General features: G+C 44.6%; 5 protein-coding genes and 1 long non-coding RNA gene across 7 annotated transcripts; all 6 read right to left on the bottom strand.

Moving 5' to 3' along the window:
- Positions 1–27,465: 27,465 nt before the first annotated feature.
- LOC123166409 (uncharacterized) lies at positions 27,466–27,940 on the bottom strand. Its single transcript, XM_044584206.1, has one exon. The coding sequence runs from the start codon at positions 27,908–27,910 to the stop codon at positions 27,680–27,682; it is 231 nt and encodes a 76-aa protein (XP_044440141.1). The 5' UTR covers positions 27,911–27,940; the 3' UTR covers positions 27,466–27,679.
- A 12,376-nt stretch (positions 27,941–40,316) lies between these two features.
- On the bottom strand, positions 40,317–40,842 carry LOC123166408 (uncharacterized). The gene has a single exon (XM_044584205.1). It carries the CDS (start codon positions 40,801–40,803, stop codon positions 40,576–40,578), a length of 228 nt encoding a protein of 75 aa, XP_044440140.1. The 5' UTR covers positions 40,804–40,842; the 3' UTR covers positions 40,317–40,575.
- Positions 40,843–55,505: 14,663 nt separating this feature from the next.
- Positions 55,506–55,979, bottom strand: LOC123166407 (uncharacterized). The gene has a single exon (XM_044584203.1). It carries the CDS (start codon positions 55,942–55,944, stop codon positions 55,717–55,719), a length of 228 nt encoding a protein of 75 aa, XP_044440138.1. The 5' UTR covers positions 55,945–55,979; the 3' UTR covers positions 55,506–55,716.
- A 21,579-nt stretch (positions 55,980–77,558) lies between these two features.
- On the bottom strand, positions 77,559–84,740 carry LOC123170023 (SPX domain-containing membrane protein OsI_21475). 2 transcript variants are annotated; one of them, XR_006485017.1, is made up of 12 exons: positions 84,437–84,740; positions 82,998–83,070; positions 82,571–82,691; positions 81,232–81,543; positions 80,963–81,067; positions 80,386–80,843; positions 79,677–79,978; positions 79,353–79,540; positions 78,818–79,008; positions 78,512–78,645; positions 77,891–78,412; positions 77,559–77,782 (listed from the first exon to the last, which is right to left on the bottom strand). XR_006485017.1 is itself a non-coding variant. In XM_044587871.1 (11 exons), exons 2-11 carry the CDS (start codon positions 83,048–83,050, stop codon positions 78,174–78,176), a joined length of 2,103 nt encoding a protein of 700 aa, XP_044443806.1. In that variant the 5' UTR covers positions 83,051–83,070; positions 84,437–84,740; the 3' UTR covers positions 77,559–78,173. The 2 variants fall into 2 exon arrangements, 1 of the variants encoding a protein (XP_044443806.1); XM_044587871.1 differs by having other exon boundaries at positions 77,559–78,412.
- Positions 84,741–100,046: 15,306 nt separating this feature from the next.
- LOC123169426 (uncharacterized) lies at positions 100,047–104,477 on the bottom strand. The gene is made up of 3 exons (XR_006484806.1): positions 104,347–104,477; positions 103,934–103,999; positions 100,047–100,715 (listed from the first exon to the last, which is right to left on the bottom strand). It is a non-coding gene; the product is annotated as an uncharacterized lncRNA (long non-coding RNA).
- A 12,256-nt stretch (positions 104,478–116,733) lies between these two features.
- Positions 116,734–121,944, bottom strand: LOC123170693 (anaphase-promoting complex subunit 10). The gene is made up of 6 exons (XM_044588495.1): positions 121,772–121,944; positions 121,596–121,656; positions 121,400–121,492; positions 120,874–120,944; positions 120,324–120,382; positions 116,734–116,903 (listed from the first exon to the last, which is right to left on the bottom strand). Exons 1-6 carry the CDS (start codon positions 121,942–121,944, stop codon positions 116,734–116,736), a joined length of 627 nt encoding a protein of 208 aa, XP_044444430.1.
- Positions 121,945–144,179: the final 22,235 nt, after the last annotated feature.

Genomic DNA, 144,179 nt, shown 5'->3' with positions numbered 1-144,179 from the left:
CAAACATATTGGTGTCAAGGCATGGGCACATGCCATGGCATTTTAATTCAAAAAAATTCAAAATGATCAAAAAAAATGAAACCTTGCTTTATTTAATGTCATGCCACCAAGATGATGTGGTAAAGAAATTGGCATGTTTGACGAAAGTTTGGACACACACCCTCACAAACCGGAGCAGCTCGCTAGAAGGTTCGTGGTTCCGAGAGGGAACAATGCATGTTTGATGACGAACGGGAGATAGCTTCCTCTTTCAGCCTTGAAATTTTTTCTACGTCTAACGTGCACTACTACAACTGTAATGTGAAATTTTGGAAAATTCTAGGGGTCATTTTACCTTTCAAAGACATTTAAGTGATTTTTTAACCATTTAATGACAGTAATTCAAATTTGAACTACATCTAAATGCAACGCCTCACCAAAACGGTTTGAAAAATCATATGTGTGTACTTGTGTGCGAGTTAATTCCATATGCAGTAAATTAGAAGGAATTTTCAAACATATTGGTCTCACGACATGGACACATGCATACATATGCATGGAGTGACATGGCATTTTAATTAAAAAATAGAAAAATGATCAGAAACACATGAAACCTTAGTTGATGTAATGTCATGCCACCAAGATGATGTGGTAAAAAAATTGGCATGTTTGACCAAAGTTGACACACACCCCTCACAAACCGGAGCAACTCACTAGACGGCTCGTGGTTCCGAGAGGGAACAATGCGTGTTTGATGACGAACGGGAGATAGCTTCCTCTTACGGCTTTTAATTTTTTTACGTCTAACGTGCACTACTACAACTGTAATGTGAATTTTTTGAAAATTCTAGGGGTTATTTGACCTTTTAAAGACATTTAAGTGATTTTCTAACCATTTAATGACCGTAATTCAAATTTGAACTATATCTACATGCAACGCGTAACCAAAACAGTGTGAAAAAACATATTTGTGTACTTGTGTGCGAGTTAATTCCATGTGCAGTAAACTAGAAGGAATTTTCAAACATATTGGTATCACGACGTGGACACATATGCATGAATACGTATGCATGGAGTGGCATGGCATTTTAATTCCAAAAAAATCAGAAACACATGAAACCTTGGTTGATGTAATGTCATGCCACCAAGATGATGTGGTAAATAAATTGGCATGTTTGACGACAGTTTGGACACACAACCCTCACAAACCGAAGCAACTCGCTAGAAGGTCCGTGGTTCCGAGAAGGAACAATGCATGTTTGATGACGAACGAGAGATAGATTCCTCTTACGGCCTTCAAATTTTTTCTATGTCTAACGTGCACTACTACAACTGTAATGTGAAATTTTGAAAAATTCTAGGGGTGATTTGACCATTTAAAGACATTTAAGTGATTTTCGAACCCTTTAATGACCCTAATTCAAATTTGAACTACATCTACATGCAACGCCTAACCAAAACGGTTTAAAAACTCATATTTTTGTGTACTTGTGTGCGAGTTAATTCCATGTGCAGTAAATTAGAAGGAATTTTCAAACATATTTGTGTCAAGGCATGGGCACATGCATGAAGTGCATGCCATGGCATTTTAATTCAAAAAAATTAAAAAATGATCAGAAAAACATGAAACCTTGCTTTATTTAATGTCATGCCACCAAGATGATGTGGTAAAGAAATAGGCATGTTTGACGAAAGTTTGGACACACACCCTCACAAACCGGAGCAACTCGCTAGAAGGTTCGTGGTTCCGAGAGGGAACAATGCATGTTTGATGACGAACGAGAGATAGCTTCCTCTTACGGCCTTGAAATTTTTTCTATGTCTAACGTGCACTACTACAACTGTAATGTGAAATTTTAGAAAATTCTAGGGGTCATTTGACCTTTCGAAGACATTTAAGTGATTTTCTAACCATTTAATGACAGTAATTCAAATTTGAACTACATCTACATGCAACGCCTAACCAAAACGGTTTGAAAAATCATATGTGTGTACTTGTGTGCCAGTTAATTCCATGTGCAGTAAATTAGAAGGAATTTTCAAACATATTGGTCTCACGACATGGACACATGCATACGTATGCATGGAGTGAAATGGCATTTTAATTAAAAAAATAGAAAAATGATCAGAAACACATGAAACCTTAGTTGATGTAATGTCATGCCACCAAGATGATGTGGTAAAAAAATTGTCATGTTTGACCAAAGTTTCACACACACCCCTCACAAACCGGAGCAACTCACTAGACGGCTCGTGGTTCCGAGAGGGAACAATGCATGTTTGATGACGAATGGGAGATAGCTTCCTCTTAAGGCTTTCAATTTTTTTATGTCTAACGTGCACTACTACAACTGTAATGTGAATTTTTTGAAAATTCTAGGGGTCATTTGACCTTTTAAAGACATTTAAGTAATTTTCTAGCCATTTAATGACCGTAATTCAAATTTGAACTACATCTAATGCAACGTGTAACCAAAACAGTTTGAAAAATCATATTTGTGTACTTGTGTGCGAGCTAAACCATGTGCAGTAAACTAGAACGAATTTTCAAACATATTTGTATCACGACATGGACACATATGCATGAATACGTATGCATGGAGTGGCATGGCATTTTAATTTTAAAAAAAATATCAGAAACACATGAAATCTTGGTTGATGTAATGTCATGCCACCAAAATGATGTGGTAAATAAATTGGCATGTTTGACGACAGTTTGGACACACACCCATCACAAACTGGAGCAACTCGCTAGAAGGTCCGTGGTTCCGAGAGGGAACAATGCATGTTTGATGACGAACGGGAGATAGCTTCCTCTTACGGCCTTGAATTTTTTTTCTACGTCCAACGTGCACTACTACAACTGTAATGTGAAATTTTGAAAAATTCTAGGGGTCATTTGAGTGATTTTCTAACCATTTAATGACCGTAATTCAAATTTGATGACCGTAAAAACATTTAAGTGATTTTCTAACCATTTAATGACCGTAATTCAAATTTGAACTACATCTACATGCAACGCCTAACCAAAACGGTTTGAAAAGTCATATATGTGTACTTGTGTGTGAGTTAATTCCATGTGCAGTAAATAAGAAGGAATTTTCAAACATATTGGTCTCACGCCATGGACACATGCATACGTATGCATGGAGTGACATGGCATTTTAATTCAAAAAATAGAAAAATGATCAGAAACACATGAAACCTTGGTTGATGTAATGTCATGCCACCAAGATAAATTGGCATGTTTGACGAACATTTGGACACACACCGGAGCAACTTTCTAGAAGGTTCGTGGTTCCGAGAGGGAACAATGCATGTTTGATGACGAACGGGAGATAGCTTCCTCTTATGGCCTTCAATTTTTTTTCCTACGTTTAACGTGCACTAATACAACTGTCATGTGAAAATTTGGTAAATTTCAGGGGTCATTTGACCTTTTGAATACATTTAAGTGATTTTCTAACAATTTAATGAACGTAATTCAAATTTGAACTACATCTACATGCAACGCCTAACCAAAACGGTTTAAAAAACATATTTTTGTGTACTTGTGTGCGAGTTAATTCCATGTGCAGTAAATTAGAAGGAATTTTTAAACATATTGGTGTCAAGGCATGGGCACATGCATGGAGTGCATGCCATGGCATTTTAATTCAAAAAAATTAAAAAATGATCAGAAAAACATGAAACCTTGCTTGATTTAATGTCATGCCACCAAGATGATGTGGTAAAGAAATTGGCATGTTCGACGAAAGTTTCGACACACACCCTCACAAACTGGAGCAACTCGCTAGAAGGTTCATGGTTCCGAGAGGGAACAATGCATGTTTGATGACGAACGCGAGATAGCTTCCTCTTACGGCCTTGAAATTTTTTCTACGTCTAATGTGCACTACTACAACTGTAATGTGAAATTTTGGAAAATTCTAGGGGTCATTTGACCTTTCAAAGACATTTAAGTGATTTTCTAACCATTTAATGACAGTAATATAAATTTGAACTACATCTACATGCAACGCCTAACCAAGGTTTGAAAAATCATATCTGTGTACTTGTGTGCGAATTAATTCTATGTGCAGTAAATTAGAAGGAATTTTCAAACATATTGGTCTCACGACATGGACACATGCATCGTATGCATGGAGTGACATGGCATTTTAATTCAAAAAATAGAAAAATGATCAGAAACACATGAAACCTTAGTTGATGTAATGTCATGCCACCAAGAAGATGTGGTAAAGAAATTGGCATGTTTGACGAACGTTTGGACACAAACCGGAGCAACTCGCTAGAATGTTCGTGGTTTCGAGAGGGAACAATGCATGTTTGATGACGAACAGGAGATAAATTCCTCTTATGGCCTTCAAATTTTTTCCTACGTTTAACGTGCAACTGTCATGTGAAAATTTGGTAAATTTTAGGGGTCATTGACCTTGTAAAGACATGATTTTTTAACCATTTAATGACCGTAATTAAAATTTGAACTACATCTACATGCAACACCTAACCAAAACGGTTTGAAAAATTATATTTTTGTGTACTTGTGTGCGAGTTAATTCCATGTGCAGTAAATTCGAAGGAATTTTCAAACATGTTGATGTCAAGGCATGGGCACATGCATGGAGTGCATGCCATGGCATTTTAATTCCAAAAAATTAAAAAATGATCAGAAAACATGAAACCTTGCTTGATTTAATGTCATGCCACCAAGATGATGTGGTAAAAAAAAATGGCCTGTTTGACGAGAGTTTGGACACACACCCCTCACAAACCAGAGCAACTCACTAGAAGGTTCGTGGTTCCGAGAGGGAACAATGCATGTTTGCTAACGGACGGGAGATAGCTTCCTCTTACGGCCTTCAAATTTTTTCCTACGTTTAACGTGCACTAATACAACTGTCATGTGAAAATTTGGAAATTTTCAGGGGTCATTTGACCTTTTAAAGACATTTAAGTGATTTTCTAACCATTTAATGACCGTAATTCAAATTTGAACTACATCTACATGCAATGCCTAACCAAAACGGTTTGAGAAATCATATTTTTGTGTACTTGTATGCGAGTTAAAAAATCATCAGACGATGTAAATATCTGGTGTTCAAATAAGAAAATGTAAAGATCTGGCAAGACAACCGGCCCCCACACGATTTGCACTCTATGTCGCGGCTCGAGGTTTGGTAGGTGATTGGCGGGGATCATTAATCAGACACAGTTCTGTATTGGAAAACGTCAGCTATTATATTCACACACGGATTTGCTGCGGGAATTGTGTGTAATTCAAACTACAATACTCGTAAATTCCGGCGACCGGCGTGTGTATTGTCCCCGTCGATCTAGATTCTGGCCGCCAATAAATACTACCTTGCTCACGTCGTCCCACCTGCATTCTCATCTACATTCTCTCCTCGCTCACCTTCTCTCGGTCTCTCTCTCCCTCTCTCTCTCTCAAATCTCTGCCATGGCGCCGCCGGTCTGCCCACGCACCGACGAGGAGTCGCCGCCCCCCGAGGACGCTGACTCGATTAGCAGCGACGAGAACCCCTACGCGCCGCCTGACGAGGTTGCGCCGGACCCCCCAACTTTGGATTGGTTTTGGGGCTAGTACAATCTCTTTCTGTGGAAGTCGGTGTCGCCGGCCGAGAAAGCCAGGCAAGTGGCGTTCAAGAAGGAGATGGTGGAGGAGGAAGCCAGGTACCAGGCGGCCTGTGAAGCCCGTGATGCCGGCTGGAAAAAGGAGGCGGCGGAGCTTTGGGGGCGGGCGCGTCGTCGTGCCGAGGAGGTGTACGAAGACGGGTACTTCGCGAGGAAGGTCATAGGCACTGGGAGCCTCGTCGCTGCATGGAGGTGGGCTGATAAGCTCCAGCGTGCCACCGACGAGGAGCTCCGGTGGGCGCCCAACGAAATGGCAAGATCGGTCGCGCGCGTCCGCCAGCAAGAGGCAGATCGGTACGTCAAGCGCTGCGAGGCGGAGGAGTCGGAGTACTGCCTCCGCACTAGGAAGATGCCACGCACGAGGGAGCTGCTGGCGAGGGGCTGCCGGAATACTGGCCTCAGGAGGGATTATTAGTTTTAATATTGTTCATTTTCAATTTTATGCATTGTACCTAATAGTTAAGTATCATCACGTATATGTGATGATATTATATATAATTCCATTTTCTATCTGTTTTTTATACTAATTTGAATCTAGCTGTTATCATCGACATATACAGAATGGAAAGCGTATATACACACATTGAAACAGAGCATATAAGAATGGAAAACAAAGTACACACATTGAAACAGAGCAATAAACAGAGCAATACTATGATTGCTGTGAATACATAGCTATCCACGTCGAAACAACTTTCCAAAATAAAACGCGTCCATAAGACCATGACCAGCAGCCCTTGCCTAGGGTAGCTCTTGGCTCTGCCTGAACTCGTGCAGGCGTTCGTCCAAGCGGTCGACACGCTCGCGGTACATCTGGAGCGCGATCTCGAGCTCCAACTTGGCTATTTCATCGGAGATCACCAGCTCGAGGATGCGACGGCCATGTTCCTCTACTGCGCCCAGGTGGACACCAGGGCCAAGGAGGCGGTCGAGCCTACGGACCAGCGCATTGGCATCCAGCGGGCCGTGGAGTGGGTGAACGGCGGCACCCACGCGAACGGCGCGGCGGGCGTCCGGTGCGAGTACGGCGCGGCCGGCCTCTGGTGCAAGTACAGCGCTGAGGGCCTCTGCCCACTCCTGGCGAGGAATGGGGGTACTGACGGGACGTGTACCCAGCTGCGATGTCGTGTCGACAGCAGGCAAGCGCCGATGGATCCGCTGTTGCTGTGCGCTGCGCTGCGCCTCTCACTCTGCGGCGCTCCAATGGTCTCGTCGTGCGGCGATCCGCAGCCTATCGGCGCGGACGCGCCTAGCTTGCTCTGCCGCGCGCCATCGATCATGTTGTGCGGCGAGCTGCAGCCTGTCGGCGCTGACATGCCTATCTTGATCCGCAGCGCTCAAGCGCCATGCGCCAATGGAAACATTACCAGGTGATGCCTTCTGGGATTTCTCCAGTTCGGCGGTAGCAGGAGCTAGCTGGGTCCGACACTTTTCTAGCTCTTGAGACAACAGGTTTTTCTTCTCCGTAAGCACCTGGTTATAAAATGATCCTTAAATCAGCTGTATCAACTGCTTCAAGTCTCGGGGGCTACTGGTATATAATTATCAGATTTGTACAATGAGAACTCGCCGCATATCTTTCAAATGTTGGTCTGTGGCTCTGGCAAGCCCGTCTCGAGCAGCTCGGATGTATGCATCAGCCGAGTTGAAGGCATTGAATGCCTCTTTTGTAATGCCGGGGTCGCGAAGAGCGGCCCTCCGGCGCCGATGATTCATGGCACTCTGCACTTCCGAGTTTGTGACGGATACATCATCCGAATCCTCTGCCAAAGGACAATCCGGCGTCACTCCCGTATCAACCCTTGTCTTTACGGCAGGGTCTGGAACCTGGCTGTTGGGAGTGTGACCGGCAGGACTCCCGGACATAGTCCGGCGAACACTCTTCCTGATAAGACACAAACGGATAAGGTCACATTTGGATGTGACTGCCAAGGGGCATATTTAAAAAGCCATACCTCTTTGATGAAGGCTCGATCGTGTCTTCGCTTGCCTTCCTCTTCGAAGGCTTGCCCGGTGTGGGCGCCGCTCTCTTTGGAGTCTCCTCTTGTGCGGCATGGCGCGCCGAGCGCCTCCCCTTTGGAGCACGAGACAGTGCGGTGGGTGAGGCAGAATGAGGAAGCTCTTTCGGGGGAGATGTCTCCTGATTACTTACGTGTGAGGCAGGAAGATGGCCGGGATAGACGGCTATAATGGCCACTTCTGTGCCATCTTAGCTCGCCTGGTAAAATACTCCCTCCTCAAGCTCTACGAATATGTCCGGATCCTCTTCGAATCCGGGGTCCAGATCCCTGTTATGGTCCTCCGGCTGTGGAGCGGGGCTGTAGATCCCCGTGATGGCCTTTCGCCATTCCTGTTTCAAATGGACTGGTTAGTATCAATTAAAGATGACTCGGGGAAAGGATTGAGTAAGGTGGTGGGATTAAAGCTCACCCAGCTGGGAGGATTGTACATGAAAAATCCCTCTCGACGCTTGAGACGAGTGAACTCCTCTTTCTCCCCTTTATACAGATCGGCCAGTATTGCGGCCAGGGCGGTGAGGGAATCCGGACCGTTTCTTCCGCAGCGTGAGGTGTCATCTTCCCCGTTGAAATGCCACATAGGGAGCCCCCTATATTGGAGCGGCTGAACTCCTCGTGCTATGGAAGTGGCCATTACCTCAATCTTATCTATCTATCTATCTATCTATACCTTATATATATATATATATATATATATATATATATATATATATATATATATATATATATATACACACACTAATTACAGACTCCCAAGAAGTTACCATGTTAATCAGTAATTAGGAGCCGTTAATCTGGTGGGGCCGAGTTATTACGGTGTAGATCAACCCATCTATCTAATCCTCGACTTTTTTTTCTTAATTCGGCCAAAAAGTTGTAATCACTTAAAAAAGAGTCATATACCGGTTCTAGAAACAGAACCCTACGATCCAAACTGCCTCTCTCCTAAAATCTCACGACTCCCTTATTCCTCTAGGTGCCAATACCTCACGATCCAGTTTAAAAATAACAATCTCTCTCACGACTCTCTCTTATTCCTCTACGTCCCAGTACCTCACACGACCCAATTTAAAATTATATATAGGTCAGCAAAAAGGAAAAAAAAAACTCCCGATCTCCAAGTCGAGCTCTCCCCGGCGGTGACCGTGATCTCACAAGTCAAGCCCTCCTCGGCCATGATCTCACATCAAGACCCCTCATGCGGGCACCATCCCCTCTATGTGATCTCAGAATCCCCCCCCCCCCCCCCCCCCCCCCCACCCACTCCCGGAACACGTACATCTTTGTTGCAGTTGCAATGGTGGGAACGACGAGATAGATGAGTCCTTCATAGGAAATTTGCCATCAGCAAGGGACCAATCCCTTCCGATTCCTCCTCACGGTTAACCTCGCGCAATCCGATCTGTACATGATCCCTACGTGCTGCTGCAGAAGAGGCTCCGTGTTAATTCTGAACCACCAGGGGGACGACGCTTTTTCCTCCCCATGAACTCTGGCGGTTAACCAGGTATTCTTTCTCTCCTGCTGGGAACTCATGCACACAGCCATATTCACTGCATCGCTTTGCGGACACCATGTACCAGGCCATCGAATTTCAGAGAAGCGATTTGCTGCTGACTGTTGCCTCCTCCATGCGGTTGACAAAAGAATTAGACTTCTTGAGAGGCATCTAAATTTGATCAAAGCATAGAAGAGGAATTCGGGAGGAAAGCTGTTGTAAGTCCTCCGGTTCTACTCTTATTCCTTTTGTCTATTTTGTTCTTCCTGTAATTTGCATGGCTGCGTGGTCTCATGCTTCCTTGAGAGCAACCATATATGAATTAGCTTTGTTATATGTCTGGTTTTAGTTCTTTCTCCCCTGAATTAACAACAACATGCAGTTAACAGCGTCTTACAAGGACAACCTGGAGAATTTTTTCAGTCCTATGGTTCTAGGTTTTGAAGCATCTGATTATGGTAGTTTAAGGTTGTTCACATGAGACAAAAGATGCACACACAAGTGTTTGCTACCTCATTTTTTTATGTGATTCATATATTTTTAATCATCGGAATTCATACCACTGAATTCTGCTGCAATATTATGTAGGTCATACTGCTCCTCAAATATGTTCATTGAAGCATTTGGTAGCACTTTTCATTTGCACATATCTTATATTTTGTAACTGCAGCCTGGAGGCACCATACAAACCCCACGTCAAATCTTTGAAAACACATAAAAATAACAGTAAGATCTTTGACGTTAGGATCAAATTAATAAAGCGCCATATATAGAGTTCTGTTCGTGTCTGTTTAGAGTCCAAGCAACGATTATGTATTCCATTGTATATGTCTTGGTTTTAACATTACTGGCTTAGGCCCAAGAATCACCTAATAATATCAGGGACATATTTTTGGAAAACTGAATCATTATGTGGTTATCTTCTTCAGGCTTATTAGATCGTTCTTATATTAAATGAAACAGCGGCCGGACGACGACGTCTCGCGGTGGCACCAGCGGGCGTGATGCGGAAAGTTGTTAAACGAATTGTCCATTTTTCATGTTGAGTACGGATAATTAATCTGGACATTACCCGCTGTCCGACGCCTCCGATCAAGATTCATCAATTGTAGTTTGCCACATTGGGAGTGGAGGTCTACAACACCAATTTCAGCACTAGGCTTTCTTCTAGAAGATGATCGGCAGCGGAAATAAACAGAAACACAATATGGTGATGGACTCATACTGTGTTCATGAAAAGTCTGCGCTTTACCTGGTCATCTATATGCACCCTCTTCTTAATCACGTGACTGCATAAATTACATGCATGCATATACTTATATATTCATCGTATTTATGCATGTATCATTTCCTGCTATTATATATGGTCTATGATCGTGAGAGCAGCATTTCCTAGGACAGGTAGATCCACAAATTTGAAAACAAAAAAACAGAAATACTATTTAAAAGCTGTTAATTTTTTTTTGCAAATACGTATAAATGTTATGTACATATATGAAAAGTTAAGAAAAAAGAACAAAATTCTAGCCCAAATGCAACAACAAGAGGAAGTTCAGTTAGGTGTAAGTATTTACATTTTATGTGTATGGTACATATGGAAATATGTGTTGATCAAATTTCATAGGTACAGACACAACGCAAGAAGACAAAAAAATCGTGTAAATAGCATTTTTGATGAAAAAATAATGGGCTCCCAGGAGGCAATGCTCCAAAAGTACTTCTCATTATATTTGTCCACTTACAAAGATATATTATGTACTAATTAGAGGCCTCTTCTCAATATATTTTCATTCTCATCTGAAAATAGCATGCATGAAATCCCAGCTTCACAAAAACAGTACCCATTACATAGACTATACAAGCCACATATCTATATTATGTAATTGTTGAATCACGTGTCTTAGATTTCATATACACATAAACATTGGAAGTAAAATATATTCAAATTAATAATGGGTACCAACAGATGTGAGGTACGTATTTCATTTGCACCATATAGTTGTGTTTTTGTACAGTTGAAAGTTCCTATTGTAATTGACATACCTGATAATCAACCTTCTGCTAGATTTTTCTAGAGTTATGCCCTTGCTTTTGTTAGCCTTAGCCACAATTTTGAAACAGGAACATATGGCTTAAACTTTGCTATATCAAAGTTAGCTATGTCCCAATCATGCTCGCAAAAGAAAAACACATGTATATATGTTAGTGATAAATACCGAGTTACAACGTATTAACTGTTATTAACAATACTCAAATCAGTGTCAATACGTATCTAATAGATGAAGATAAATATTGGCACACAACCAAATTCCTCTGGAATGTAGCCTAATGACAATATCCACAAATCCATGTGATTCTTCATTATCTTTTTGTGGACCACGGAAGTAGAACATGCTTTAGTATAGAAATATTACAAAAATTAAATTCATGAAATTTGAAAAATCATGCATAAAACAACACTCAACTTATTACAAGGTTTTGAAATTACTAGCCCGTGCAAGCGCACGGGTTGACGACTAGTATTTACTAATTGGAAGCACCATACGAGTCACCACGTTAATCCTAGAAAGTAAGAAATTACATCCGTCCAATTAATATATTGTTCGTTTGTAGCCATCGGATGAAATAAGAGATGTGCTCCCCTATGCCAGTCGTCCTCCCTTTGGTCTCTCCCTTTTTCATCGAGAAAAAAAAACTGCTGTCATATCTCTACGTTTGCTAAAAGAAGGGAAAGGAAAGCTGAGACGTGCTCCCCTTGGTCTCTCCTTTCTTCACTTGAAAAAAAAAACTGCAGGCATAAAAGGAAAGGGAAACCTGATCGTGATCTCCCAACAATTTTTTTTCTAGAAAAGTGTACCGCTGAAGTTACCCGCACATTTGTGAGACATTAAGGTAAGCATGTTGTGCGTACATGTATGTAATTATGTGGACTATTTTTCTCATCCAAAAAACACCACGCACACTATCAGAACGGTTATACGCGTGTAATATACCAATCACACTTACATATATAGTTCGGAATATGTATGTGACATGCACACGTTGTATTCAGAAATTATTAAACATCTCAGTGTCAAAAGTGTTCTAAATCTATCTGGCAATTACATGTAATAAAAATCCAAAAATATATTTCAAAAAATTTGAATTTCTAAATGTGCATGTGCATCGGAGATCCGTTGGATTCAGAAGTGAGGGCACGTAAACTAAGATTTGTATTTAAGACATTTCAGGACAAATGCTCGAGAATGCAGAGCACTTAACTAAGTAAAAAAATGCAATTTAGTAGTAGCCAAAGAAAAGCAGTGTCATTAATTTTCCAGATGACTCAGTTGGGTTGTCAAAAGGATCAATTTTTAAAAATGTACAAACAAAATTTTAAAATTCTATAGGTGGGCATCCAATAATTAAACGGAACTCTTAGAATAGAGAAATGCGAGCTTCTAGAAATTTACAGGTTACTTTAGAAAAACATAAAGCAAGCTTTTGAATTTGAATGTTGACATTTTAAAATATCCAAAAAATCACTACGCACACAATCACAATGCTATATGTGTGTACTATACCAATCACACATGCACTTAAATCACACTTACATATATACTCCCGAATATGAATGTGACATGCACACAATATTTCAAGAAAATATTAAAAATCAAAGCATCAAAAAAGTTCTAAATCTATCTGGCAAATACATGTAATAAAAAATACAAGAATATATTTCAAGAAATCAAAATTGCTAAACTTTGCAAAAGTTAGGAATTACAAAACAAATTTTCAATGTATATAGGAATTACAAAAGTTAGGAGCCGTTACATATAAGTAGTGGCGTCACCACTATCTGGTTTGGCAAAATGTTTAATACAAAATTTTGAAATTTATGGTGATCCACAATGTTCTTAGTATATTTATAATTGGAAAAGAAAATATGTTATACACTATGAAAGTAAGTACAATATCAAACTTTCTATGTATAATATTATATAACTTTCTATGTGCTTTGTTTTTACATGTTTCAAATGATACAATAAGCTTTCTATGTACAATATTAAATTTTCCAAAAATTGCTAGCCCGTGTTGGAGCACGGGTTGATGACTAGTTATTGATAATCCGGACTGGGCGAGCGTCTTTATCTTGCCCATCAGTTGACGGACTTCCGCATTATCTTCCTCCTCGAGGCTCCGAGGGCGCCAGCTATGGCGTTTCTTCAACGGAGCTCCTGAAAATTCGGGGAGACCCATTCGGACTGGGTCAGGGAGAGCGACGTCCTCAATATAGAACCATTCTGAGGGCCACTCTTCGGACGCCTTCTTCGGCGTGCTGGACAGGTATCCGGTCCCGGCTATGCACCATACCTCGGCACCGCCCACCTCGAATATCGATCCCCCTTGGTTGCGCGGGATGAGGCAGAATAGTTTCCTCCATAACTCAGAATGGGCCTCGCAGCCCAGAAATAGCTCGCAAAGAGCAACGTAGCCTGCGATGTGCAGGATAGAGGCAGGAGTGAGATTGTGCAGTTGGAGGCCGTAGTACTCCAGGAGTCCTCGGAGGAAAGGGTGGATTGGAAATCCGATGCCTCTTAACAAGTAGGGAATCAAGCACACTCGTTCCCCCTGGATGGATTGGGGAAATTCTCCGCCTGACCTCCGCCGTTGAAGGAGGTCAATCCTGCCCGAACAGGGACTAGATCCGCGGGGGGAAGAAATCCCTGCGTTTGCAGCTTGACCATCTGATCGTGGGACACGGAGCACCTTTCCCAATTGCCTTTCTCGGAGCCGTGGGAGAGGGAGGAAGAACTGGGAGCCCCAACCATGTTGGAATGGTTTCTCCTAGCAAGCTATGAGGATTTCCCGCTTGGTGTGGAATGGATCTGAGATCCAATCTCTTTAAATGAACGCTTTCCTTACATGGCCAGGGTGTTATGTGCAAAAATACCCCGACCTCTCGTATTCGCTCGACACATGGAGGCTGAAGCTATGGAGGCCTGGAAGCCGAGGGGCGCGACATTAAGTGAAGGGCCGAATACAGCTCTTTAAGTCAGGTACTTTGAAGTAATCAGAGGAGGAACCCGCCTTGCAATGTCGAAGACAATCTGCGCGCCGGGCACATCGTCATTGAAAGCCTGGTTGGGGTGCTACTGAGGGAGTCCTGGATTAAGGGGTCCTCGGGCGTCCGGCCTGTTGGACATGGGCCGGACTGATGGGCCGTGAAGATACAAGACATAAGACTCTCTCCCGTGTCCGGATGGGACTCTCCTTGGCGTGGATGGCAAGCCTGGCGTTTGGATATGAAGATTCCTTTCTCTGTAACCGACTTTGTACAACCCTAGTCCCCTCCGGTGTCTATATAAACCGGAGGGTTTAGTCCATAGAGGTAATCATAATCATAATCATACAGGCTAGACTTTTAGGGTTTTAGCCATTACGATCTCGTGGTAGACCAACTCTTGTAATATTCATATTCATCAAGATCAGTCAAGTAGGAAGTAGGGTATTACCTCCATAGAGAGGGCCCGAACCTGGGTAAACATCGTGTCCCCCGTCTCCTGTTACCATCGACCTTAGAGGCACAGTTCGGGACCCCCTACCCGAGATCCGCCGGTTTTGACACTGACAACGACTATCTCGGTTACGAATATGTCGCAGGCTAGGTGTGCCATGGATATTGCGGATGCATGCGGTGCATGGATGATACGACGTCTCAGCAGCTAACGTCAAGGAAAGAGGGCGGGTCTGGGAAAATCGTGTACATGGGGCATTGAAGATGGCTCGAGAAGGACGACCCATGGAGAAACCGTGGAGATCTATTCAATGGTCACGCTGAGCATCGAGGACCTCCACGTAAACGGAGTGGCGCCGAAATCGATGAGCTGTTGAAAAACTGGGAACAGTGCCGCGCGCCGGGAAAGACGATGAAAAAGGCGTCGGAGCCGCTGCTGAAGGTACGGAAGACGAGGTCTGTGTTCTGGGACTTGGAGTACTGGCACAAACTCGACACACCTAATTTCCTTGATCAAATGCATATCTGTATGACTGGCCTTGAGAGCTTGCTTGCGACACTGATGAACATGCCGGATAAGACCATGGATGGGCCGAAGGCAAGAAAAGACTTGCAAGATTTGGAAATCAGGGAAGATTTGCACATGCCGCCCCGTAAAAAGTCAGACGAGACAGAGACGAAGACAGAGGCGCGGGAGAAGAAGGGCAAAAAAGTAAAGGAAGAGGATTATTGCCCCCCATCTTGCTTCACCTTAAGTCGGGCTGAGATCGATCAATTCTTTAAGTGCCTTACCGGAGTCAAAGTTAGTTCGGTTACTGTGGCAAGATAAGCAGATATCTAGACACGAACAAGAAAAGGTTCCGCGGGATGAAGTCCCAAGACTGTCATGTGATGATGACGCAAATACTACATGTTGCCCTTAGAGGGATAATGGACAAGCACGTCCATGAAACGCTTATTGGTCTCTGCAACTTTTTCGACATCATCTCTCGAAAGTCGATTAGTGTGAAGCAGTTCCAAAGGCTACAGGAAGAGATCGTTGTGATACTAAATGAGCTTGAGATGTACTTCCCGCCCGCGTTCTTTGACGTCATGGTGCATCTGTGTGTCCATATTGTGGACGACATAATAGACCTGGGGCCGTCATTCCTGCACAACATGATGCCGTTTGAGAGGATGAATGGGATCATCAAAGGATTCGTTCGTAACATGTCCCGTCCGGATGGAAGCATCATCCAGGGCTATCTGACACAAGAGTGCATCTCTTTCTGTGAGAATTTTCTATATGGCACGGACCAGCCGCCTGGTGTTGGTGTTGGTTTGCCCGTTAACAAGCACGATGATAGGCTCGAAGGAGAAGGTCACTCCAACGGTCGCAGGGAACTGCACATGGCATACTCAGATCGACGCAACGACTTTGACAGAGCAAACTTGGTAGTGCTACAACACCTAGACGAGGTAGATCCTTTCGTGGCACTCCACAAAGAAATTATTGCAAAGAAGTATCGTGACCGGGGGGTATGCAGGAAGGACGCCGAAGTTACTAGAGAGCACATCTCCACTTTCCTGCATTGGTTGAAAGAGCATATTATTGCTAATCCCCCGGAAGAGGGATCTAAGGAAGGATTGCTCATATACGCCTTAGCACATGCCCCCTCGCCCAACCTCGTCACCTATCAGGCATACGATATCAACGGATACACGTTCTACACGGAGGCCAGAGATATGGACAGTGATGATCAGAACTCAGGGGTGACGATGGAATGCATGACCGGCAGCGACAACGGCGCAACTGAAAGATTTTATGAAAGGGTCGAGGAGATCTGGGAGCTTGACTACTCTGGACTGCACAACGCGATGATGTTCCATGTCAGATGGGCTAAGAATGTCGAAAGAGAAAACCGGTTTTTCACTACCATGACTATACCCGACGCCAAGAGCGCTACCGTGAATGCTGTCGCAAAAAACGAGCCATGGGTACATGCTAAGCACGTGACACAATGCTTCTTCATAACCGACCCGTTCAATCCCAGCCGTGTTGTCGTGAGGAGAGGCAAAAGGAACATCATTGGAATGAATGGAGTCGCCAATGAGGAAGACTACGATCAGTACGGCAACCCAATGAGGGAAGATGACGATGACGATGAAGTATATGTCAAAAGAAGAATCAATACTACATTACCTAAGAAAGATCGTACTCCATGGAAAAGGAAAAGTCACAATGAGGGGCTCAATTATTCTTCAACGAACAAGAAGGGAAAGAAGCTCACTCAAAAACGAAAACTTCAACGCCGAGGAACCATACGTTATCGGTCAAATGATGTAATATATATGTTCCCATTTTGTGTACACACTTGGCCATTATGCATTGGTCAAATGATGTAATATATATGTTCCCATTTTGTATACATACTTAACCGTCAAATGATGCAACATATATCGCCTTAGTTATATACATTGTATCACCTTCCCTTCGTTCACTGCTCTCGGAATAAAGGAAAAGAAAATTAAAGAAAAGGGAGAGAAAATAAAGGAATAGAAAATAGAAGAGACAAACAGGAAGACTTCTACAGGTAATAGCAGTAGCGCTTTCTACAGGAAAACGCTATCTCTATCTGTAGTAGCAGTAGCGCTTTCTGAAATAAACGCTATAGCGATCTAAAATAGTAGTAGCGCGTTCTTTACAAAAGCGCTATAGCTAACTTAGCTATAGCGCGTTTGTCTGAAACGCGCTACTGCTATCTGGACTTAACCCCAAAAATCCCCACTCTCTCTGCTTCTTCCCGCCTCTGCTCTTCCCCCAAATCCCCCTCTCTCTTCCCCTGTGTCGTCGCCGCCGGAGCCCTCGACCCCGGCGATCGGCCCCGTCCTGGCGCTTGCCCCCGACCCCGGCGCTCGCCCCCGTCCCCGCGCTCGCCCCCGTCCCTGCGCTCGCCCCCGACCCCGCGCTCGCCCCCGTCTCCCCCGACCCCGGCGCTCGCCCCCGCCTCGCCTTGTTGCCGCGTCATCTCCCCCGACCCCATCTCTCTCTCTGCCCTCTGTAAGCCCTCTCCCCTCCCCTCTTCTCTGCTATTTAGTGCTAATTAGTATGAAATAGTATGAACTCTAGGCTATTTTTGGTGTAACAAAAAACAGAATTGATTATATAGGTTTCTTGCACTTTTTAGTTAAAACAATTGTTGTTATTTAAATTTTGTAGTGCTAGTTAGTTAATTAGAATTAGTATGAAACCTAGGACAGATTAGTTAAAACAATTGTTGCTATTTAAATTTTTTAGTTAAAGCAATTTTTGCTACTAAAAAAACAGAATTTGAAGTGGACAGATTAGTTCTATATTTTAAAAAAATGACTTCTTGCATTTTTCTTCAAGTTCTATATTTTTCTTCCTTTTATATGTGAATTTGAAGTGGACATGTGATATGTGGACATGTCATATTTGGACTTTGGACATGTCGTTTGGACATGTGATGTGCAGGGCAAATGATCCGAGTGGCCTATGTTTCGCCGGAATGTTGATTCATTTCCGTTCCGGTGAATTTCGAGCGCTCAATATGTCCACTTTTTAGCAAAGGTCATGCCGAAATTTTCAGTGAATTTTGGCATGACTTGTGCTATAAAGTAGGCATATCGAGTGCCGGGAGTTGCTGGAACGACATTCCGGCAAACATAGATATTTTTTATGTCACTTCTCATTTTTTTTTATAGTTTTAGAATTAAACGAGGAGACCTAATCATAGGAAACATGTCGAACAACGAAGAAACCGGGCCTTCTGACCAAGATGCGGACGAGATGTATTATGAGGGTGAACAAGAGTACCTCGACTATTTGACTGCTAAGCAAACTCAAGGTTTGCAGGTCGGCCTTGATGATGGTACTGACGTCGACATCGACACCGACGGTGCCGGCACCGATGGCGGCGCCGAGACCGGCGGGGAAGGTACTGGCGAGGAAGGTACCGGCGGGGTAGATACCGGCACCGATACCGGAGAGAAGAAGCAGAAGAAGCAGAGGATAAGAAAACCTAACAAACTCGGCATCAGACGACTGGTGATCACAAAGATGGCACCTGGCAAGTTTGAGCCATTAGAGCCGGAAGAACCTCGCAAGTGCTATGGGAACCAAGTAGGATGCATCCTACGGGAATGCGCGAGCATCAATGACGATGACTTAAGGAGTAAAGAACATTTGAGGCAGTTGCTCCTGACGAAGTTGCACAAGAGATTCAAGTTCCCTGACCGGGATGATAGCATAGAGAAACCGTGGGATGATCTGAAGATGAAAAAGATTAACAATCATGCCATGGGCATGTTGAGCAATGATTTGGCCTCTTGTAAAGGGAGGGTGAAACGAGCTATTGAGGCTGAGGAACCCCTGTCCAAGATTCTGGAGGAAAATCCGACACTTACGGAAGAGGAGTTCGAAAAGTTCAAGGACACTTGCGCTACCGTGGTAGCCAAGGCTAAGGCTGCGAAATTCAAGAGCCTTCAGCAAAGGAACACGGGGAAGCATCGCCTCGGAAGCCGTGGCTACCTTGGCAAAAGGCCCATATGGGATAAGGAGGACGCGGAACGTGAGGCCGCGGGTCTCCCAGACCCCTTCGCGAAGTTCACCAACCCCTTGGAGCGTGACTTCATCAGGGCCCGCTACAAGTGGGACAAGAAAAAGAAGGTTTTTTACACGGACGAGGTCACAAGGAGATTGATTACATTATTGGTAATTATTCTTTTACCACCTTACATTTAACTCCTGATCAAGTCGACTACACATTCGTAAACGGTTCACGTTCCTTCTACAGGAGAAGCAACACCAGCTTGAAGCTGAAGCCCTACTTTGCCGATGAGGCCCAAGTGGGACACCCCTCTCAACCGGGCCTTGAACGAACTTAAGGGACTTCCTTTGGGCCAACGGCCGCAATATGGACGTGTGCACGGCGCCGGAGACGGCGCCACGTGGAAGGTGTTTTACAACAAGGGCCCGGAGGCCAAGAAGCAGAAAAAGAAGTTTAGTCAGCCGGACATCAACGAGAAGGTGAAGCTTGCGGTCGAGAAAAAAGCAGCTGAGGACGCGCAAAAAGCTGCCGAGGAGAAACATGATTTGCTAAAGCAGGCAGTAGATGCAGCTGTAAATGCCTGCAGAAATGATCTCGCTACTAACTTGGTCCCGGCTATCATCAACTGGACGAAGGAAAATCCAGACAAGACGGTACATGATTTCCCCATGCCCAGTTTCGTCGGTAGCAACTCGGTGAACAACACCACCGCACCATCATATGCTCACACAACCGGGCCTGCTCTCGCACCCGCACCCGCTCATAGCAGCCCGTCCTCAGTCTCTGGCGCGCTAGGTGGGCCTTCGTCTTTGGCTGAGCTCGACGCCCTCACGGTAATTACATGTCGCACCGACATATATATCTAGAATATTCCATTTTCGTTACCTGATGTTTTACGTCGTAGACATGTGTTTGGAGGCCGACGAAAACCCGTGCACCATACTCTACTTGATCAAAGGCCAGAAGGTTAACGTGGTAAAGGGGGTGATAACGAAGCCCTTGCAACTCACGTTCCACAACCAGCCGATGCCCGCTGGGCACTTCAGGGTTAACTTGTCCAGTGTGAAATCAGGGCACGAGGATTTTCCTCCTCCAGTACGGCTTGGGCGAGAGGACGACGAGACCTCGCTGCGCATTGGAAGCTGCAAGGGTTGGGTGCTGCTATGGCCGAAGAATTTTCTTCGTCTGGAGCCGGCCGAGAGCACACCAATAACCACACATCAACAAGCATGTATGGAGACCACCACCCCTCCTACGCAATTACCAGCTCATGTAGTGCCGTGTGAGAGCGGTTGACGACGTGATGAAGGGGGTCCAATAGTGGCTGATGTAATCGGCCCCGTTGAACAAAGAATGGATGATGAGATGGAGGAGACGGAGGACCCAATGGGTTTCCTCAATACAGGCGCCTATGAAGGTGGCTTAGATATGATGAGTCAGCCATATGACGAATCTGGCTATCAGCATGCTGATGAGGATATGGACGATTTGCCCGGGCAGGACCGTCCTAGCAGGGAATGCAAGAAGTCTCTCTTCATGAAATCCTCACAGGACACGCCTGAAGATGCCGCCTTAACACAAGCTCAACTAGCCGGGGGTCGTACAGTGCTTAGCCCGGCAACACTGGGGCAGGGGTTAAGGAAGGGTTTGGAAGGTGTGCCCAAGAGAAAGGAGAGGAAGAGATCGGGGAAGATAGGCTCAGCTGCCTGCAAACAAGCCAGAGCACATAGAAGCCAGACGGTGGATCCTGAAGAGGTACCCTCAAAGGTGCGGCCATGTTCCATGTCACGGGCGAGCCGATGCTACCGCCGAAACCGCTGGAGGCACTATCAGGGGATCTCAGGAGACTGCACGACCATGTGCTGTCGACTGAGAAAAGCCTACTAGCCTCTAAGGATCCAGGATATCCGACATACAGAGCTCGTGTGCCTGAGGGGAAGTGCTACGTCGACACACGGCCCGCGGAGGTGTTCTTCCCGCGGTTTGACCATATCTTCAAGATGTTTCTGACAAGGCGGATCGATTTTACAATCGTCCGCCGTTTTGCGCTACATATGAGCTCCGTCATGAAGAGAGAAGAAGTCTTGCAAATCTGTGTGGCGGATCCATACTACATGCACGAGTCCTTCTTGAGTCTCGGCGACTCTGAGCGTGAAACTGCTAGGGAGTACCTCCAAAACTTCATGGTACTGAATAAGGACCAGGAAATTGTCCTCCTGCCTTATCATCCAAAGTAAGTCATTTCCGGACAACCCTTTCGTACATTTCAATCATTCCTTCTCGCTCATATGGAGAATAATTTGAGGTGTCTTTTTCCCCACAGCAACGGGTGCGCCGTCCTTATCGTTCTTTACCCGCGAGTCTCCCACACCGTGTATTTGGACCCTACCAGAAACTACGAGAAGAAGGACTACACCCACATAATGAATATTCTAGATGATGCTCTCCAAGGCTTCAGCTTTAGGGGTGGCCACGTGCAGATCGGGAAACAAAGGAACAAGAAGATGGGTTTCGCGCATAAAACTAACTTCTACTGCATCCATGTCCCAAAACCAAGCAAGAAAGATGGATTCTACATCCTCCATCTCATGATTGAGTTCAGCACGGATCACCAAAAGCTTCGCATCACAAACAGAAATGATGATCATATACACAAGTGGGTACAATCTCATGGAGAAGTGGATTATAAACTTAGAGATGACTTCTTTCGCATCCAAAGGGACATTGCGACGATCATCATGAAAGAAGTCGTCGATGAGAAGGGGATGTTCCACCACGGCCCTATATCACGAGCTTACGTTCGAACTCGCATAGGCATGCAACGTAATGACCTCACGCCGTTCAAGAAGCTAGGGTCCATCCTCGGTGATATGGAAGGATGGAACTTCTAGTGATTTACGATGCCGATGATGATGATATGTGTCGGTTGAACTTGTATACTTTCTGTAGCGATGAAACTTTGTGATGTCCACAATCCCTGCCGAACTTGCGTAACGCTACTTTGTTAGTTTGGGTACGATGACCTGCGTACCTCTAGTTAATTAGTTTGCGTACTGTATGTTGCATCTAGTTGCTAACCCTTTCTTTTTCGTGTTGCTCTAGTATATTTTGTTGCATATGATTGTACATTCTCTTGATGAAGATGCATCTCTAACAGATACCTAGCTTCTTGATGGCGAGGTAGCAGTGCTATGTCGTGTACAAAGGGAAGGTTCCGGGGGTAAACAACGAGTGGCCTGAGCGTCAGGCGAAGTGAATGGGGTCTCGGGTGCCATCCATAAAGGCTTCAAAAGCAGACAAGAAGCAGAAGCTAGTTACTTGAGGTTCCTGCTAGCGCGACAGAGGACTCGTAACCGCCGCCTCATGTACTGCATAGTTCCGCTCTCACTCATAGTGATAGCTCTTCTCGCGTATATCATTGTTTAGATGGATGGCGATGTAGTTGCAAGTATTCGAGACATGTATTGCTATTTTTAAAATGATGACGAGAGACCACTTCCTGTTGGATGATGATTATGATGATGACCGCCTTGTATCGCTATGTATATGCTATGATTACATTTGTATGTGTATGATATGCTAGAGATTATTGTATAAAGCCCAAAACAAAATTCAGCAGCACAAAATGTGGAGCAGAAAAAAAAATTAAAAACTAATAACAGTAGCGCGGGGTATGGCATTAGCAGCAGCGAGCTCTTAGCAGTAGCGCTCTTTTCATAAGGGCGTTGCAGCTATTATCAGCAGCGCCTGTTTAAGACAAACGCTGCTGCTATCCCTAGTTAGCAGTAGCGCTGGTCAGACCACGCTACTGATAAGCATTAGCTGTAGCGCCGTATCAGTAGCGCGGCTACCCGCACTACTGATAAGCATATAACTCGTGCTACTGCTAGGCTTTTCCCTAGTAGTGCATCACCATCAGTGCCCCGGAGCAGTCACCATGACGTCACGGAAGCCGTCAAGGCCACTACTGCTTAGGCTTCTAGTCGTAGCTACAAGGTCTACCAACGCCTGGGCACGCAACCACACTCCGTGAGGAGTAAATCCTATCACTACTAGCTCCACATTTGCCAGCAGGATGTTTCTGATGATGCCTCTGTGTGCCATGCTCATTGCCATCCATGTGTTCTTTGGGAGGAGCAACACGGGGGTCATTTTATGTGAAACACATGCCTGGTCCATTGAGTTTAGCATAGGCAAATATTCATACAATAAAATATATTCAGTGATATCATCTATCATTAATTAATTATATTATTTTGCTTGATAACAATTAGGTAAATGCTCAAACCGTGACCCATGGAGGATGAATTCACCTACATTCTTGACTCTTTTCTCGCATGGGTAGGTCGCTCAATGGGCCTCTATCAAATTACTTTTGGGGACCATATATCCTAGTCCCTAACAAGCTCATGGACATAATCTAATGTCGAGCAATCGTTGTTACGTGCGTGGAAGGAAAAGGAAAAAAGATGATGAAGAGAGGCTACCATGTGTCGAGTAATCTTCATTATATCATCAATCTTATATGTTATCTATCTATACCTACTAATTTGAGAGTCCCTACAAATTCCCATATTAATCAGTAAATTAGAGTCGTTAATCTGGTGGGCTCAAGTTCTTATGGTGCACATCAACACATATAATCCCGATATTAATCAGGAACCGATACAAGAGCCAAATAATGTTTCCCTTGAAAATAAAAGGCTAAAAACCTTTCTCAAATATATGCCAAAAGAGATCGGATCCTAATGTCATTACCCGACCCTTCTTACATATTCTTTCTCTCTTGGATCCGATCTTTCTCCCAAAAAAGTTTTTCTAAACAAAACTTATCATACATCTGAATTAATAGTCTCATGCTAGAAAAAGTATGTGATGTACAATACAGATGTATGGTAAGTTTTGTTTAGAAAAACTTTTAGCACATATAAAGAGGATGTAATACCCGTAAATGCTACAGTACGCATACAAAAATATATAACGTACAGGCTTAATGCTTCAAGTACACCTATATATTGGTAAGTTATAGGCATGCGTTTAATATGCTGATCATGTAAGTTACTTATGGCTACCTCTCATCTAGTCTAAACTTGTGACATGTTCTGATATAATTTCTTATTCATCAAGTTCGGTATTTTTTGAGTCATATACTGTATATGTATATAGTTTTCAAACAAATATTCAAACCATATTCAAAAACCTTGCAGATATTCCAAAAATTAAAGTTTTAAACTATTTTTTTGTAAGTAGAAGCAATACTCAAATCGAAAATAGCATTCCTTTAGTTTAAAATTGCATGGGGACACATACATACGTACACCAACTTATTAGATTCTGTTATAGGAAGGAGATATACATTGTAGATTGATCTTTTCATATAGACAAATCGGTCAAGCTTCTCTACGACCTAATCATGGTTGATCATTTTATATATGAAACAATATGCTATATTAAATATACGGTATATAGTCGAGAAAAGTATCAACTTCACCATGTTGACATAGATTTTAATATATAGCCCGTTGAGTTGAGAAGTGAATAGACAATAGAACCTCGGCATTTAGTTTATGGTTGTTTTCTATGAGTTCATATAGCAAAGCAAAGGTGAAATATGATATGCCTTATAAGGAGCAATTGTGACCAGTCAGAAAGTTTTTATGATGATTTATGGTCATAGCATGAGATTAGAGACGTTTCATGAGTTGAATCAAAGTACTTTGGAAGAGGTACAATTTACTTACAACAACAAAGAACAATTGTCATTTTTTGGAAATAAAGTACTAAAAGCAATAGCAGGTTCCTTTTTACTAACCAAACAGAAGTTCAGCTTGGAGCTACCATAACGAGCAATTTAGTAATAATGGTCTTTATTACGTGTGACACCATGAATAGCTTTCTTAGCATGATTGTTCTTCTACCTGGTGTGCTTCCAAGGTACCAGAGGAGAAATTCTCCCAAATCTATCATCTTGAACAAGAGAGATTATGTTTATTATAAACTTACCCAAGTTGATTTGGATACAAATTTTCTTCCCCGTATTTATGAGATAATAGTAAGAGATTTTTTATGTCTTATGTGAATTAAATACACTTTTCTAAAGGTTTTTATTTCCGTATAAGTTGAGGGATGCAATTTATATACTACTCTGAGAAAAGATGAGATGTAGTGAAGTATGCAAAAAAAAAGAGTGCAAACTAAAGTGTGCACAGTGATACTCTTGAAACATAAATACAACTGAAATCTTAAAGTTACAATAAAATGAGAAATAAAAATAGATGGAAACTATGTGGATAAAATGCATCAAAATCTTAATTAAGAACCCAAATATATTCTTTATACAATGTTAGAGTTATAAATTGTAAATATGAAAAATAATTGTCGTAGAAAATTTACGATGCATCAAAGGCACGGCATTATAATGCATGCAACAGCCAAATAACTACAATGAACCCCGAATGACATAATATATTTTTTTTCCTTCCAGTGAGGGCCTACATGCTCCTAGAAACTTGAACAAGACTCAAGTAACAAACACGATAGTTGATGAACTATTTTTCTAATCGGTCGGTAAGATTGTGATAAAAAAATTGCAAGGTGAAAAAGGACCCTACTTCAGCTATGATGATTACGCTAACCGAATCGACCAACCAACATATTTGGCGACCACTTTGGGCAATCGATCACATATCCCTCAGTGTTTTCCAATCCGGCACTGATGGTCACTGCAATTGCGACAATGGTCCATCATTGCCATCAAAATAGCGAGTTGTAGTTCAGGAAGGTGCACACGCTCGATGCTACGCAGATCGCCGGGGAGGGTAGCAGAGTGACGTTGTGGAGGCTCCCGATGACCAGGTACCCTACCACAGTGATTGTGCAGTCCGCGAGCACCCCCGCAAGTGTGCCGTCCTCCATCGAGAAGAGCCCGCCATTTTATGTCCCAAGGGAGAGTCGTGACGACATCACGCTCTGCAGAGAGAGAGGTTGATGCCCGCATTTCATGGCAAGAATTTTAGACACTCTCCTCGGTGGGAGATGAGACATATACTACAAGGGAATGTTCGAAGATTTGTTACAGTCAAGAACTTCAGCAGTCACTAATGTAACGAGAGCTGAGGCAACATACTAGATAACAGCGGATGTGCTCGTGACTTTGAAGCTAAAAGTAATGCCCACTAGCAATGTAATTTTAGAACCCATCAAGAGTTGGTTGTAGAAATGGCAGCAACATTGGTAAGATGCCCATTCTAAAATGTTGGCAGGGCAGCAGAAAACTATTAATACCTATAGGCTTAAGGTAACACGAAATTGTGAACGGCTCTGCAAGAGAAAACAACAATTCCACTGATTCTACCTTTTCTTGTACTCCAAGAAAGTCATGTACTCTCTACATATACATATGAGACTTCGGTAATTACACATGACAACTAAAGTTAATTACACACGCGTTCACGCTCTCGGGCTGGGGGTGAGCAGTTGCCATACAGGATCGTGTGGGCCGTCGTAGCTGCACCTGAACATGTGGGCAGTACTAATGTTCGCCCACACAGGGTCGTGTGGGCTGGCTCCTGGGGATGACCGGACGAGTCATGTAGTCGGGTGTTCATTGTGCCACACGTGTGGTGAATATCAGCATCCTAAATTTTTATCTAGCTCAGGCTGATGGTTCGGATACCCTTAGGTCCCGCGGTACTCGTACCCAGACTTTAGTATGCTCATTCTACTTTCGACATGCCAGAGGACGATCCCTCTCCTTCAAAGGATGAAAGATGGTGTCTCCTGAAAGCAATAACTTCGTGAACGTAATTCGTGTAGGCTACCGTTTTTTCATAGGGTGTGGCTTGGTCTTAGTCGACTAAGATTTAACTAAGTTTAAGTCAAGTGACATAACATGTAAAAAAGAAAAGCTAAATAGAAAATTTTGGACGGGTCTCCACGTAAGATCCCGTGGATATAGAATCAACTGAGACTTGGTTAAGTCTCACTCGACCGAGATTTAGCAATCCCGTACTTCATAAAGCTAGGATGTTACCATCCTGAAATAATCTCCTGATTTTGAAATATAATGCATATTCATTTTGACCCAAGTCAAACATAGTTAAGTTTGACCTTTGACCAAGTTTACAAACAATCATTATTGACAATACCAAATCAACCATTAGATCCACATAAAAGATATTTTTATACTATATTTATTTGGTATTCTATCGGTCAATATATGTTTCGAGTATACTTGCTCTGGAATTTGACTATGATAAAAGTAATATATACTGGAACAAAGATAACATTTCTATTTATTTATTTTTGTCTCAAGGATCGATCCGTTCACATTTTATTACCACATCATAGCACACGCACGCACAATACATGCAGACATACAGGGCTTACAATACAGTGTGGGCTTCAGCATCATGCGCTCGCAGGCTTCCTGAGGGACGCCGCGGCGGCGGGCGCATGCGGTGTCGCCAGTTCGCAGCCGGGCCTAGCAGCCCACGCCGGAATAGGTGCACTCGCATGTGGCCTTGCAGGCCGGCGGGGTCGTGCACACGGCGGGGCAGAACTTCCCTTCCGGGCAGGGCACACACCCGCAGCGGTCGATGCAAGTCGCTAGCCCATCATCAGTCGGCTGCCCCGATGTGGCCGGGGCCAGCGCGGCGGCGCAGAGGGCGGCCAGCAGCACGACGGCGGCGAACTTGAGAGCGGGAGCAGCCATGAGATGAGAGAAGACGAGAGGAGATGCTATGCTTTGGGTTTGGGATGATCAGACGGGAGACGGACACGCTATTTATAGGCTAGTAGTAAGATTAATGAAGCTTCACGTAGTTTTGACTTTTGCACCATGTACTATTGACGTACGTTACATGCTTATCTCCAGAGGATACCTCACGATACATTGTTGACTGGAAGAGGATCGATCGGATTGGATCGTATTGGCTCGGGCTCCAGAACTCGTCATTTGACTTTTAACTAACAGCACACCTTCTTTGACGTTCTTTTCTTTTTCGTTGAACCCAGGCTGTACTGCATGCGTTCATACATGTATATTGCAACCGGCTGACTCAAAACGCCAAGTACAAATCCAAAGCAATCGGGTTCACAAAGGTTCAAACTAGGCAATAGTGGTTTAATTCATTTGGCATAGTGAAAAAACACATCTAGCCAGCGGCCCACCGTCGTCCCGTCCGGCGACTCGGGTGGCTCGCCGCCAATGCTGCTGAGGCCCCTTCCTCACCCCCTTTCTCCCTCGCCGTCGTCGGCAGTTGCCGTCCAGGGAGTGCGCTAGTCGATGGTCGGTGGCGCCTGAACTATTCCTCCCCGTGCTGATCTGGATGCGGTGATGAAGATCATGGGTATGGCGGCGGCGGAACTCTTGGTCCTTGGCCCTTTCTACCACGTGCTCGTCTTACGTTGTGGCGGCTGCCCGCGTTGATTGCACCGACGGGTGTGCTTCCCGGCGAAGGGCCGCAGACTGCTGGTCCAGTGCTGCTTCACGTCTTGTTCTGCACTGCCTCGCCTGGTGGTTGTGCTGCTAAGGAGGAGTAAGGCACGGGACGGTGGTTCTGACCGTTGCTTAGCCAGATCCGACCACCGATGTTGGCGGGGCTCAATCTGGGGCGTGGTGGTTATTGTTGCTGCCGTCGTGCGATGATACTCGTCGTCCTGATCCAGCCGGTCTTGGGTTGGGATGTTGGAGTGGCCGGTTCGTCACCCAAATTAGCCCGTTGAGGTGACCACTTCGGCCTGTGGCTGCCGCTTTATTGTGGCGTCAGCCGTCTTGTTGCGGATTGCAGTGGCCACCAAAAGGTCTTTATGAGGGTTTCTCGCTTTAAATTCAGCGAATGACTTTCACAACGAGATGCAAACTATTGTTGTGCAGCGGCGACAGTTGCACATCATGTAGCTGCTGGGTCACTAAAAAGTGGTGGCGACAACACATGACTGATGTCAATGGAGGTGGTAATGGAGCACCCGATCTCGAGTTTTGGCGCGAAGGCCTAGGTCTGACCCAAGTTGGTTATACCAGGCAATGGGGATGTTTTTACATCGTTACCTGGTTGAAGGCATTGCTCGGATATTCTCGGACTAGTTCATCAAGATGAAAACCTAGATTCTGGTCTTGGGTGGTTGCATCCGACGAAGACGGTGCTTAATTGTCGCTTCTTTTCTCATCGTTCGTGTGGTGTCATGAGATGGTTGGTGCGGATATGAAGTTTGTTGACTGCGGATCTCTTCGCTTTGGGTTCTTCTTCTCGCCTATGCATAGCTTTGGTCTTATATGACTTTGCTATTTATCGGTGTGTTTTCTGTATGTGTGTTTTGATGTTGCATGTGTGTAGCCTAGCTATGCAATGGTCGGGTGTGTGCTCATTGTGTCTGCATCGTGTTTATGCTCTATTTTGACCTAATAAAATCGACCCTTTGTGGATGTTTTTTACTTTCAGAAGCCAAATTTATTGCTTGTTAGAAATTAGGCAAGTGACCCCGAAGCGTTCAGGAGCAAGTGCATCTCGCTCAATACGGAGGTGAACCAGCACTGCCACAAGCAGAGTGCTCGCCAGGAGCTGCCCACACAGTGGAGGTACATTCCTTACTCTAGGGACTTATCGCCAACTTCGACTGGATGGCGAACGATGCTTGCATGGGTGTGTTCGCTCAGCTGCACGCCACGACATATAAAGAGATCACCCGCGAGTTCCTCGCAACTGTCGAGGGTACTGTCGATATTGACGGGGTGCAGCATGTGTGTCGGTTCACCATCAACGGCACTCCCTACACGGTAAATCTGCAGTGCCTCTGCGACTTGTTCGGTTTCCTCAACGGTAACATCCATACAGTACGTGCATGCGCGGTATCCCTTGTTTTGTCTGTCTTGAAAGGTTATTGAGAGCAGGCCAATCATTGATGGTCACGAACAGCAACGTTTTTAGGTCAAATTCTTCCTATTTGTGCTCATCCCACGCACGTACACCTTTTCCATTCCACAGCTGTAAGAGTTTTTCAACTAATGGCCTTAGGGACACATCAATATCGTTGCTGGGTTGCTTAAGGCCTTGAATGAGCACTGCCATCATAATGAACTTTCGCTTCATGCACAACCAAGGAGGAAGGTTATATATACATAGAGTCGCAGGTCAGGTGCTATGGTTGCTGCTCTGCTCCCCAAAAGGATTAATGCCATATGCGCTTAGACCAAACCATACTTTCCTTGCGTCACCTGCAAACTCCTCCCTGTACTTTCTCTTGATTTTCTCTACTGCGACCCGTCAGCGGGTACTCTCAACTTTTTGTCCTTCTTATGGTCTTCTCTGTGCCATCGCATCGCCTTGGCATGCTCTTTGTTTTGGAACAAACGTTTCAACCGTGGTAGTATAGGAGCATACCACATCACCTTGGCAGGAATCTTCTTCCTGGGCCGCTCGCCCTCGACATCATCAGGGTCATCGCGGCTGATCTTATAGTGCAATGCACCGCATACCGGGCACGCGTTCAAATCTTCGTACTCACCGCGGTAGAGGATGCAGTCATTAGGGCATGCATGTATCTTCTGCACCTCTAACCCTAGAGGGCAGACAGCCTTCTTTGCTTCGTACGTACTCTCGGGCAATTCGTTATCCTTTGGAAGCATATTCTTTATCATTAGCAGCAACTTTCCAAATCCCTTGTCAGATACACCATTCTCTGTCTTCCATTGCAGCAATTCCAGTGTGGTGCCCAGCTTTTTCTTGTCAGCTTCGCAATTCGGGTACAACAATTTCTTGTGATCCTCTAACACGCGCTGCAACTTCTTCTTCTTCTTTTCACTTGCTGTTTTTCTTTGCATCAGCAATGGCCCGACCTAGATCATCAGTGGGCTCATCTGATGCCTCTTCTTCAGCTTCTTCCTGCACTGCCGGCTCAGCTTCTTCCCGCATTGCCGGCTCAGCTTCTTCCCCCATTGTTGTACCATCGTATTCAGGGAACCCATGGTCAGGATAGTTGTCGTCGTCCTCTTCTTCTTCATTGTCTTCCATCATAACCCCTCTTTCTCCGTGCTTAGTTCAAACATTATAGTGGGGCATGAAATCGGACTCAAACAGGTGAATGTGAATTGTTTTTAACTTAGAGTAATTCCGATTATTCTTACAGCCAGCACATGGACAAGGCATAAAATCATCCGTCCGCTTGTTTGCCTCAGCCGCAATCAGAAAAAGTATGCACGCCATTAATGAATTGGGAAGAGCATTGGTCATCGTACATCCATTGCCGGCTCATCTTCATTACACAACACTGCCAAATTAATACAAGTTCATACATAAAGTTCATACAACACTTAAATGCAACATACAAATAACTCTCTTGCTAAAGCATTTAAATGCAACAACAAATGCGATCAAGATCGCAATTAAGGTAACAATTGATCCAACAACATAATGATACCAAGCCTCACTATCAATGGCATATTTTCTAATCTTTCTAATCTTCAAGCGCATTTTCTCCATCTTGATCTTGTGATCATCGATGACATCGGCAACATGCAACTCCAATTCCATCTTCTCCCCCTCAATTCTTTTCAATATTTCTTTCAAATACCCGTTTTCTCTTTCAACTAAATTTAACCTCTCGACAATAGGGTCGGTTGGAATTTCCGGTTCACATACCTCCTAAAGAAAAATATCTATGTCAACTTGATGGGCATAATTTGTCATAAACACGAAATGCAACAAATAGTTTTAAAAGAGAATATACCATATCCGAATCATAACACGGACGAGGGCCGACGGGGACGGATATCAAAACCATGGCACTATGTATAACAAACATCGTACGGGTAAGATACTTATACAAGTAAATATATATCTAAATCACACAAACATAATTTTTTATATAAAAAAGATAAGAACAAGAGGCTCACCACAAGGTGGTGCCGGCGACGGGTCGGTGCGGACGATCGACGATGGTTAGGACGGACGAGAAGGCACTAAGTAAACCACACCAACATATGCAAACTAACAGTTATTTTGAGCTCAAATTGCATATAAATCAAATAAAAACTACCACATATAATTTCTCCCAAATTACTAAAACCCACAAATTAATTACTATATAAAGCATTGCAAGGGCTAATCTAGCAATGAGAGATGAAAGGACAAAATTGCTAACCTTTGTGATCACTTGAATGGATGGGGGCCTTCAAATCTTGACAAAATTTGGGCAAAATGTGTGATGAGCTCGAGGAAGAGGGGAAGAACAGAGAGGAGAGGGGAAAGGGGAAGAACAGGGCGAGCTCAATCGCGGGTGGAAGAAGGGTTTATATATGAGTACCTTTACTACCGGTTCGTGGCACGAACCGGTACTAAAGGTGTTGGAGGGGCCCTAGACTGACAACATCCTGCCACCACTCTCTTTAGCACCGGTTCGTGGCACGAACCGGGGCTAATGAGAGCGGCCTGCCTAGCCGTGACCATTAGTGCCGGCTCAAATACAAACCGGGACTAATGAGCTGAACATTAGACCCTTTTTCTACTAGTGTCAAAAGAGATATGAGCAACACAATATAGGAAACCAACTTAACAAAAGTGCATGAAACATGTGATTCTTATCTACATGATCAACCATGGTCAGAGTACATCGGTTGAAATGAAATAATTTCTCTTGTACACTAAAGAACGCAAAACATTATACATCTGATTGGGAATCTGCGATTGCTTACGTGAGACACAGATGGCATGTCTATCATCAGAGTCGAGTAAAGGGACCCTCCGTAATGCTGCACTGGACGGATGTGATCTTGGCATTGGAGAAGAAAACTTGGGTCGCTGCCGTCGGCGAGACGCACAATCCGCATATAGTCTGACAGATCACGCAGACGAATGCGCGGCTCCTCTTCCTTATGATTCTAGGTATGTATGGCTGCTAGCGGCAGGATTAATTGTAACTAGACGCCGTTTAGATCTGTTTATTTTTCCTTTCCTGTTTGAGGGAATGACGCCAAACAGGTGGGGTTATATTTTTTACCTGGCAAATCTAATCGGTAGGCTGAGGCTGAACATACCGTTTTTCAGATCGGATGTGATATTTTCAAAAAAGCTTAGGATTCATCAACAAAATCACGGGAGAGGAGAGGAGAGCTGATGTATGGTTGAAGGGAACAAATATCATATATGAGGCATCAAAACAGATTAAGAATCAGGAAACGATCTTGTTGCGGGCAAAATGTTCTTACTTTTGTATCTTGCAAAGAGGAAGATGCGGGAGAGTAGCCCTACCCTTCTAACGATGACCCACTGCTCGTTGTTGGATCTTGTGCGCTTCATTCCTTCCTCATGGCCGGCCAGTCAGCATCTTCTCTTTTTTTTTTCTTTTGCTTTTACAATTAAATGAAACCACTTTTTCTGGCAGAGGATTTCATGATTGGTTGATTGCATCTACACCATAATAATTCGGTCCCACCAGATGAATGGCTCATAAAATCTAATTAACATGGGAATTTCTTGGGAGTCTAGAATTAATATAGGTATAGAGGTATAGATAGATAGATAGATAAATAGATAGATAGATTGTTTTGCATATTTGTTTTATTGAAAAAGGGTTTCTCACCACTTTATATTATAAAGCAATCATCACCGATTACAATCATCACAAACAACTCAACACCACACCACACAAGACACCCAAGGCCAGATACAACAGGTAAAGGAACAGCCACGAAACTGAGCTCGGCGAAAGTAGGCCTCCAAGACGGCACCTTCAAGAAGGGGAACGACACCAGAGCGCCGTCGCCGCCAGATCCAAAGGATCATGGTTTTCACCTGGACCATCCGAAGGGGGAGAGTAGCCACGACGACGTCTTCAGGAAGGAGACGACGCACACGGACGCCGCCACCGTCAGCCCAACCGAAGCCGAGCAGGGGATCTCTCCTGGCATTCACGCTCCACCATCGAAACGCCTCCGCTCGCCAATGCACCGGCCGCCATGCCGGCCGAACGGCCATAGTGACCAGCCCACACCTGAGCCGCGCAGCCCGCCCAGAAGCAACACGACTACCACCACCGAGGCCACCGACCGGTGCGAGGTAGAAGGCACCTCCTTCCACCCCAAAATGAACCCTTTGGAGGGAAGGCGGCCCAGACGGCCAGATCCAGGCAGGGGAGGGTCGCCGGCAGCCGGCAGCCACCACACCGCTCCACCAGGGACATGGACCACCGAGATATCGGCACAGTCAAGAGGGCCCCTGCCTCCCTCCCCAGTTCGCCCCCACCACCACCGGCCAGCCAACGGCACCCCCACTGAGCCGCCGACATCGACCAGCCGGCCGCCACTGTCCGCCACACCCACCGGCCGTTTTGCACAAGTCAAACATATTTAGCTTCCACCTTTGACCAAAAGAAAGATCTTTATTCACAATACCAAATCAATCCTTAAATCCAGATAAAACATATTTTATACTGTATTTATTTGGTATTGTATCGGTTGATAAATTGATATATGTTTCCAATATACTTGCTCTGAAGTTTGACTGTGACAAAAATAAATAACATTTCTATTTATTTATTTTTGTCTCACGGATCGATCCGTTGACATTTTATTACCACATCACAGCACAGACACGCACAATACATGCAGACATACAGGGCTTACAATACAGTGTTGGCTTCAGCATCATGCGCTCGCAAGCTTGCTCACGGTCGCAGCAGCGGCGGGCGCAGGGGGCGTCGCCAGGTCGCAGCCGGCCTACCAGCCCACGCCGGACTACGGGGACTCGCATTTGGCCTTGCAGGCAGGCGGGGTCGTGCACACAGCGGGGCAGAACTTCCCTTTCGGGCAGGGCACACACCCACAGCGCGTGATGCACGTCGCTAGCCCGTCATCCGTCGGCTGCGCCGATGTGGCCGGGCCAGCGCGGCAGCGCAGAGGGCGGCCAGGAGCATGATGGCGGCGAATTTGAGAGCGGGAGAAGCCATGGATGAAAGGAGAGGAGAGAAGATGGTATGCTTTGGGTTGATCAGACGGGAGGCGGGGACGCTACTTATAGGCTATAGTAGTAGTTGATTAATGAAGCTCCATGTAGTTTAACTTTTGCACCACGTTGTATTGACTTCCGTTACATACTTATATCCAGAGGATACCTCACGATACATTGTTGAAGAGCATCGATTGGATCGGATCGGATCGGATCAATGCTTTTCGGGTCAACAATGTATAGCGTATAAATACAGCGCACCTTCTCACGATACAATGTATGCTCTTTAGTTCAACCCTCGTCATTTGACTTTTAGCTAACAGCACACCTTCTTTGACGTTCTCTTCTTTTTCCTTGAACCCAGGCTGTACTGCATGTGTTCATACATGTATATTGTACCGGCCGAGTCAAAACACGATGTACAAATCCGAAGCAATCCTGTTCACAAATGTTCAGACTAGGCAATAGTGGTTCAATTCGTTTAGCATAGTGAAAAAAACGCATCAAGCTAGCGGCCCCACGTCGTCCCATCGAGCGAATCGGGTGGCTCGCCACCGCCGCGGCTCAGGGCCCTCCTCACGCTCTTTCTCCCTTACCGTCATCAGCAGTTGTCGTCCGGTCAAATCTCCGGTCGATGGTCGGCGGCGCCGTAACTCTTCTTCCTTGGCTCTTCCTCCCGGTGCTGATCTGGATGCGGGCATGAAGGTCGTGGGCGTGGCGGCGGCGGAACTCTGGGTCATGGGCCCTTTCTGCCACGTGCTGATCTGGATGAGGTCGTGAAGGTTGTGGTCATGCTTCCCATGCTCCGCATCTTGAAGGTTGTGGTCGATTGCACTGATGGTCATGCTTCCCATGCTCCGCATCTTGTTCGGCGCCGCCTAGCCTGGTGGCTGTGATGCTAAGGCGGAGCAAGGAACGAGAGGTGATTTTGATCGTTCCTCGGCCAGATCCGACCACCGATGTTGGTGGAGCTCGATCTGGGGTGTGGTGGTTATTGTTGTTGCCATCGTGCGATGATACTCGTCGTCCTGATCCAGCCAGTCTTGGGTTGAGATGTTGGAGTGGCTGGTTCATCACCCAGATTTGCTCGTTGAGGTGACCACTTCGGCCTGCGGCTGCCGCTTTATTGCGGCGCTAGCCGTCTTGTTGTGGATTGCGTTGGCCACCAAAAGGTCTTCGTGAGGGTTTCTCTCTTTAGATTCAGCGAATGATTTTGACAACGAGATGCAAACTATGGACAACGGCTTAATGCAGAGGGATGGTTGTGCAGTGGCGACGGTTGCACATCGCATGTGGCTGCTAGGTAACGGAAAAGTGGTGGCGACAACACATGACTGACAAGATGATGGTGGTAATCGAGCACCCGATCTCGAGTTCTGGGGTGAAAGCCTAGGTCTAACCCAAGTTGGTTATATCTAGCAATGGAGATATTTTTACATAGTTATCTTGTTGAAGGGATTGCTCGGATACGCTTGGACTGGTTCATCAAGATGAAAACCTAGATTCTGGCCTTGGGTGTTTGCATCAAACGACGGCCATGCATGAGTGTCGCTTCTTTCCTCATCGTTCGTGTGGTGTCGTGAGATGGTTGGTGCGGATATGAAGTTTGCTGATTGCGGATCTGTTCTCTCTGGGTTCTTTTTTCTCGCCTACGCATAACTTTGGTCTTATATGACTTTGCTATTGGTCTATGTGTTTTCTCTATATGTGCATTAATATTAGCTGTGTTTAGCCTAGCTATGCAAAGGCTGGGAGTCTACTCATTGTGTCTGTATTGTCTTTATGCTCTATTTAAGCTAATATTAGCTATGTTTAGCCTAGCTATGTTTTTTCCTTTCTTAAGCTAAATTTATTGCTTGTTAGCAATTAGGCAAGTGATCCCGAAGCGTTCAGGAGCAAGTGCATCTCGCTCAATACGGAGGTGAACCATAACTACCACAAGCAGAGTGCACGCCAGGAGCTGCCCACACGGTGGAGGTACATTCCTTTCTCTAGGAAAATATCGCCAACTTCAACTGGATGCCGAACAACGCTTGCATGGGTGTGTTTGCTCAGCTACACACCACGACATATAACGAGATCACCCACGAGTTCGTCATAACTGTAGAGGGTACCGTCGATATTTGAGGGGTGCAACATAGCCGCTTCACCATCAACGACACTCCCTACAGGTAAATCTGAGAAAAGTTTGAGAACTAAACCGTACCTCAACCTAACCTGCATGAATAAACTTGGCAACCCAAACCAAACTAAACTCAGTTTATATTTATGTCAGCCCAACCACAACCAAACCAACTTGACTTTCCGCCCAAATTAAACTGAAACTGAGTGCTTACCTGTGGTTGAAGCCAGTTGCTGAAATGGTTTGAAAACCATTCGAGTAGTAATAATAACCATTGTCTGGCACACCCCCGCCTCTGCTTCAACTCTCTTATCGCCGCCGCCTCCTCCTCCTCGCACCCCCTGCCTCCGCTCCCTTGTCCCCCCGCCTCACGTTCGCGCAACGCGGCCCTGCCGCCGCTGGCCCACTTGACTCGTACGCGCTCTGCTCCGCGCTCTGCCACGCCTCCGCGGCCCAAGCGGGTCCCCTATGCGTGCTCGCCGCGAGGTCCGGGTGGCTCGGCAGCGTCTTCGTGTCCTGCGCGCTCGCCGCGTCCTAGGGCGGGTTCGGCTCTGGAGTTTGTGAGGAGGTTTCGGGAGTTTGCGCTGCCGGCTGATGGGTGCACGATGACGACCGTGGAGAGGGCCTGCGGAGAGACGGTGAATGCTAATTTGGGCGGCGGGCGGCGGAGGCCAGTCTGACGAGCGGCGTGGTGACAACGACCGCAGAGGCGGGGCCGGGGAGCTGCACGTGAGCGCGCTTGACGGCAGCGGCTATGGAGGCCAGTCCGGCAAGCCGTGCGCGACGATGGCGGCCACGGAGGCAGGTCCAGAGAGCCGCGCGCGAGCGGCGCTCGATGGCAGCGGCCGCGGAGGCAGGTCTAGAGAGCTGCACGTGAGCGCCCCTCGACGGCAGTCGCCGTGGAGGCCAGTCCGGCAAGCCGCGCGCGATGGTAGCTCCGGCAAAGGCGGGGCCAGTGACGCGCGAGCTGCTCCGGCGAAGGTGGGGTCGACGCACTAAGCGCGAGCGGCAGCCGTTGAGGTCCGATGGGCTGAGAAGAATGGGCTCGAGATTTACGAACGGAACCAATGTCAAGAACCAGGCATGAACTGCGGGTCTAAACTTATTGGAGCTGGACCTGGTCGGGCCTATAACCGACCATACCCAACCATTTGCTATAAGAAACGAATCTGAACCAAACTCTTTTCAGAGTCAGCCTATTAACACCTGAACCAAACGAACCCGTCAGCAGAAACCAAACCGATACACCCGGTTATTCCAAAGGGCGCTTATAGGCGCTGGCGCACCGGCCGAAACGGTCCAGCCCAGGCCATTGGATATGAGCCACGCAGCCGTTGGATCCAGGAAAAAAAAACAGATCGCCCCCAACTTCTTCTTCCTTGGGCAGTCGGCCTGGATCCGCATCTCCCGCTCGGGGAGCACGGCACCGCGCCTCCTGTCCCCTCCGGTGGTCGTCCCCGTCGTCAGTCCCCACCCTCGTCGGTCTTCCTCGTTGCCGGCCGGACCCTGCCCTCGCCGGCCGTTCTCGTCGCCGGCCCCCCACCCTCCCGGCCTCGTTGTCGCCTCGACCCATGCAACAGCTCCACCTGCGGGTGCAGCTCTTGACGACGACGGTTGTAGCTCCGCCGCCCTCGCCATTGATGCTCGTTGCAGGAAAATACGTCGACGCCGGCCGCGAGTCAATCAACGCCATTTGAATGGATGTAGCAAAAAAAATTCACCGGTAGTAGCAAAATCAAACTACGGTGTAGCAAAAACGCCGTCGCCGCCTTCGCGAGGTCGCAGCCCCGCCTTACATGGATGTATCAAAAAACTCCAACGGTAGTAGCAAAATCCTGCTGCGGTTGCAGCAAAAAAACATGGATGTATCCAAAAACTCCAACGGTAGTAGCAAAATCCTACTGCGGTTGCAGCAAAAAAACATGGATGTAGCAAAAACCTCCAACGGTAGTAGCACAATCCTGCTACGGTTGCAGCAAAAAAAAACATGGATGTAGCAAAAACCTCCAAACGGTAGTAGCAAAATCCTGCTACGGTTGCAGCAAAAAAATCATTGTCGTCCTCGCGAGGTCACAGCTCTGCCTGATGGATGTAGCAAAAAGCTTTGTCGGTAGTAGCAAAATCCAACAACGGTTGCAGCTTCCCTTTGTTGTGCAGTGCCATTGAAGCTTCCTATGTCTATGGTTGAAGCTTTTTTCAACGGCTGTTGAAGCTTTTCTAGGTGACGGTTGCAACACTTGTATACACGGGAGGATCCGGGCATGGCTGCAGGCAGCCATGGCGGCCGGCGAGGGAGCGCCTGGCCGCCTGCGATGGAGGTCGTGGTCGCCCAGTCGCAGCTGGGGGAGGGGGAAGGGAGGGAGGGGATGCGCCCGCGTGAAAGCTTGAGGTAGGGGATGGATCTGGCCATGGCGGCAGGCAACCATGGCAGTCGGCGAGGGGAGCCTGGCCGCCGGCAATGGAGGTCGTGGTGGCCCAGTCGCAGCTCGGGAAGAGGGGAAGGGATGGGGAAGGGGTGGGGAGGAGGGGGCAGAAGAAGAGAGCGGCGCGCGCCCTATGAAGGAGACGCGAGGAAGAGGGAGACCGACCCAATGTTTTCGCCGGTGCCCCGGCCCCAAACATTTCCCTATTCCAAAACTGTTCTCAGATTTACCTACAGGTAACTCTGCAGCGCCTCTGCGACATGTTTGGCTTCCCCAACGGCACTTCGAATGACAGATGAACCCTTGCTTTGAATGATGGAGGACCTCCAAGACAGTTACTTCGTGAAACGTACTCCGTTCCGGGTACCGGTTTTCCAAAAAGCTACAGTATGTTACCATCGGAAGATTATCACTTCACTTTTTTTCAATATAATGCATATTCGCTTTGGCACAAGCCAAACTTCGGTAGGTTTGACCTGTGACAAAGTTTACAAAAAGATCATTATTAACAGTACCAAATCAACCATTAGATTCACATAAAACGTATTTTATACTGTATGTATTTGGTATTACATAGGTTGATGAACGTTTCCATCATACATGCTCTGAAGTTTGATTACGATAAAGGTAATATACACTGTCAAACCAAAATGACATTTCTATTTATTTATTTTTGTCTCACGGATCGATCCGTGTACACTTTATTACCACATCACAGCACACAGACGCACCCATGAAACATGCATCCATGCATGGACATACAGGACGTACAATACACAGTAGAAAAGTTCAAAAAAAAATACAATACACAGTAGAACGTATGAGCTAGCTCCTGCCTTCAGCGCTTGCGCTGCCAGGCTTCCTGACGGACGGTGCCGTGGGTCTCAGCCGCCTAGCAGCCCGTGCCGGAATAGGTGCAGCGGCATCTGGCCGCGCAGGGCGGCGGGGGAGTGCAAATAGCGATGCAGACCTTCCCTTTCGGGCAGGGCACACACCCGCAGCGCCCGATGCACGTTGCTAGCGCGTCCGTCGGCTGTCCCGACGTGGCCGGGGCCAGCGCCGCCGCGCAGAGGGCGGCCAGGAGCATGACGGCGGCGAACTTGAGAGCCGGAGCAGCCATGAGATGAAAGTAGAGAGAGGAGAGGAGATGGTATGCTTTGGGTTTGGAATGATCAGATGGGAGGCCGAGACGCTATTTATAGGCCAGTAGTAGGTGATCAGCCATCACGTAGTTTGAATTGTGCAGCATGTAATATTGACTTCACGTTACATGCTCATCTCGAGAGGATAACTCACGATATACAGTTGACGTGGAGAGGATCCTTCCGATCGGATCCTATTTGCTCGGGCTTCTGCCGTCCTCATTTGAATTTTAGCTAACATCACACCTTTTTTGACGTTCTCTTGTTTTTCGGTGAACCGTTCATACATGTATATTGTACGGGCCAAATCTAACGCATGCGTTTTCACACGTTCACCCAAGCCAATATATAGTGGTCCAATCTGTTAGAGAGCGTGGAAAACAAAATGGCCCGATTATATGGGAAATTCGATCAAAGAGCACAACACAGCATGGTTGATTAAGGGCAAATTAAAAGAAAAAATAAACATAAAAGAAAGGAAAAGGCCAACACCGGTCAACTCAACCTCCACCATCAACATGCCCACAACCCGGACATGATTGAGCAAGCTCTTCGATGATGCCTTCAAGAAGGAAAACAACACCCTTGGGCGCCGAAATCGCTGGCATAGACCTCGTTGAAGATTTAAGTTTCGCTCGGACACCTACCAAGCAGAGTTTTACAAGTACAGAGATGTTGAATTGGCCGCATATTGACTTTGAAAATGGTTGCAAAATAATTTAGGCAGTGATAGTTCCAGTCATACAAGCAAGATGTTGAATTATCCGCATTTTGACTTTGAAGAGGATCACCAAGATCTTGCCCGCCAGTGATGGTCTACATGCTGCTAGAAACTTGAACAAGACTGAACTAACAAACATGATAGTTGATGAACTGTTTGGCTAATCGATCGATAAGCTTGTGATCAAAATTTTGCAATGGGAAAAGGGACCCTGCTTCAGCTACAATGATTATGCTAACCGAATCTATAGCTGGGTGACGTTGAGGAGGCTCCCGATGACCAGGTACCCTGCCGGAGGGATGGTGTAATCTGTGACCACCCTCGCAAGGGTGCTGGCCCCGTCAAGAGGATCCCGCCATTGTGCGTCCTGCGGGAGAGCCATGACGACATCACACTCGACAGGAGGGAGAGGTTGACACCTTCATTTCCTGGCAATAATTTTAGACACTCTCCTCAGTGGGAGATGAGATATATTACAAGAGAGCAATTAGGCAGCATATTGGATAACAGAGTATGTGCTCGTGACTTGAAGCTGAAAACAATGCCCACTAGCCATGTAATTTGAGAAGCCTTAAGAGTTTCCTGTCAAAAAGTCAACAACTTTGGTAAGATGCCCATTCTGAAATTTCATTGGCAGGGCCACGGCAGCAGAAAACTATTAATGCCTATAGGCTAAAGATAGCACGAAACTGTGAAGGGCGCAGATGCAATTGAAAACAAACCTGTCCTCGTACATGTTGCTTGCCTCGCACATGTTGCTGGCAAATGTCCCAACGACGGCGTCAATAGATTTGGAACATTATTTTTGTTGATAATTAGAAAAAGAGTCCGTGCGTTCCAACGGCATAATAAATACGACATGCCCCGAATCCAATAACCATGACTGAAGGGCCCAATAGGAGAACGCCCTTTATGTCCACGTGCATCACATCTATGTTGCGGCTTATCCTCCTTCCCGCTGACGGTGGCCTCGGTGCTAACACAACCACAATGTGTTTGAGTGTGGTCAATCCTAAGGTGTGTGTGTCTTTCTTCACATAAGATGAGAAATCTACTCTCTTTTCCCCCTGTGAGGTTTTGTCGAGGTGTGCATGCTAGGCTATAGGTGGTTTGTTTTGTCCCAATGTGGTTTTGCTGAGGTGTTGATTTCTACTCCGGATATACACCCATACTAAACAAACACATATCGTGCACTATTGATTAATATTGCACCCTAAATTGCATTTTGAAAATGTTTAACTAGTAAAACGACATCATATTCAAGTTCTACACTTTTTCTAGTTAATTTTCATATATAAGTCAAAATTAGAGTTAGGGTTTAGAAGATATGAATATTGTTAAAAAGTATTTTAATCTGCCTGTGGATTGCGGTTTATTAAATGAATTATTAGGTGGTTTTTTGGCGAAAAGCGAATGGTTTTCTGGGTTCATGTAAAATAGGACCATGGGCAAATAGCCGAAAGATCGAGGGGTTCGCTACAAAAAAATGAAACGTTATTCTAGTTACTTAAAACATGACCATGGTTTGATTTCACGAAATAGTAGAGGGTTTTCCTGCAAAATGGATGGAGGACGGGCAGACACAATTCTACCTATATTAGTAGGTATAGAAGTAGAGGTATAGATGTAACGCAAAAAAAAACATATAGTAGTTTCCCGGTTTTATATGATAGAGGGGACGGAATGTCATGGAGCAATACTTGAATGACCTCGTCACCCTTGCCGACGGTGGCCTCAGTGCTGACACAACCACAACATATTTGAATATGATCAAATCCTAAGGTGTGTGTCTCTTTCTTCACATAAGATGGGAAATCTAGTTTATTTTCTCCTCGCGAGGTTTTTTCGAGGTGTTGATGCGAGGTTATAGATGGTTTCTTTTGTGCCTATGTTGTTTTGCTAAGGTTTTGATTTCTGCTTGGGATATACACTCGTACAAAACAAAGACGGATCGTGCAATATTAAATTAATATTGCATGCTAAATTGCATTTTAAAAATGTTTAACTGGTAAAATAACATCATATTCACATTATCTAAAAGATAAAATAACGCACTAACCATTGTACTAGGAGGCTCTCCCTGATTCTCTTAGTTTTGAACTAAGTCAACCTTAGTTTACTGTGGTCAAGTTTATAAAATATGAATATTGACACTACAAATAAGTATTTAGGTCCGCATAAAATATATTTTATATTGTATTTATTCGGTATTATATAGGTTGTTAGTTTCTAATATATTTGACCAAACATTTTGAAGTTTGTATACACTGAAACCAAGATAACATTTCTAATTGTTTTTTTTTTGGCTCACGGTAGCCAACGACTGAGCTAGTTGCTCCCAATTAATTAACCAATAGGCCACTGTAAGGCTTGAACATTTCGATGAGAAACTGACCAACAACCCCAACGGATCGACCGTTGAAACTTTATTACCACACAAACACACGAACATGCAGTACATGCATGGACAGACAGACAGGGCTTACAATACACTGTAGAACGTATGAGCTAGCTGCTGCCTGCTGGCTTCAGCGCTTGCGGTGCCAGGCTTCCTGGCGGACGGTGCCGTGGCACGCGCAGGCGGCGTTGCCAGGGCCGCAGCCGGCCTAGCAGCCCGTGCCGGAAAAGGTGCAGCGGCATCTGGCCTCGCAGGACGGCAGGGGCGTGCACACAGTGATGCAGACCTGTCCTTCCGGGCAGGGCACACACTCGCAGCCCTCGATGCATGCCGCTAGCGCATCCATCTGCTGCCCCGACGCCACTGGGGCCAGTGCGGCAGCGCAGAGGGCGGCCAGGAGCACGACGGCGGCCAACTTGAGAACGGGAGCAGCCATGAGATGAAAGAAGAGGAGAGGAGAGGAAATGGTGCTTTTGGATGATCAGACGTTAGACGCAGACGCTATTTATAGGTTAGTAATAGTAGCTGATTAAGCATCATGTAATTGGACTTTTGCACCATGTCCTGAGAAGATACCGCACGATGTATAGGTTTTTTTTTTTGATCAGCCTCATGATGTATAGTTGACGTGGAGAGGATCTTTTGGATGAGATCGTATTAGCTCGTGCTCCAGCCCTCGTGTTTTGACATTTAGCTACAGCACACGTTTTGTTGACTTTCTCTTATTTTTCGTTGAACCCAGGCCGTACTGCATGCGTTCATACATGTATGTTGTAGCGGCCTTTTCCATTGATTCCAGGCCGCACTGCGTTCGTTCATACATGTATATTGTACCGGCAAACGCGATGTACAACTCTGAAGCAATCCGGTTTACATACCTTCAGACCAGATAATAGTGGCGGTCAAATCTGCTTGAGAGTGGAAACAATAGAACGGCCTGGTTTATATGAGAATTTAGGTCCGACAGCACAAGATGGCACGATTAATTAAGTCACAATAAAGAAAACAGAAAAGAAACAAAAAATGCCGGCACCGGCTCAGCCTCCATTACCAATATGCCCACAACCCTTAGACGATGAGCAAGCTCTTCAAATACACCTGCAGGAAGGAAAACTACACTGGCATTGAACCTCGTTGAAGACTAAAGTTTCGCCTAGAGGCGTGCCCACAAACACCTCGCCAAACCTCGGGGAAGAGGCTGGCCACATCATCAGCCCCCCTCCTCCCAAGGCAACCAGTGAACCAACCAATTGCAGGCTAGTAGTAGTGGCATCTCTCCAAACAGATAGTGTAGTGTGGTGAACAAATTATAGTTGGGTAGCGATTAAATTGCAATATTTATACTAATGACTATGATCATTCATGGAAAATCTTGTATAGGCATTACGTCTATGATATGTAGACCGTTATCCAACTTCATGTACAACTAATACTCCACCTCAAGACCGCTATTGAGCATGCATTTTGAATTATTATGTTCAAAACAAATAGAGCATAGCAATAAGCATGATGACATAACGTAGATACTCAAACTACCATCCTCGTGTTATAAAGAAATCATCATTTTATCCTTAGTGGCACAATACGTGCTCAATCCCTTATTGCCACTGGGATCGAATACACTGCAAAATTGAACCCACTACTATACACAACTACCTCTGAAGAACAACCTATCAATCTTGGCTAGAGACAACAAATATACATAGCTACTTATTTATAAAGCAAAGAAACTTCATAAGATTCAATATAATTTAAGAAACAATTTGATCATAAAGTGACAATTCATCATATCCCAATAAACACAAACACTAATTACATCATATTGATCCCGATCATGTGAGGTCGCTCAAGGAAACTTTTATTGAGTCACAAGGGAGAGAGTATGTCATCTAGTTACTGCTATGGACTTGAAGGTCCTAAGGAAACTACTCACACCTTACCAAGGAGGTAGCAAGGTTGCTGAAAATGGCTCCAGTGATGGATTCCCCCAATGGCAGGGTGCCGGGACAGGCCTCCAGATCGGATCTCCCCAGTACAAGAACTTGCGGCGGCGTAAAAAATCCCAGAAAAATGGTACCAAGGGTTTCTTGACTTTTGGTATTTATAGACAAAAGAATAGATGTAAGATGGTGCATAGGGGGGCCAGGCGGCCATGCCACACGGGTGGCCCCCTGGTCGCACCCTTAGGCCGCGTGGGGCCTATGGGTGACCCCCTGGCAGCTCCCGACACTTTCTAGAATCCTCATGTCTTGGAAAAAATATCATATTAGATCCTCATAGAAGTGGTGGAAGCTCAAGGGGGAGGTAGCTCAGGCGTTCAAGGAGAGGGTCATTAAGGAGGGCCCTTGGGAGGAAGGAGGGGATGCGGACAATGTGTGGATGAAGATGGTGACTTGCATTCGTAAGGTGGCCTCGGAGGAGTTTGGAGTGTCCAGGGGAAGGAGAAGCGAATATAAGGATACCTGGTGGTGGAATGATGATGTCCAGAAGGCGATTAAAGAGAAGAAAGATTGCTTCAGACGCCTATACCTGGATAGGAGTGCAGACAACATAGAGAAGTACAAGATGGCGAAGAAGGCTGCAAAGTGAGCTGTTGGTGAAGCAAGGGGTCGGGCATATGAGGACCTCTACCAACGGTTAGGCACGAAGGAAGGCGAAAGGGACATCTATAAGATGGCCAAGATCCGAGAGAGGAAGACGAGGGACATTGGCCAAGTCAAATGCATCAAGGACGGAGCAGGCCAACTCTTGGTGAAGGACGAGGAGATTAAGCATAGATGGCGGGAGTACTTCGACAAGTTGTTCAATGGGGAGAATGAGAGTTCTACCATTGAACTGGACGACTCCTTTGATGAGACCAGCATGCGTTTTGTGCGGCGAATACAGGAGTCTGAGGTCAAGGAGGCTTTAAAAAGTATGAAAGGAGGCAAGGCGATGGGCCCTGATTGTATCCCCATTGAGGTGTGGAAAGGTCTCGGGGACATAGCGATAGTATGGCTAACCAAGCTTTTCAACCTCATTTTTCGGGCAAACAAGATGCCAGAAGAATGGAGACGGAGTATATTAGTACCAATCTTCAAGAACAAGGGGGATGTTCAGAGTTGTACTAATTACCGTGGAATTAAGCTGATGAGTCATACAATGAAGCTATGGGAGAGAGTCATTGAGCACCGCTTAAGAAGAATGACAAGCGTGACCAAAAATCAGTTTGGTTTCATGCCTGGGAGGTCGACCATGGAAGCCATTTTCTTGGTACGACAACTTATGTAGAGATATAGGGAGCAAAAGAAGGACTTGCATATGGTGTTCATTGACTTGGAGAAGGCCTATGATAAGATACCATGGAATGTCATGTGGTGGGCCTTGGAGAAACACAAAGTCCCAGCAAAGTACATTACCCTCATCAAGGACATGTACGATAATGTTGTGACAAGTGTTCGAACAAGTGATGTCGACACTGACGACTTCCCGATTAAGATAGGACTGCATCAGGGGTCAGCTTTGAGCCCTTACTTTTTGCATTGGTGATGGATGAGGTCACAAGGGATATACAAGGAGATATCCCATGGTGTATGCTCTTTGCGGATGATGTGGTGCTAGTTGACGATAGTCGGACAGGGGTAAATAGAAAGTTAGAATTATGGAGACAAACCTTGGAATCGAAAGGGTTTAGGCTTAGTAGAATTAAAACCGAGTACATGATGTGCGGTTTCAGTACTACTAGGTGTGAGGAGGAGGAGGTTAGCCTTGATGGCCAGGTGGTTCCCCAGAAGGACACCTTTCGGTATTTGGGGTCAATGCTGCAGGGGGATGGGGGTATTGATGAAGATGTGAACCATCGAATCAAAGCCGGATGGATGAAGCGGCGCCAAGCTTCTGGCATTCTCTATGACAAGAGAGTACCACAAAAGCTAAAAGGCAAGTTCTACAGGACGGCGGTTCGACCCGCAATGTTGTATGGCGCTGAGTGTTGGCCGACTAAACGGCGACATGTTCAACAGTTAGGTGTGGCGGAGATGCGTATGTTGAGATGGATGTGTGGCCACACGAGGAAGGATCGAGTCCGGAATGATGATATACGAGATAGAGTTGGGGTAGCACCAATTGAAGAGAAGCTTGTCCAACATCGTCTGAGATGGTTTGGGCATATTTAGCGCAGGCCTCCAGAAGCTCCAGTGCATAGCGGACGGCTAAAGCGTGCGGAGAATGTCAAGAGAGCGCGGGGTAGACCGAATTTGACATGGGAGGAGTCCGTTAAGAGAGACCTGAAGGATTGGAGTATCACCAAAGAGCTAGCTATGGACAGGGGTGCGTGGAAGCTTGCTATCCATGTGCCAGAGCCATGAGTTGGTTGCAAGATCTTATGGGTTTCACCTCTAGCCTACCCTAACTTGTTTGGGACTAAAGGCTTTGTTGTTGTTGTTTTGTTGTATACATGGATTTTCTGAAAAGTTAAAACATGCAGAAAAACAGCAGCCGGTATGTGCACTAAATTAATAGGTTAGCCTAAAAATAATATAGAAAGTATTTAAAAGTGATATTATAATAGTGTGAAACAACCAAAAAAAACTAGATACATTCAAGACGTATCATCACCATCAGTGCCCCGGAGCAGTCACCATCACGTCATGGAAGCCGTCAGGGCCACTACTGCTAAGACTTCTACCCGCGGCTACGAGATCTACCAATGCCTGGGCACGCAACCACACTCCGCGAGGAGTAAATCCTATCACTACCGACTCCACATTTTCCACCAGGATGTTTCCGGTGACACCTCTGTGTGCCATGCTCATTGCAGTCCATGTGTTCTTTGGGAGGAGCGACACCAAGGTCACTTTATGTAAAACACATGTCTGATCAATTCAGTTTAGCATAGGCGAATATTCATACAATAAAATATATTCAATGATATCATCAATCATTAATTAATTATATTATTTTGCTTCTTAACAATTAGGTAAGTGCTTAAACCGTGACCCATGGAGGATGAAGTCCACCTACATTCTTGACTCTTTTGTCGCATGGGTACGTCGCCCAATGGGCATCTATCAAATCACTTTTGGGGACCATTTATCCTAGTCCCTAACAATCTCATGGACATAATCTAATGTCGAGTAATCGTCGTTACCTGCGTGGAAGGAAAAGGAAAGAAGATGATGAAGGGAGGCTACCATGTGTCGAGTAATCTTCAATATATCATCAATCTTATATATTATCTAACTATACCTACTAATTTGAGACTCCCTAAAAAATCCCATGTTAATCAGTTAATTAGAGCCGTTAATCTGGTGGTCCCTAGTTATTATGGTTCAGATCAACTCATATAATCCCGATATTAATCAGGAACAGAAACAAGAGCCAAATAATGTTTCCCTTGAAAATAAAAGGCTAAAAAACTTTCTCAAATATATGCCAAAAGAGATTGGATCCTAATCTCATTACACCGACCCTTCTTCCCTATTATTTCTCTCTTGGATCCGATCTCTTTTGCCAAAAAAGTTTTTCTAAACAAAACTTATCATACATCTGAATTAATAGTCTCATTCTAGAAAAAGTATGCGATGTAAAATTCAGATGTATGATAAGTTTTGTTTAGAAAACTTTTAGCACATATAAAGAGGATGTAATACCCGTAAATGCTACAGTATGCATACAAAAATAAGTACCGTACATGCTTAATGCTTCCAATACACCTATATATTGGTAAATTATAGGCATGCGTTTAATATGCTGATCATGTAAGTTATTTATGGCTACCTCTCATTTAGTCTACACTTACGACATGTTCTGATATAATTTCTTATTCATTAAGTTCTGTATTTTTTGAGTCATATACTATATATGTATATAGTTTTCAAACAAATATTCAAATCATATTCAAAAACCTTGTAGATATTCCAAAAATTAAAGTTTTAAACTATTTTTTTTGTTAGTAGAAATAATACTCAAATAGAAAATAACTTACCTTTAGTTTAAAATTGCATGGGGACACATACATACATAGACCAACTTATTAGATTATGTTATAGGAAGGTGATACATTGTAGATTGATCTTTTCATGTGAACAAATTCGGTCAGGCTTCTCTATGACCTAATCATGGTCGATCATTTTATCTATGAAACAATATCCTATATTAAATATATGGTATATAGTCAAGAAAAGTATCAACTTCACCATGTTGACATAGATTTTAATATATAGCCCGTTGAGTTGAGAAGTAAATAGACAATAGAACCTCGGCATTTTGTTTATGGTTGTTTTCTATGAGTTCATATAGAAAAGCAAAGGTGAAATATGATATGCCTTATAAGGAGCAATTGTGACCAGCCAGAAACTTTTTATGATGATTTATGGTCATAGCATGAGATTAGAGACGTTTCATGAGTTGAATCAAAGTACTTTGGAAGAGGTACAATTTACATACAACAACAAAGAACAATTGTCATTTTTTGGAAATAAAGTACTAAAAGCAATAGCAGGTTCTTTTTTACTAACCAAACAGAAGTTCAGCTTGGAGCTACCATAACGAGCAATTTAGTAATAATGGTCTTTATTACGTGTAACACCATGAATAGCTTTCTTAGCATGATTGTTCTTCTACCTGGTCTGCTTCCAAGGTACCAGAGGAGAAATTCTCCCAAATCTATCATCTTGAACAAGAGAGATTATATTTAGTATAAACTTACCCAAGTTGATTTGGATACAAATTTTCTTCCCCGTATTTATGAGATAATAGTAAGAGATATTTTTTAAGTCTTATGTGAATTAAATATACTTTTCAAAAGGTTTTGCTTTCTATTTATGTTGAGGGATGCAATTTATATACTACTATGAGAAAAGATGAGATGTAGTGAAGTATGCAAACTAAGGTGTGCACAGTGGTACTCTTGAAACATAAATACAGTTGAAATATTAAAGTTACAATAAAATGAGAAATAAAAGTAGATGGAAACTATGTGGATCAAATGCATCAAAATCTTAATTAAGAACCCATATATATGTATATTCCTTATACTACATCGTTAGATTTATAAATTGTAAGTATGAAAAATCAGTGTCGTAGAAAATTTACTATGCACCAAAGGCACAACATTATAATGCTTGCAACAACCAAATAACTACAATGAACCCCAAATGACATAATGTATTTTTTTCCCGCCAATGAGGGCCTACATGCTCCTAGAAACTTGAACAAGACTCAAGTAACAAACACGATAGTTGATGAACTATTTTTTCTAATCGGTCGATAAGATTGTGATAAAAAAAATTGCAAGGTGAAAAAGTACCCTACTTCAGCTATGTTGATTACCCTAACCGAATCGACCAACCAACATATTTGACTACCCCTTCTGTCAATCGATCACATATCCCTCGGTGTTTTCCAATCCGGAACTGATGGTCACTACAATTGCAACAATGGTCCATCATTTCCATCAAAATAGCGAGTTGTAGTTTAGGAAGGTGCACATGCTCGATGCTACGCAGATTGCAAGGGAAGGTAGTAGAGTGACGTTGTGGAGGATCCCGATGCCCAGGTACCCTAACACAGTGATGGTGCAGTCCGCGAGCACCCCCACAAACGTGTCAGCCTCCATCGAGAGGAGCCCACCATTTTATGTCGAGAGGGAGAGTCGTGATGACATCACGCTCACCAACAGAGAGAGGTTGATGCCCGCATTTCATGGCAAGAATTTTAGACACTCTCCTCGGTGGGAGATGAGACATATACTACAAGAGAATGTTCGAAGATTTGTTACCTTCAAGAACTTCAGCAGACACTAATGTAACGAGAGCTGAGGCAACATACTAGATAACAAAGTATGTGCTCGTGACTTTGAAGCTGAAAATAATGCCCACTACCAATGTAATTTGAGAACCCATCAAGAGTTTCTTGTAAAAATGGCAACAACATTGGTAAGATGTCCATTCTGATGTTGGCAGGGCAGCAGAAAACTGTTAATACCTATAGGCTTAAGGTAACACGAAATTGTGAAGGGCTCAGACGCAAGAGAAAACAACAATTCCACTGATTCTACCTTTTCTTGTACTCCAAGAAAGTCATGTACTCTCTATTATATACGCCCATGAAACTCAGCAACAAACAACGATTCTATCAATCCATTTCTAATCCTTTTACAGCTGCACGCGCTTGCCCTGTCATGCATACCACCGCGTGAAATCGCAACCGAGCTGAGCACTTCCACTACGCGCATGTTTGGCCGCCTACCTCTGCGCTAACATGTCACCACCGGCCTGCGACTTGTCGGCCAGCCGCCTCCATCATGCACAACACCATCCCTTTTGAGAGCCATTGCTAGGTCATGCCCTCGAGGAGAGATGTGTGTGGGTGCAGCAAATTTTGGCCAGGAAAGGACTGAAAGAAAAGGATATAGGGGCTATTTTGGTAAGCCAATGAAATCTGACAACTCCATTTGTTGGCTAACAGAGTGTGGTTGTTGAAATATCACGGGAGTGGTATTTTGGTATGGGAAACCTGAACTTGGGTGCCATTCTAGCACTTTGTTTTTTGATAGTGGTACATTGACACTTGTGGTTTTAACTAGTGGTATTTTTGCTAATCTCTCTTCGAAAGATGGAGGTCAATAGAGTTACTTCACCAAACTTTCTTTTCTCAGTCACCATTTTTTTCCTAGAGCTCGTGTGTTGCCATTGGAATAGTAACCCCTTCATTCTAAAACATAGTGCATATTAGATCATCTCTAACACGTCCCCTAATATTCAAATTTGAGGAGAAATGGTGATGTTTAGGGGGAAAGACATATATATTAGATCCCACAAAACCAAAAATTCATAAATATTACCCCCCCCCCCTCCCCACAAAACAAAAACTCCCCCATAGCCACTCACTTTTAGTCCACCCATGTGCAAAAGTTTGCGTCACCTCCCGCTCCCACACAGCCTTTGTCCCACACATGCATGCATGCTTGCACATCATGTCAATTATTATTACATGTCTGATTGAAGTTGTGTGACATCACAAGCCATGCATTTACTCGTAAGCAAAAATTTTGCATCAATTTATCCATGCAAACCATGCCACATTATCACGTCATGTATGTCTTTTTTCGGAAGAATCTAGTCATGTACTCTGTTAGTTCTCTATAAAGAAAGTCATGCATGTTGCGTACAAGTTAAATATTTTGGATTAATTTTAATTCTATTATGGATGATTTATGTGTTGGATGCTTGAAGCAAAAAATAATAGTTCATGTTCCATATTTATGTGAAAAGTTGGTGGCACATTTAGTTCAATTCAAAAATAAATTATTTTTGTATACATCAATTTGTAGCATACAACTTATGTTTTATTGTTCCTAAAATGTAAACAACTGAGAACACTTTTACATTTTTTCATTAGTTTTAGTTGTTTTTTAGAACTTATTTATGCATTAGTTTAAACACGGTTTTTGGCAACTCGCTGGAAAATCTGCTACTAAAACAAAGTTCTACACTGGGAGCCTATTCTTCAATAGGCTGAAGTGCATCATTTTAGCGTGAAGAAAAATGTTATTATTGATATATCACTGTGTCATTTGAATTAAGGAATCCCACCGAACTTGTATTTTCCTTCCCATACATAATAATTTAATGTATGACATGTCAGAAGTATATGAAACCTAGATTTTCTATTCATGTGCATTTGTTATACCTGAAAGAGATTTGGAACATTATTTTGGTTCACAATTAAGCGTCTTTTATAGGGACAACATTTAAAACCATAGGAAAGTTCTAAGCCATCAAATCTACCTGCACTAGTAGAAAAACGACCTTACGTCATCTCATTAGTCCAGGTTCGATTATGGCCCGGTACTAATGGTACCATTAGTCCCGGTTCGATTACGGCCCGGTACTAATGGTACCATTAGTCCCGCTTCGAACAGCTATGCATTAGTCCCGGTTCATTTGTGACATATAGTCTCGGTTTCTGTCACAAACCGGGACTAAAGGGGTGGTGGCAGGCTGGCGTCAGGCCGGGGCCTCACGAGCCCCTTTAGTCCCGATTTGTGACACAAACCGGGACTATAGGTTAGACCTTAGTCCCGGTTTGTGGCTCCAACCCGGACTAAAGGGATTCTGCAATTTTCAAACTCTACCCCCCCCCCCCCCCGCCTTTTCATTTAAAAAAACAAAAGAAAATGATAAAAACTTCAAAAATTAAAATCCTTCGAGATGTAGTTATGTTACTACATGTACTAGTTAGGGAAATTTAAAAACTTCAATTTCGACATGTTTTGCAAAAAAGTGTTATGAAAAAGTAAAACGACTATAACTTTTGCATACGATGTTGGAAAAAACGTATAATATATCAAAATGTTCAGCACGAAAAGCCAGTTCCGATTTCGACGGCCGTAGGCCATTTTGCAAATTTTTAGAATCCTCAAATTCTGAAAGGGAAAAAAGTTATGCTCAAATTTCATTTTTTTTGAATTTTGGTCAAACTATGGTCAAACTACTTATTCAAGAAATATTAGTGTTAATAAATAATTATTGTTTTTTACATAATAGTTTCAAACTCAAACGGTGAAAGGTGTGACTTCATGCTCAATCTAAATTCCTAAGGATTAATAGGATTGACAGCTTACTATTGTTAGGAAATCAACAAGTGCAGACTTGGAAAATAGGGGGAATAGAACTCGAAAGTTAAGCGTGCTCAGGCTAGAGTAGTGAGAGGGTGGGTGACCTGCCGGGAAGTTAGACGATTTGGAATGTGTGATCCACACTTGAGCAGTGATGAGGGTGATTAGATTAAATTGTCAAATAATTTATAAATTTGAAAATCGGAAAAAAATAAAGAAATTTCAAAATAAATCAAAAACAAAATTCAAAAAAATTCCTTTAGTCCCGGTTGGTGTTACGAACCGGAACTAAAGGTCCCCCAGCCCCCGGCGCGGGCTCGTGCCACGTGGTGGGCCTTTGGTCCCGGGTTATGTTGAACCGGGACTAGGGGGCCTTACGAACCGTGACTAAAGCCCGATTCTGCACTAGTGCTGGGCCTACATGATTTATAATTATTATGGAAATTTTGGTGAAGTTTATGTAATATAATTAACCAAAAATTTCTTGCTCTAATTACAGTACAGATTTGACAATTTTCATATAGGGATCCGCTAGAGATGCTCTTAGTTTTTAAAATGAGGCTTCTTGGGAAAGTTCCCTCCTTTCTTTCATTGGTAGGTAGGTTAGGAGAATCAAACCCAGATGGCTTGAGTGGAAAATAACGCACTGGCCATTGCGTTAGGAGGCTCTCCCCGATTCTCTTAGTTTTGAACTAAGTCAACCTTAGTTTACTGTGGTCAGGTTTATCAAAAATCAATATTCACCACTACCAAATAAGTAACTATATCCACATAAAATATATTTTATATTGTATCTATTTGGTATTTTATATTTATCTGGCCAAACATTTTGGAGTTTGTATACACTTTGAAACGAAGATAACATTTCTATTTATTTATTTTGGCTCACGGTAGACAACGAATGAGCTAGTTGCTCCCAATTAATTAAGTAATAGGCCACTGTAAGGCTTGAACATTTTGATGACAAACTGACGAACAACCCCAACGGATGGATCCGTTGACACTTTATTACCACACAAACAGACGCGCATGCAATACATGCATGGAAACACACGGCTTACAATACAGAGTAGAACGTATGAGCTAGCTGCTGGCTTCAGCGCTTGCGCTGCCATGCTGCCTGACGGACGGTGCTGTGGCGTGCAGGCGGAGTCGCCAGGGTCGCAGCCGGCCTAGCAGCCCGTGCCGGAATAGGTGCAGCGGCATCTGGCCTCGCAGGGCGGCGGGGGCGTGCACACAGCGATGCAGACCTTCCCTTTCGGGCAGGGCACACACCCGCAGCGCCCGATGCACGTCTCTAGAGCGTTCGTCGGCTGCCCCGACGCAGCCGGGGCCAGCGCGGCCGCGCAGAGGGCGGCCAGGAGGACGAAGGCGGTGAACTTGAGAGCGGGAGCAGCCATGAGATGAAAGGAGAGGAGATGGTATGCTTTGGGTTTGTGATGATCAGATGGAAGGCCGACACACTATTTATAGGCTACTAGTAGTTGATTGACCATCAAGTAGTTTGAATTGTGCAGCATGTGATATTGACTTCACGTTACATGCTCATCTAGAGAGGATAACTCACGATATACAGTTGACGTGGAGAGGATCGTTCCGATCGGATCCCATTAGCTCCAACTTCTGCCGTCCTCATTTGAATTTTCGCTAACAGCACACCTTTTTTGACGTTCTCTTCTTTTTCGTTGAACCCAGGCCGTACTGCATGCGTTCATACATGTATATTGTACCGGCCAAATCTAATGCATGCGTTTCACTTTTCACACGTTCACACGAGCCTGGCCCAATCCGTTTGAGAGCAGGGAAAACAAAATGGCCCGGTTAAATGGGAAATTCGATCAAAGAGCACAACACGGCATGGTTGATTAAGGGACAACTAAAAGAAAAAAGAAACATAAAAGAAAGGACAATGCCAATACCGGTCTACTCCACCTCCACCATAAACATGCCCAACCGGAGATGTGCGAGCAAGCACTTCGATGACGCCTTCAAGAAGGAAAACAACACCCTTGGGCGTCGTCGCCACTGGCATAGACCCTCGCTGAAGATTTAAGTTTCGGCCGGACACCTACCAAGCAGTAAAACTAGCTAAAGTAGTTTTACAAGTACAGAGATGTTGAATTGGCCGCATATTGACTTTCAAAATGGTTGCAAAATCATTTAGGCAGCGACAGTTCCAGTCATACAAGCAAGAGGTTGAATTATCCGCATTTTGACTTTCTAGAGGATCACCGAGATCTTACCCGCCAGTGATGGTCTACATGTTGCTATAAACTTGAACAAGACTCAAGTAACAAACACGATAGTTGATGAACTGTTTGGCTAATCGATCGATAAGCTTCTAATCAAACTTTTGCAATGCGAAAAAGGACCCTGCTTTAGCTACGATGATTATGCTAACCGAATCGAGCAACCAACATATGTAAATGTCCCTTTGAGCAAACACACATACCCCTCAGTGTTTCCAATCTGGAACCGATGGTGGCTGCAGATACAATGGAAGAGTGATTGTAGTTCAGGAAGATGAACGTGATCGACGCGATGCGGATCACCACTTCACCAGGGAGTGTAGCTGGGTGACGTTGCGGAGGCTCCCAATGCCCAGGTACCCTACCGGAGGGATGTTGTAGTCTATGACCATCCTCGCAAGGGTGCTAGCCCCGTCGAGAGGAACCCGCCATTGTGCGTCCTGCCAGCGAGCCATGACGACATCACACTCGACGACAGGGAGAGGTTGATGCCTGCATTTACTGGCAAGAATTTTAGACACTCTCCTAGGTGGGATATGAGACATACACCCTCCGTTCCTTTATATAAGGTGTATTATTTTTGGCACGGTGACCAAGGCACATAATTATAGACATGTTAGGATGAAATTACCCTTGGCCAATTTATTGGTTAGTGGCAAGTAAATCGGTAACTCCAGGAAAGTAAGAGATACATCCAATCGACAGAGAGATAGTTTCCTTCTTTTCCTACAAGGAGAGACACGGACAATCAGGAGAGAGATACTTTCCTAATTTCTAGAGGGCTAACAAGGGAATTATGAGGAATTAGAAGAAATGCACCTTACATTCTGAAATTTTATAAAAAAATAAATACACCTTATATAAAGAGAATGTTCAAAGATGTGTTACCTTCATGAACTTCAGTAGACACCAATGTGATGAGCGATAAGGCAGCATATTGGATAACAGAGTATGTGTTCAATCTGAAAATAATGCCCACTAGCAATGTAATTTGAGAATCCATCAAGAATTGCCTGTCAAAACGTCAACAATTGGGTAAGATGACCATTCTGAAATTTTATTGCCAGGGTGCGGTAGCAGAAAACTATTAATGCCTATAGGCTGGAGATAGCACGAAAGTTTGACACTAGTGGAAAACAGGGCTTCGGTCCAGGCAGGGCAAGCCCATTAATCCTGGTTCACCCACGAACCGAGACCAATGGGGGCATAGGTCCCGGTTCATGAGGCCAGGGCGCGGGCCGGGTCTCGGGGGCCATTGGTCCCGGTTCGTCTGAGTCCATTGGTCCCGGTTCCAGACACAAACCGGGACCAATGGACCTTGCTCCTGGCCCACCACCTTTAGTCCCTGTTGGTGTCTAGAATCGGGACCAAAGGTGTTTTTTTCCCAAACAAAACTAACACAAAACTATAATATTCTACGATAGCAAAAAGAATCAACTAAAAAGCTTTAATAAAACTCTAATAGGACAAGGAATCAACTAAAAAGAATCAATAAAAAATAAAATTTATGCAACTTAAATTAGATAAAATTTATGCAACTAAAAAGAATCATTTGTAGTGCTTTTAAATTTCATGGTCATTTAGCTCAAAAATATGAGTGAATGCCTGAAAAAGAACAAATGAAGTCAGAAGGGGTTGAAAATTGCTGATGTGGCTTTGAATGGTGCATTTTGAACACACAAAGTGTTTGGAGTTCAAATAAGTTCAAAAAAATGAAATCCCTTTGTAACATATGAGTTTTCGTCCGAAACCCTGATACTTCGAAAGAGATTGTCCGTTTTGTACACGAAGTGCATCCAGTTTTTGCCGTAACCCTCTCAACTTTTTAGGACATGCTATGTGGGTGAAATGATGATACCATACCAACTTTCAACCTTTTCAGAGATCATTTGTAGTGCTTTTAAATTTCATGGTCATTTAGCTCAAAAATATGAGTGAATGCCTGAAAAAGAACAAATGAAGTCAGAAAGGGTTGGAAATTGCTGATGTGGCTTTGAATCGTGCATTTTGAACACACAAAGAGTCTGGAGTTCAAATAAGTTCAAAAAATGAAATCCCTTCATAGCAAATGAGTTTTCGTCCGAAACCCTGATACTTCGAAAGAGATTGTCCGTTTTGTACACGAAGTGCATCCAGTTTTTGCCGTAACCCTCTCGACTTTTTAGCACATGCTATGTGGGTGAAATGATGATACCATACCAAATTTAAACCTTTTCAGAGACAATTTGTAGTGCTTTTCAATTTCATGGTCATTTAGCTCAAAAATATGAGTGAATGCATGAAAAAGAACAAATGAAGTCAGAAAGGGTTGAAAATTGCTGATGTGGCTTTGAATGGTGCATTTTGAACACACAAAGAGTCTGGAGTTCAAATAAGTTCAAAAAAATGAAATCCCTTTGTAACACATTAGTTTTCGTCCGAAACCCTGATACTTCGAAAGAGATTGTCCGTTTTGTACACGAAGTGCATCCAGTTTTCGCCGTAACCCTCTCAACTTTTTAGCACATGCTAGGTGCGTGAAATGATGATACCATGCCAACTTTCAACCTTTTCAGAGATCATTTGTAGTGCTTTTCAATTTCATGGTCATTTAGCTCAAAGAATGAACTAATATAAAAAAGAATGAACTAGAAAACTTTTATGAAACTCTAATAGCAAAAATAATAAACTAAAATTTATGCAACTAAAATTATCAAAGTATTTTCTGTTCAAAACATTAAAAGCAAAAAGAATTTTCATAAAGAACTTTTTTTGTTAGAAACTTTAATAGCAAAAAGAATTATCATAAAGATTTCTTTTGTTAGAAACTAAAATAACAAAAACTGTTTTTGAATATAATGATAAAACAAAGTAATATTAAATAGCAGGAAAAGGAATCACTCCAAAATCTATTTTTATAGTAAAGTTAACCACAAACTAGTGATTCACACAAATTTCAAATAATTCAAATTTAAACTATTCAAATTGGAAAATTAATGGCACTAACAGAAAGTTTATAATTTTTATTACCTAAAACCAAAAAGAATAACTGAAAAACTAGTAAGTATTTTTCTGTAAGTAGAAACAAAATAAAATAAATAAAACAAAAAAGAAAGCAAAAAAACTGGAAAAAAATTTAAAAAAGTGCCACCTACTGGGCCACCACGGCCTGCATACGACTAGAAACCCGCTAGTGGGGCCAGGATGCTGGCCCGCAGTAGGCCCACAGGCACAGAGAGTGGATTTAGGCCCGTAAGCCTGCAGTAGAGATGAGCTCGAAGTGGTCGGCTCGGCAGGGCTTATAAACCACTCCGAGCCCCTCTTGGCTAGCGAGGTGGGACTAAACATCGCACCGCACCGCGCCAGTTCCAGCACACGCCCTTTGGTCCCGGTTGTTGGCACCAACCGGGACTAATGGGTGGCATTGGTACCGGTTCGTAGCACCAACCGGGACCAATGCCCCCCTTTTGGTCCCGGTTGGTGGCACCAACCGGGACCAAAGGTCTCTGTTTCCCGCCCTTTGGGCTGCTGAAAAGAGACCTTTGGTCGCGGTTGGTGGCACCAATCGGGACTAAAGGGGGGCATTGGTCCCGGTTGGTGCCACGAACCGGGACCAATGCTTCATGTATATATAGCAAACACTTAGAAATTTTCACTTTTCATCTAGCAGTTGCCCCCGACGACGCGCGCGCGCGGACCTCGTCGACGCCGCCAGGCTGCCGGACGCCATCTCCATCGCCCCCGCCCCGGAGCCCACAGCGACGCCGTCCGCCGCCCACGCCGTCGCCATCGCTCGTGCCCCTGCCCCCGCACGCCGTACGTTGCCGTCGCCCGTGCCCCTGCCCCCGCCTGCCCCCGCACGCCATCGTCGTCGCCCTGTCGCCATCGCCCGCCCCCGCCTTCGCCCCCACCGTCGCCCTCGCCGACCAGCCCCGCTGTGAGCCGCCGCCGCCCCGGCTCTCTTTTTTTCATTTTTTTCATATATGTATTTTTTTCCATGTATATATACTAGTAATTATGTATAGTCACGAAGATTATTATGTATAGTCACGCAGTACTAAATTATTAAATAACAGCGTAACAATTTTCTATATGAAGAATGCATTAGGCAAAACCTTTACTTTTTGACTAAATTTTCTATTTGAACATTTCTTTAAAAAAAACCAAGCAATACTACTTTATTTGAACATTCTCTGATTTAGGTTAGTGCATTAGATGTTAGGTTAGTGTGCATTTTAGATTAATTGAATTAGATGTTTTTTAGTAAGTGTTTAATAGTAAGTGCTTAGTAGCTGAACTAGTTGATTTGATAAAACTACTTTATTTTACTATAGAAGTAGTTTATTTTTAGTAAGTACTACTTTTTTTATTTATACTAAGTGCTTAGTAGTTGAACTAGTTGATTTAATAAAACTACTTTATTTTACTATAGAAGTAGTTTATTTTTAGTAAGAAAATTAATAGAACTAGTTTATTTTTTTAGTTAAAGCAATTATTCCCGCATCGACGTCGACGATGCCTATCCCGCATCCTCGTCGTCGACTCGGCGGAGGAGGCCTGCTTGATCAGAGGGGCCATGTCCGGGACTGGGATCCGCCGGGCTAGTATTGGGAGGTGCTACCTTCCGGGGGGTAGCTTGGTAAGGAGCCAGCCCGTCGTTGACCCGAACCTTGTTTGGTGGCGGTCGCGTGGGCCAGTGACAGTGCCGAGGCTTCCGGACACCGCGGAGGTGGTACGTCACCGTGTCAGCGAGGAGGACAAGCACGTCCGTCGCTACATGGTTGCGTTGGAGGGAAGGTTCTCCAATACCTGGGAGGTTCTTCAGGGATCTCACTGGAGCTATGATCCTGTGATGGTTCCTTCTCTTTGGGTGTCCACCGCCCGCGTCGATACCCGTCGGGCGCTACGGTTCTAGCTGTATTAGCGATGCTATATGTATGATACTATTCGAGGTGTATTAGTGATAATATTTGACGATGTACGGACGCAAGAGATGATGTAGTTTTGCTTATTGAATGCATGCTAATTTGAATACTAATTTATTTTACGATTTGGTTTTGCTTATTGAATACTCAAATTGGAAAACTACTCCTACTTTGAATGCTAAAATTGGAGAGCACTATGCAAGGCGTATGCAGTTGATTAGTTGATAGCTTATAGGGTTTTTGTTTTTGCATAAATCTAGGAGCCCCCTCCATCATCCCCGCCGTCATCCCCATCACCGACCCCCCTCCGACCTCGAGGTGAGACCAGCCAAATCTCCATGTCAATATTAGTCCTATAAGATATTTTGAAATGTTTTTGCTCATATTTTCAACCATTGTAATGTAATGGCCATCAAGTTTGAATGCTCATATGATGTAGATAAAAACATGTATATTTACGTTCCGGAAAATTTCAGGCGCTCGATATGTCCTTTTTCAGAAAGATAATTAAACGATATTTCGGGTTGACTTTAAGTCTGTCAAGTCTCCACCATATATGAGAGGACGAAGAATCCCGACTGTTGTCGTGGGGGTAGCTTCTCCTTCGTTCCCGTGTGCTAGACAATTTGGTGTAATGCACTCGAGAACGAAAGGAGGAGCTACCATCACCGACGGTCGCAAATGTCAGAGAGGAATCAGTGAGGGAGAGTCTCCACCATATATGAGAGGACGAAGAATCCCGACTGTTGTCGTGGGGGTAGCTTCTCCTTCGTTCCCGTGTGCTAGACAATTTGGTGTAATGCACTCGGGAACGAAAGGAGGAGCTACCATCACCGGGTCGAATATATACACCACGTGAGCTGAGAGTTTTCAAGAAAAGACTCGACAGACTGATAGTCAACCCGTGATGAATAATAATGTTCTAATTTAGTTTTTGTAGTACATATATTTAATTGTACAAGTTTAATCTTTGAATTATGAACATATGAATATCGTACTCAGACGACGAAAGTCTCCCGGGGGAGTGCTTCTGGTGCAACGACGACCGAGGTCTGTGCGACAGGTGCCCTCACCTGGACGAAGATCGGCGCTTCAGCATTAAGCTCCAGGAGACCTTCGACGTCGAAACGGTACGCAACGACGACAAGTGGCTTTTTCGTAATTAAGCACAACTTCAACTATTTCAACGTGTAATTTTCATCTTTTACGATTCGACTAGCTTATCCCATGACATGCAAGACGCTATGTTTTGGAGAGGATGGGTTTTGAAGACCATAAAAGTTTTGAAACAAAGAAAATTCACCTAAGGACCCATCATGGTATGGATTTTGAAGTAAATCTATATAAGTCTCAGAGCGTAACCCATTTTGGTTGCCCAAATTGGGAAGCACTTTGCAAGATGTATGGTTTTTATGAGGATATACTTGTCACCATGGATCTTGGTGATCCTGACATCGAGTAAGACAATATGGACATTTGGGTCCTTGTTGATACGCTTCCAATTCTACCGCTATGTGAGTTTCTCAAACATAGTTATTAGCTAATTTATATTGTTTATTTCAAAATAGTTGACAGCTTATTTCCATTGACACCTTATTTTCATTCTTCAAACAATGTGCGGAAGATGGTAGACAAAACCCACTACACCGATGGCTCCGAATTAACTTATCAGGAGAAAAATCATCTGATCGCATTTTGTATTGACCTTGAGAATTACAATACATATTATGATACTCCTCCAAATTATGGTCAATACGTGCCAGTAGTGCACGTGTTGAACCACGGTAACTTCTATGGAGATACCCTGGTATTACGACATCTGTGCATCTTTTGCATACTTCTAAAACTAGTACATCATTGCTAACTACGAAGTTATTACTATGTTTTTCAACAGAGAATCCCGATGGATTGTGTGCCTCATTTGATGTATCAGAATGATCGCCTTGATGTTTTGAACATACAGCCAGGTCATCCTACGAATCTCACCTGTCCATACCGGATTTCTAAAACCGGTGAACACATGCTAATCAAAGAATGGAAAAAATGTATGGACAGTCGTAAGGAGGTTCTTGGAAGCAAAAGGAAGCGAAGTGCAAGAATTGGAGACAGGATGATCTCTATTCTCCATAATGGAGATTTTGGGCCTATATTGTTTTATGCTATTTTACCTTAAAGAGGGTATTTAGGTCCTACCTAATACTGATGATCATGTGCTAAGAACAATTAAGTTGGGTTGGTTCGATGACTATGAGGATGATGATCGTATGACTTGTTATTAATAACGAGTAGAAGTTGTATGATGATGATTAGTAGGACTTGTTATTATGATGATGCATAAAGCGAGCATGAAGAGTTATTATATATCAGTGGGTCAAATGAACATGGATTGGATTGAAGTGAAGGCAACATGTGGTGCATGTCGAAAGTAGTACTAATCCAAACTTGATCAAGTTAGGATTAGTAGTACTTTCGACATGCACCACATGTTGCCTTCACTTCAATCTAAGCCGTGTTTAGGCATAACAGTAGCGTTGGTAAACCAAACACGGAGATAAGAGAGGACACTTCTCTCTATTAGCTAGCTAACACCCTAAATTAACCCCTCAAAACCCCCTAAACCACCCCCTTTCAAAAAAAATAAAAACCTCAGCTCCTGCCTGCTGCTGACGCGTGGATGCCTTTTGGTCCCGGTTGGTGCTACCAACCGGGATCAAAGGCCCTTGCGTGGGATCGCCGCAGCGGCCACGTGGAGGCCCATCTGTCTCGGTTGGTGTACGAACCGGGACTAAAGGTTTAGGGCTTTAGTACCGACCCTTTAGTCCCGGTTCCCCAACCGGGACAAATGGGCCTTACGAACCGGGACAAATGACCCTTTTTCTACTAGTGTGAAGGGCTTAGATGCAATTGAAAACAAACATGTGCTTGCACATGTTACTGACAAATGTTCCAACGACAATGTTAATAGGAAGCACTGTCAACCCAATTATTACCAGAAATATTGCCACTGAGCTTGTATTCCAGTTGAAATAGTGACTCGTAATAACACGTGATTCGAAAAGTAAAATCACTATTGCATGTTTGACCTTCTACTCCGTCCCCCATGACGCCATCGACAAGATGGATGTCAAGGCGAACAGGTTGGTCCAGATCGCTTGATGAAGATGAAGTCGACAATCGCAACTCCCATCCCTACAGCCGTTTGTTTATTGGTGGACCCCGATATCTCCCAATCGTCCAGTCTAGGAACCACCTAGACCGAAACTCTCATTCGGTATGAGAACTTCTCCACGACGAGCGATTACGTTTGGTACGAGAACCTCCATAGCCCGAACACCCTCCACATCACCCTACAGACCTTCTTTTCCTGTGAAACCAGAAATGAAAAAAAACATTAGCGAAACGTTAGAAAAAGCCCAAATTTGGTTTTTCTTTGTTATGAATAATAAAAGCCAAGTCTTTCAAAAGCAAAAAAAATGGCATGGCAGAAATCATCATTAGTTGATGTCGTGTCATTACAAATTTTCTAGAATTGCCATGGCAACAAAATTATGTTCGGAAAATGTGATGGCAAAAGAAATACAAACAATAGAAAGAACATTACACAAACTAAACTTGTCATCTATGTTAAAGCAAATTTGCCAAGGCAATGAACAGTAAAATTGATATGGCAAAACAAAAAAAGAAACTTTTGACGTGACAACTAAAAGAAAATTGGTAATTAAAAAAAATTCCATGGAAAATTAAACTCAAAATTTGACATGTGAATATCAGAATTTTTTTCATGGAAGAAATAGTGTACAATTTGCAATGGCGAAATGGAGTAAATTTTGCCACGAGAATAAACTTAAAATTGCCATGGCTACATGAGTGAATTTACCATGCTACATAGTAAAATTTGCCATGTTCTAGAAACGTGAATTTACAATCGTATTTGAATCAAGATTGCCATGTCAAATAAAAAGTAAAAAGTTTCCATGGAAATAAAAGTTAAATATTTTGCCATGGCGATTTAGGTAAATTTGCCATGGCAAAATAAAGTAAAAATTTCCATTGTAATAAAAGTTAAAACTTGCCACGTTAATTAAGGTAAATTTTTCATTGCAAAATAAAAGTTTAATTTTATTTCCATGATATTTGTCATTACAAAAATAGTGGATTAAAAAATTGCCATGGCAAGTAAAAATTAAAATTTCCCATGGATGTAAAAAGTTAATTTGACATGGCAAGTAAAAAAGTAAAATTGGCATGACCAAAAGTAAAAGTAAAAAAGTTGCCATGTATGTAAAAAAAAGTAAAAATGCCATTTATGTAAAGGTAAAAATAGCCATGTATGTAAAAAAAAGTAAAAATGCCATTTATGTAAAGGTAAAAATAGCCATGGCAAAATAGAAAAGGTTAATTTGGCATGGCACTTTAAAAGGGAAAATTTGCCATTTGGCAAAAATAAACGTGAAATTGTCATGGCAAAAAGAGGTTAAAATGGCCATGGCAATAAAACTAAATTTGCCATGGTTATAAAGTAAAATTTTCCATGGTTATAAAACAAAATTTTCCATGTTGCAACAAGAAATAATTTCGCCATGCCATTGTTACAAAAATTTGACATGGTCCATGCACTAAAAATGCCATGATGCATAAAATAAATTTGACATGGCCAATTCTAAAAATTTGCGATGAAACATATTTTCCTTGGAAAATTGCTTTTTATGGACCATATTAATTTACCAACAATATCCTTTTGCACATGGTAAAAACTAGGAGGTAAAATGTTTCTTTAACAATTGGGGACTATAAGGGTTTTGTTCCCTAGAAAAAAATGTAGATGGTACAAGGCAATTGTTGTTACGTTTTGAAAGTGGACATGTCCTAAAATTGCAATGGGTCATGAAACTAACTTGCAAAAAGTGTATCATCAAACCAAAAATCGTTGTGTGTTATTTGAAATAAACATGTTTTATCAGGACGTTTTCAATGACCCCATAGACCAAAGAATTAAGAAATTGTCATGTGTATTGTACTTTCTTTTCCTAAAAATGTCATCAACCTTATAAATTGCCATGAAAATGTGTAAAGGAAACCAAAATTTCCATGTGGATAGTTTGTAGCTATTGAAAAAAGAAAACTTAAAATTGCTAATAAAAACATAGCTACAAACCAGAGAACAAAAACATAAAAAAGTCAAGGCAAAATACACACACACACACACACGCATTTGTGGCAAAACACATCGTGGTAAAATTGTGTAAAATAAACATAAAATGTTATGATTCCTCCTACCAAGCTACATGGCAAAATGCCGATGATGTAGATATGTTTTCGCCTTCAAATCGCCATGGACCAAAAAAATGCAGAAAATTTTCAACAAGTTTCCATGTACTGTATAACAGCCTGCATACACTAGCCACTACATTTTCATGGCAACTCCACTGCAGAAATTGGCCATAGCTGCAAAAACATACACAGTGTCCACTGCATTTTAAGTGGCAAATTCAATACAAAAATTGCCATGGCTGCAAAAGATACACTTTCCACTAAAATTTCAGCCAAAATGAAACCATCGTGGGGGGAGGAATCGAGCAAAAATCTCACCAGCTCTATAACGACATCCCAGTTGACGGCGCCGCTCGCGATCCCCGGACCGGCTCAGCTCCCAGGTCCCATGTTCATGACTGATGGAACCTCAACAACGCCACCTACTCGACCTTGCTGGCAACGACCGGAGCACAAGCGGGAGCGGCTCACACCTGATCCGGAGCAGAGGCCGCGGACTCTGAACCATTGAACCGGCACCGGGATCCTAGAGTAGACGGCAGCCGCAACTGAAAGTGCATATATATATATATATATATATATATATATATATATATATATATATATATATATATATATATATATATATATATATATATATATATATATATATATATATATATATATATATATTAACTTGTACACGGCCCGCTATTTTGGCCCTTTTCACGCACCTCCCCTCGCTCTTCTCTATGCTGCCGCAACCCGATCCCTTTTTTCTTCGCCTCGCCCGCCGCCTTATTCCGGCGAACTCCACCCTCCTTTGTGTGTCTCCAGCGGGGTTGTGTAGATTCAATGTCCTCTTGGTCTGATCTATCTCCCCCACCAAGTAGATTTGATGCTTATCTCATGTTCCACCTCTTCCCACTAACCCTAGCGGCCTTGGATGCCGGAAGAGAAGTTTGAGGTGTAGGAGACTGCTCGTCGGTGGGACGGCGCACATGCGCAACTCTGGCTTACTGAGCTCGGACATTGGCTTCCTCTCCGTGCTTCTTCTTCACCACGATCCCACTAATCCGTAAGATCGACAAGGTCTGTCTTCTCCTTCCACTGTCTCTCTCTGTCTCTCTAATCCCACATTTGTGTTGTATGTGAGAGGATTAGTGTTACAAATTCAGAAATTACACCACAAGTTGTACTTAGATCTAAAGATGAGATTTCCGATTGTCACATGTGTCAAATGAACTTCTTTTTAGCATCATTAGACAGAAAATTGTGTTGTATATAAAAAATCCATCAACTGAAGAAGTTCTAACTTAAAGTGTAAAATGGTGTATATTTAGACATTGCTAACTAGCCAAAATGTCTAAATATGCATTTTGTTTTATCACATGAACTTCTGTTAATTGTCATTGGCATCATTAGACCGGAAATTGTCAGTTCTACTTAGTATAGTACTATAGTAGTTAATTAAGTAGTTGGTAGTAGATTGAATTGGTAGCAAAATACTTAGAAATGAATCTTTTGTCTAAAATCTAGTTTGTACTTCATATACTATATTTATTATTTTTGGTGTTGCACATCTTAACATATGGCATCATGACTTGTATGTTGACAGATGAGATTCCGAGAATCTTTTACGAGACCAATGACTTTTAACAGCAAGAGCTTGTCGGTGATACTTGGTGGCCTCCTTCGGTTTGGAGCTGCCTGCCGATGGAGGATACGAGCTTATTCGGAGCTCACCTTCAGATATTAAGTCAATGGTTTTTTTGTTCGGCTCTAGCAACTCTAACAAAATCCCTCCTCTTACAGTTCGAAAACGAACTGAGAATAATCCCATCTTCTTCGTCGGCAGACATCTCCAAACTATAGGAGGTTGTGAACTATCACCCACAAGTTCCAGCTCAAAAGTCATCAGTTTGGTAATAAATTATCATGGACTCTAGACTGAAGACACTCCAAACCAAAGAAAATGCTCAAGATTATGGCCTCTTGTTAATGGTTCATTGGTATAGAATAAGTTAATGTGTGTTATAGATTTAGTTCTGCCATGTAAATAAGTGCACTTTCTAGTCAATATTATCTATATTTTGTTTTTGTTTTGCTCATAGACAAATGGGATCGCAAGATTCAGGCGATGGGGTCAATGTGCAAGCCAATGAGCACGTGAACCAAGTTAATACTGGAGAGGCACCATGCAGAGTGGCTCAAAGAGGCGATGTTCAACTAGATCAATGCTATTGAACACACTCGGGGACGGATCCCAGGGCTGGAGTTGGACAAGAGGAAGAAGATGGCAGAGAAGCAACTTTCCAATCTCGCGACGCGCATCTTGGTAGAGGCTAGCCACGAGGAGAAGTGGGAGATGTGGGCTCATCATACTTTTGTGTCCACACCCGAAGCAGGTGCAGTGGTCAAGTGGGCTCTTCTGCAGGGCAGATCGTCGAATCCGGAGCGGGCCGCACGCTAGTCCTCGGGGTATCTGGCTACCACAAACTGTTGGAAATATGAGCAATTTACCATAGGATTTTATTAACGGAAATACTAGATAAAGCATGACTAAAGTAGCAGAGATAAAGCAAGTCATGCGATCTGACAAAGAGAAGGTAGATAACATCTGCAAATATAAACTAGAACCGAACATCTCTAGAGTAGACAGTAGACCAAGTAGCATATATGGAGTAGAACCTATCATATCTAGGGCAAACACTAGAACAAGAAACTGTAGCAGGACCTCTAATAGAAAGAGGAACAACACGTACGGGACAGCAGCAGCAGAAGCACTGGACTTGGGGCCGACATCCTCTCCAGCCATGTCGTTGATGAGGTTGTCGACGTCGGGGAAGAAGTCGTCGGAGTCCGGGGCGTCCGTGACGAAGAAGTCAGTAGTCGCGCAGAGCGCTCCCCAAAAACCTTATCACCCTTCTCCCGTACAGGACTCAAAGAGGTGCGGTTTCGGAGGCCTACTGTCCCGACCTGCGGTGCACGCCGCAAGCCGGGATGAGGAACATCGTAGCAGCAACGCAGTGTTCAGGAACCGGTGGCGAGAGGAAGAATGAGTTCTGGTGCGCCTCTCTGAGAGGAGCGACCTCCCTTTTATAGGCGCAAGAGAAGGAGGCGAGAGGGCAGCGACGGAAGGTGAAACGAAGACGAATACATCGGCTCGGCTCATTCCCACAACCCGCGGCGCGGCGCGGCGCGGCGCGTCGAGGCGAGGCGAGGCGTGGCGTGGCGAGGCGGGCGGCGGAGGAGCGCGCGTGGATGTCCCTCTTGTTCTCATCCTCATACATGTGGAGAAAGAGCCTCCCTTATAAAGAGGTCCAACTCCCTCTAAACTAGCAATGTGGGACTAAACTTCTGTTCCACCTCTTGCCTTGCACGAATGGGCTGCGTGGGCCTCTAGTATTTATTAGGAATTTCTGAAACTGCTATTGGGCTAGGCCCAAAATAGACAAAATTCCAGCAATCCCCCACCAGATCCCAGAGGCACACAAAATTTGCCTTTGGTTCCAAAACACTGTTTTATATACCGGTACTACAGTGGAGACTGTTAAGTTGAACTTCCACCTAGAACTCTATGCTACACTAGTAAGCAACTTGGACAGTGGACTGGGCCTTGAACTGCAAGTTTTCTGCGAATCTAGCTTCACATAAAGCCTTGACTGATACGTGGCTACCGTGGGTCTTCCCCGCGGGTGGAGCTTATGCGTCATACTCCGAGACCTTTCATGAGTTTACTAGAGAGAACCCTACTCTCATAGATTGCAACGTTTGACAATCAGACTCATATAGGTGTGTTCTTAAAAAGATGTTCTGCAGGACGACATCTCTGCTTCAATGAGCCACTTAGAACACATTAAGATATACATCAACCTGCCATGCAGATTAGGAGAGTATTGCATCTTCATGGAGTGGTATTGTTAATAGTAAGGATACTCTCCTCTCAGTTGACCAACAGCTTGTCTTCCACATCTAATTCACGGGATCTCCGATCACAAAGAATAGGTTACCACTGTGAACAACTCATATTGTGGGTCTCATACCCATCTCCCTCGATGCATTATCTATCACATTACGTGATAGACCCTTAGTAAAAGGATCTGCCAGGTTCTTAGACGTTTGGATATAATCCAATGCAATAACTCCGGAGTTTTTCATTTTCCTGACAGACTTTAATCTTCTCTGAACGTGTCTTGATGACTTCATGTTATCCTTTGAGCTGCTCACTTTCGTGATCATAGTTTGATTGTCACAGTTCATAAGAATACCCGGTACAGGTTTCTCAACAACCGGCAAGTCATTCAAGAGCCGACGAAGCCAATCTGCTTCCACCGTAGCTGTATCTAGTGATGTGAGTTCTGCTTCCATTGTTGACCTCGTTAAGATGGTATGCTTGCAAGACTTCCAAGAAACAGCGCCACCTCCATGAGTGAATACATAACCGCTCGTGGCCTTTATCTCATCAGCATCTGAGATCCAGTTTGAGTCACTATACCCTTCAAGCACCTTTGGGTGCCCAGTGTAGTGAATTCCATAATTCACAGTGCCTTTCAAATAACGCAGAACTCTCTCTAGAGCTTTCCAATGCACATCTCCTGGTTTTGAAACAAACCGACTCAGTTTGCTAACAGCAAAAGAGATGTCAGGTCTTGTAGCACTGGCTAAGTACATAAGCGAGCCAATAATCTGAGAATACTTCAATTGATCTCTAGCAATTCTTCGATTCTTTCAAAGCAGCACGCTAGCATCATATGGTGTTGGAGAGGGCTTGCAGTCACTATAGCCAAAGCGACTCAAGATCTTTTCCACATAGTGAGATTGAAGCAATGTAATCCCACCATCATCGTCTCTCAACAACTTGATGTTCAAAATGACATCAGCCACTCCTAAATCTTTCATCTCAAAATAGCGAGATAGAAAGTCCTTGACCTCCTTAATAACATTTAGATTTGTTCCGAAAATCAGTATGTCGTCAACATACAAGCAAAGGATAACTCCCTCGCCCCCACCATGGCGATAGTACACACATTTGTCAGCTTCGTTTACAACAAAGCCTGCAGCTGTTAAAGTTCTTTCAAACTTCTCATGCCACTGTTTGGGTGCTTGCTTGAGTCCATACAAGACTTCAGCAACTTGCACACTTTTCTTTCCTGACCATCTAGTACAAACCCATCTGGTTGTTCCATATAAATTTCCTCGTCCAATTCTCCATTTAGGAAAGCAGTCTTAACATCCATTTGATGAACGAGAACACCATGCGAGGCAGCTAGTGAAAGTAGAACTCGAATAGTGGTCAGTCGAGCCACAGGTGAGTAAGTATCAAAGAAGTATTCACCTTCCTTTTGGGTATAACCCTTAGCCACGAGCCGAGCCTTGTACTTTTCAATAGTACCATTAGGCCTAAGCTTCTTCTTGAATACCCATTTGCATCCTATAGGTTTGCACCCATAAGGACGATCAGTTATCTCCCAAGTTTCATTTGCCAAGATGGAATCCATCTCGCTACGAACTGCTTCCTTCCAGTAGTCAGCATCTTCAGATGCATAGGCCTCTGAAATAGAACTGGGAGTGTCATCTATGAGATACACAAGAAAATCATCACCAAAGGACTTTGCAGTCCTCTGTCTCTTGCTCCTAGTAGGAACTTCATTGTTCTCCTCCACAGGACTTTCAAAGTGTTCCATCGAAATGGCAGGTTCCATAATTGTAACTGGTTCCTGATTCGATGAACTAGGCATCTCCTGATTAGATGAGGTAGCCATATCCTTCATGGGAAAGATATCTTCAAAGAAAGTCGCATCATTCGACTCCATGATCGTACCGACATGCATGTCATGTACCTCAGATTTTACAACCAAGAATCTATAGCCAATGCTATGAAAAGCATATCCCAGGAAAACACAATCCACAGTCTTTGGTCCAAGCTTCCGCTTCTTTGGAATTGGAACATTGACTTTCGCCAAACAACCCCATGTTAGTAGATAAGAGAGTTTTAACCTTTTCTTCTCCCATTCCTCGAATGGAGTTATCTCTTTGTTCTTTGTGGGAACTCGGTTTAGGACATGACATGCAGTCAATATCGCCTCCCCCCTCCATGCCTTGGAGAGACCCGATGTGTCTAACATGGCGTTAACCAAATCAGTTAGAGTACGGTTCTTTCTTTGGCCACCCCATTTGACTGAGGTGAATAGGGAGGCGTCCTCTCATGGATTATACCATGTTCCGCACAAAAAGCATCAAATTCATTGGAAAAATACTCTCCACCACGGTCGGACCTAAGCCTCTTGATTTTTCGATCAAGTTGGTTTTCCACTTCAGCTTTATAGATCTTGAAAAAGTTCAAAGCATCATCCTTAGATTTCAGAAGATACACACGGCAGTATCTAGTGGAGTCATCAATTAACGTCATGAAATATTTCTTTCCACCTTTTGTCAAAACACCATTCATTTCACATAGATCTGAATGTATGAGCTCTAGTGGTGCAAGATTTCTCGTTTCCACAGTCGTGTGAGACTTACGAGGTTGCTTAGCTTGCACACACACTTGACACTTAGATCCCTTGACAGTGGTGAAACTAGGGATTAAGTTCAACTTTGCTAGTCGCGACATGCAACCAAAGTTAACATGACAAAGACGTGAATGCCACACATTTGATTCACTATTGTTGCAAACATGATTAACAACTTTATTGCAAACGTCTGACAAGGATAAACGAAACAGGCCTCCTGACTCATAGTCTTTACCAACAAAGGTTCCATACTTGGATATTACAAATTTATTCGACTCAAAGACAAGCTTGTAGCCATCTCTACACAGAAGAGATCCGCTAACAAGATTTTTTATTGACGGAAGGGACATAATGCACATTCTTCAGCCGCACGATCTTCCCCGAAGTAAACTTCAGAGCGACCGTGCCAACACCACGAACAGAAGCACTTGAATCGTTGCCCATCAGCACGGTTGAAGTCCCTGCGGTCTGATAAGACGAAAACATGGAAATATCACCGCATACATGCACATTAGCACCCGTGTCAATCAACCAATCAGGAGAATGACATACTGAAAGAATAGTGGGAAATATACCATACCCAGCATCCTTCATGTCAGTGTCTCCAATGACAACATTAGTGGTCTTGCCGCCTTTCCCAGGATGACGCTTGTCATAGCGATTAGGGCAACTAGGAGCCCAATGATCAGGATCCCCACACACATGACAAACACCTTTCTTCTTGTCATTCTTCTTCTTGAAGTTCGTGTGTTGCACAGCCTTGTTCTTCCCATCAAACTTTGCTTTACCATCAAACTTGCCCTTGTTCTTGAACTTGTGGGGCTGGAAGTTTTTCTTCTGTACCAGATTGGCACTAGATCCTCCCTCAATACCTCGAGCACGTGTGTCCTTTGCTCTCGCATTTTCTTCCACATCAAGAGTGCCAATGAGATCCGGGACGAAAAACTCATCTCTCTTATGTTTCAGTAAGGTAGCAAAGTTCCTCCACGAAGGAGGAAGCTTAGTGATGATACCTCCGGCAACAAACTTGTCCGGTAGCATACAACTGAAGTGCTCAAGTTCTCTAGCAAATGATTGTATCTCATGAGCTTGCTCAACCACGGAGCGCTCTTCAGTCATCCTGTAATCATAGAATTGCTCCATGATGTACAGCTCAGTGCCAGCATCCGAGACCCCAAACTTGGCCTCGAGTGCATCCCACATATCTTTTCCATTATCAATTGACGCATAAGCATCAACTATGTTCTCACCAAGAACACTCAAGAGAGCAGCCTTAAACAGCGTATCCATTTTCTGAAAAGCTTGTGCCTGTTGAGCATCAAGCTCCCCTTCAGGTTTGCCAAGAGTGGCGTCATAGCAACTCATGGTTTGAAACCATAAGACTGCTCTCACGCGCCACCTCTTATAGTGGACACCCTCAAACATAGGATGTCTCATGGAAGCAGCAAAACCACTTGGGGTAAATTGCCTATAATAAGGTTTTTGGATTGTTAGAAATATGAGAAATTTACCATATGATTTTATTAACGGAAATACTAGATAAAGCATGACTAAAGTAGCAGAGATAAAGCAAGTCATGCGATCTGACAAAGAGAAGGTAGATAACATCTGCAAATATAAACTAGAACCGAGCATCTCTGGAGTAGACAGTAGACCAAGTAGCATATATGGAGTAGAACCTATCATATCTAGGGCAAACACTAGAACAAGAAACTATAGCAGGACCTCTAATAGAAAGAGGAACAACACGTACGGGACAGCAGCAGCAGAAGCACTGGACTTGGGGTCGACATCCTCTCTAGCCATGTCATTGATGAGGTTGTCGACGTCGGGGAAGAAGTCGTCGGAGTCCGGGGCGTCCGTGACGAAGAAGTCAGTAGTCGCGCAGAGCGCTCCCCAAAAACCTTATCACCCTTCTCCCGTACAGGACTCAAAGAGGTGCGGTTTCGGAGGCCTACTGTCCCGACCTGCGGTGCACGCCGCAAGCCGGGGTGAGGAAGATCGTAGCAGCAGCGCAGTGTTCAGGAACCGGTGGCGAGAGGAAGAATGAGTTCTGGTGCGCCTCTCTGAGAGGAGCGACCTCCCTTTTATAGGCGCAAGAGAAGGAGGCGAGAGGGCAGCGACGGAAGGTGAAACGAAGACGAAGACATCGGCTCGGCTCATTCCCACAACCCGCGGCGCGGCGCGGCGCGGCGCGGCGCGGCGGGCGGCGGAGGAGCGCGCGTGGATGTCCCTCTTGTTCTCATCCTCATACATGTGGAGAAAGAGCCTCCCTTATAAAGAGGTCCAACTCCCTCTAAACTAGCAATGTGGGACTAAACTTTTGTTCCACCTCTTGCCTTGCACGAATGGGCTGCGTGGGCCTCTAGTATTTATTAGGAATTTCTGAAACTGCTATTGGGCTAGGCCCAAAATAGACAAAATTCCAGCACAAACGTGCTAGATTATATATAATGCAATGGAATGAGATTTCATAGGCAATGCCTTCACTTAATGTAATGTGATTTCATATGCAATGCAATTATGTAATGTAATGTGATTCCATATATAAGCAATTATGATACGTAATGAGATTCCATATAATGCAACACAATTATTATTATTATTAATTCTTACACACCAATCGAACGCCAACAAACCACAAAAGTACCTCTGGCGCCGTCCGACACACACCACCAGTTAAACGATTATCAGTCGCGTCAGATACCAACGCCTGTAATACGGCGTGCATCTGGAGCAGGCGAACTTTACTCTGTCTGCGCACCAAAATACCATGCCACATCACACGATCTTGCCCCAAAACCGCCTAAAATCAAAGCAAAGCCACTTAAGGGGGATATTTACCCGGTTTTAAGGATTTGAGGGTTGAAATCGTACCAAATTCAAGTTCAGGGGGGTATTTGTTCCTGGGGCTGCATTTGGGGGTGAAAAATGGACTTCCTTCCTCCAGCATTGCATTGCATCTCCTTTTAAATAAGTTATTGCAATTTAAGTCCTTTGCTCTAGTGGTGTTTTTGATCAATCAAAATATCTCTCAATAGTTTATATCCATGAGTCTACCCCTTGTCCCTCAAACTCAGGATATTTAATTTCGCAGGCCTAACTGTTGATGCGTTTCTAAAGTGTTCTTGATGTAGTGGAGCTCTTTGCCTCAACCGGTTTCTATTACCCAAATACACATGTTTTAGGACTTCCTGGACTGCAGGAACCTACATTCGTTGTCCTGTGATCCCCCTGTCATTTTTTTATTTTTATTTTTTTTTTGCCCTTGACCAAAGTGTGGGTGTTTATATGGGATTTTCTGCGTTCCATCTAGATTGAGTTGTTTACCCTGGTGGTCATGCATAGTAGCAAATCCAACTACATGAGATTTGCCATTTTCTGAAGGTGATGCAATTGCAGGAATTTGGATATTCAGAGGAGTTCCTTGAATTACACTATTAGTGCCCATGCCATGTGAATCACGAGTGCCAAGAGGGAGTTTGCTTTCACCAGTTTTCCTCTACTAAGATCCACTACTGCAAAAAGTCTGGAGAAATTGATCTGAATAGTGTAAAAGTTGTTCTAAATGTTGATATAATTCTTAGCAATAGTGGTAGAGAATTCAGTGAATTCGTTCCTATCTTCATCTCTGTATTTCTGCAGAGATTCCACTTGTAACATGCCTCAGATCCTTCCATGTCTTCGATTTCTCCCACGAATTGATGAGACATTTTACGAAGCTAAGCAGTTTGCAAGCAAACACCTAACCAGGGAATGGATCCTGAAGGGGGGGGGGGGGGGGGGGGGGGCAATTACGCTGCTGAACACTGCTCCGTCCACTCCCGGAGCGGAGCCATGTAGCGGAGTGACACCGAACGGGCCCTAACACTGCCGTTGGAGCCTAGAAGAAACGGAGAATTTTACAGGAGATCCCAAAAGCGATCCATCACAATGCCCAGTCGCCAAGTGGAAGAGCTATGCTCTTGAGTGCCAATTGACCAAACAAGCTATATCTGAAGATGATTTTTAGAGCATGATTGTGAGAGCATTATATCGAATATAAGATACACAACTACGTCAGGCAGAACATGGCGGCTAAGTCTTACCCCCAAGTACATGATAATGAGCTCTAGGGCTTCCAAATCTTTGTTTATTACCAATTACAACCAGTGAAAAGTAACTTCAACTTAAAAGCAGAGTAGAGGTGTATAAAGAAACATTAATAGAGACCGATGCAGTCTTCCGAGCCATTGGATGCGCAACGGAGGATTGCTGTGTGTTATGACTCCGGGCGAAGTGGTAAGTTGCCGTCTGATGAACATCGCACAATCAATGAAGAACCTGATTTGGCACCAACAGCGTGGTGTCAATTTCTTCAGTTAACTACAGAAGAAGTGTTGTTGTGTTCAGAAGATGCAGTGTGACTGCAACACGGCGGGTATCACTCACCAAGGAACACATTTCAGGCCAAGTTCAAGTTGAGGAAACCGGATTACATTGACCAGCGCCGAAAAATCAATTTGCTCATGATCACAGACCGAAACCGATCAAAATTTCGCAGGGCGGAGACTGCATCGGGTACATGATTATGCTACACTGACTGAACCGACCGGCATGTACGATTGTCCCTTCGGGCAAGCACAGAATCAAAGCCTGCCAGCAGCTAGCTATCAAATTTTCCAACCTGGAAGGGATGGTGACAACAGGTACAGTGGCGATCGACCGTTGCCATTTAGAAGAGGGAGTTGTAGGTCAAGAAGGTGCATGCAATTGATGCGGCGCAGATCACCAGGGAGGGCAGCAGGGTAACGTTGAGGAGGCTCCCGATGCCCAGGTACCCCGCTGCGGTGATGGTGCAGTCGGCGACCACCCTCGCCAGGGTGCCAGCCTCCGTCGAGAGGAGCCCGCCGTTGTATGTGCCCCGGGAGAGGCGGGACGACATCACGCTCGACAGGAGCGAAAGGTTGACGCCTGCATTTCGTGGCAAGAATTTTAGACAGGTCTCCTTGGTGCGAGATAAGACAACTATATCACAGGAGCTTATAACTAGAATGTTCAAATATTTGTTACCTTCAAGGACTTCAGCAGAAACAAACGTAATGAGTGCTGAGACAACATACTGGATGACGGAGTATGTACTCGTGACTTTGAAGCTGAAAATAATGCCTACTAGCAATGTAATTTGAGAAGCCATCAAGAGTTGCCTATGAAAAAGTCAACAACTTTGGTAAGATGCCCATATCTGAAATTTCGTCAGCATAGCAGCAGAAAACAAGAGAATTCCCAGAAAACAAGAGAATTTCATCAGCATATCTGATGCTTATAGGCTAAAGGTAACAGGAAAGTGTGAAGGGCTCAGAAGCAAGGGAAACAAACCTGTCCTCAAACATGTTGCTGATATATGTTCCAACAACAGCATTAATAGGAAGCACTGTCAACCCAAGAATTGCCAGAAATATTGCCACTGAGCTTGTATTCCAATTGAAATAGTGACTGGTAATAACACTTGACTCAGAAAGTAAAATCTCCATCGCGTACTTGAGCATGAAGTATATCAACAATTGAACCTATACGAGCAAAATACAATAGGTCAACATGTTCACAAACGAAAGAAATGATGACTGCATGATTTGCTTGCATAAGGCAGAATTGGCCAAATAATTGGGAGATATTCACACTACAGCATGAGGCAGAAATTTCAAAGGCCTCGTATGTACCGCTGCACCAAGGGCATGTGTAAAACGCAGAGGAACTTTCTTCCAATCTACCAGGATGCAACAGCCTACTGATTCAATTAGTTTGGAGAAACATTCACACTCCTCCAACTTAAAATTCTTCAATGCCTTCCTAAAAGTAGCAGAGGCAACCCGTACCAATCAAAATTGCCTAAATTTAGCTTAAATTGGTATACCTTTACTGATGGAGTGAGCAATCTGTATGCTGAACCAATCGAAGTTGCAGGCTTGCGAGAATCTTGTGCGGATTCTTCACTTTCATCTTCTTCATCATCATCGTCGTCGTCATTTAGTTTGCTTTCAGAATCTCCAAGCAATGGTTGTGCAAGTCCATTTTCAACTTGCCCAATATCCACACATTGTCCTGCCATCATGATGACCATCCAATTAAATCATGATGGATCAGACAATTTTCTTTATAATACATGATACAACAGATTTTCTTTTTAATGCATGCTCTAAGTGGTAAAGAAGGCAGAAGCACAATATATTGGACTTACCAGAAGCACGATTATGTGGGGTATCATCTGCCTCAGTGGCACGATTTGGTTCCTTGAATGAGATGCATAGCCAAACTAAGTACAGTAGCCATGCAACTGCCATCAACCAACCAGGTAGAGTCGACTGACTGAACGTAACCATGTAGATTTTAAATCTCCACTGAAGTAAACCAGCCAGCGCTGGCCCACAAGCCATGCCAAGTGCACTTGCACTTACGAATCCTGCTGAAGCTTGCATGCGTATCCTTGCAGGGACACAATCACTAATGTACCGTCGGTTGACAGCTCTTGCAGAACCCAACCTGCATCACAATAGTTACTTTCATTAAACATAAAAGAGCACTCGGAAGATAATTAACTAGCACACAGAATTTTAGTGAAGGAATTTTTCTGAACGTCAGAATACCAAAATGTCACAGGAAATAGAGTAACTACTGAAATCTCATTGCATCAAACTTCATATCTCCCATACGTGCATAAGATAGAGCAGACACCGATATAAACTACTCCCTCCGTTCCTAAATATATGATTGAACTACCAAAACGTCATATATACATAGGAATGGACGGAGTATGTAAGAACACCGGTATCACCATACATCTAAAGAAACTGCGATAGGATGAATTCGATAGAATATGCAGCTGAAGCAAGAAAATGCTCAGCAGTAATATCTCTATAGTAATAATGCATTTATCCATGGATGCTTACCCACAGAGTAGGCGGCCAACAATAAGGACTGTCAGGGACTTCGTATCGTAAGCCATTGCATAGCAGACATTACCCAAGAAAAGAACAATACTGCTGAAAACAAGTGGTTTAAAATATGACTTGTTGGACCATGCACTGAAGTACACTGAAGAAAATACTTGTGCAACGGCCATTGAACCAATAACAACACCACAAACAGTAGAAGCAGCCCCAAGGCTCACTGAGTAGTCATCTGCAGTTGGCACAATGATGTATGTGTTGACCATGTAAAGGAATGTGTTCACCAAATTCAGCATAAGGGACACGAAATGGTATTTTTGATCTTCTATTTCTTCCTCTCCTGCAGTACTAGGAGACTCCTCTTGCGCAATTAGGGCATGTTGCCCCAAAAACCGTAGAAAATTAGTTGATCGTGTCAGTTTATCCACCGATGAATTTATCATATCAATGATTGGGTCCTACAATGGATCAAGAAGCCCGATCAGAAAATATCTTTAAGCGTAGCATTAAATCTACTGGATGGGAACAAAAATACTCTCATTTCGGCATCAGGAGAGCAGCAAAGAAAAGAACAAACCTTAAGAGCAGAAGCTGGTTGGTCATAAATTGATAAATAACTTCCTTGACGCTCCTGAAGGTCAGCAAGGTTACGCGACAAGGCTCCCACAACAGCTCCTACACCCTGAATGCAGAATTGATCTTAAGGTAACAATACTGATGTATTCTAAGCATAAAGGAACTAGAGAAGACAGATCATAAGTTCAATAAAATTAAAATATATGAAATGCAAATGAATTGCACAATAAAATAATTGAATGATACTTAAAACTGTAGTTAGTACATTACCACATGCTTGAAGACCTGCTGTAGCTGAGAATAAGGGTGATTTGATCTACTTGACACGTAGTAATCAGTAAATCTGTAACTGAAGCGTTTATCAAACTTCTTCAAAATTTTCCTAATGCCAGTTGCATTCAGGTCGACGAATTTGAGAAGTTTGATAAGATCCAGACCAACTTCTCTATAAGCTTCTCGTAACTCAGCAATGGCAGATATATCTGGCTGTTCTGCTAGTATAGCTCTTTGCTTTCCTAGCTTTTCTATCCTGCTCGCCAACCTTCCTTGTTGCTCCAACAGAAATAAGACAATCGTCTCTATCTGAATCAACAGAAATAAACCATTAGTTAATTAAATGTGTACGTTTGAGAGAGGGGTGGCGGGGGTGTTACATGAAACTATTTACCGCCCTTTGCTTCATCTTTTATGATGTTTCACTGAAAACTAGGGTGTAAGGATGTTCTCTTATGAAACAATGGGAACAGTTTAGTTCGATAAAGTCATAAAGATGTGTAATCAGATGATGCCGTAAGTATTCAAGGGCTAATAGTTATTATGTTAACTTGACTGCCAATACCTATGTTAATGGTCATTTGTTTTAGTTAGAATTCTGCATTGAGTGAAGGACGATGTCTCAGATCAATATCAGTTCAAAGAAGGTACCAGATGAATTAGCACAAGTAACAAGTCAAACGTGAACCCTCAAAAAAAAAAACAAGTCAAACGTGCAAGCACATGAATTCAGAGAGAAAGCACCTATTCTGGATAACGCAGAACATCGTTCTTCAACTAGTCATCGAAAAGAAAGGTTTGCCTTGTATAAGATTTCAATAACAAACCTTAGCTTAGTGTAATGTGAGATAAGCATAAGTTTTTTAAAGAGTCATTTACATACACAATTGAGGCTATGGCATGCAACTTTTTTTTTGTCCTGCAAACATGCAGCTTGTAAGTGCGCATCTATTGGGTTTCTTCGGTAACCGAGGTCATATGTAGATAGCTTTCAAAAAAGATCAGAGGGGGAGACCCTTTTTTTTGTCCTGCAAAGACCCTTTTTCCTAAGAAGGGTTATATAGATAATTTGACATGTCAGTTCATCACCATGATGATGCTACAGTCAAATATCCACACACTGCAGTGGTGCCACGTTGAAGCTGTGGGGTCAGTTAGCTCATGAGGAAATTAGAGGACAAAGAAAATTTAATATGTAAACATGTATTAGACCCCACAAGGTTGCAACCCCTGTCACTGCACTATCCACACCACACAAAAGCTAAAGTCTGCAGGTTAAACTCAGATCAGGGAGAATGAAGTAATGAATTGGCAGAGATCCATCTCTTAGCATTACCTGATCATCAAGCATCTTCGAGAAATCCTTGAGAACACGGCGACGGTCTTTCTCTCCCTGTTGGAGCTGCTGCCCATATTGTTTTACTTTCTTCTTCATCAGCTTGTAGTTTATATAGTAACTGTAAACATTGAATCAGCAATGCAATGTTAAAATTTTGGTAGCCAAAGGAAGTGTGCAATTTTTTACACCAATGAGATGGGCACTCAATTGCAATGTTGTATCATAGTAGATAACAAAGCATGGTTGACCATGCTGTGTGATTAAAGAAAATCAAATGTTCAATTATTGCAATGTTTCTTTATCTTCTTGTTCAGTAAACATGGTAAGAAATCGAGATAAGTTCCATCAGAAGCAGTTGACAGAATATTTGGAGAACTCAATGATACAGTCAGTACAAGGTGGGTTAAAAAACCCTGAATCATACCCTCTCCACTCTGGAACTTGGTCGGCCGTCAACTTTTTGCCAAACCTAACCATCTTGACTTGAATATGTTAATCTGCCAAGAAATATAAAGACACGTCAGTAGCAGAACCAGAGAAACCAAATTTTAGTGTGATTGCTGAAATGCAAGTGCAATAAAATGCAAGAAGCTATTGAGGCACCACTGTGCTTAGTATATCCCAGGTGCTTTCTGCAATCATATGGCGCAGACACATCAGCAAGGAGGTGGTCTTGGAAAGTTATGAGAAGTTGTGAACATTTTAAGTGGAACAGATGACAAACTAGTAAGGCGACTAAGGAATAGACGCGTAAATAAGAAATCCCCAGCAGGTATGCCCCTGAAAACTCAGGACAGTAACAAAAAATTGGGGTAAATTACTTATATAGATGCAAAATTATATAGCCTCTCAGTTCTTGCTATGGATTCTACAGTCCTTTTCCACAGGCCTAACATATATAACCAGTCACAGAAGGATGACCAGCATGTCACAGTCCCAGAAATCACTACAAAAATGCAAGTAGGCGCAAACGTCCATTTGCACTTACTAATTCATGTTCCTGTCAGTCAATCGTGGAATTGATCAACCAGCTGTTTTTTTTACTACATCAGTCTGGACAGTTAACGGTAAGCAAAGCTAGCATTTATAATCCCACCCAACTATATGACCAGAAACATTTGATTAAAAAAGAACACTATCCAACTAATTGGCTACAATTATTGATGAGATGACGAGAGTGCTATTAAAATGGCCTTGCAATCTAGGCTGGATCGAATCTAGCTGGGTCCAAGATACTACAGAAAGTGGAGTAGTGGCAGACCCCACTCTGCCACCAATGCGCTCCTCCACGTTTCAGAGAGCTGGAGCAATAATTACCACTACTACTAGTCACGAATCCAAGCAGAAGACAACAGAAATGAACTAAAAACAAACGATTCCGGGTAATTAAGCCGCCGGTGTGCACAGAGAAAAGACAAGTAACCGGCCCGCTGCTCCGGATTTCAGGCTGGAAATCTGGGAAGCCTCCATGAAACGCAGAAACGGATCCTGCTTGGTCGAGACAAATTTGGCCTGAAACTGAACCAATCGTTCGGCTTAGCAGCACGCGCCAAATCGACAGCCCGCCCGCGATTTGGGGAGGATCGGCTCTCCGTCACAAAATCCCCCTAAATTCGCGGCCCTCGGAAAAAGCAGTAGCAGGCTCTGCCAAACTAGAGAATCTCCCGGGAACGCACAAGCGAGTCGCTCTCTCCCGAAGCAGAGCTCCCGACACGGAGCGGAGAGGAATCCCGCCGCCCTCTCGGCGCTAATCGGCGAGCCAATCCACCGGAGAAGGAAGCGAAAGCGGCGTGAGAAGGCGTCGGGCCAGGGGGGGACGGGGTCACGGGCAGGGAGCGAGTGGGAGGGGGCGGCGCCGCTTACCTGCCGTGCCGAGCGAAGGTGGGCGGCGGGCGGGCAGATCGGATCGGAGCGGCGCGCCGAGGCTGGCCACGTGGGGGAGGAGCGGCCGCGGACGAGGTGGGCGAACGGGGGAATGGGAGGGGAGGCTGGAGCGGCGGGCGGGGTATTTGTAGGCGGTGGAGAGGGGAGAGGGGGCAGCCGCCGCGGCGAGGCGAGGCGAGCGGCGGTGGGCCTGCCGAGGTTCCCCTTTCGTTTCGAGAGCTTTAAAAAAACTGGGTAATGTATGCGCGGTGTGCGTTGCGAAAACGGGCTCGCCGTCGTCTTTCCGCCCGACGCCAGCTTTTCTGATCGGATCGGATTGCGGCGCCTTTCCCCGACGCCGCCACGCCCGCGGGCCGCGTGGGGCGCGTTCCGCTGCAGCGGTGGTGGGTGTACGCCCGCCGCTTAATGGATAGATTATTATGCTTTTATTATTGTATTTTGATTAACAGAAAAATAAAATGAGGGGCGGGCATTTGTTGACTCTGGTTAGAATTTTACTTTTAGAACACAGTACACGCGCAGGCGCTCATGTATACAACCCCCAGAGACTAAGTCGGCGTATCATCTCCTCGTAGTCGACAGGAATGTCTTCTTTCACTGAAGTGCGCCGGCGAAAATCCTGAAATAAATCCAGAATAAAGCAAGCACCTGGACTTAACCTGGCGGGCTGGGGATATCACTTTCCTCCTAACCATCCAACCACACGTTGGCTCATGATGACTCTGGTTAGATAGCCACCGCCCTCTGTAAGCCGCATCAATTGTGTCCGACATAAATCTTACACCCATCACATTTTAGGTTTTCGTAAATTTTGTGGCGTTCCTTTTGTAGTTGTTGCTGCCGCCGGCGATCCCATCCCGTCCACCGCGTGCACGGGTGACGGGAGAGGAGGCCTCCGCAAAACTGTGCCTCCCGAGATCCTGTACGGGAGAGGGGCGACTAGGTTTTTGGAGAGCATCTCCTACGCGACTGCTCACCATCCTTCTTTTACGTCCACTGCATCGTCTACTTCTGCATCGCTTTCTTCATCATCATGGCCACCGAAGCCAACAAGCTCGGTGTCGAGAAACTTGAAGCCGAGAAGAAGGCCGCCGTGGATGCAATTGTTGCCGCCGCCGCGGCTTCGTCCTGGCCTACTAGAGGATATAACACGCTTATCCCGCTCCTGCTTATTTTCCTATGTGTAGTACTAGCTAGTTCCGTAGATGTTTCTACTATCTGCCTACTACGTGATTATATGGTCAAATATCAGTATGTGCTTAATACTGCCTACGTCATGCGTATGATTTATTTGTGGATTATTTTAATCAAAAAATTACTAATGTACTCAACAGAGATATGTTAAAAGTAAATACAAGATGACACAACTACGAGGAATACCTTGTTTGTACTTTCTTGTTATTATTTGCATGGCATTTGGAATAATATTATCGCACGCAGAAGCATACGCTCCTGGAGGCAATTTGTATCTCTACTTTTTTTCTATTTATTGGCCACCAAAGTCATTGCGATTATTGTGCGGAATGTGCGTAATAATTCAAAAATATGCGCAATAATCTTAGCTTTATCTCCCGCAAAAAAGAGTCTTAGCTCTATCCGGTAAACATGAGGCCGTCCGTCTTCGGAAAACGAAAATCACGCACTATCAATCAACTGATGCATCAAGTAGTGTCACTCTTCAACTAAAAAAACAAAAAAGTAGTGTCGCTTTCGTAAGATTTCTCTAGATAGGCGCGCATCTTTTTGTCGCTTCACTCATGATCCGCCGCTGCCTTCCTCTCTTTTTCTGACGTTGAAATGGACGAGGTGGGGGGCGTGCCTCTGATTTCCCGATAGACCAGGGACGCACCTGCGAAGAATCTTCACAACTAATCACACCTAAGTATTAATATAACAATAATTTGTTTAAACCTGCTCTGATCGAGGCCGCGCGCGTATGGGGCGGTGGGAATGTCGCAGCCTGCCGCCCGGATCACCGTATCATGTGCCGTGGGGCCCACAAGACGATCACAGGCTGCTGACATGGCCCCACGGGCAGACTTCTATCTACCTCCGTCCTGGTTTATTGGTCCCTTCGTATTTTATGCTAAATTTTGATTTTAGACTTAACTAACAAAAGTTAATGCATGTAACAAAAAAATAATACCATTGCAAACTATGTTCAAATACGAATTTGACGATGTAATTTTTGTGACATGTATTATTTTTTTTTAGTTTAGTCTATGGTCAAAGTTCACCACAAAATACTAAAAGGACTAATAAACAAGGACAGAGCTAGTAGTACTATTACTCATCATCGGGGCGTATATGTTTTTAATGACATCAGACTATCTAGAACGGTACACAGTGGTCAGTTTATTGTATGAAATGGCATTAATTAGCAAATAAACATTAAGTTATCACGTTTTGCTCTTCGTCTTGATCAAGATGTAAACGTAAGATGACTTATACACCGGTGCAAAGGAATTTGTATCGTTTTGTCCTGGTGATGATGACTCAGCTGCCTAGCACATTAACAATAGCTCGCACGTTAATTACGTGTTCGTTTTCATGATTAGCCGCCGGTGGCCGTGGTCTCCGGCCAAAGGCAACACTCGACGACACGCGCGACGTGAACATGTGTTTTGGGCAGACTAGATCAACCACCACAGATCATGCACGCCAGATTACAAACCCCGCCAACTCGCCGAGCACGACAGATAGACGGCGACGTACATACAGTGCGTGCTTGATGCCAGCTCTGTCTTCACTTCCCCACGTCAGATTTTGGGCAAGATCGGGGATGGTGGGATAACTCCGGTTAGGTAGCTACGTAGGCAAGAAAAAAAAAAGGACTTGGATCCTTCAAAGGTTATCAGAAGTATAAAACATCTCAAAAAATAATAAACATTACATCAAGCTCTCTAGATCACCCTGACTCTTCGTTGTCGACGATCCCATATCGGAGTGTTGGAGAACGTTGCATGAAAAACAAAAAATTTATACGAACACGCAAGATCTATCCGTAAAGATGTATAGCTACGATAGGGGAAGAGCATCTACATACTCTTGTAGATTGCTAAGCGGAAGCGTTTATCAACGCGATTGATGTAATCATACACCTTCATGATCCGTCCCGATCAAGTACCGAATGTACGGCACCTCCGCGTTTAGCACATGTTCATCTCGGTGACGTCCTCGCCTTCTCGATCCAGTAAGAGAGGCGAAGTAGTAGATGAGTTCCGGCAGCACGACGGCGTGGTGACGATGGTGGTGAAGAACAATCTCCGCAGGGCTTCACCAAGCACAACGGAAACTATGGCGGAGGATAAACTAGAGGGGGCGGTGTTGCCGGCACACGGCTTGGTGAATCTTGATGTGTCCCAGGTGCTAGCCCTGCCCAGGGCCGGCTCTGGCCCAGGGCCGGCTCTGGCCCAGGGCAAGAGGGGCAACGGCCTGGGGCCCAGCCGAAGTAGGGGCCCATATCTGTTACGTACACAAGTACATATGGGCCAGACTAGAGAAGAAAAAGGCCCATCTATCAACTATACACGCACGGGGAGGTCCAGATTTTTAATAGGATGGAACCTGAAGAAAATTGCAAGCACACACGGCTGCACTGCCGCACGGGAGCTCGTACTGGACGCTCGTTGCGTCCAACAGGGCGCCGACGCACAGGGGGTGACGCGACTTCGCACACGCACGTCGCTGCGGTGCGCCGATTAGGCCGGCGCATTGGAGTGCGCCGCAAATACAAGTGATAATTTGCAAAAAAATAGCAAGGCGTGATGGCTGGGAATCGAACACAGTACTAGGATGGAAGCGCTCAGTTGACCAAACCACAGCAGAAACCTACAAGAACTAAAGAAAGTATAAGACTGTTTGAAAAACATCCTTTACGATTTTCCAAATAGCAAAAACAAAACGTGAATGTTTTATCAAACGCAAACATTATTAGTAAAATTTTGAGAAAACTCAAACATTTTTCAACACACAAACGAATTTTGGAGACGCAAACATATTTTTTAGAACGGAAACATTTTTTAAACTACCCAAAAACTGAACAGGAACAATTTTACAAATTTTGAAACAAAATTTGGAAACACAAACAACTTTTGAATTTCCCAAACATTTTTGGAATTTGTGACATTTCTTTAAAGCACAAACATTTTCTGAATCTTGCGAACAAATTTTGAAACAGAGAACAAATTTGGAAGCACGGACAATTTTTTAAAGCACAAACATTTTCTGAATCTCTAGAATTTTTTTGGAAATGGAGAACAAATTTGGAAGCGCGAACAATTTTTAAAGTACGAACATTTTTTGAATCTTGAGAACAAAATTTGAAAACTCCCGAACAAATTTGGAAGCGCAAACAATTTTTTAAAGCACGAACATTTTTGAATCTCGAGGACAAATTTTGAAATAGAGAACAATTTTGAAAAATCCCTAACAAATTTGGAAGCGTGAACAATTTTTTAAAGCACAAACATTTTTTTGAATCTTGAGAACAAATTTTGAAATAGAGAACAATTTTTAAAAATCCCGAACAAATTTGGAAGCGTGAACATTTTATGAAAACACGAACATTTTATGAAATCCAGTATATTTTCTGCATTTCGGAAGTTTTGAACTTTTTGTGTAACGGGAACAAATTTTGAATTGGAGAACATTTTTTCGAAAACTGAAAATTTTATGAAAATACGAACAAAATTTGAATATTTTGAATTTCTTTTGAGAAAAAGAAAGAAAACAGACAAAAAAATCAGGAATATTTTTCAAAATTGTGAACAAAATTTTGTAAATGTGAACACTATTTCAGAAATATGAACAATTTTTGACAAAAAGAATATTTTTGAAAATTCTGAACCATATTTGAACTTTTCGAAAAGATTAGAAAGAAAAAGTAAAAAAAAACAGAATAAGACGAAGAAAACGAGAAAAAAGAAAGTCAGAATAAGACTGAAGAAAAAACAGTAGAAGGAACAAATGGTTTTTCCTCGTTTTTAGTTTTTTTAAGTTTAGCATTGCTATTCTTATAGATGCACGAGCCAATCGCGGTGGCTAGCGCGATGTGTTCCGCTACTGGAGGTCGTAGGTTCGATCCCTAGCGTTATTTTTTTTTTGCGGTTCATCTCGCGAGGCGAAACCACTCAAATGGGCCGGCCCAGGGTGAGCTGCGCCTCTGCGAAGCGGCGACTACTTGCCGCAGTAAGCGGAATAGGAAATTCCCTGCCGCACACCCGCACTAGGCGTTTCCTTTTGTTTTCTCTCGATCTAAAACACGCACTGGCCCTGTCGCTAACTCGAATAGCCTCGCCCTCAGTGCCTAATCACGAACGAGAGTCGGAGACAGAGTCACGGGAGTACGTCAATATGTGAATGTTGGATCGAAATTTCTTTTAGACTAGCCAGCCGGCTCTAAATTTCTGCGATCAAAATCTAAAATTATCAATCCTTGACTGATTTGTCTTTTATAAAGTATAATTACAACACTTGTAGCTGCTTCCATTCGGTAGCTTATGCCGGTCTTCAATTTGTTCTGTCATTCAGATAGCCTGGTCTTGGAGGGTTTGAGTTTTGCTAATCTGATGCAACATGCAGGTGTTCTCTCTCCTTTTCTTGTAAACGTGTTGCCTAAAAAACATTTATCTGGTTGAGGATATCACCATGTTTGTGTGCATTGATGTTATGCTTAAGCAAATTGAAGTTGCCATCTCATATTTTGAGAAGTACATAAATGAAGAAGGGTTTGTCTCCAATTTGAATATTCTTTAGAACAGAGACAAGAATACTTATCAAATACTTGATGCTAATAAAAGTTTATCAGTGTTTATGGCTTTACAATTATTTTATGCACTCATGTATTCAGTCAACTTTCTTTCTCTTTGGGGCCCATCAATAGAGTTTGCCCTAGGGCCTCTGGAATCCTAGAGCCGGCCCTGGCCCTGCCCCTCTATCTATATGTTGAGCCCTGGGTCATTTCTTGGAGAAAGAGTCTCCTCAAAATCGGTTTAGTCCGCAAGGCAAGAGTCCTTCTCGGACTCCATGACCAGACGTCAGGGTCCTTGGCGCCTGGCCCCAGGTCCCTGGCGTCTGCCCTGGCCTTCACAAAACATCCTTTTGCACCTTCCTAAAGCCCCATGGGCTTTACCCCTTGGCCCAAATGAAGTGTTCTCGCACCAGAACATTTCAGGAAGAAACCCTTTTCGGTGAATTCCGAACCCTTCCGGAGACCAAACACTATTATCCCATATATCAGTCTTTACCTCCAGACCATTCTGGAACTCCTCGTCATGTCCGTGATCTCATCCGGGACTCCGAACAACATTCTGTCACCAACATACATAACTCATATAATAATATACCGTCAACGAACGTTAAGCGTGCGGACCCTACGGGTTCGAGAATGATGTAGACGTGACCGAGATGCTTCTTCGATCAATAGCCAATAGCGGAACCTGCATGCCCATATTGGTACCTACATATTCTACGAAGATCTTTATCGGTCGAACATTTATGACACCATACGTAGTTTCTTTTGTCCGTCGGTATGTTACTTGCCCGAGATTCGATCGTCGGTATCTTCATACCTAGTTCAATCTCGTTACTGGCAAGTCTCTTTACTCGTTCTGTAATACATCATCCTGTAACTAACTCCTTAGTCACTTTGCTTGCAAGTTTCTTGTGATGTTGTATTACCGAGAGGGCCCATAGATGTTGTATTACTATGTTTGAGGTGCTTTGTACTTCCGGTGAATCTTTATAATAGATCTGATCCTTTTCATGAAAAAAATAATGTAGGACGTGGGAGCGAGGAACGAATGTAGGAACGTACAATCCTGAACTTCCAATTAATAGTAGAAATACATTTTTTCCGACACGGTATAATTCTAGATGACCACATACATGCATACTTTATCCCTATAAGCACCTTCGAGATACTAAGTCGGCGTCACATCTTTAGATTGACTACGTCACCACAGATGCCTCGTAGTCGACGGGTTGTCTCCTCCCAATAAACATCACCAAAAAGTCTGAAATAAATTCAGAAAAATGCAAGCACCTTGAACCCTTGGTGGACTGGTTCCATCACAAAGAACCTAACCATCTAAACTATGTTATGTTCGCAATAGCATGTCCATCATTATTACTCTTAGTCTTATGACACTTGGAAATTTTGATTTATTCAACCCGGAAGCATATGGCTCCTGGCGCCCTTTTTCACCTCTATTTTTTTTATTTAATGACTACTGAAGTCATTGGCATTATTTTGTGGAATGTGCATAACACTAGAAATATGCAATAAGCTAATAAGCTGTATTCGGTAAATACGAGGCCATCCGTTCGGGAAAACGAAGTCACGCACTATCTACTGTCAGTTTTCAACTTTTGAAAAAGAAAGAGAAAGAATGTCACTTCCGTGAGATTTCTCTAGATGTCGTTTGCTTTTTGTCGCTTCATTCATGATCACAAGCAGCCAAGGATTAATATAATAATAATTTTGCCCTTGCAGATTAACAGTAGCTCACACGTTAATTACGTGTTCGCTTTCATGATTAGCCGCAAATTATTCCAACTCTGTACCTTCCGGCCAGAGTCAACAGTACTCGACAGCACGCACGACGTGAGCATGTGTTTTGGATAGACTAGATCAACGATCACGCCGGATCATGCATGCGTTTTTGGTCCGTTGCGCGCAAGGTTACAAATGATGCCGACTCGCCGACCAGGACAGCTAGACGGCGACGTGTATATGGTCGTTGCCAACTGCCCTTTTGCTCTGCCACGCCGCATTATCTTGGGCGAGATCGGCGACGGCGAGGTAGCTACGTGGACGAGTTCTTGTTTCTAGGTGAAAATAACCGTGGTAAGGTACCGCCGAGGAAGGAGAAGGACAATGGCTTTTGAGGGGGTGGGTGATTATGTTTGACCATTATTAATTGAATCGGGTCACGTGGCAGTTGATTGCAAAGTTGACGGCACATGACAAGGAATTTATCTCTTCTGGGCACATGTTTTCCGAGACGAAGGCGAGGGAGAGACAGTGACGGCCGTCGCCTACGTGCCAAAATGATTTTTCATTGGAACAGTGGAAGATGGGGGCACGGGCAGGGGCGGCGCCGCCTACCTGCCGAGCGAACATGGGCGGGCAGATCGGATCGGAGCAGCCGCAGCGAGGCACCGAAGTTGGCCACGTGGGGGAGGAGCGAACGGGGGGAATGTGAAGTGTGCAAGGCGGAAGCGGCGGGCGGGGTATTTGTAGGCCGTGGAGTGGAGGGTGGGCGAGGTAGAGGGGAAAGGGAGAGGGGGCGGCCGCCGTGACGAGGCGAGGGGAGACGAGCGGTGTTAGACTTCGTATTGTAGCCCTACTGTGTAAACCATACCTTATTGGTATTGGACTTGTATGTCATCATTATATATATATATGTGATAGGCCACCCCTTTGAGGGTTGAGTCAGTTCCTTCAAAACCTACGTTTTACATAGTATCGAGTCTAACCTAGGTCCTCCACCTCCACCCCACCCGACGCCGCTGCCGCACCAAAACCCTAAACCCTAGGGCTGCCGCCGCCGGCGCCATGACCGCTTCCGCTTCGGGCGCCGCCAGCTCCGGGTCTATCCCCGCGACGCTTGCCGCCCTCCTCAACCTCCCACCTCGCCCCTGGCTCCGTCAGTGCCTCAGTTCTTCGGCACCACCGCCGTCGGCTCCCTGTTTTCAGCACCGATCCCACCGTCACCGCCCGCGACGGGCTCAGCACCAGTCGTGCCGCCGCCCGCGATGGCCTCCTCTGGATCCTCCTCGACACTCGTCGTCATCCCGGCGACCTCGGGGGAGACGCTGCCCGCGGAGCCACCCGCGGCCTCGCTCACGGTACCACCCGCGGCCGTGATCCCGATCGTCCCCGCGCCGCCACCCGCGGCATCGGTCGCGGTCGTGGATCCTGTCGCGGCTCCGCCGCCAATCGTCCCTGCTGCTGGCGCAATCACGCCCACCGGGCCGTTCCACTTCGACAACTTGATCGCCATCCGACTCACGCCGGACAACTACTTGTTCTGGCGCGCCAAGGTCCTACCGCTGCTACGCAGCCGGTCTCTTCTCGGGTTTGTTGATGGTTCGCTACCGTGTCCTCCGCAGGTCATCCCTACCGTCCACGGCCCGGTCATCAACCCGGAACACCGTATGTGGGTGCAGCAGGACCAGGCGATCCTCTCTGCCATCCAGGGTTCCCTCGGCGACGGGGTCGCTGGCCTTTGTCTCTTCGCCGCCACCTCCATGGACGCCTGGACGACCCTGGAGCACGCCTTTGCCCAGGTCTCTACCTCCCGCTCGATGGCCCTTCGCAGCGAACTTGCTGACATCAAGAAGCTGGACTCCTCCGCTACGACCTACTTCAACAAGATGAAGGTGCTGGCGGACACGCTCACCTCTATTGGTCGGCCGCTTAGCGACGAGGAGTTCGCCGGCTTCGTCATCAAAGGCCTCGACGCCGACTACGACAATCTCGCCGAGGCCGTCCACAACGCCAAGCCAGCGATGCCTCCTCACGAGCTCTACTCACGCCTCCTCTTCACCGAGCAACGCGTCGAGGCTCGTCGCTCCTCCGCCACCATCACCGCCCAGCCGGCGGCCTTCTGGGCCTCTCGTGGCCAGCGCCCACCTGCCCCGCACCTGGCAAGGCAGCCCCGCCCCCTGCATCGACCCTGGGTGGGGGCCCTAACACTAGGGTGGTGTGCCAACTATGTGGTCGTGAACGCCATGTCGCCTCCAAGTGTCACCGCCGCTTTCAGAGGAGCTTCCTTGGCATCGGCAACGACGGCAAGGGCAACGAGCGCCAGTTTGCCATGGCAGACTTTGGTCCTCCCGCTGCCGCCCCGGCTGCCCACATCGCTGCCGCCCCGTCTGCCCACATCGCCGCCAAGGGCAAGGACCCGCGCGTCGAGCAGGGATACACACCATCCTACCCTGTTGATCTAGCCTGGTACATGGACACCGGCGCCATGGATCACTTGACGAACGAGCTCCACAAACTCTCCACCTACCAGCCCTACTACGGGCACGATCAGGTTCACACCGCCAATGGTGTAGGTATGCCCATCTCTCATATTGGCCAAGCATCTCTTTTAACTAGTCATCCCTCTAGGCAGCTCCATCTTCGTAATGTTTTACGGGTACCCTCGGTAACTCATAATCTTTTATCTGTCCCTAAGCTCACCCTTGATAATCATGTCCTATGTGAATTTCACCTTTTAATCTTTTTGTTAAGGATCGAGCAACTCGGGACGTTCTGCTTAGTGGCCGGTTGAGCCAAGGCTTGTACCGTTTGGAGGATCCATCCGCCCCGTGCGTCTTCAGCGGTGTTCGTGTGTCGCCTTCCTAGTGGCACTCTCGCTTTGGTCACCCCGCCACACCCATCGTTCGCCACATAATCCAGCGTCATGAGCTGCCATTAGTGTCTAGCAATAAAGAGATGTCCGTGTGTGATGCCTGTCAGCAAGGCAAGAGTCATCAGTTACCTTTTGTTTCATCTACTAGAGAAGTAAAGAACCCTCTTGAAATTGTGTTTTCTGATGTGTGGGGTCCAGCACAAACATCTGTTAGTGGTCACAACTATTATGTCAGTTTTGTTGATGCCTATAGTCGCTTCACTTGGCTTTATCTTCTTAAGCGCAAATATGATGTGTTTGATATATTCATACAGTTTCAATTGCATGTTGAACGTCTACTCAAGCATAAAAAAGATTGGGGGGGGGGGGGCGAATATCGCAACCTCAACACCTTCTTTAATAAGCTTGGGATCTCTCATCGTTTATCATGCCCGCATACACATCAGCAGAATGGCGCTGTTGAGCGCAAACATCGCCATATAGTTGAGACCGGCCTCACACTTCTTGCTCATACTTCTGTACCCTTTCGTTTTTGGAGTGATGTTTTTGCTACCGCGTGTTTTCTCATTAACAGATTACCTACGCGTGTTCTTAATATGAAAACTCCGATTGAGCTTCTCTTAGGTGAAACTCCTGGCTATACCTTTTTTAAGGTGTTCGGGTGTGCCTGCTGGCCTCATCTCCGTCCTTATAATGATCGCAAACTTGAGTTTCGCTCTAAAAAGTGTGTTCTTAGGGTATAGTTCTCTCCATAAAGGCTACAAGTGCCTCCATGTCCCAACCAATCGAGTCTACATATCTCGGGATGTTGTTTTTGATGAGACCGTCTTCCCCTTTTCCGCCATGCCTCAGTCATCCACCACAACACCTTCTATGCATTCATATCCTCTTATGCCTGGCCAATTTGAAGATGTTGCATATTCGCCTGTGTTGTTACCTAATCATGATGCAGGAATTGGACGTGGAGCTCGCCTGGAACTCCTCCCCGACGGACCCGCTACGTCGCCTGTGGTGCACGTCGATCGGCCGGCGCATGCACCGCCTCCCGCCCTCGACTCCGCACCGGGCGCCCCGTCTCCAACCGCGCCTGGGCCGGAGCCCATGCTGGCTACTGCGACCGGGCCAGAGCCTGCGACGGCCTCCTCTGAGCAGTCTCCGTTGCCACCTCCTCGCCCGGACTCCCCTCCATCGACGCCCTCGCCATCCGCGCGGGCGTCCTTGGTGCCTACTTCGCCCGGGTCTGCAGCGGCTCACACGCCGCCTGGCCTGCTGTCGCCTGGTCCGCCGTCACCCGGCCCGACGTCACCCGGTTCTTTTTCGCCGGAGTCCCCTAGAACAGCCTCACCTGCTCCGGACATCCCGCCGGTCCCGGTGTTTGCTCCCCCGCGGCGTCCACACACTCGCAACCGCAGTGGCATTGTTCGTCCCAAGGAGCGCACCGATGGCACGGTCACCTATCTTGCTGCTTGCCTGGCTCATGCTGTGGATGATCCAACCGCCGAACCACGCAGTTATCAAGCCGCTATGAGTATTCCACACTGGAGGACTGCTATGGAACAAGAATATCATGCTCTTATGAAGAATAAGACCTGGACACTTGTTCCCCCTCCGTCTCGCGTCAACATCATTGATTTAAAGTGGGTGTTCAAGGTGAAGAAACATGCAGATGGTTCCATTGAGCGCTACAAAGCGCGCCTAGCTCGTGGCTAAGGGCTTTAAACAGCGTCAGGGCCTGTACTATGAGGATACATTCAACCCAGTTGTCAAGCCTACCACTATTCGACTTCTTCTGTCTCTGGCAGTTTCTCGCGGATGGTTTCTCCGCCAGCTTGATGTGCAGAACGCTTTTCTTCATGGATTGCTTGAAGAAGAGGTTTACATGCGGCAGCCACCTGGATTTGTTGATCACGCTCAGCCTCATCGTCTCTGTCATCTGACGAAGGCCATATATGGACTGAAGCAGGCTCCCCGTGCCTGGCATGCTCGCCTGGCTTCAGCTCTACGCACTCATGGGTTCATCCCTTCGACGGATGATACTTCACTGTTCTTGTTTCAGCGACCGAGTGTGACCATGTACCTCCTTGTGTATGTGGATGATATTGTCCTGGTGAGCTCATCCCCGACGGCTGCTGATGCTCTTGTGACTGCACTTGGTCGTGATTTTGCAGTTAAGGATTTGGGACAGCTTCATTTCTTCCTGGGTATTGAGGTCGCTCATCAGTCTCGTGGCAGTTTGGCTCTCACCCAGAAGAAGTACTCTCTTGATCTCTTGCGCCGTGCTGGTATGCTCAAGTGCAAGCCATCGCCTACGCCCATGTCCTCCACTGACACCCTTTCTGCTGCTGATGGTGCTCTTCTCTCTCCTGAGGATGCTACTGAGTACAGGAGTATTGTTGGTGGCCTGCAGTATCTGACGATCACGCGTCGTGATCTCTCCTTTGCGGTTAACAGAGTGTGCCAGTATCTTCATGCTCCCACTGATGTACACTAGTCTGTTGTGAAGCGCATACTGCGTTATGTGCGTCTCACTGTCTCCTTTGGTCTTCACCTGCGCCCCAGTTCCTCCGGAGTTCTTTCTGCATTATCTGATGCTGATTGGGCTGGGTGTCCAGATGACAGGCGATCCACGGGGGGACATGCTGTGTTCTTGGGTCCTAATCTGATCGCCTGGAGTGCACGCAAGCAAGCCACTGTTTCCCTCAGCAGCACAGAAGCTGAGTACAAGTTGGTTGCCAATGCAACTGCTGAACTTATGCGGATTGAGTCCCTACTTCGAGAGCTAGGAGTTGCTCAGCCACATCCTTCGGTCCTTTGGTGTGACAACATCTGTGCTACGTTTCTGTCGTCAAACCCGGTGTTCCATGCACGGACTAAACACATTGAGATTGACTATCATTTTGTGAGGAAACGTGTTGCACAGAAGCTACTACAAGTCAGGTTTATCTCTTCAAAAGATCAACTTGCGGACATCTTCACCAAGCCTCTACCTTCTCCCATGTTTGAGGTCTGTAGGCGCAATCTCAACCTCCTAGATACTTCAGGAGTGAGTTGAGATTGAATGAGGGTGTTAGACTTCGTATTATAGCCCTACTGTGTAAACCATACCTTATTGGTATTGGACTTGTATGTAATCATTATATATATGTGATAGGCCACCCCTTTGAGGGTTGAGCCAGTTCCCCCAAAACCTACGTTTTACAAGCGGCAGTGGGCCTGCCGACTTGCCCGTGCATGTTCCCCTTTCCGGCGCTTTTATTTGGTTTTAGTTTTGTGCGTGCGCGATGTATGTGGCGAAAATGGCCTCGCCATCGTCTGTCCGACGCCAGCCTTTTGGATCGGATTGCGGCGCCTTTTCCTGATGCCGCCATGACGGTGAGCCACGTGGGTCGTGTTTGGCCCGTTCTGGTGCGGCGGTGGATCGCCGATCAGTACGGTCGCTGCCATGCGGACCCGACCCCACTTGTCATTTGCACTACAACAGGGTGCAGTACTGCAGAGGATCTCATCCGCCGGCCGCACGGTCGGGGCTTGAAATTTAAGTTAATGTCAGTTTGCGCTCCGACCCAATCACACACACACACACACACACACACACGCACACACACACAGTCAAGGATACTTCCACTTCGACCAGCCTTCCCCTCTCTCGTGTCGCTCCCCCACGGGGCGCCCAGAGCGCAAACCCTAGCCGTTAGACGCGCTCCATGTCATTGGCAGTGGTGACGCATCGATCCGGACCTGGGGATCTGAACTCGTCATGCTTGTCCCGAAGACCTCATGGTAGCACGGGGAGCTGCCGAGTGAAAGCTCCGCACTTTATCGCCGCCGCCGTCGATGCTCACGGGTGCCACTCTCTTCTCGAAGATGTCGTCGTGGTGTTCCTCATGTCAGGGTTCCGGGTGAAGACCCTTGTTTGTTCTAGACTCGGTAGCAGCGACGCCCGTTCTCCCTCCTAGGAGCGTTGTCGCAAAGCTTAAAGTGTTATAGGGCGTAGCGTGACCACGTACTCAATTGTTTCTATGTTCTATTTCAGTAGCATAGCCACATGTGTTCTGCGTGATCCGATTTTTTCAGGATCGGTGTTGTTTTAGGGCTATTTCACCGTCTTGAATCGTTTGGTCGTGTACGATTATTGCGATCGAAAAGCCTGTTTGGAGAGTACGAGCCCATCCGTGAAATCAGCTAGCGCACTATCAACTACCACATCGAGTACCATCACTATCGTGAGATTGATCTAGATAGGCGTGCGCCGTTGCTTCATTCATGATCCACCGCTGTCTTTCTCTCATCTGTGATCTGTGATGTTGAAATGGGCCAGGAGGAGGAGAAGGGCATATGCCTCCGATCTCGCATAATATATCGAGGGCGCGCCTGCGAAGAATCTTCAGAAATCACCACAGCCAAAAGCTTTGTTTAAAATCTGCTCTGATCGAGGCCGCGCGCGGGTATGGGGCGGTGGGAATGTATGTCGCGGCCTGCCGCCCAGATCGACGCATCATGTGCTGCGGGACCCACAGAGCGGCCACAGACTGCTCGCCCGGCCCCACCTGTCAGACTTCTGCCTGTCGAGTGAAGTTAGTGCGAGTAGTATCTTCTTGTCCTGATGATGACTCAGACGTTAATTACGTGTTCGTTCGTGGATTAACAGTAGAGCGCACGTTAATTACGTGTTCGCTTTCATGATTAGCCGCCGGTGGCGGTGGTCTCCGGCCAAAGTCAACACTCGACGACACGCGCGACGTGAACATGTGTTTTGGGCGGACTAGATCAGCCATCGCAGATCATGCATGCGTTGTTTTGTTCCGTTGCACGCAAGATTACAAACCCCGCCAACTCACCGACCACGACAGATAGACGGCGACGTGCTGTGCGTGGTTGATGCCAGCCCTGTCTTCACTTCGCCACGTCAGATTTTAGGCAAGATCGGGGATGGTGGGATAACTCCGGTTACGTGGCTACGTAGGCAAGAAAATAAAGGAATTGGATGTTTTTAAAGGTTATTAGAAGTATAAAGCATCTTAAAAATGTTTAAAAAATACATCAAGGTCTCTATATCAACGAACGATCACTGCCGCTATCGGAACAAGCCACTGACACTTCGTTGTAGCCGCTCCCACACCGGAGCTGGTCTGACGTTGTCGATGACAGTTGAAAAGTCTTCGTGCACGTGCACTTAAGGACGACCGTCAAAGAACATCAGTCATCACTGTTAAACCCTTTAATTCGATATGAGAAATCTGACACCAACGCACGATAGACCTCAGAATGTATTGAAACTGGGGAGTGACACAAATCACACCAAGAAACAAGAAACGTAGCAACTAGGTCCCCTGGGAACCATCTAATTGATACATCGACTGCAAGCTATCGGCGCACCACAGCTCACATCCAGAGCCAGCGTGACCTTGGAATCTGCAGTCGGATTGAACGCGGGCTGGAAGTCTTCAACCTCGATCCGAGAGGGACCATCACGCCGAAGGGAAAGGAAGGCTGATCATCGCTTTATCACTCCGACGACAACACAACTTGAAAATCAATGAAGAAAACACCTATACAAGCGGCAAAATCCACTAGCGGCAACCGCCAGCATCTCACAGAACCATGCCCGACACCCGCACAACAAGATCAAGAGCCATCTTTCCATGGTGAAGTTGGGGTTGAGGCACAAAATGCCCCTTAGCCGACTGTCGCCATCTCTATGAAGATTGCGCCTAGAGAAAGCAACGCCCATCGATTCGACGGATCTGGGCAGAAAATGTCAGAAGCTCGTTGACACCGCTACAAGTGACCTCGCCGAGATGGGGGACAAGCTCCCGCATCATTATTCCACTGCGATGCCACCACTACCACCTCCTTGCAGCGCCTCCGGGGATCCTATGTTGATAATTTGCCTTAGAGGCAATAATAAAATGTTATTATTCTATTTTCATGTTCGTAATTAAGCTCATATTTCTGTGCTGAAATTGCAATAATTCTTGATTGAGAGATTTAGAGGAAAACTTAGTTGCATGTGTGGAAACATAAACACCAAATATCCCTAGTCTCACCTCTAAGACTAACTCATGTATTGCAGATGATCTTGTTTTGCTGATCATGTGCGCATTATTAAAGTAACAAGGATACTCGCAGTAATGAGAGCACATTATTGGTTGAACAATGGTGTTGGATAGACCTAATATTTATGATATATTGTGAGATCCCATCGTCACTTAGTTGTTGATATTATCATATAAAGAGCTAACGTTTACTTAGGTCCTTAGACCATGAGAATATCGCAGCTAAGCCTTCATTGCTTTGGGGTTGCCAACCATTTCTCACAACATTGAATCGAGCGCCATCAAATTATGTTGAAATGATGCCATATGAGATATGAAATGAGAAGAAACCCAACTTGTCTTTTTAATTTGGGATGTGATGCATGTGTAAAACGAATACAACCAAATAAGCTTGATTCAAAATCAGACAAGTGCTACTTTGTAGGTTATCCCAGTGAAACAATAGGGTATTACTTCTATCACTGAACTGAGGTCAAAGTGCTTGTTGCAAAAAACAGAAGGTTTTGGAATGTTCTGGAGGGTCCTAGTGGGTTGCCCCTTTTGATGGCCCAAGGGGTAGTGTCACTTGGGCCCAATTGGGCCCCAAAGTGGCGTGTCACCGCCACCCATAGCCTTGGAAGGCAAGGTGCAAAGGGGGGAGGAGTCCTCCGTCGGCCCAAGGAAAGGCAGGCCCTCCTCTAAGTTGGTTGCCCCCCTTCCCTGGTCATCTATAAATAGTGGGGAGGGGTGCCCCCCCCAAAGGACACAAGTGATCCAAGGCAGCTACACCCCCTGCAAGATCTCTCCCCCACCCCCCTCTCATGTTTTGACTGATACGTCATAGGCGACTCCTCTCTCGATGATCTTTGTCCAGTACAACGAAGTGCCGCCGAAACACTACTTCGATTGGTAGAGAAATTTTCGTTGTTGGGAGGTTTTGACCTGGCTGCGGGCAGCCCTGTCGATGAGGGGGGCCAAGGTGGCCGACCGCACAGGGCCCCCGAAAGCATGGGGCCCCCGATTGAAGAAAAATGTAAAGGTAAATTCCCTGCACATGGCCCGCTACAGCCTGAGACCTAGGGTGGTGACCGCTACGCCAGTCCTCCGCCGCCGCCTCTCGTGATCTCGCATGCCCTTGTGCAATGAATCCCCGAGTGCTGGTCTACTGCAGAGCGCCGCCGGCAGCCGCTCTCCCTACTAGCTGCTCCGTGCAAGCACCAGAAGTGATTCCCGTCCTCCGCCCGGCCGCTGGACGCTGTCCTTGCCTCGTCTATTCTGAAGACTAGCTGCCCTCCAAAGACAAGAAACACCGGTGCTGCTCGTCGCCTCGGCAAGTAATCAGTGGTTAATTTACTAATTTCTTGGATCGATAGAAGCAAGCAACAATAGGAGATGCATTCGAAGATTGAGCTGACATGATGTATGTGTTAATTTCTAAATTTATGCATTTGAACAGTTAACTGATTTCTTTTTTTTTTTTGCTATGTAGGATTAAACCCGAATTGATTCATTTTTATATCAATTTTATTTCATGTTACAGAAAGATATGATGAAGACATAATTTTTACTGGCGCCCTGCAACAATATGAGAGGAATGGATGAAGCAAACTATTGATTTGGTATCTTTTGTATCCTTTATTATTATGTGTACTTTTTTGCCATGTTTAAACTATTTGGTTCGATCATTAAGCATTGAGTTTCAGTTCTACAATCTGAGTAGTCGAGCAAATTTATGTATGCTTTGGATGAGGTTTTCCTTGGATAGCCATGAAGTGTTATTTGGCCACTGCAATCTGAGGTATTCTTCGGAACTTCTTTAGTTATACAAATTTTAAAATTTTAGAACTCTATTTTGTGTTTCGTCCCGGGGTCCCAAATTCCTGGAGACGGCCCTGGCTGCGGGAATCGACAAATCGTCACCAACACCTTCTTCTTATTCTCGGTCGCGTTCTTCTTGATGAGATTGATCCATCCCGTCATCTTCATAATGATCATAGGCGTGTTTTTACACATGGCATGGTTTTCTACAACCTAACCCTACTATCTACACGCCTACCGCATAGAATGAAGGTCGCTCCACTCTCTTATCGCCGCAACGACAGTCAGATAGGGAGGGGACAGCTGGTCTGGCCGTCCGCGGAGCAACAGATTTGGACTATTTCCCTTTCATCTCCCGCGGTAATGGTTAACTCTGAAGGATGGACATTGTAAACAACAATGTTTTACTGGAGGTTGGTAATTTTCTTTCTGAACAACTCAATGGTGAGCAATGTTAGAAAAAGATGGATGCCCGTCGCATCCACATGTCGCCATCCTGGCTCGTGACGCGAGCGTACATAGACGCATGCATGAACACGACGAAACTTGAGCGTTAGTGAATGCGAACTATAACTTGCATATGGACCTTTGTTCGCCGGCTGTGCCGATCAATCGATCAGCCGAGACAAGAACATATTCAATGCAGCTTTCAGGTTCGATACGATCGATCCCGGTTGTTGGGTAAACAAAAGAAAAAGATGATAAATGATGTGATATGACACGATCCCACCACTTGCTGTCGTCGTCTATCTCACGCAAGTTTCGTGGTGGTTGATAGGCCTAGCTGAAAGATGATGTGGGATGAGATGCTTTTTGTCTGTGGCTCACACGAGTGGGGACTCAGAATGATTGGCTACGTGTGCATGTACATGCCATACCTCCCGCCCGAGCTCGGAAGATGCATGCATAAATGATCGGCAGCGATTTCCAGGCAGAAAAATGCTTGCCACTTGCCGGCGCTAGAAACACGCGATCGAGAAATGTATCACGTAAGAGCATCTATAGTTGGACTTGCCGGCATCCCTCATATTCAGTGGCGGAGCCAGGATTGGAGAAAGCCCCTGGCCCAAAAAAATTTGCCGCAAGGAAAAATCTTAACGTCCATAAGGCTTTTAACTACCTCAAAAAATATCCCATACAAAATATGGTTCAATTGCACGAAAATTTTAGAATTTAAACTCAATGCTTAACAATACAACAAAATAGATAAAAACATGACAAAAATATAAAGAACAGTATGTGATAAAAAAGAGTACCAAATCAATGTTTTACTTCATCAGTGCCTTGCATAATCTCATCAACGGTGGAAGAAGAGCCAACACCTTCAAGACATCAAAATCAATATTTCATAAGAGAGGGTATAAACATCAAGTGAAACATATATCATTGATACAAATCTAAAACCTTACCACTTCGATGAGGTAAAAGCACTTTGCGAGACCTATATGATTGAAAGAGATATACAATATGTAATGAAATTGGCAATTACCTCAATTTGAGTTCAACAATACCCTAGATATATGACTGGACACACACACACACACACACACACACACACATTATTTCAATTAAAGTTCAGTTCGAAGCAAATTATACATTAATACAAGTAGAACATGGTATAAATGGAGAGCATCAGGGGAGAAACAGGGAGAGCATCAAACAAAATTACCTGGTGCGCCAGCGGCAGCCGAGAGTGAAGCAGCCGGCAATGAAGAAGCGCCACGCGGGCGAGAGAACGATGCACAGGACAGGACAGGAGCAGGGTAAGGGGCGGGGGGAGGGGCGGAGGAGCACGGCGAACGGCGGCCTGAGCGCTGGGAGATCGATCTTGTCGTCCTGCGTGCGTGCGGACTCGGCGGCGGCCTCAGGAGCGTTTCGTCTGCGCTCGATCGTGGGGTTGTGTTGCCTCATGCGTGTGTGCGTTCTGGTAAGGCAGCCCATCAAGGTTTGGGCCTTCGTCTTTCCACCGAGCTGCACCCCGGGCCTGGAAAAAAAAAATCTAATTATAGCCTGTGAAACTTTTCACGCCCCGGGCCTGGGCCCTGGGTGCCCGGGGCCCAGCTCCGCCCCTGCTCATATTTGCCATTCTACATCCGTGTATCTCATATCCGGCGTCTTATATCCATACTAACCATGCACACGATGATCTATGCTACGTGATCAGACGACGGACAACAAAATTAAGATGCAAAGGAACGCAAAATCAGTTGTAAACAGATGAACATACTTCACCACATCCAAAAGATCATAATTCGTCCACGGACAAGTTCATAAACTTCTACAACTAAAATGATATAAACATTGAAGAGGAGGGTGGCCGGAATCACCACTTCCTCGCCGGGCCTTTGCCCTCTCGGTCGCGGGCGCATCTGTAGGCGTCCACGGCTGGTTGAGGGTCTTGGTCGTCGGACGACGAGGTGCAGTTGTCGCCGCCGTCAGAGTCGGAGTCGAAGAGGACGATGAGCCCCTTCATCCGACGGACCGCCCAGTCCTATTCCCGCTTCAGCCTTGCCACCCGAGCCTTCTCCGCAGCTGCCTCCTTCGCATCACGCTCCGACTGCTCAATGGCTAGCCGGAGCGCCTTGGCGTTCTTCTGTCGGAGGCGGTGAGCGTCCGTCTCCGCCGTCATGAGGGAGCGGCGTTACACCTAGGCGAGGAGACACGCGTCCTCGTCGGCGTCTGGCTCCGTCCCGCGGCGGCGGCGCGCGGACTGCTCCGCCGCCTCCCTCTCCCATGCACGCTGCCTCTCGCGGCGTGCGCGTGCGGGACGGAGGCGCGGGCACAAGCACCCAACGCTGGCCGGCAGGGGAAGGAGACGACATGGGGCCGGCGCGGACTATGCTGACCGGGCATCGCTGCGCGCGGGCCGGGAGGGTCCAGCTCCGAAGTCCGCGTTGCACCGTTGTAGGAGGTGCGGCAACGCTCCAGATCCGGAGTTGCCGCCAGTCTCCACCTTGGGCCGCTCCAGCGCAAGGAGGGCCATCTCCTCCTCGTAGTTGAGCTCCGAGCCATTGTTGCTCCCGGAGCTGCTCATGGTGGTGGATGGGATCGGAACCAGAGAGGGAGAGCAGTGGACGGACGGAGCGAGGGAGAGAGAGAGAGAGCTAGGGTTTGAGCTCGCCGTCCGGATTGGGGTTTTTTGTGGTGTCGGTGATGGGCCGGACTTGTCAGGCAGACGCGCCCGGGCCGCCCATATTCGTCCTATATTTGTGCTGGATATAAGGGGTGCCGGTCAGCCCGGCCGTTTGAGGCCCATTTGAGAGGTTCGATTGGGTCGAATTTTTATGACAGTCATTGACCGGACGGTCTGCGACTGTGCCCAGACGTTTGAGATGGGTATGAGAGACCCGGCTGTAGATGCTCTAACCCCAACGTGTATTGTGCATGATTTGTGCCATACTTCAACGTGGTTTGGTTGTTGAACCGCCCGGGGAAAAAATCGGTTCTTGAGAGTTCATTCGACTCCCACATGAAGCTCCGAAGTCGAGGCAGAACACGGCGTCTCGACGAGGCCGAGTCTGGAATGAGATGGAGACTGGGATGCTGCGACATCGCAAGCGGAAGCGATGTATAGTTTCCACCGAGGAAGGGGCTTGGATGGGGGTTCCGCCATTGCTGGAGAAGGGCCTTGCTTGGAGAGACGATTTGGAGCAGGCGTGGGAAGGGGCGCGAGGCAGGGGTATACCGCTGGTGGGGGCCGAAATCACTGTTCTGACCTTATTAGCAATCTTTGTCGCAAATTGAACTCGACATGGAAGTATTTCAGTATCTGACCCTTTTAGCAACGCCATAGCCCGCGGCGTTTCTGCTCAACTTAGAAACGCCGAACCAGCTAGCGTTGCATTGATACGTCTCCAACGTATCTATAATTTTTGATTATTTCATGCTATTATATTATCTGTTTTGGATGTTTATGGGCTTTATTAAACACTTTTATATTACTTTTGGGACTAACCTATTAACCCTGAGCCCAGTGCCAGTTTCTGTTTTTTCCCTTGTTTCATTGTTTCGCAGAAAAAGAATATCAAACGGAGTCCAAACGGAATGAAACCTTCGGAAAAGTTATTTTGGAAAGAAAGCAATACGAGAGACTTGGAGTGCACGTCAGGGGATCAACGAGGAGAGCACGAGGGAGGGGGCGCGCCCACCCCCCTGGGCGCGCCCTCCACCCTCGTGGGCCCCTCGTGGCTCCCCTTACCGACTTCTTTCGCCTATATATTCCCATATACCCTAAAACCTTCGGGGAACAGAATAGATCGGGAGTTCCTCCGCCGCAAGCCTCTGTAGCCACCAAAAACCAACCGGGACCCTGTTTCGGCACCCTGCCGGAGGGGGGGATCCCTCACCGGTGGCCATCTTCATCATCCCGGCGCTCTCCATGACGAGGAGGGAGTACTTCACCCTCGGGGCTGAGGGTATGTACCAGTAGCTATGTGTTTGATCTCTCTCTGTCTCTCTCTCTCTCTCTCTCTCTCTCTCTCTCTCTCTCTCTCTCTCTCTCTCTCTTGTTCTTGATTCGGCACGATCTTGATGTATCGCGAGCTTTGCTATTATAGTTGGATCTTATGATGTTTCTCCCCCTCTACTCTCTTGTAATGGATTGAGTTTTCCCTTTGAAGTTATCTTGTCGGATTGAGTCTTTAATGATTTGAGAACACTTGATGTATGTCTTGCGTGGGATACCCGTGGTGACAATGGGGTATTCTATTGATTCACTTGATGTATGTTTTGGTGATCAACTTGCGGGTTCCGCCCATGAACCTATGCATAGGGGTTGTCACACGTTTTCGTCTTGACTCTCCGGTAGACACTTTGGGTCACTCTTTGAAGTTCTTTGTGTTGGTTGAATAGATGAATCTGAGATTGTGTGATGCATATCGTATAATCATACCCACGGATACTTGAGGTGACAATGGAGTATCTAGGTGACATTAGGGTTTTGGTTGATTTGTGTCTTAAGGTGTTATTCTAGTACGAACTCTTGAATAGATCGATCCGAAAGAATAACTTTGAGGTGGTTTCGTACCCTACCATAATCTCTTTGTTTGTTCTCCGCTATTAGTGACTTTGGAGTGACTCTTTGTTGCATGTTGAGGGATAGTTATATGATCCAATTATGTTATTATTGTTGAGAGAACTTGCACTAGTGAAAGTATGAACCCTAGGCCTTGTTTCCTAGCATTGCAATACCGTTTACGCTCACTTTTATCATTAGTTACCTTGCTGTTTTTATATTTTCAAATTACAAAAACCTATATCTACCATCCATATTGCACTTGTATCACCATCTCCTCGCCGAACTAGTGCACCTATATAATTTACCATTGTATTGGGCGTGTTGGGGACACAAGAGACTCTTTGTTATCTGGTTGCCGGGTTGCTTGAGAGAGACCATCTTCATCCTACGCCTCCCACGGATTGATAAACCTTAGGTCATCCACTTGAGGGAAATTTGCTACTATCCTACAAACCTCTGCACTTGGAGGCCCAACAACGTCTACAAGAAGAAGGTTGTGTAGTAGACATCAAGCTCTTTTCTGGCACCGTTGCCGGGGAGGCTAGGTAAGCGGCACTCACATCCCGTCAACTAAGCTCTTTTCTGGCGCCGTTGCCGCGGAGGTGAGTGCTTGAAGGTATATCTTTAGATCTTGCAATCGAATCTTTTAGTTTCTTGTTTTTTCACTAGTTTAGTTTATAAAAGAAAACTACAAAAAAAATATGGAATTGAGTTTGTCTCATACGCTTCATCTTTTTAATATCTTTTGTGAGAATGATGGAAAGGAAAATTGTGCTCAAGTGCTAGAAGAAGAAGTCTATAAAATGTTTGGCACTGAATCTTTGAATGATGAGCATGATTGCAATGTTGTTAGTATGAATTCTTTGAATACCCATGATGCTAATGATATGCAAAGCCACAAGCTTGGGATGCTATGTTTGATGAAGATGATATGTTTAGTCCCCCAAGTTTTGATGAGCAAATTTATTATGATGAAAGCATGCCTCCTATCTATGATGATTATTGTGATGACACGTATGCTATAAAGAATAATGATAACCATGAAACTTGTCATCTTGATTTCAATTTTCAATCACATGATAGTTATTTTGTTGAGTTTGCTCCCACCACTATTCATGAGAATAAATTTTCTTATGAGGAGAGTAATAAAATTTGTATGCTTGTAGATCATGAAAAGAATGCTTTATGTGATAGTTATATTGTTGAATTCATTCATGATGCTACTGAAAATTATTATGAGGCAGGAATATATGCTTGTAGGAATTGCAATAATATCAAGTTTCCTCTCTATGTGCTTAAAATCTTGAAGTTATGCTTGTTTTGCCTTCCTATGCTAGTTGATTATTGTTCCCATAAGTTGTTTGCTCAAAAAATCCCTATGCATAGGAAGTGGGTTAGACTTAAATTTGCTAGTCATATTCTTCATGATGCTCTCTTTATGTTTCAATTCTTATCTTTTATGTGAGCATCATTGAAATCATCATGCCTAGCTAGGGGCGTTAAACGTTAACGCTTGTTGGGAGGCAACCCAATTTTATTTTTGTTCTTTGCTTTTTGCTCCTGTTTAGCATTAAATAATCTATCTAGCCTCTGGTTAGATGTGGTTTTGTGTTTTAATTAGTGTTTGTGCCAAGTAAGACCTATAGGATCTTCTTGGATGATAGTTATTTGATCTTGCTGAAAATTCCAGAAAATTTCTGTTCACGAAAACAATTGTTTAAAATCACCAGAACATGATAAAATACTGATTCCAATTGCAGCAGATCAATAATCAAATTATCTAGGTCTTCCTATTTTGGTAGAATTTTTTGAGTTCCAGAAGTTTGCGTTAGTTACAGATTACTACGGACTGTTCTGTTTTTGAGAGATTCTGTTTTTCGTGTGTTGTTTGCTTATTTTGATGAATCTATGGTTAGTAAAATAGTTTATAAGCCATAGAGAAGTTGGAATACAGTAGATTTAACACCAATACAAATAAAGAATGAGTTAATTACAGTACCTTGAAGTGGTGTTTTGTTTTCTTTCGCTAACGGAGCTCATGAGATTTTCTGTTAAGTTTTGTGTTGTGAAGTTTTCAAGTTTTGGGTAAAGATTCGACGAACTATGGAATAAGGAGTGGCAAGAGCCTAAGCTTGGGGATTCCCAAGGCACCCCAAGGTAATATTCAAGGACAACCAAGAGCCTATGCTTGGGGATGCCCCGGATGGCATCCCCTCTTTCGTCTTCGTTCATCAGTAACTTTACTTGGAGTTATATTTTTATTCACCACATGATATGTGTTTTGCTTGGAGCGTCATTTTATTTTCTTTTGTTTTGCTTGCTGTTTGAATAAAATACCAAGATCTGAAATTCTTAAATGTTAGAGAGTCTTGACATAGTTGCATAATTATACAACTACTCATTGATCTTCACTCATATCTTTTGGAGTAGTTTGTTGTTTGCTCTAGTGCTTCACTTATATCTTTTAGAGCACGACGGTAGTTTTATTTTGAAGAAATAGATGAACTCTCATGCTTCACTTATATTATTTTGAGAGTCTTAGACAGCATGGTAATTTGCTTAAATTGGGAAATTAATCCTAATATGTTAGGTATTCAAGACTAGTAAAAACTTTCTTAAGAGTGTGTTGAATACTAAGAGAAGTTTGATGCTTGATGATTGTTTTGAGATATGGAGGTAGTGATATTAAAGTTGTGCTAGTTGAGTAGTTGTGAAATTGAGAAATACTTGTGTTGAAGTTTGCAAGTCCCATAGCATGCACGTATGGTAAACGTGATGTAACAAATTTGAAACATGAGGTGTTCTTTGATTGTCTTCCTTATGAGTGGCGTTCGGGGACGAGCGATGGTCTTTTTCTACCAATCTATCCTCCTAGGAGCATGCGCGTAGTGCTTGGTTTTTGATGACTTGTAGATTTTTTCAATAAGTATGCGAGTTCTTTATGACTAATGTTGAGTCCATGGATTATACGCACTCTTACCCTTCGATCATTGCTAGCCTCTTCGGTACCGTGCATTGCCCTTTCTCACATTGAGAGTTGGTGAAAACTTCGCCGGTGCATCCAAACCCCGTGATATGATACGCTCTATCACACATAAACCTCTTTATATCTTCCTCAAAACAAGCCACCATACCTACCTATTATGGCATTTCCATAGCCATTCCGAAATATATTGCCATGCAACTTTCCACCGTTCCGTTTATCATGACACGTTCATCATTGTCATATTGCTTTGCATGATCATGTAGTTGACATCGTATTTGTGGCAAAGCCACCGTTCATAATTTTTCATACATGTCACTCTTGATTCATTGCCTATCCCGGTATACCGCCGGAGGCATTCATATAGAGTCATACTTTGTTCTAGTATCGAGTTGTAATCATTGAGTTGTAAATAAATAGAAGTGTGATGATCATCATTCATAGAGCATTGTTCCCAAAAAAAGGGAGAAAGGCCAAATAAAAAAAGAGAGAAGGCCCAAAAAAAAGGGACAATGCTACTATCCTTTTTCCACACTTGTGCTTCAAATTAGCACCATGATCTTCATGATAGAGAGTCTCTTGTTTTGTCACTTTCATATATTAGTGGGAATTTTTCATTATAGAACTTGGCTTGTATATTCCAACAATGGGCTTCCTCAAATGCCCTAGGTCTTCGTGAGCAAGCAAGTTGGATGCACACCCACTTAGTTTCTTTTGTTGAGCTTTCATACATTTATAGCTCTAGTGCATCTGTTGCATGGCAATCCCTACTCCTTGCATTGACATCAATTGATGGGCATCTCCCTAGCCCATTGATTAGCCGCGTCGATGTGAGACTTTCTCCTTTTTGTCTTCTCCACATAACCCCCTCATTATAGCCTATTCCACCCATAGTGCTATATCCATGGCTCACGCTCATGTATTGCGTGAAAGTTGAAAAAAGTTTGAGATTACTAAAGTATGAAACAATTGCTTGGCTTGTCATCGGGGTTGTGCATGATGGGAGCATTCTTGTGTGACGAAAATGGAGCATGACCAAACTATATGATTTTGTAGGCATGAACTTTCTTTGGCCATGTTATTTTGAGAAGACATGATTGCTTAGTTAGTATGCTTGAAATATTATTATTTTTATGTCAATATTAAACTTTTATCTTGAATCTTATGGATCTGAATATTCTTGCCGCAATAAAGAGAATTACATGGATAAATATGTTAGGTAGCATTCCACATCAAAATTCTGTTTTTATCATTTACCTACTCGAGGACGAGCAAGAATTAAGCTTGGGGATGCTTGATACGTCTCCAACGTATCTATAATTTTTTATTGTTCCATGCTATTATATTATCTGTTTTGTATGTTTATGTGCTTTATTAAACACTTTTATATTACTTTTGGGACTAACCTATTAACCCAGAGCACAGTGCCAGTTTCTGTTTTTCCCTTGTTTCAGTGTTTCGCAGAAAAGGAATATCAAACGGAGTCCAAACGGAATGAAACCTTCGGAAAAGTTATTTTTGGAAAGAAAGCAATACAGGAGACTTGGAGTGCACGTCAGGGGATCAACGAGGAGAGCATGAGGGAGGGGGGCGCGCCCACCCCCCTGGGCGCGCCCACCCCCCTGGGCGCGCCCTCCACCCTCGTGGCTCCCCTTACCGACTTCTTTCGCCTATATATTCCCACATACCCTAAAACCTTCGGAGAACAGAATAGATCGGGAGTTCCTCCGCCGCAAGCCTCTGTAGCCACCAAAAACCAAGCGGGGCCCTGTTCCGGCACCCTGCCGGAGGGGGGGGGATCCCTCACCGGTGGCCATCTTCATCATCCCGGCGCTCTCCATGACGAGTAGGGAGTAGTTCACCCTCGGGGCTGAGGGTATGTACCAGTAGCTATGTGTTTGATCTCTCTCTCTCTCTCTCTCTCTCTCTCTCTCTCTCTCTCTCTCTCTCGTGTTCTTGATTCGGGACGATCTTGATGTATCGCGAGCTTTACTATTATAGTTGGATCTTATGATGTTTCTCCCCCTCTACTCTCTTATAATGGATTGAGTTTTCCCTTTGAAGTTATCTTGTCGGATTGAGTCTTTAATGATTTGAGAACACTTGATGTATGTCTTGCGTGGGATACCCGTGGTGACAATGGGGTATTCTATTGATTCACTTGATGTATGTTTTGGTGATCAACTTGCGGGTTCCGCCCATGAACCTATGCATAGGGGTTGGCACACGTTTTCGTCTTGACTCTCCGGTAGACACTTTGGGGCACTCTTTGAAGTTCTTTGTGTTGGTTGAATAGATGAATCTGAGATTGTGTGATGCATATCGTATAATCATACCCACGGATACTTGAGGTGACAATGGAGTATCTAGGTGACATTAGGGTTTTGGTTGATTTGTGTCTTAGGGTGTTATTCTAGTACGAACTCTTGAATAGATCGATCCGAAAGAATAACTTTGAGGTGGTTTCGTACCCTACCATAATCTCTTTGTTTGTTCTCCGCTATTAGTGACTTTGGAGTGACTCTTTGTTGCATGTTGAGGGATAGTTATATGATCCAATTATGTTATTATTGTTGAGAGAACTTGCACTAGTGAAAGTATGAACCCTAGACCTTGTTTCCTAGCATTGCAATACCGTTTACGCTCACTTTTATCATTAGTTACCTTGCTGTTTTTATATTTCCAAATTACAAAAACCTATATCTACCCTCCATTTTGCACTTGTATCACCATCTCTTCGCCGAACTAGTGCACCTATATAATTTACCATTGTATTGGGTGTGTTGGGGACACAAGAGACTCTTTGTTATCTGGTTGCAGGGTTGCTTGAGAGAGACCATCTTCATCCTACGCCTCCCACGGATTGATAAATCTTAGGTCATCCACTTGAGGGAAATTTGCTACTATCCTACAAACCTCTGCACTTGGAGGCCCAACAACGTCTACAAGAAGAAGGTTGTGTAGTAGACATCAGGCATCGGCACTTAGACACGCCGAGGTAGCTCGCTTTTCTGACCAACTTAGAAACGCCATAAGCTGGGGCGTTGCTGTCCAATATAGAAATGCCATGCGCGACTGCGTTACTGGCATGGCCCACGGCAGGCTGGCTGCTGATGTGGCTGAGCACGAAACGCCAATGTTGTTGGCGTTTCCATTGACCATAGCGTTTGCTCCTTGGTAGCGCAGATGCTTGGCATTGCATCCATGAATGCATGCATGCACGTAGGAAATAGTAGCAGTTTCTCTGCGAGCCTTCATGAGGTCCTATGTCACTTGTGTACAACTAAAACTCAATCATGTCTCATATTTAGCATACATGCGCACAACAGCTAGCCCTTCAAAGGCACTTTTTACTGCCCATCTGCTCTACTAGCTAGCTGATCCTCTTATCCCAACAGCACAAATACAAAACAAAACTAGCTTGTCTCTCTCTTGTTTCTTCTTCATCCGGATCTATCTATCTGTCTACTACCCTAAACTTGCAGTAATACTTTACAAGAGCATGCAGCGCGCCATCATGCTGCTGCTGCTCTAGCTAGGTAGCCATCAAAGGCTAAGTAAGCATGCATGCATGCACATGTAGGACCACCTCTTGTGCTTGTGCATACCCTTCTCAACTAAATACCCAGCCAGGGCTTTGTAAGAGGTGCCCTTCTCTCTCTCTCTCTCTCTCTCTCTCTCTCTCTCTCTCAAGCTGCATGCATGCATGCCCTACTCTCTCTCTCTCAAGCTGCATGCATGCATGCCCTACAAAGCCAGCCACAGGATGAGAGGGGGAGGGAGAAGAGAACGATGGATGCAAGCAAAGGGCATACTAGGCCTAGCTAGTGTTGGAAGTATAAGCACCTTCATGGTGCATGCTAGGCCTACGTGCATGCATGCATTCATGGATGCAATGCCAAGCATCTGCACTACCAAAGAGCAAATGCCATGCTCAATGGCGTTAGGAAACGCCAACAACATTGGCGTTCCGTGCTCAGCCACATCAGCAGCCGGCCTGCCGTGGGCCATGCCAGTAACGCCCTAGCTTATGGCGTTTCTATAATGGGCAGCAACGCCCTAGCTTATGGCGTTTCTAAGTTGGTCTGGCGTTTCTAAGTTGGTCAGAAAAGCGAGCTAGCTCGGCGTGTCTAAGTGCTGATGTAACGCTAGCTGGTTCGGCGTTTTTAAGTTGGGCAGAAACGCCACGGGCTCTGGCGTTGCTAAAAGGGTTAGATCGTGAAATACTTCCATGTCGAGTTCAGTTTGCGACAAATATTGCTGACAAGGTCAGAATAGTGATTTCGGCCGCTGGTGGGTGGACCACGCCGGATTTTGCAATTTTTGTCCCGTTCCACGCAAGCTTACGAATGATGCCAATACTTGCCGACCAGGACAGCTAGACGGCGACGTATAGTAAGTGGTTGATGCCAGCTGTTTCTTCACTCCGCCACGTCGGATCTGAGACGAGATCGGCGACGGTGAGATAACTATGGCAAGTTGGCCGCGTAGTCAAGTTCTTCTTACTCTGAAGATATAACTATGGTAATGTAGCCGCCGAGGAAGCAGAACAATGGCATGTTTAGAAGGTGTTGGGCTAGCGAGGGAGTAGGTGAATATGCTTGACCATTATTAATTGAATCTGATTATGTAGGCATGCGGTGGTTGACTGCAAAGTTGGCGGCGCAGGGCAAGGCACATGTTCTCGGAGAGACGAGAGAAGAGGGTGCCATCCTATTGACTAGGATAGCGCCGAACTATCTAGCCTATCCAGGTTTAAGTTATGGAGTGACCTGTGATGCTTATAATTTCTTCTATAAAAATATGCCTTTAAAGACTAGTTCTGAATGGTATCTTTTCTTTCTCGGAGAAACGAACATACGTACGGGGTGAAAGTTTTTGCTCTGAGAAAATCGTCTATGGCGCAGGTTTAGGTATGCCGGCCGTCAATAATGTGTTGGCCGCTCCGACAAACTAGCCGCGGGCCGGGTCTCCGGCCATACATAGTCAACGTCCAACAGATGCACGAGGTGATCATGTTTTTTTGGACGAAGTACAGTATAACCATCGCAGATCGTTATCCCATCAAACACAAGCATACAACTAATGCCGCAGCCTCGCCGACTAGGACAGCTAGACGGCGACGTCTGGTACTACATGCATGGTTGATGCCAGCCGTCTCTTTGCTCCGCCGCATCAGATTTTGGGCAAGACCGGTGATGCATGGTGATTGAAATGTATCCTACAGACACAATTTGTTCAAGCCCTTGTATATACAGTATATACGTAGATTTGCATCCGAATATCCAGCGAACGTCAGATTTAAGCATGACAAATCAAATATTTTTATGACAAATTATGCTCGTGCAGGATGACAAGTTTCGTTGACGAGTATGGTAAATCTGTCTGAAAATATATTTTTTTGCCAGAAAATTACAGGGCTTGTGTTAGCTACTCTTTTTCTCTGGTTTATATTTCCATGTAGTCACCAACGAATTCAAATTACAACAGAGAAATGGAGGAAGAAGCCAATCTACTTTCCTTTCCAACCACACACGGAGAGAGGGGATAGGGTATTTAACGGGTTACAGAGTTGAGAGCCCATTCAGGGCCCGCTAGCCGAGTGGGTAGGCGAGGCTTGCGGCCCAGCCTGCTTCTAAAGCCATCTTCCACTTCCCACCTAGGGCCAGTTCTTTTGGCTCAATTGTGAAGAATTACTGCCCGGGGAATCAAAATGACAAAAGAACTCATCTCCGCCCCGGAAATCATCCAAAAGCATCCCAGAATTGCAGTGCAATCTAGAATCACCGAAACTTGGCAATTCTCGTAATTCTAGCCAGTCCCTCAAAACAAAACGGTTCGCTTTGAACCAATATCCCTATTGGCAATTGTATTTATGGCCAGAATGCCACTTGGGCAGTCTGACCGAGCGAGGCAAAGCAAGGGATTTTCTCACGAACGCTTCGTCCACCCCGCACTCCCATCGTCCCAGGCTCCCAACAACTTCGAGCTAGGGTTTGGCGCACCGCCACCCAGCTCCCGGACGCGGTGTCGTCAGATCCGCTGACGGGAGGCCCCTACGACACCGCCCAGGCCGGCCGCCCCTTGTCGTCGACTCCTCCCCGCCCGGCCGCCCCTTTCCCCCGCCTCCAGCCGGCCGCGCCGTCCCTTCTCGTTGACTCCTCCCCGCCCGGCTGCCCCTTTCCCCCGCCTCCAGCCGGCCACGCCGCCCCGTCCCAGCTGCGCCCTGCAGCAGGACACGCCGCAGTCGCCCAAGCCAACCTTAACGGTTGCTGGTGAGCTCCTCTCCCCCCACTGCCTCTCTTGATTTCTATTGTATGCCATCTGATCCAAGTGCTCTGTCTGTGTCATCTCTATTTGGGAGGCCATGCAATTTCTGAACAAGTTCAGTAACACAACAAACTAAATATCAGGTGTTAATTAGTATGTTGCTTTGGATGGTGCAAGCATGTGATTGATGGCATGTATTGAAATTTTCTGTATGCAACATTTAGCAAAAAAATTGTATGTAAAATCTGTAAGGAATGTACTTCTATCTGATTGATTGCTTACTATTAATTTTATTTTGGTACGGATTGATGGCTACTTAGTAAAAAAATTGTATATATTTAAACATTGACATGTGAATGTTGTATATGGAAAAAGTGAAGCATCCGAAAGCAATTTGGGATTCCGCGGCCCATTCCATTTATATGGATGTGTGCGTAGAGGAGGTGCGAGCAAATAACCGTGCCCCAGGAAACACCACTTTGTCCGATGTAGGACAAGTTAATTTGCGTACTAAGTTTAATGAGCGCTCTGGGAGAAACTATTCACACCAACAATTAAGAAACTAGTGGGCTGCATGTAGAAGTGATTATGCCATAATGAAGACATTGCTTCAACAAGCTTCGAGCTTCGGGCATTCGGAAGAGATCCTTATACAAAGACCATTGCTGCTATGGATGAGTGGTGGGCATTGGAGTTGAAGGTACCTTTTTGTTTTGTCATTTTCGCGAGTTATGTTGCCTATTTCATTTCATTTCATTTCAGTTAACATGGATACATGCTATTTCATTGCAGGAACGTCCGTAGGCTAGCAAGTTTTGGCATGCTCCACTTGTGGAGGAGGACAAAATGGAGGAGGTGTTTGATGCTTGTTGTGTCACAAATGAGTATGCGAGAGTGCCAATTCCCACATATCAAGGTTCTACATCTCGAATCAATTTGGATGATGAGTCTAGTTGTGAAGGTGATAGAACCGAAGTTACACCTCATGTCCTTATTCGCCAAGTCCTAAGATGAATGAAATGTGGGCAAGTGAGCATGCAAAAAATGAGGCATTTGTCCATATGGTGGACCTCTTTGATTCAAGAAACAAGAGAGATGAGACTCAAGTTTCAGCAAGACAAGAGATTCATGAAATGATGACCATGGTAGAAGCAGATGGTGGTGCACTTGGAGTGATGTTCATTTCTATGATTCACAAATTTTCAGTTATCAAACAAATAGTGATGTTTTCTCTGTCGTCAAGGGCCACAAGCCTAGTGCGAGGCTGATATGGATAAACAAAACATGGCAGTTCAACAATAAGTAGGAACCTCTATGTTTCAACTGCTTTGAACTTGTATCGTAGTGAACTATGTTATTTGCTTTGAACCGTTGTATTTGCTTTGAACTTGTATCGTAATGTCCTATATTATTCGCTTTGAACCCATGCATTTCCTTTGAACTTGTATTGTATTCAACTATGTCATTTCGTTTGAACCAAAGTATGTGCTTTGAACTTGTATCCTTTGAACTTGCTACTGTATCTTGTGGTTAACCTCCTATGTGTGTATGTGGTTGTGCCAGATGGATAAAAAAACAAGAAGATGAGGAATTTGATGGGAATCCTGGCATTTTCTTTGGAAATGGCGTCGTCAAGCAAATCGTTGCCATATGCGTCAAGAAGATTACCCCTTGTTACAGGCCTCCAATGGATGGAAGAGAAGGAGTAGGATCCAAAAGCTTTCTACGCTATGTTCAGAATGAGGAGGTCAGTGTTTTACCCATTGCATGATCTGTTGGTTCAGAAGAATGGGCTTAAGTCAACTTGCAACATATCATCCAAAGAAGCGTTAGCGCTTTTTCTATAGACTTTGGGGACAACGCGGACCACTGACAATGTGGCAGATCGGTTTGTACACAGTCGTTCTGTCACTAACAAAAAATTCCATGAGGTTTTGGAGTGTGTAGACCACATGGCCGTGACTACATTAGACTAATGGATCCATCTTTCTCTGAACCGCATCCCATACTTAGAAAACAAGGTTCTGGCCTCATTTAAAAAATGATATTGGAGCCATAGATGGAACACACATTAACACTACTAGAAAAAGGCCTACTAATGGCACACCAGTTTTGCCTACTAATGGCGCACTACTGGTGCGCCACTAGTACCACGCCATTAGTATTTTTTACTATTGGCGCACCACAGGTGCGCCATTAGTATACCAGATACTAATGGCGTGGTGCGCCATTAGTATACCAGATACTAATGGTGCGCCATTAGTATACAATTCGGTGCTCCACTGGTATTCCCTTCAGGTGCGCCACTAATAACCTTATAGGTGCGCCACTAGTAATAAAGGAAGATGCGCCACTAATAAGGGCTTAAATGCGCCACTAGTAATGTATTTGGAAACCAAAAAAAAATCTAAATTTACAGAAAACAACCTATAAGGAAAAATAATTTAAAAACAAAAAATGAAATAGAATCATAATTTTTATTATAGTAAGAATATTATAATGTCTTTACAAGTTTCCAATAAAAGGAAAATTGCAAGGAAATAAAAGAAAATCCTAAAACTAATCTTCTAGTAATCTTTTCTTCTTTTTCTTCACTTTATCCCTGAAAAATGTAACAAAATAAACAGAAAGACAAACAAACTATTTATAACATGTCAATACTGTCATTTTTTATGCAGAACTAGATATGAGCATATATTTCCAGAATTACATGGTGTGAATATTGTATGAGTAAGATTGTAATGGAAATGAATTTTGAGTATATTATTGTCATACAGTATGTGATTTGCTTGTAAACATCCAAGTCCTCTACGTCAACTCTGACTGCGGTCAGGTATCGATCAGCACTTTATGTGATTCGCATGTCAGCATCTATTAGCTAGGCAATCTGACTACGGGTCAATCAACAAATAAACCAGGGTATCAACGGTACACTCTTCCTGTCCGATTTTTCTTTTGCTTGCATTTGGCCTTTTGTCTTACGCAGGCAAACACTAGAAATGATTTACTACTACTATATATAGTCGTATTACAGAATGCTAATAGATGGCTGGGTGGCTGCATGTACAGTATCCAACTTACGGTCGTGGCCATACTGAATTAACTAGTTAAATCAGGTTAGCCAGCAGATAATGTATGTGATTTGCACGTAAACATCTACAGTACTAGTTTTTATATTCAAACTCTAACTCGGTAGTAAGCATTGGATGCCATTACTAACACTACACTGTTCCTGTCGAATATTTACTCGACTCACACAATTCATGAATTCAATTGGGGTCATAAGCAGAGATATTGTCTGTCATTTCCTTGTAAATATCTAGTTCTATGTGAACTCTTGACTCTTGTCAACAATGAATCAGGGTACCAACAATACCATTCAGGTGATTGGCCAGCACCGCAATTTGGAGCATAAATGTATGAATGAATGTTTCTCTGCACAAATATAGCAAGAAAGAGAATTATGCCACTGTCTGCAAAGGCAGTAAAAATAAGCAGTTCGATCCAAACAATATCATTCTTAAATTAGTTCTGAATTCCTCACATTTTTGTAGTGGGCAAATTATATGTCAAACTGAAAGCTAGTGGGTTATTATAAGACTGAAATGAATTAGCTGCAGCGTCAGATATTCTTGCACTTTGACATAGTATCTAAGTTTATCAAAATCTAAGGAAAATTCAGCTACTAGCAAAACAACAATAGTAACATAGTAAACCATGAAATTTATGCAAGCAGTGGCCTGCACAGGCAGTGTGCTGAAAACTAGTGCCATCCAACATGTTGAAATGGAATTTAATTATTACGGGAGTTGTAAACATAGATGCATAGTATGCCATCAGATGGTAAGGTGAGCTACATTCTGAAGTTTCAATGCTAGAGGAAGGAAAACAAAGGCATCACAGGGTTTAAGTTACAAAATCCATACCGGGGATCAGTGCCAGATAATGATATATGAACCCATCCTACTGGCTTCAAAAGGTCCACCGTTTTAATTTCCTGGAAGCATGGTAAATATAGTGGCCCATTATTTCAGATCAAAGACAATATTATCACTGTAAATTTGAATTTTCAAGGATCGGTTCAGTGTTCACTGGACAAGCAGGCGCAATGCAGAGGAATTGCAGAAAGAGACCAAGTTTCCCAATCAATATTTCAATAAGGTAATCCTATGATACGTCACAATATGATGTTGACAATAAGGTAGTGTAATCCATAACTATAACAATGAGAACATGCAGCAGCCCCCAGGTCTAGAAACCCGAATGCACAGACCAGGCCACCAGTTTGGTACAAGATGAAGACCAGGGGTAGAAATCAGAACTGAAAGGGCCAGACATCAAATGCCATCCTCAAGCAACAACATTTGCTAAGTCCTCTGACCATCGAGCACAGATCAGAAGCCCCTGAACATTGTTGAAACGACGATGTATCGCGGTGGAGGGAGTTACCACCTTGAGATTGTGGAAGCCGTCGCCGGCCCGGATGGAGATCTTGCTGGGCGTGTAGCTCTCGTCCAGCTTGAAATCCACGTACAGCACAACAAGCTGAAGCCCCCAATCCAGCAACAGATTAATTCAGAAGAGAAAAAGGATCAAACGCCATTTAGACAAAAATGTAACGGAAGCAGCAGCTACTCATGGTGCTCACCTGCAGCTGCACCTTCTTCTGGAACTGGATGTTGACCAGGTGCGGCTGCGCGCCGTCCGACCTGACAAAAATAAAATCCACCACCGACGGCGGCTCGGCTCAGCCCGTGATTCCGCGAGACAGAAAGAGGAGAGATTTCGACGGGGGGAGACGACGAGGACGGGTAGGGCGCTGACTGCCAGTAGGTGTCGAGGCTGTCGTCGCGGAGGGAGGCGACGCCGTTGCGGGGCTTGCAGGAGCTGACGCTCCAGGCCTCTCGATGTGGTGTGAGTGGTTGGGAGTAGGAGGGTATCATCTTCTTGATGCGGATGTTGCCTTCGAAGTTGGCGAAGAGCACGACGAGTATCATCTTCCTTCTCCCTCCTCTTCGGCCGATCTACTTACCACCTCGGCGCGCGATCCCCTCCGATCTCTCTCTCTCTCTCTGCCGCGTGCGCGTGCACGTGGGGTGTGGTGCGAGGGAGGGGGAAGGGGGCTTGCCGTGGTCTGGAGGGAGAGGAAGAGGCGGGCGGCCGGGGCTTCCCGATCTAGATCGAAGTGGAGGGAGGTGGGTGGGTGTGTCAGGAGGAAGGGGAGGGGAGAGAACGTGACTAGAGGGAGGGGATAAGGGGTGATAGCAATGGCGCACTGGTAGGGGTGCGCCATACATATAGATAGCAATGGCGCATCTTTTACCGGTGCGCCATTACTAGTTAAAACTAGTAATGGCGCACGGTGGAAAAGTGCGCCATTAGTAGTTTTGCAAAAAAGGAATAAAAATATAATAGAAAAACCAACATTAGTGGCGCACTTTCCAGCAGGTGCGCCATTACTAGTTACAAGTAATGGCGCACTGTGTCTGGATGCGCCATTAGTATGTTTGGACAGGCGCACTAGTTAATTTTTTTTTGCGCCATTAGTAGTTTCAACTCTAATGGCGTATCAGAAGGTGGTGCGCCATTAGTATATACTAATGGCGCACCGCTTGTCTGGTGCGCCATTAGTGTCAATCCCATCTATAGCCCTTTTTCTAGTAGTGTAAAGTGGTTGTGCCCAAGGAATTGGAGCCTCACACAGGAATAGGAAAGGGTACACAACCGAAAATGTCATGGTAGTGTGTGATTTCGATATGAGGTTCAATTTTGTTGTTCATGGATGCTCGGATCTGTTCATGACACACGTGTATGGAGCGATGCTATAGTTCGTTATGAGCATTATCCACAACCACCCACAGGTAATCTCTTGTATGTATGCATATTATTATGTAAGTGTATGCATGCATATTATTATGTAAGTGTATGCATGCATATTCTTATATACATGATCTCTTGTTGTAGATAAATACTACCTTGTCGACTCCGGATATCCCAACAGAGTTGGATATCTAGCACCATACAAAGGGCCACGGTATCATGTACCCGATTTCCAACAACACCCTCCGATGGGGAGGTATGAGACATTCAATCATCGACATTCTTCTTTGCGTAATGTTGTCGAAAGATCGTTTGGTGTTCTCAAGATGAAATGGCGTATTCTCCAAGGCATAACACGATACAAACCGGAGACCCAAAACATGATCACCACTGCATGCATGTGTCTTCACAACTACATTCGTGATAGCAAGTTACGTGATGAGCATTTTGACAAGTTTGACAATGTTGCGTATGTGCATCCTCCACAGCCGTTTACAGGTGCCACCGCTTTACCGCCTGAAGATGATGGTACCATGGCCGCTACATGTGAGGCTATTGTTGTCAGTCTTGTACCTTGAGATTGTCCATCTATTTGTAGTTTGCAACTTGCTTTTAACTTGTAATATTAAGCACTATATGATATTTCAAACTCTGGTTCTAAATTGTAATTTTAAGCACTTCATGATATTTGCAACTCCCTTTTATATTTGTAATATTATATAGTTTATGAGATTTGCATCTCGTTTTCGTATTCATATTAGACATGGTACTGTCAGAAATAATCAAGTGTTATCAATTCATCACTCAGTTCTATCTAGAAGTGTTATAGACATTTCAACAAACAACTCATAAAATAACCACAGGCTGGAATTACAGAAAAGAACTGGACAGACAATTCTGTGGGCAGTATCCCAGAATCATATTCTGGAGAATTACGAGGCGAAAAGAACCGGCCCCTATTCTCTTCTGGTACCGTGACAGCTTGCCCTTAATTTTTCATCCCCACACCAATATAAATTGACTTCTAAAAGACTGACGTTAGATTTTTAACATTTCGATCAAGTGAAAGGGTCGTAGTTCCCGGGAGAAACCATTAACTCTCCCGTGCATGCAACAGAGCTAGACTGATCAAGCCATCCTGCGTGTAATAGCGATTTAGTAACATGCATGCATATGCACGCTGCTCGTCGGTTCTGCTGTGCAGACCGACCGATCCGCCGAGACGAGAATATATTGAATGCAGCTTTCAGGCGGGATGTATGTATGATACGATCGATCGCGGTTTTTGGAAGGAGAAAAGAAAAACAAAGTCCGGGCAGAGGATAATAATAATGTGACATGACACGATCCTACTACTATGCATGCACGTGCTGCTGAGGCGCCGTGATCTGTCTGCTAGCTAGCCTGAGCATGATCGATCTATCTTAAGCAGGTGGGCGTGCATGTTACACACTTGCGTGGTCTAGCTAACACATGAGACGAGATGCGTTTTTCTTGTTTGCTCGCAGTGGAGGAGTGGAGAATGATTGGCGCCTCCCGCCTGAGCGCACAAAAGAAGAGCAGATGTCACTTTTCAGCATTTTTCAAGTGACTAGGACAATGCCCGTGCGTTGCGACGGGTGCATACATATTCTAACGTTCAATAAAAATGGCACCAGCAACATTAATTTGTTACACAGTTAAATTGTTCTTCCATCCACTATCTTTGCTTCTCTGCCTCTCCAATTCAACCTTGCAGCATCTCTCAAAGTCGCACCCCCACCCATATTTCATACTAGATGACACCCCGCGCGTTGCTGCGGGAATACATGTTAAAAATAAAAATAATTAAACACCTTTTTAAATAGATGCTTAGACAACAAAACTTTCTTGAGGATTATGTTTGGGGAAATCATGAAGCATGAAGCACAAATATTCATATGCCTTCAAATCATGGTTAGTAATAAATCGCTGGTATCACGTGACAATACAAAAAGGAAACAACCATAGATATGTGTCAATAAATAAATTAAACATTCTTTTCTAGAAAAAAATATGGTGTCAATAAAGGGACATACTTCCCCGCAAAATAAAAATAAAAATAAAGGGACATACTATACACATAGAACGAAATGCGGTTCTGTAAACAATACAAACTATGATTGATTTCACAGCTCCCTAGGTAAAAAAGAAAGGTTCAAATGTTAGAGCAATACATAGGCAACATGTGCGGGCAAAGTATGATTTGTTTTGCAAAAATAACAGCCAATATTCAAAGAAACAAAGTTAAGTTCCTTTGACTTGACGGTCTAGATAAAAAAACATACACTAAAATCTTAAAAGAATATGATTCTCGTAATTCCTCTTAATCACCATATGTCCCTCGAATACATATAGAAGAATTCTTTATCTTCCAAAGAAAGGTGCTATATGCAAACAAACACCAGCAAAAAATTCTTGATTCCTCTTTTTGGCTGCAGACAAAAGAAAATAATAAATACATGTTAAATATGAAAAAAAATCCAAATATAAAAGAATTACAAACCTTTGGTGATCCTACATAAATTTTTTTGATAGGAGTAAATGTGAGCATATATTGGTAAATGACCAATCATTGTTTCTTGACCCCTTATGTATAATTCTTTCTTGAACCGCCGATACAAATTGTACATAACGTAAGGTAATCTACATAGAACAACACATGTCACAAGAATATATATCATATATATACTTTTAACAGCATGATGAAACTGAAAGAAAAAGTATTTGGCGCCCGCATCTAATCTACCAGGATACATTGGTATGCTCATTATGTCTAATCTACCAGAATAACTTTAGAATCTAAGCATTTGGCGCCCGCATCTAATCTACCAGGATACATAAAGAGAGTTTTTGAAGTGGTAATTTAGATGCCAATGATGAGGTAAAATCAACTCGTGAGAATTCATATAAAGAGCAGCTGAACTATAAATGTCATGAATCATCAGTTGCCATCTGATTCCTACTTCCCACTATCTCCACATTTTCAAAGCAGCTGCAAATGTGTAGCAAAAATAATTTTTGATCCGACGTGGAAGAGGAGAAAGTGTTACTCACCGGAGTGGCTGAAAGTGGCGAGACTTGTGTGGGATCTCTGTAGAGGGCTTAGTTGTGCATGCATTAGTAACAAATAGACTATGTTCTAACAAAGATTACAGGGAAGGTTTAACAAAAGCTGGCTCCATGAGCCTCGTCCAAAATTAGCCAACAAAAGTCTGAAAGGCAAGGGAAAGGCATGAACGACCAGAGGCTGTCATGATCCAATAATACGCCAAAAAAGCTTAAGGACAAAAGATAGAGTTTCCACTAATAGTACTCTGCAACATCAAGAACTGAAATTAGTTATCCACCTAAAAATTTGCGTAATAACAATAGCAGGTTCCAAGATTTAAAAGTAAATCACATAAACATTCTAAGTAGGGATAATTGGTGTTGGGGGGGGGGGGGGGGGGGGGGGGGGGGGAAGAGCACAACATGACAACAAATAATCGAGGGAAGCGTATCTGCAAAAGAAAGAAAGTGCAACTTCTGATTGCGTTCGTTACCGCTTCAGATGTCAATCTGCACCGGCGCTCGCATGCTGCCACCCACACTGGTAGAAGTCGCCCGGCCCATTGGTCTGCGTCGGAGCTTGCACACTGCCTGACACAATCAACGCTATGTGCTGCAGTGGCGCCGTCAAGGTTGCCGATTGGTCGGCGGCGTCGAGCCGTCGACGATGAACGTGATGCGATCAATCAAGGCAGTTAACATCAGCGGGAGTGCTTGGCGAGTCTGCAGCTAAGTGTACCTTAGCAACCCCCACCCGTGGCTCTCTGCCACCAATTAAATCATCATCTCCATAAGGGCTGGATCTGAGAGGCCCTGGATGTGACGCCATGTATTTCCAACTATGGAAGCAAGCCAACCATGGTTGAGATGGGTAGATGACGCGTGATATGAAGGGACGATTGGTAACAGCAAAAATAGGAAACGGAGGAGCCGGATGATATTGAGTGGGGGATTGGAAAAGACGGGGAAGGGGACAGGCCGGAGGGAAGAGCTGTCATTGATAGTCCACCAACTGCTTTGACCACCGCCGTGGGGATTTGGAGAAGATGGGTCCTTTTTTTTACCGTGGGAGAGATAGGAGGGGTCGGTTCAACACATCTGGGAGAGGTGACGTGGCTGCATGTACACGTGGATGACGTGGACAGCTTGCATGTCTAGATAAATTGGATAGTGGGGATCAACTTCTTATGTATATAGGATGTGTTTGTCTTACCAAGGTGTACGAGTAGTTTACGATTACATAATTGTAATGTTCTCACTTTGGCTCTCCCTTCCCCCTCCCTCCCGAAGGACAAACGTTTTTAATGCAGCCATATTGGCAGACAATACTATTGTTTTGTGTAACTACATGTCAAAATTAACACCCACATTACCTCCAACCCTCAACCTCAAGAAAACAATCACCAAGATGAACAAAAGCAGCACTTTGAAACAAACTGTAATGAAGACTCGATTGGTCAAAGAGAGAAAATCTCGTGCCCACAAAGGTTAGGTTGGCCTTGAGAAATATTTTGATTGAGTAGGTTATTATATAATCATGATTTCCAACAGAACTTTGGCACAAAGGGGCCGTGCCAAATTTGAATGCAAATGCACAACACATAAAATAAACGTTTTAAACATCAAATGTTTATATGGCTTATCACAAGCTGTGAGACATACAATTGAAAGTCACCACTACAAGTTCATCCATTTCTCGTTTGTTAGGTTACCAGTGCAGGTCCTAAAATCACATCTTTAGGGTCTTATGTTCATCATTACTTCGAGCTGACACAACCATGCGTCCACACCATTCCATTGTTTGGATCTGTCAAAGAGTTTAACCACATCCCAAAAAGCAAAAGAAATAAACTTTGAACGTTTAAAGAAAGAATGTTGGCGGTCAAAAATGCTGATTCTGAGTTCGAAGAATGAGACTTGGGTGTCGTACACAAAGTCACCAATACTGATTCTTTTTCTGCAATTACAGGAATTATATACCTCTTAATGAACAATCGTAAACAAACCACACTTTTCTAACACGTGGTTCCTCTGAAATCAGTAAATCGTTACGCAACAAACTTTTGAATAGGAAATTATCGTTGACAACCTCACGCTTCCCCCACTTTTTATTCTGTAAACGTGGACTTAGACACAGGTGCACTTCAATTCCATTTATTTTGGATGATGATTATATGTTCCCTTGAACATCATGGTGTGTCCATTTACATATTACAACAGTTCCTATTCAGATTCTCTACCATAGTCAAAGAACTAAAGGTGTTCCTGAAAGATAGTAGAATGGCACAAGATAGCTGGGTTCCTACGAAGAGCACGTCAGCAAGATCTATTCTAAAAGCTTCTCATTAAGAGGAAGATTAAAAGTAGTGTTTCTTTATGTGACGATGATGGAAGAAAAATAGAAGACATAGCAAGTGTTGGTGCATTAGAAGTGGGTACAATGCTTGCATCGGAAAGTTCACTTGAAGTTAGAGATGGAAGAGATGTTGCTCTGGATGCTTTAGACGCTTATCTGAAATACCTAGAACGCAGAAGAAAAGCTAGTGGAGAATTAAGAAACTTTAATCTAACCTCGCTCAATATGGTGTATTCCCTAGAGTAGCCCGCACGAGTGCCTCCGATCTTCTTCTTGGCTTCTCAAACGCCCCAGCAGGTTCTCCCCGGGAGAATAGGAGCTCTCACCCACAACCTCCTTGACACTATTGGAAAAGTAGCTCAGGGAAACAATGTGTAATCACTTGGCCGCCTGTGTCGGTGACCTCGGGGCATCGCTAGTGGGAGGTTGCAGAGGAGAGCATGATGTCGGTGGAGGCTGATCTAGAGGATAATAATTAAACATACAATCAAAATTTGAACATACGGACTATACATGCCATCCATAATTTAAATCAGATTAGACATGTCTTACCTACATCTCAACCCTTCATCAAATAGGTACATAATATGCATCTGCATTCACTGTACATATTACACAAGCCTTCGCTCAGATAGTCCTCCTCGCCTTCTACCAATTTTTTGGCTCGTGTTCGTTGCACTGTCCCCGCTCAAACCAAAACTACAAGTCAGTGCAAAGAGGAATAGCATAGAGAGTCCAGAAAAATGTCCGGTAGAAAATTGGTGCTCCCAGCAGCATCTCCCTCGAATTCATCTCCATGACTCCATCCCTGTCCAAATACATGCAAAAGCGCTTCTGCCTAGCCTTTCCACCACGCCATGTGCAGACAGAAGAGGCACCGGTCATCGCCTCCACTTCCCCTCTTCAAATACCACATGAGTTCAGAGAACATCTACAAGAATGAGAGAACTACCACATGATTCAAAGAAAAATCATCACCTCTCCCGCGCGGCGTCAGTACTCACCCAGCATGATTTTCAAATGGAAGTGTGAATTCGGAATTTGCAAAAAGGACATGGATAAATGCTAATCATCGACGATGAAGAGGGCACGTGTACCTGATGTGGTGCTCTGGCCAGCGGCGTACGTGGTCGACGGGGAGGAGACGTCGAGTGGCGGCGCTCAGATTGGGGGAGGAGTTGGTGAAGAAAAGGGATGTCCGTAGGTCACCGCCGAGGATGCCAACCAGACAGGCAGCTAGAAGGGAGTCGCCGGCGTCGGCTACAACCCTAGATCGTGTGCTAGGTTTCTGAGGCGGCTGCGGGGGGTCTGGGAGGAGCCGCGGGGCACTGTGAGACTGCGTGCTAGGTTTCCACTGGTTGGTTTTTCTTGGCCAGTTTTCTTTGTGATGGACGAACCAAAAAATAGGTGGTGGAGGGCGTGCGGGAGCGAGAGGCAGACCAAGGTTGGACGAAGGGGAAGGCAGAACACGGTCCATTGGCAGAAAAGGGAATCTTTTACTTGTTTTTTAGATATTAGAGATTGCCAGCAGTAGCAACACGCAAGCAACCGAGAGATGCATGCGTAGTACATAGACACACCGGATATGGGCCATCGGCACACGTCCCACAACGTAGGTGTGAGGGGCAACCCAAAAAAAAATCTCCAGCATCCGTCTGTGCGCACAGAGAGACCAGTCCGCGGACACGGATGGGGAAAAATATCATCTAATCGTAGCTGCATACATTTCAAACCGCATTTTAACTAACCGGACGAAATTCATGCAAAACGGTCGATGTTCAGCAAAGTTTGGATAAAAATAGCACAAATCATCCATACATATCATGCAAATTAAGTCTAGTACGACAATGTCTCTAATTCGATTAGATCCTGAATGTCCAACAAGTTTTTCATGAACGGATTATGTCGTTCACACATACCCACCCTTCGGCTTCATCCAACAGTGTGTACACGTAAATGGCCGTCCCTCTATCTTGTGGTACACAACGACGGCACATGCAGGCTACATATAATGTGTAGACAAACATTGAGTGAATGAATAAATCAACAAGTTGAGCAAGAGGAAGTAAAACTTACGATCTCGTCCATGTGCGCGTGCAATGGCCACCTTGCCTCGAGCTGACTAACCAAGTTGCAATACTTGATGACGCTGATCTGGATAGCATGCCAACGATACGACAACGACCTCATGTTGTGTGGTTGAATGATGTACATGTTGTAGGGCACAATGTGTTTTCGTGTGTGAAGCTTTTCATGCACTTGCTCCAAAAAGGGCTCTCCTCTGCTCCTGCCTATGAAATCTGCGGATACGGCCAGCCATGCATCGCACAACAACTCATCCTTCATGGTCAAGTAGCTCATCATCCTTCGTACTCTAAAAAATGACATAGCATTTAAAAATAAGCTCAATGACATTTGACCGAACACCTACCAGGCGTGGTGTCCGCCATGGAGGTCGCCGACAGGGGCCGGAGTGTACCTGGGTACAAACGGCTCTAGGGTGGAAAGCTCCGTTGGAACAGTGAGTGCACACGTCGATGCTAGTTGCAGACGTCTGGCAATGCCTCTGTGGTGGCAGGAGACGAACAGCAGCAACGGCAGAGGTGGACGGTGCAGATGCAAAGCAAGGGGGAGAAGGGGCGGAGTGGAAGGAAATGAGACCGGGAGGGGGATTGGGTGAGCCGGGGGTGTCCGGACTCCCGCAAACCTCCCCATTTTGTCTATAATTTGAGGGAGAAATCGCGTCTGGACCGTCCCGCGCACCGATACAGGCCGACATTGGATGGTTTCCGCGGTCCGAAAAATATGGTCCAGACAATTGCGGGAGGTTTGCGGGTCTGTCCTTGAAGATGACATTCCTCCGCACCATGCGGATTGGTAGGATCGTACTCTAGTATGGTTTACTTACACTGTTCTGTATTAAAATATACGATGTTTTTTGACAATATAATAGTTGTCAAAAAGAAGTTCAAATACGTAGCTGAGACTCGACCGGGCTTTTTCTTCTTCTTGGGTGTTCTTCACTGCCCGCAATGGTGTCTTGAATCTTGATGTGTCGAGCCATCACGCAGTACGTGAAAAATTTCCAAAACAAACCTTAAATTTATAAACAAAAGCTAAATTGAATCCTAAACCCCCAATCTCTGAAATCAGCGCACAAAACTCTCTGTTTCCGGTCTACTTTGACGAAATCACTAAGTGAGGAGTACTCATTGTAAAGATCACTCCCACCTTTCCCAGGTTGCGACAAGTGACACGCTACATGTGCGCCACTTGTTGCAACCCGGGAGTTTTTCCTTTTTTCGTAGATCTGTTTATTCGAAATGTTTTATCTCTTAAACTGTGAGTCCTAATCTCGAACCGTTTTCACCGTTGGATTCCTCGTGTCGAGATCTTCAAAACTAGATCCCATGTTGATTGGTTTTAACGAAAAAAAAATCATGAAAAAACCAGACAAAAAAATCGAACCGGGAGAACGGGGTTTTTCCCTTTTCGAAAGAGGCACACATGTGCCTCTCGCGAAATCACAACCGTGCCTCTCGCGGAAGCAAAACCGTGCCTCTCGGGCATGGAAAAAACAAAAAATGCGTTTTTTTGTTTCCGAGAGGCACGGCTGTGCCTCTCGCGAAAGCACAACCGTGCCTCTCATGGAATCAAACCGTGCCTCTCGCGGAAGGAAATAAAAGACAAAAAACACAATTTTTTTCGTTTCTGAGAGGCATGTTCGTGACTTTCGCGAAAGTGCAACCGTGCCTCCCGCGGAAGCAAAACCGTGCCTCTCGCGGAAGAAAAAAAACACATATTTTTTCCGTTTTTGAGAGGCACGGTCGTGACTCTCGTGAAAGCACAATCGTGCCTCTTGCAAAAGCAAAACCGTGCCTCTCAAGAAAGGAAAAAAAACGCATTTTTTTCCGTTTCCGAGAGGCACGGCCGTGACTCTGGCGAAAGCACGGCCGTGACTCTCATGAAAGGAAAAAAAAAGAAAACGTATTTTTCGCAAAAAAAAAAAAAATCGATTGATTTAAATCGAAAAGGTAAGGAAGACCGGTGGAAAACCGAAACGTCGAAAAACCCGGAAAAAACCTTTTTAAAAAGCCAAAAATGTGTGCGGAAAATATTAAGAAAAACAAAATCTGGAGGGAGCGCCCAGAGCGCGACACGTGGCGGGCGGCTGAGAGCGCACCAAGTGGCGCTGATCATTGTGAAGCTCCCGAAGGAGCGCTCGTCAACTATTTGCTCCCCCACTCTGAACCTTGAGAGGATTTAGCCGATACTCGCTGAATTGGGCCGGCCCATTAGCGCAGTCGCTCCTGCTGCTTTGTATTTCTCTGTTTTTTTTGTTTTCTCTTTTGATTTTCCCTTTGTTATACTTTGTTTTTTCACGAGGTTTATCTGGTTTTTCTTGTATACACTTCCTTTTGAAAATCTCACAAGCACATTTTTTGAAACTTGTGAACATTCTTGAAATGTTACAACATTTGTTTGAATCGCACAAATATTATTTTATATTGTACATACATTTTTTTGAAATGCCACATACATTTTTCTAAAGTAGTGATAATTTTAAGATGTTACAAACATGTTTATACACATTTGTTCAGGTTTCAAAATTTGTTCCTAGTTTTAGAATTTTCAAAAAGTGTCTGCACTTTATAATTTGTTCAGGTTTTTAAAAATATGTTTCAAAAAGTGTTTGTCTTTTATTTTATTTTTCCCAAAAAATAGTTTTTTTCATAAGATTCATAATTTTTAGAAAGTGCTCGCACTTTATAAAATGTTCGGACATTTCAAAAATTGTTTACGTTTACAATATGTGTTTGCCCCTAAAAATGTTTTCAAAGTTTAACGCTTCGGTGTGTGCTTAAATATTTTGGGCCTCTAATTATGTCACTCATAGTCGTTTGTGGCTCTCTGGATGAGTTCAATTCTGCCAACGTCGACAATCCCTGTTTGGGAACTCGCTCAAGGTTGAAAATAGGCCGGTATCGAAGAGTTCGGTGTGTTGATTTTTAGGATTTAAAGTTTGGGGTTTGATTTAGCTTTCGTCTATAAATTTAAGGTTTGTTTTGGACTTTTTTAAGTACATACTCTCTCCATCCCTAAATATTTGTTTTCCTAGAGATTTCAATGAGTGACTACATACGGAGCAAAATGAATGAGTCTACACTCTAAATATGTCTATATACATCCGTATGTGGTAGTCCATTTGAAATCTCTAAAAAAACAAACATTTAGGAACCGAGGGAGTAGTAGCGAAGCATCCTGATATAAGTATCTAGGGAGAACATGAGGCTTCTCAGAGCTTAGCGACTCTCGGTCGTCGGATCGGTTTTTTGATGCGTTGTGAACCGTTCGATCTCGCGTCTGGAAGATCTGGGCCTTTGGATAAAAAACGGACACTGCTACAATGAATAGTATAGAAGCATTCGTGCCACCGCCTGTAAATAGCTTGCCCCGCCGAGGGCATTTTCGTCATTTCACGCTTACGCATATAAATTGCGTCCGCTCCCGTGTAGATGACCTAGCCGCCTCTCCCCCGCACCCGCGCCCTCAACCCCCGTCCTCCCGCATCCCAGCCCCGCTCGCCCCTGCCCTCTCCCCGACCTCTCCCTCCACCAGACCTCGCAGCCCCGCCCACTTCGCCGCCACCAACGCCCCGTAGACCTCGCCGCCGCCGATGCCCCTCAGACCGCGCCGCCGTGGACCTCTCTCCTCGTCTCCCTCGCACCACGCCGCCCGCAGCCTCGACCTCTCGTCATCAGAAGGGAAGGGAAGGGAAGAGAAGAGGGAGAGTGAGCAGGTCAGGCGGCAGCCAAGGTGCTCGCAGATTCGCCGGCGATGTCGTCCGACCTTGGCCTCCGAGTGCTTGTGCTCTGCCTGCTCCGCGCCCACGCAATGGCCTGCTCGGGATGCCGTGAAGGGGAACGCGACAGAAAACAAAAAATTTCCGACCTACGCACCAGCCCAGGACCACTATGGAGACTGCATACATGGTTTGATCTTTTTCGTTACCGACTCGTAGCGCTGCGGGAAGTAGAGTCGATGACGATCGGCGGTGCAGATCCCCGCAGCTAGGATTTACAACCTCCCAACCGCGAGGATGTATACCCTCATCTGCTCCTCAGACAGCCCTCCGGGAGGCGGTCGAACAGCCCCCGGACGGTGTCGCAGACAGCCCTTCGGGAGGACCTTCGAAACTCGAACGGTCACTCGGACAGCCCTTCGGGAGGACCTTCGAAACTCGGACGGTCACACGGACAGCCCTTCGGGAGGCACTCACGAAATAAGACCGAAACTACGATCTCTCTACAGAGTTGCACACATACGGTGTCATCTATCCGGCAGGGCTTCGCCGTCCAGAACTAGTTCCTGCCGGAACCCAGACAGCCTTACGGCTCTACGAAACTCTTTTCGTGGGAGGGAGAGAAGAAGCCAGATAATGCATGGCATGTGTATGAGAGCAAGGGATGAGTGTGGAGGGCTGCCCCTCCACCTCTATTTATAGGAAATCCCAAGGGGGTAGGGTAGTTTCACAAAAAACCCAAAATGCACATGAATGAAGTCCTTCCACAAGGACCTAGGAGTGAAACCAAGGAACAAGAGGGTCCCCAAGGGGGGATACCCCATGTGGCCGGCCACACCCCCATGAGGGGCCCAAAAAATGGCTCCTATCCATCCATGTCATCCCCAAGATCTTTTGGAGCAAAGCCCCAAAAGGTGGCTTTCCATAAAGTAACCATAAAGCTGATTTTCACTATTCACGACGACATTTTTCAGCGTCTGATCGAACTGAAAATATTTATGTGGGCTAAGAACATTTCCAGTACCCACTAAAATGATTTTCAACGCGTTCCGAAACAATTCCGGTTTTAGTGATTTTCATCTGCGAAACGCATCTGAAGTGGCTCCGGCAGCTCCGGAACATTTCCGGTTTTTATCTCAGAAAATTCCAAAAAGCTTCCAGAATGATTCTGGCATCCTCCAAGAATTATCAGGCATGTGCCGAAACCAATTTGACTTAATGGTGTATCCCGAAACAACTTTTCGGTATCATCGAAACTTATCCGATGACCTCTCTCTGCGGTACGATTCCGCTGTCCGAAACTTTTTCGGTGATTTTCTCTCAGACTCCCTGTCTAGTATTCAGCAGATAGATGACCCTTAAGCGTGTGACCCTATAGGTTCGGTGAAGTATAGACATGACCCGGAACCCCTTCCGATCAATGATCAACATCGGAGCCGTGGACACCCATATTGACCCCTATACCCACACGAATAAATATTCGAGTGAACCTCCAGTTGCCGTGTGCTATTCCTGTTGCTTCGCGATATGTTACAAATACCCGAGGTGAGACATGTTGGCATTCCCGTGGATCAACAACTTGTCCACTATGCTAGTTACCTCGTTACCGGTATTGTTCTCTTTTCTCGTTATCGTGTTCCGGCATCCCCGTGATCAAATCACAAAGTGTCTGGCCAGACGATGATGGATACCGTAACACCGAGAGGGCCCAGAGATATCTCTCCATCGTCGGAGGAGCAAATCCCAATCTTGAGCTATCAAGTTACTTGACACACTTTTCCATGAACCCGTAAGCCGCCGTAATAGCCACCCATTTACGGATGACGTTTAACAAACCCCAAAGTTCATGAAGCAAGCATGAAGAAACTCGATACTCTCATGGTCTAAGGAATCATGCAAACGTTAACCATCTCTGTGTTATGTACCAATAAACTTGTGACGAATGAATCTCATAGCATAACATCAATCCGGGTCGATTCAACACAAATGTTCTCTTAACATTGTGCCCTCAAAGTTGCTAGCATAGACATGCCCATGACCAGGAAAACAGAATCATCATGCAACACTTGAGCTAGTCTTAGAGGCCAGACTAAGAATACTTCTTACCGTTTATTATTCCACACGTGCATTTGAGTCTTCCTCCGAGCCTCATGGATATTGCAGACTCGAGAATCATTGCAGTTATAGCATGGAACATAAACATAATTATGAACTCGGAGATAAATAATATCATTTATTATTGCCTCTAGGGCATATCTCCTACATGCCGCCCTCCCCCCTGCTCCAACCCTAATCCCCTCCCCTCCCCTCACGCAGTTGCTGCTTTTGGTCACGCAGGTGCACGGACGCGTCCCTGCTCCTCTGGTGGACAAGGTCGGTTCTGATCTGGATGAGTAGCAATTGCTGCAGGTGGATGAGTCACGAGCCCTCATGGCTCCTCCCTCCTCCTACCCCCACCCCCCTGAACCTGGTGAGGTCCACCCACTCTTCCTACCCCTGCACATCTATCTTATCTAGCCAATTCTCTGATTTAGCTAGGTTCCAAAGAAGAGATTTTTCTTTGTCTTTCTTGTTTTGTTTTTACCTTGCTGCCAAGGAAGGCCTTGGATCTAGCTAATTATTTACAGAGTACATGTTTGTTGCCTTGCTTGGCTTGTTGGCTAGGGTTGGGATCTTTCTCTAGGATTGTAGTGAGCTTTCAGGAAGAGGTGAATGCAGCAGGACATGTGCCTTTTGGATTGGTCTGGTGCATTTGTATTGGTCCACTTGGCTCGTGTCTATTTAGTCTTGTGTTTTTACTTGGCACCTTCATGTTTGTTTGCTGGAAAATGATGTTCTTTGTCGAGTGACATGTGAAAAACAAAGGGTTCGGTTTGTTTTGTGTTGGATTGATGCTTTTGAAAGAGAATAGGAAGAATGGCATGTTCATTGGCCTCTGTTGTTTGGTGTGGTCTGCCTAGGTTATTATGATTTGGTCTCCCTAGCCGTTGATGAATGCATTAAGTGAACATTTATTATACTATCTATACAGTTTAATCTGATGCACTTTCTTAGGCAATCAGACAATTCATATTTCGTCTAATATTCATTCTGTTTATGTGTTCACAGAACAAAGAAGACAAAACAGAGAAGAGAGACTACATGTTCTTGCAAGATGCAGTCATGCTGCTGACAGAAACAATTTTATCTCAAGGTGCAAGGTACAACACATCTCTGTAGAATACCATCACATTTTTTTCCTTTCATATTTTTTCATATATGAAGATACTATATGTCTTTTACCATTACGTTTTTTCCTTTCATCGTTTTTCACTTATGGTTCCCCTTCTACATGTTTGTCATGGCTCGGTTATGCGGTGTCCTCTGTCTCACGGTCTGAATTGCAAATTTGGTATTTTGTCAAATTCTGGCATCATCCCCACTCCTTCAGCGGCAGTGGCCGTCTCACCTTGCTCCTCACAGAAACCTCCCGGTACTATGCCATGTCGCCAAACCACTCAAATGTCAATTCTCAAAATTAATACGTAACTTCTTGGGGAGGAGGAGGACACAGAGAAACATCTCATACGCTAAAACCGAAAGTGTTGATAGTCACGAAAAGACAACTAAACAACAAAAGATTAGAGTTCAGTTTCAATTATGTATCAAATTATTTATTTCATCGAGATGTCTGAGATTTAAATTACAAGAAAATTTATTACCTTTGCCATGTGACTACAAAATCCCCTCGCTATTTTTTGATCTTGACAGCCTTTGAACCTGTTATATTATGTAACTTTGGAGAACATGCTGGACGTTCACTGTTGTTTGAGATATTAAGCTGTTCTATTTGAGATATATGGGTCGTTGGATAAGTAGGACTACTATACTGAGGTGAACATGTTGGAAGTATTTACTAGCTTTCCTCTGCTTTTTGTGCAGGTTGCGAAATTGTTGTTCAAAAACTTATCTAAAGGCCAACATGAATCATCAAGACTGTCAATTAAAACTGGACCATACCCTTTGCAGGTGAAGGTATGAATTTACAGTACATGATACATTTTTTTCTTTCAGCAAGATGAGGATAATGTGACTGTTCGTGTGCGTGCGTGCTATATGATACATTTTCGCTTTCATCAAGATGAGGATACTGTGACTGTTTGTGTGTGTGTGTGTGTGTGTGTGTGCTTGCTGGAGGTGTTAAATCAGCTAGATCTGCCTTGTGAACTGGGGCAGGGGCAACTTTAATCAGGCCTATATCCAAAGCATGCACGCATACATGTGGATCTCCTAATTAACTAATTGACTAATTAGGAGTGCCTTGTTATACTGTGATAACCCTTATGTGTCTTCTTGTGACTATCAACACTGGCCTTCCCTCTCACCTAGCCTTCCTCCGTATTATTTCTAGGTTGTTGATTCCGTAATTACTGGAAGGACGTATGTGTATTTCGGGTCCATAAATACTGCAGGCTGGTGTGTGTGTGTTTCAAGTCCATGTATATTTCTAGGTTGTCTGTGTATTCCAAGAACATGTATACCGCAGATGGAGTGCACTTAAGGTCTGTATATACTGCGAGTCCATATCTGTGCAGAGGGGATATGTATTTTAAGTTCATATATATCGCAAGGGTCTGCAGCCTATATTATGGGATCAAATGTTTGTGCTTGGTTGGTGTTTTTTCCCTTTTGTGTGGAGTTCGCTATTTTGGGTTCTTCGTTGTTTTGGGTTACCGCAGTAGATTATGCTGTTGCGAGCAGCTGTATTTCAAGATATATTATCCGAGGGGTGAAAAAGAAGGAGATGATGACATAGGTATATGATCTGGCCGGTTTATAATTCCTTTTACTGAGATCAAATGAGGTTTGGTCTGGTCTTACTCTGAAATTCTGTGCATTGTCTGCTGTTTAATTTAGCAGCTGTATTTCAAGATAGCAGAGCAATTGATGAGAAATTCTTACGAGAACATCCAGTTCTTTGAGCAAACACACACATACGCGGACACAGACACTGGCATACACATATTTTTATATGAATTCACACGCACGAAGCACATGGTTTGTTCTTATGTAAGATATGCATTAGACCATCTTATTAACAGATAATATAGCAGACGTACATGAGCAGAGAAAACTAAGGTGACGAGTGCATGCTCGTTGTAAAGTGCATTGGCATGTGCATCAGTAGTAGAAGAGAAAGCAAACTTGCTTCGCTGCATTTTCTATATGGTTTAAAAGGGCCTAAATATCCATGTGTGGGTGTGTGAGTCAGATTAATTATCTGAAATTATTTATTTTACTTACTGATAATGCATGTTTGAATATATTAATGCTTACACGAAAGTAGATAGGCCATGGTTAACAGCTACAGGATCCTCCGCGCCTACACGAAAAGGGCTCGAGCGAGAAGACGATGGATGACATCTATGTATCAGACGACGAGCTCCACGTTCCGTTCTTGCCTCAGGTTAGCCCACTTGCTGATGATCCGTTGATTTTTTTTATGTAAACCTTCACTAGATTTGAGACAAGGCTGATAGCAATTTTCATAATATATCTTCTTAAATAGCTCTCTCCAGGATGTGTGACCGTAAGCCGACGATACATTTTGGATTTGGCTTTAAAGAGGCTTGCGGTAGCCGACAATAATATATCTTCTTAAATAGCTCTCTCCAGGATGTGCTTTCTTATTGTGTATTGATGCAGCAACTACCGTTATCGATTCTGAGGTCCCTATGTATATGGATCAATTGGTACCTGACCTGTACATGGCTCAATAACACGCATATGTGTTACTTACCCAACTACAACTCATTGACTCGCATCTTGTTGCTCCTTTTAAATGTCAGTTGTCGATGATTTTCTACTGATGTTACTACCTTCTTAGGATGTGCAGAGCACAACCGAACATCAGAAGACGCCTCCTCCGAAGTTAGATAAGTCAAGGTATACTAAATAAACTTCGCCTAGGTTATGATGTAATTGTTTCACATGCCAAAGCATTGAACCATGCTTTGAACTGTCGAACAGCAAGCGAGCTGGGAAGCAGGCTGTCTGCGGCGTTCACAAAGATTTATTTGGAAAATGCAAACCGACTGCGAGGGGTAAAAAGGTATTTTGAAAATGATATTGTGTTCTGTGTTTTCAATACTTTGACATGCTCTGATCGGAGACCTGTCCTTGGCATTTCTAGGGGCTAGGTTCAGTTGAATCTACTGTTAGGCTTTGCTTTAAAAGGGCCACTGGGCAAGGCTATTTCGGTCATCCTCCTGTCTGATACACAGGTCAAACCAGGATTCACACTCTCCCGCCGATATTTCCCTTTGCTTCCGTGAATACATATCGTCTTCTCGGCACGGCGGCGCCACCTTGGATCAGCCCTATGTCGCGCCTCTTTGGTCGTCCCTACACGTCTCAGCTCCAGCAACCAGGTCAGACCTCACCTGCGCACATCACACAGATGGTTTATATTCTTTCTAAGCCTTGAAGGTGTGCCTACATCTGAGGAATTTCTTGGATCTGTTCAGGTCGCGATGGCTGACGATGAGCTCCAGGTTCATGGCTCGCCGGGTTCCGCTGGCTCCACTAACAACTGTTTGCGAGCACTTGCACAGGTGAGCTGAGATGCGTCACGTCCCCTCTTTGATTTATCTAGACAGCTACAAAAGTATGGTCAGTATGCAGTTGAGGAGCGTGAACCAAATTTAAGAGGGAGCCAAATGAGAGCACGGCTTAGAAATAGCCAGGGCAATCCAGGGTCGAATCCAGGAAAACTTGACAATGGATTCAGTTACTATACAAATATGCACATTAAATTAATATAATGGGCTATTTTTCCATACCAAGCACACACACTCGAGGAGGCACTAGCAGCAGGCTACACACGAGTACATGAGCTAATCGATTCTTGATCCCTTGTGTTGTGTCTTGGGGTGTGATCAGAGTGCCGGAAAATCTACAGAGTTTAGCAACAGATAACAGAGTTTTGCAGTGTTTGCACTTTCAGAAGGGGGGATCATGGCCCTGTTTCGCCTCCATGAGGCTCCGCCAGTGTGAGTATGTGACTCAGCAATCTCTGTAATCAGAGGAGATACTCACGGATATAGACACTGCCATCCGTACAAAGAAAGATACATGTGATCTAGGAATAGCAAATAAATAATGATATTTAGATCCATGCGTTGTGATGATTTAAACTCTATTTCTTTGATACTGTGTAGGTAGGTTTCTTTAGAAAGACCAAACACTATACGAATTTGCTTTCTGTCTTTCCACAGTATATGATCGTATCAGTCTTGCCTTCCGAGCTACTCTTGCATACTCAATATCAACCTGATTAACCAGAGACTGAGCATCTCTTCTTTATCACTATGATTGCTTTTATCAATGACTGCCTTTTCAAATTCCTCTCCTGTATTGTGATCTCAATTGCTTTAAGCAGTTCCCCATGACCTTATGTTTTGTGTTCTCTGGTACTGTAGGAAATCTAGCGAGTAGGATCCCGCACAGAACAGTTCTTGACAGCCTCCTAGCACACCTTGGGTTACCACCGGCTCAGTACAAGCGTGTTGTTCATGAGGAGGGCAAAATCTGTGTAACCGTCTTTTTCAACACCTCTACGATTGACCTTGGGGGACCAATCAGCGACACTTCTGTGCCAGGACTTTATTGCACAGACGATGAGGCTGCCGAGGATACCACTGCGATAAAGGCTGTCAGATACATAGACGATATGACTACACAGTTGTTAGAGATTTGAACCTTGCGTCGTCCAAATGACAGCAGCGCCGTGCCGAACGCTTGCTGCAACAGTTAGAAGAGTCAAAGACCAATAACATGAGGCTTGCTAGAGGTTGGCTTACATGCATTACTTTTTTATGCATTTTAGAATGCAGTTGCCATGGACTACTCTGTTGGAGATCTTCCTGATATAATGGAAGACACAAGTAGCCGCTTGGAAGGACACCTGGAAAAAATGACGCGCTATTAGATGCGGCCTCTCCTAATTCATAACTACTGTGATTTCGCCTTGCTGTACATATATTACACTTTCAAGAATGCTTGAGTACAGAAATCATTGTATTTTATATATCTCACAATTTGTTTGTATCAGGTTCATGTGAGGCAGTCCCTGTGAAGTACATTGACAAGGCAGATGAATTACTCCACTTATTAGTATGTTTAGTGATTATGGCTCCGTAGTTGGCTTTCCTTATGTGTTCTCGCTTTTGGTATCGAACTTCGTGTCAAATATAATGACTGTCTCTTTGTGGTCGTATGAATGCACCGGGCTTTGATCCTGTCTTATAATCTGATGTTGATCTTGAGATCCATTGTGTTTTACTTATATCACAATCAAATATTTTTTTAATTTATTATCATCCTGTATAAGTGCACATGCTATATTTGGGTTCTTTTGGCATATTGTTACATGCTTTGTCAAAAGGTTGAGACCGGCACCCTCGTACCAAGGCGCGGTCCTGATCTAGTCCATGTGATGACCGGAGAGACATACGGATGGACGACCACCGGTCCATCATGTGCGTTTGAACTGGTCGTCACTCTGATTGGTCCAAGCACATGCACATGCACATGCACATGAATGCGCAGAATTAGGGCATGTGCATTATTAGTTACATAGGAGTACCTGTTGTCTGTAGACTCCATACACGTCAGTTTATAGACGATATACTATAGATACCATGTACACTAGTCTGTTTATTTGGCTATCTGTAGTACAACACCATCTTGTTTTTATTTGCGTGCATGCTGAGTTTTGAAGGCTGGCTATGGAAAAGCAGAATAAGAGATTTTTTTACTGCCACAATAGATACCTATCACCCGCAAAAAAATAAATTAAATAAATAGATACCTATCCATACAACACTCCCAATCAGCGTATGATGTCCATGTCTTTGTGAGGTTACCATGTACTTATATTTTCTTTTCTTTTCCTACTGTACTATATATGCAGGGTTGTTTCCGTAATTGGGACGGCCGCCTCTGTCGGTTCCTTTCCTTTTTTTTTTGCGTGGACGTGTCCAACTCGGACGCTCAACATATATGCAAAGCGTTTATATAAGTAACTACGAGAATTAACAAATCGATCGGATTGCTAGATCAACCTATACGTGATGGAAGAACAAGGCCTCCCGCGAGGGGATCTCCACGACGACCTGCCGCTACCCGACGACGTGCTCGCCGACCTCCTCCGCCGTCTCGCGCCGCAATCGCTCGCCGCGGCGCGGTGCGTCCGCAAGGCCTGGCGCCGCACCATCGACGAGCGCCATCTTCTTCGCGCGGACAAGCTCCCACTCTCGCTCGCCGGCATCTTCATCCAGTTTGACTACCATGTGTTCCCCGAGTTCTTCGCCCGCCCCTCTTCCTCGGCTCATGCGGCGGTCAACACCAAGCTCGACTTCTTGCCTCGCCCCAGCTATCCCTTTGGTGAGGTAGGCGACTTAGTCTTCCAAGACTATTTCGTTCAAGACCACTGCAATGGGCTCCTCTTGACCTACGGGTACGTGGTTAACCCTGCCACACGGTGCTGGGATCCTTTTACTCCACACCCTTACCCGACCGATCCAATGGGGGTCACCAATTTATCGAGGGATTATCTAGCCTTCGATCCCGCCGTGTCGCCCCACTACCAGGTGTTAAGCATCCCCTATTTGCACGAGGAGAGCACCTACAAGAGCATGGTCGCTCGCGGTTCCGCTCAATTAGACCCCTTAATGGAGAAATCCGAATGGCCACCATCTACATTCATCCTATATGTCTTCTCATCAAGATCAGGTCAGTGGGAGAGAAGGTCTTTTGCGAGACAAGTAATGCTGCAGGGGTTGTAGCCGACGCACGAAGCTGGTGGGACTGGGACAAAGGTGGTGTCGCCTACTGGCAACAAGCACTTTATGTGCAATACCAGACTAATGTTGTCATGAGGTATATACCCAGACCATTCCGTTATCAATTACCAGTTGAACCTCGCCACTTGTTTTACCATAATCAAATGATGACTCCATTTTTGGACTTATTTACAATTCATGTCAATGATTTGATCTTGTAGGATATCCCTTTCTGATGATACGTACCGTATGATTAAATTACCGGCTTACAAGAAATACATGGATTACAACCTCGGAAGATCAAAGAATGGTGTGTATTGTGCATCATACATTAATGGTGTCTTTCAAGTTTGGATTCTG

Source organism: Triticum aestivum, chromosome 7D (genome assembly GCF_018294505.1).
Source record: "Triticum aestivum cultivar Chinese Spring chromosome 7D, IWGSC CS RefSeq v2.1, whole genome shotgun sequence".
Classification (NCBI taxonomy): Eukaryota; Viridiplantae; Streptophyta; class Magnoliopsida; order Poales; family Poaceae; genus Triticum; species Triticum aestivum.
This window is presented reverse-complemented; position numbering and strand designations above follow the sequence as displayed.

Bases quoted from the DNA above. Each gene is read 5' to 3' on its own strand.
- LOC123166409 (XM_044584206.1), bottom strand. From the start codon at position 27,910: ATGGCTGCTCCCGCTCTCAAGTTCGCCGCCGTCGTGCTGCTGGCCGCC.
- LOC123166408 (XM_044584205.1), bottom strand. From the start codon at position 40,803: ATGGCTGCTCCGGCTCTCAAGTTCGCCGCCGTCATGCTCCTGGCCGCC.
- LOC123166407 (XM_044584203.1), bottom strand. From the start codon at position 55,944: ATGGCTGCTCCCGCTCTCAAGTTCACCGCCTTCGTCCTCCTGGCCGCC.
- LOC123170023 (XM_044587871.1), bottom strand. From the start codon at position 83,050: ATGGTTAGGTTTGGCAAAAAGTTGACGGCCGACCAAGTTCCAGAGTGG. The intron at 80,844-80,962 runs GTTTGTTCTTTT...GATCCATTGTAG, and splicing joins AACCAGCTTCTGCTCTTAAG to GACCCAATCATTGATATGAT. The intron at 79,979-80,385 runs GTAAGCATCCAT...ATTGTGATGCAG, and splicing joins GTTGGCCGCCTACTCTGTGG to GTTGGGTTCTGCAAGAGCTG.
- LOC123170693 (XM_044588495.1), bottom strand. From the start codon at position 121,944: ATGATACTCGTCGTGCTCTTCGCCAACTTCGAAGGCAACATCCGCATC. The intron at 120,945-121,399 runs GTGGTAACTCCC...CCATGCTTCCAG, and splicing joins ACGGCTTCCACAATCTCAAG to GAAATTAAAACGGTGGACCT. The intron at 116,904-120,323 runs GTATTGTTGGTA...GTCCTGCTGCAG, and splicing joins GCTGGCCAATCACCTGAATG to GGCGCAGCTGGGACGGGGCG.